The sequence below is a fragment of the Temnothorax nylanderi genome, unplaced genomic scaffold (genome assembly GCF_030848795.1).
Source record: "Temnothorax nylanderi isolate EJ_2023f unplaced genomic scaffold, tnyl_v1.0 TNYL_tig0430_pilon, whole genome shotgun sequence".
Classification (NCBI taxonomy): Eukaryota; Metazoa; Arthropoda; class Insecta; order Hymenoptera; family Formicidae; genus Temnothorax; species Temnothorax nylanderi.
In genome coordinates, this window is record NW_027249492.1 from 8,210 (window position 1) to 152,388 (window position 144,179).

Sequence of the window (144,179 nt, forward strand, 5' to 3'; positions counted from 1 at the left end):
ATTATTTATGATATTTATTGTATATATATATATATATATATGAAGCTGAGACCGAGGATTAATAAACAATACTATTGTTATTATATAATAATAAAGAAAACTTATTTTGTAATTTGAAAATAATTTCTTATTTTTTTATGAGCAAATCGTTAACTTTCCTAAAGTTGTTAGAAAATATGCGAATAATGTTAATGATTGTCAAATAATTTTCCTAGTTTATATGTATTACATAACAACTCATTTGCCTAAAAAAATAAAAATGGAAAAAGTTAGAAAAAAACCAGGACTCGAACTTGAGACCTTCAGCATTCTAGCCGATCGTCTTACTCGCTCGTCCACGTTTACTATTAGAAAATTGCTTCTACCGGCTTGATAGATTACGCACATGGAAACTTTAAGCAATTTTATTTCATTAATTATTTGACATTGGCACAAGTTACTATGTTTTGTAAAATACATATAGTAAAATTAAAGGACAAATTTTTGCAATAACAGTTCTGTGTATTTAACTTTTACGAATAGATTACGTACATATTGTTGCTTAACGGAAACCGCGAGAAGGTGGTGCTCTTCCGTCATGAGATAATGTAAAAAATTAGTTTTTTTAACATTGCAATAATTTTAATATGTATAAATTAAAAAATATATAAGTAGATAAAGCTCGTATGTCTTAGATAAAACAAGGACAAGAGCCAATAACCGAACAACAGGATTCTAAATAATATAGTTTAATATTCCGTCAAAATAACTGGGACGTTTCGTGCTTTACAAAGACTTTTTCAATCAATCAAATAAATCCCTCTAATTAACTGTAATACATCATAATAATCCCGTTACATAAAAAATCCGTCGAGAGATGAAATAAATTAAAAGGAAGTTTAACATCATAAGATTAACATTAATTAATAATTATAGCATTTTTATTATGGAATTTATCCTCTCTATTGATTTAAATCATAGCGGTCGTTTTTTTACTTTCTTAATATTAATAAATTATAGTATACAAATTACATGGAGTTATTAAGAAGCCACATCAAGTTGAAAGCCCAAAAAACCTTCCCCCGAATATTACTGTAAAGAATTTATTGCGAAAAAATATTATCTCAGTCAGGGTTTTTTCGCAATAAATTCTTTACAGTAATATTCGGGGAAAGGGGGGATGTTAGATACGATTTGTATCAGCATCAAAAATTAAATCGATTTGCGATTTATTTAAGTGAATTTACTGTTCTAACGAAAAACTGTGTTTCAAGACCGACAATTCGTTGGCGCGCAGTTTAGTTGGAAATAGTATTAGAAATTCACACGGCAATTATTTGCTACTTAGATCCTATAGCTCGGACTTGATGGCGTTCTTATATTATAATTAATTTAATGTCAAATATACAGTCTTAATAACTAATTTTTGAAGGAAATTTATAGTTTTCAAAGGAAGAAAATTCTCGAAATTATTGATGATTATACGTGTTATAAAGTAAAGAAAAAGTTTCTTGAAATTTGTATAATAAAACACGTCCAGCATGCAGATGAACATTGGTTTGACCAGAACAACGAGTGTTATCCACATAGAATCCAAATGTTAGACTTTATGTTAAGAGTTAAAATATATGCAATTGCAAAAAAAATAACACTGGAGGAAGAGAAGGAATAAATACAGCATCTAGACTAGAAGATCAAAAGAAATTAAGACAAAATGTCAAAAACTGAGAAATATAAAACATATGTAAAATCGTCTATTATGGCCCAGCTTATTATGACTCAAAGTTTTCCACTTAAATTAATTTTTACATTTTAAGCATAAAGTCGACCGTCGTAATAAGTAATGTTAAAATGCATTCTGCGCTCGCCGCAGTGACTACTGTCAAAATGCCATGCATTCTGCGCTCGCCGCAGTAAAATGCATTCTGCGCTTAGCGCTGTTTATAATGTGCAAATAAAATATACGCTCGCTCATCTATCTGCATTAGTGTCATCTTGTGCACTGTGTTCATACAAGAATTCGTGCAAATGGAGTAAATTGCTACCTATATGTGCACATGGGTATCTTACCTTTTAGAGTACAAAATATCTATAATCTAATGGGTAGATATGATTGCAACCCGTCTGTAATACAGCAGCGTGTTTATAATCCAGTAAGTAAATTAATAGCAAATTGTTGCCAATTTGGCATTAAACTCATTTACAAAGAACTTTGCCCATTTTTATAAAGGTTTTAGGCCTCTCGCGTCTGGTAACGAGACTTAAAATGAAAGATTATTGTTAGAGGATCGAAATATTTCTGTATAAACATAATTCTTTATTGTAAGTTAATACCGTTCAGAGATACACTCTTTGAAAGATTAGAAAAATGTACAAAATGGCTTTGTTTCATTCGATTTTTCGACGTCCTAGGCATCTCCTTGTGATAACGGATAATAAACTATTTTAATATATCAATTGAAGTACTTTATACAAATAAATTTGTTACTACAGAGTCAGCTAATTGCAAGTTTCTGGATGTGAGTCAGGGATATTCAAAATAATTGATTGTATCCATTACCACTATCACCACGGAGAAATGTCCTGGATGCCGAGAAATCGAATGAAAGAATGCTATAAAGTATATTTTTCTAATGTTTCAGAAAGTGTATCTCTAACCAATGTCGACTTAGAGGATTATGTCTGTAGAATATTCTGATCCTCTAACAATAATTTTTTATTTTAGCAAAGTCTCGTTGTTAGACGCGAGGGTTCTAAAATAGATAGGGTTCTTTGTGGCAAATCCAATTATCAATAAAGTGAAACGTGATATAAAATAATGTAAAATCTCATAAAGTGAGAGAATGTAAATGTAATGTTTTATTATAAAATAACAATAAATATTTTAAAATTGAAAAATCTTTCTATACTTATCTTCCCGATAAATCATATAATGGTCATCACCTGCGATGATGTTTAAAACTTCCAAAGAACTTTGTTCCCAATTGCAAATAACATTTAATATAATATTAAAAAGCAACGTACATTAAAATATGTTTAACGCATTACATTTGTTTTGCTTTTTCACTTAACTTTTGCATATACTTACAATAGATTGGGCAGTAAAAATAATCAATAACTCAATAACATAAATGTTTTGTCGTTTATAGATCTTCACAAGTTCGAATTCCATTTCAACGATGACAAAATCTTTTCCTGTTCATATTTTTTATTGTTTCTATCGTATATCGACTGATATCTTTCGGGAGATCGTATCTCAAAAACTGTCACTTTACAGGATTCGTAAATTTTTGTTTTGTTGATAAGCAACAAACAAGATAGTTTACTTTACTGTTCAAAAGTATAGTGATTTGGAATTAAAATACAGCTTTATATTGTTTAATTTGATATTATTCGTGGGAAACAAACGCAAAAACGCAAGTTTTATAGATACGACGCACTTCAAAATTGTAATCAAATGAACAAGATACGACATATTTATTTGATTATAATTTTGAAGTGCTTTGTCGTATCTACAAATACGAGAAAATGCGAGAAAATTTCGACAACTATAATTCATTTTTGGTAATCTATTTCAAGATAGGATGTAGACGTGTGTGTGAAGCTAGCGTCTCATTTTGCGAAAACTTACAAATTATTGAGAGTTCTGACTTCCTTTTCAATAGTTCTAGAGTTCCTGATAGTTTAAACAAATAGTTCTGGCCATTAAAGCCAAAAAACGCGTCAGTACTAACTGAGACACTATTATAGGTTCACGCACCGTCTCACTTTGTCCTACACAAGTTCCACACCTGTATCTCATCAGATTTTGCGAGATCTATAGTTCTATAACAGTTCTATAAAGAGTTCTGCCATATAAAAGCAAAAAAATTAATTATAAGGTACTAAAAAAAATTACAATGTAACGAGTGTACCGAGTTGAGACGCCAGTTGAAATCTCGGAGTTCCGGTTTATGTAAAATATTTTTCGAGTAGTTCTGAGCATATTGTAGCATTTTCTAAAGAGTTCCGAGCGTTAGAATCTTTGTGTTATATTTTAAAAAATTAATATTAACCGAAAAGTAATCATGACGGAAAACGATGAGACGCTGTGCGAAATCTCGGAGTTCCGGTTCATATAAAATATTTTTCGAGTAGTTCTGAGCATATAGAAGCATTTTCTAAAGAGTTCCCGGCACTAGCAATGTTGTATAATTTTAAATAAATTAATAACGCTCGAAAGTCAGAAATTTATCGAAAATAGGTGAGACGCTGGCCGTATTTCGACAGTTCTGCGAGTTCTATTACAATTTTCGTGTAGTTCTGAACGTGTTCTAACGTTTTCTAAAGAGTTCTGGCGATAAGCGTTATTTAATCATTTTTTAAATAATTTTTATCGCCCGAGAAAGACGCATTTACGGGTATATGGGTGAGACGCTCGATAAATTCCTGATTTTTGTTATTAATTTATTTAAAAATTATACAACATTGCCAATGCCCGGAACTCTTTAGAAATTGCTTTAATATACTTAGAACTATACGAAAAATATTTTATATAAGCCAGAACTCCGACATATCCTACAGCGTCTCACCCATATACCCGTAAATGCGTCTTTCTCGGGCGATAAAAATTATTTAAAAAATGATTAAATAACGCTTATCGCCAGAAGTCTTTAGAAAACGTTAGAACACGTTCAGAACGAAAATTGTAATAGAACTCGCAGAACTGTCGAAATACGACCAGCGTCTCACCTATTTTCGATAAATTCCTGACTTTCGAGCGTTATTAATTTATTTAAAATTATACAACATTGCTAGTACCGGGAACTCTTTAGAAAATGCTTCTATATCCTCAGAACTACTCGAAAAATATTTTATATGACCCGGAACTCCGAGATTTCGTACAGCGTCTCATCGTTTTCCGTCATGAATACTTTTCGGTTAATATTAATTTTTTAAAATATAACACAAAGATTCTAACGCTCGGAACTCTTTAGAAAATGCTTCAATATGCTCAGAACTACTCGAAAAATATTTTACATAAACCGGAACTCCGAGATTTCAACTGGCGTCTCAACTCGGTATACTCGTTACATTGTAATTTTTTTTTAGTACCTTATAATTAATTTTTTTGCTTTTATATGGCAGAACTCTTTATAGAACTGTTATAGAACTATAGATCTCGCAAAATCTGATGAGATACAGTGGTGGAACTTGTGTAGGACAAAGTGAGACGCTGCGTGAACCTAGCGTCTCAGTTTGTACTGACGCGTTTTTTGGCTTTAATGGTCAGAACTATTTGTTTAAACTATCAGGAACTCTAGAACTATTGAAAAGGAAGTCAGAACTCTCAATAATTTGTGTTTCCGCAAAATGAGACGCTAGCTTCACACACACGATGTAGACACTTAGCTTCGGGGAAGCAGAAAAACCGGAAATTGTGTAAAATCGACCTCGAATTGTATAAGATACGACCTCCCGAAAGATATTAGTCGATATGTGAAAAATATATTTCTTGATTTAATTAATAAATTAAAATTTAAGAAATTAATAATAAAATAAAAATTAATTTTATAAACTGAAATTAAAAATATTAGATATTAATTAAAATTTAAAGAAAAATAAAAATTATAATCAATAATTTTATAAACTACAAATTAAAAATATTTTTGTAACATTCTTTGCGGTGTGTGTGGAAATGGGTATAGTATCGGTATTGTTAAATTGATTATCAATTTAATTATGTGATTGTACGTTTCAGTTTCAGACTGCGTTTCAAGATTGAAAGTACGGCGCGTGTAGTTGATGAAGCGAAAGAATATACTTTTAAAATTCACATAAAAAATTGTTACTATATAGGTGAACAAAATTCAGCCTGACCGTATTTGGCAGTTTAATTTGATGAAAATATTAATTTTATGAAATTACCAGGGAAATTACATAAAAGTTTATTTGAAATTTTAATTGATATACAAACATGAAACTTATTTCCTACACAGTATAAATAATAAATATAATTAATTGAATAAGTTTATTAAAGTAGCATCGCGAATTAAAATATTTATCCTTTATTTGTTCTTAAAAGAAATTTCTTATGTCATTTATGATTAAAAATATATAATTGATGCATGATTATTAACACCGAGATTAATACAGAATCTATTGCGTCAAAAAGTTGCAACTATATACATAATACCATTCAAAATTTATGAATTATTTTTTAATTATGTATTCGAAGTTAAGGGTTTTTTTTAAATAACCGCAATATTAATCGGATGGCAATAAAGTTAATTAAAAATAGCGGATATTAAAAATAAAAATGAAAAAATTTTTACTTTTGATATCCGGCCGCTATATGGCTCCGACATTTTGAATTTATCAACTGAATTTAACATCAGATTAATATTTAGCAACCTGAAAAACTCTTAAGTGTGAATAACAAAAAAAATTTCATAGTTTCTTAATTATATGTATAATGGTCTATATAAGTCGCAACTTTGATGCAATAGACTCTATGTTAATCATCAATATCTTTTTAACTACAATTGACATAACAAATTTCTAAGGGCTGAAAGTCCTAACAATTAACATACTTAATTTTGATTGCAATATAACTTCTCTAATACGTCACGCGGAGTTCTCGGCTTAGAGATCAGTGCTCTGATTCTATAACTATTAACAACAATTTATTATCATTATATTGTCATTGCGCAGCTTTTTTATCATATATTATATCTGCACAACGATAATATAACGATGATAATGAAACTGTAGTTATAAGAGTTACAGAAAATAAGCGACGCGACTTATCGAGCGACTTCGTCCGAAAATGACCCGGCGCTTTATCTTAAGAACGTAGTTACTGCATTGGCCGCTACACGGTATGGCGCTGAAACCAGTGAGAAATGCTGGTCTCGTCTCAACCCGGACCTTTGGCTATCTGTCTATTAATCTGTGCTAAAGCCCGGTGTCCACGATGCAAGAACTGTGTCCAAGTTTCGGTTTAAGCCAATGAAACTGCTACTTTTCTGTAAGAGCTGCAAGTTGATTGGCTTAAACCGAAACTTGGACACAGTTCTTGCATCGTGGACACCGGGCTTAATGCTGGGTCTACAATGCGAGTCGCAAAGTAGTGAGTCGCAAGAATTGACCAATCAGAGTCGAATTTGAGGAGAATAATCGACTGTGATTGGTCAATTCTTGCGACTCACGACTTTGCGACTCGCATTGTAGACCCAGCATAATAGATTGGCCGCGTTCAGCAGACACAACTGTTGAGTTCGTCTTATCAACACTCCGCGTTGATTGGTTGGTTCTAAAAGTAAGAGCCAATCACGTTCGACTGCTACTCAGCGGTTTGGTCTGCTGAACACGCCCATTCTCATGCGATGTCGCCCGTAGACGCCGCGCGCCGCCGTCGATGCGTTTACGAACGCGCGATCGGGACGCGACTCAATTCACTCAATGGACACGGGCTGCCTGTCAAATATACGAGTATTCACGCGACGCTCATTTCAAGTGCGCTCGGCAGCGTTTTGAGGGGGATGGTGCGATGTCGCGCCCGACTACGGCGACTACAATAACGCGCGTGAACCGCATCGGGCTTCCACGAGGACCGCCGAGCGGAACCGGCAGAACGTAAGTCTGTGTGGCCGATCTTCGTTTGTAATGCACATAACGCGCGCTCGTGCGCGTTTCTCTTTTTCCATTTTTTTCCCCACGGATTTCCCGCGGGACGCGGATGCGAGGAGCCCCCGGACGTACGTCGCCGCGACGTCGTAACGCACTTTACGCACTCCCAACCGCGTCGTTAAGCGCTCCCACGTTCCTCCCGTCGATGTCGCGCGACCGTTTCCCGGCCGCTCGATATCGCGTCCGCCTGATCGCGTAAAGGAACTCCGATTAATCAGTCATGCCACAGACGAGATCTCGCATTACTTTCTGGCTGTTAAATTTGCGTCATACAACGCCACGGGAGAGCTCGTACTTAACGCCTGCGAGGATTACCGCGCGTAGTCATCGGGGATTGGATCTAAGAATTGACAGTGTTGTAAAAAAAAAATAACAGTGTTGAGTGTATGCGTCATATGTATATTCGCGTTGATAAAAGTTAAAAAAATTAATCGATTTTGCGTAACGCGATTAATATAAGTTATTGAATGTCTGGCGTGTAGACCGATGTTAGTCGAGATACAGAATGAATGTACGAGAGTCAATAATTATTCGCATTCTGTTCCTATAATTTAGAATATAATTTTGAACAACAGTAGAGAACATACAATTACGTTATTTTTAATAACATACTCCCCTTGCTTTTCAATGCGCTTGTTTCAGCGTTCTACAAACTTGCATATGCCCTGGGAAGAAAACTCGGAAGAAAATGTTTTTGGTTTGTCCATTAACCATGTGTGCTGTTCTTTGTAGCTTAACTAGTGTACACTCGTTGTATTTAAAATAAAATAGATATATAGGGTCTGTTTTCTATTGAACTGGCTGTCCCATGGCTGCCCTAGTTCAGAGTTTATCTTTTTTACCTCACAATGTGGGAAAAAGATAAACTCTGAACTAGGGAAGCCAGTTCAGCAATAGAAAACAGACCTATATTTGAAGTTTGGGAAAAGCGAGATAGAAAGTTTTAGTGCAGTCTAGTGCAGCGACACAAAGAGAACAGGCTTAATATATGCCCAAATACTGCTGTCCACACTGTTCAATGCTACATACAGTCCAGATCTCGCTTCTTCAGATTACCATTTGTTTGGTCCACTTAAAGATTCCTTAAGAGGTCGTCGATTTGCTACAGACTAACACTAACAAGAAGTGGTTCATACATGGCTGAGGGACAAACCAAAAACATTTTATTTTTTCGTGGGTATATGTAAGCTTGTAGAACGCTGGAACAAGTCCATTAAATAACAGGGGGACTATGTTAAAAAATGATGTAATTTTATGTTCTCTATTATTGTTCTAATAAATTATAGAAATGGAATACAGATAAATTATTGACTTACCCTCGTACTTCATACGTGACAATTTCTTCAAACGTAAATCCAAGATATTTTCATTGTCTTTAGAGATCATAGAGACCAATAACATTTTTTTATAATAATTCTCTCATGTCGTTAAAAGTAAAAATATAAATGAGAAGAAAAACTAACATACCATCTTTTTCAATTTAATTTCATTAATTATTTATCAGTCTCTTTTTTTCTGCATTATATATGACGAGCAGATGAACTCAGAATCTCAATGGCAGCGTTGTATATTACTGCGATGAAAGATGCCAATTCTTAAGGAGCTCTGCTTCTGTTGAAGTGGTTCTGGTTCAAGAGGCCTGCTAAAGCACAATGAGAGTCATTGTATCAATCGGGCTGATCACATTGCTGTGTGGCATAAGCTTAGCCCCTATCAATGCCATTAGGAGATGTGCCAGTAGGAAGAAAAATGTTGAAAGTCTTTCTTCGAAGCAGATTTCAGCAGGCGTACCTGAGGACACATCCAATGACCACAATGTAGGTCGTGCAATAAAATAAATTTGTAATAAGCTAATGTATTTTTTTTTTTTTAAACAAAATTACAATTCTAGAATTATGCAAAGTTTATTGTTAATAGATAAAAGAGCTATCATACTATTTTAGTTGTAAACAATACGCTTACATTAACTGCTAATATTTATAACAAAATATTTGCCTTTCAGATAAATGAAGATATCAAATTTGAGATATGTAATAATTTCTGTCATGCCTTATGGCAAGAAGATAAAACGGCAAATGGCACTGAAATCACTATTTTGTCTCAAGGTATATATCGTATAGAAGTTTATTATAAATATATAAATGCTTATTCATAAATACTATTAATTAAAATGTTACATTATTGCTTGATGTGGACTAGGTTGTTGGAAACAGTCTGGTGAACAAAAATGTGAAAATACAGAATGCGTTGCACTCCAGAGATCTACAAAAGCCTTGAACAATACAAAATTTTGTTGCTGTTATGGAGATTTTTGTAATCTCAATATTACAAGCTCCAATCTTGCCGATTCGGATAATAAGATATTTAATCCTCTTTCTTCACAAAAAAGTCAGCCAAGTAAGATAACAGCAGTATATTAATAGCAATTAATCATCACAGATAAAATAAATTATATTATGTTTGTTTTTAGAGTTTGATATTTTATAGAAGTAATAGAACCAAAAAATATATTTTTATTTTAATATTTTTCAGCTACAGAATATCTTGAACAGTCAAACTCTGAACGATGGATTCTTATTATAGTAATTGTCATAGCATGTACATTGCTAGTAATATGTACTATAGTGATGATTATATACAGAACGTACCACAACAATATTTTACTAAGATTAGGAAAGCCATTATCTTGTAATGATCAGTTCATGGATAGTACAGCATTAAGAACTGGTACTTATACAGTTGACCACTTGAAACTTGCAAATATTGTAGGTATGTACTTACTAAGCATTCAATGAACTCGAGGATCTTTATCTATTAAATATTGTAATTGGTATAAATGCTCAATTTTATTTATTATAATTATAATCATATTATAATTGCAGGTCAAGGACGATATGGATCAGTTTGGCAGGGCAGTATGGGAGATCAAGATGTTGCAGTTAAAATATATCCATCGCACTACCGCAATTATTTTCAGAATGAAAGGGATACTTACTGTCTACCTTTTATGGAGCATCCATCGTTATTAAGTTATTATGGTTAGCAATCTTTTTTATTGAACTTAAAATGAATTATACTAAAAGTAACGATAATATGAAAAAATTTTCTTTTTTTTAATATTTGAATGTTTAATATCAGAATATAAAGTTCAATTTATATTCTCGTATTAGGTGTGGACGAAAGAATAAGTATGGAAGATAGTATTGAATACCTTTTGGTACTCAGTTTTGCTCCTGGTGGTAGTTTAACAGAATTCTTACGAGGGCACACTATTGACTGGAATACATTCTGCAAAATGAGTCTTTCTGTAGTTAAAGGACTTGCTTATTTACATACGGATATACGCAAAGGTGGTACGTATTACACTACTTCAGAAAGGATAAAAATATTTAAAACATTTTTTATTTATTACTGTTTTTCATTAAATTATAATTTATATATAAATTATAATGAGACATTCGAGTATTAATATTTATATAAATATTGATTTCTAGACAAGTTCAAGCCATGCATTGCACATAGGGATATAAATTCAAGGAATATATTAATTAAAGCTGATGGTACTTGCTGTATTTGTGATTTGGGCTTGGCAGTTCAAATCTCTGGATCTAAGTATTATTCTAATGGAGAGGAGCAGCATGCCGAATTAAAATCAATTAATGACGTGAGTATCTAAATATCTAAGATTATATCTTCTACAATTCAATCATCTCTATCAAAACCTGTCACACTAGGTGGGTACTCTGAGATACATGGCGCCAGAAGTGTTGGACGGTGCTGTTAATTTACGCGACTGCGAAAGTTCTTTGAAACAGATAGATGTTTATGCGATGGGTTTAGTTCTTTGGGAACTTGTCACAAGATGTTCCGATATTTATATTCCTGGGTCGGACGTGCCGCAATATAAACAGCCGTACGAAAACGAAATAGGTAAGTACGTGAAATATTTCTGCAAATCGTAATGCATATTCATTGGCACTATTTTGATACTGTTATTAAATTTTATATTTAATTTATTTAATTATAAAATATTTTTATTTACAATTTAGGTCTTCATCCAACTTTCGAACAGATGCAAGTCTTAGTATCGCGTAATAAAGCCAGACCACTTTTAGAGGGTAACTTAGTAGATAGACCAGGAGTGCGCTTGATTAAGGAAACTATAGAAGATTGTTGGGATGCTGATGCTGAAGCTCGTTTAACTGCTTTGTGTATAGAAGAACGACTTTCAGAGCTGCAGTCTCATCGTGGTAATGCATTTACCGATATTTAGCAACTTATGATTATTCATATTCTAAAAGACATTTTCTAAAAGAAAAAACAAATTGTAGTAACAATGCACTTTACCGATGGAAGTCCAATGGTGAATTCTCACTGCACCTTAGTGCCTTCAACGACAAACAGTCTTTATAGTGAGTCCTCGCATCACGATAACGTACATGTTGTTCAACTTGCATTAAATATGATGCAAGATAGTAATACAAACGACAGTGCAATAGCTGAAAACTTAGTTACATTATCACCATCTGATAGCGTTGCTCATGAACACAGTTGTAAGTAATTAATATCATGTCAATTAATATTTATGTTATTCATTTTATATTCCTATCTCATTTTTCAACCATTTTCCATAATCTGTTTCAGTCAAAAATTCGAACGAAGTAGCGACATATAATCATACTCAAACGCTTCAGCCGTATCAAGGCAGAAATCCATGTATGGAAAGAAATTTAATGTTACAATCGGATTCGTTGGAAGACTTAGGTTGTAACGGTAACGTTCTCGTCGATAAATCACTAAAGCATGCGTGTAACGATCAATACAAAACTGGTACAGAAGCACAAGGCTTAGTTTCGCACGATTACTTAAGTCAACATACCACTCAATTAACGCAGCTTAGGCCGGCAACGCCTATATCGTATGTTCAAAATGTTATTTCCGACGAAAGTTCATCTTCGTACGGTAAGCGAAAGCAGACGAATATACAGGACACGTCTCTCCAAGAGAGCCCGCGGAAAAAATTATTTGCCTGGCCGAATTTAAAGAAATTGCTCATCAACAAGAAAATGTATCCGTACAGCAGATACCAAATAGATAGGGAAGATTCTAAGTCAAATTTATTATCGAAGCAAAATGTCCAAATTAAAATTGTTGAAACGAACGTAACGATCTCCCCTGGGGGAAAGTATGTAAATGGTATCATTGGTAAGACTTCTACTTCAGCGATGCCGGTAGAGAAGAATGATAAAAATACCGCACAAACGAGGCAGCAAAAGCAGTACGAGAGTGATAACACGACATCTAACGCGCGTCCTTCCACTTTGCCACTTGTAAATTTAAGAAACAAGAAACGAGAAAATAATCTAAGCAGGCAAGAAAGCATAGATAAATTTAACGAAGTCTTTAACGTGGGTTCCAATGTAAACAACGCACTGAAGGATCCGCATATGAGAATAAAAACGCCCGGTGATTTACCGCCGTCTGTTAGGAAAATTCGCGGTCGTGCACAATCAACGGCGCGATTCTCGCTTTACGACGATCGCATGATGTGCAATATATTGAACGAGGAGGATGATCAAAGTGACAAAGCCATTTGGAATTCTGTGCCATTTGGTATGGATCTCGGTGATAGTGATGGGAAACATTCACCAACGAAACTTGGTACCAAAAATGTTACATGCTTCTAATCAGATATCGATGTATTTGTAAAGTCTTTATGTCTATAATATAGTCAGAAAAGAAGGAATACTGTAAGGTACCTTCCTTCAGCTTCAATTTTATGTACAGAATTTGTGTATAAGAATAAGTAAGATTTTATACTCGATGCAAAATATATTACTACGATATAGACATTAAATTTTAACAATTTAATCGATGAAATTTAAAAGAAATAGGAACATACTCGAAAGCTCGTGCTACTCGATTGATTTGTCACGTTATATTGATAGCGTACTTTGTGCGTAATGGATGCTTTTGACGAAGTAGATGATTGGGTATGACAAGTGCACATAACAATTATAAGATAGAAAATAGAAAATCAAATTGGCGTAATCTATATGCGCCGGATTCTGAGAAATGAGTTTATTCATCATAAAACTGCTTTCATATATATATTTGTGAATTATCTTCTTTATATTCTCAATGTTCTTTTCGATTTAATAGAATTAATGAATTTCCAGTGTAATTAAATAAACATGGACAATCAATATTAACATTTACATCACATTATAAGATATTGTTAACATCTCGATGTATAATTGTCTTTTATTTTTTTTTCCACAGCGTTTAAAAGACATAATCTCTGTGTAATGTTAAACAATCTCTTAAAATGTCAATACTTATAGAATATTCTCCATCTGATATTATTAGCTCAAAGACTTTGTGAAATCATGGACGAAAGTACGTAAAGTTAATTCTTTTATTATCGATTTTATATGCTTTCTCTTCAATGAGAGGAGAGACTGTATTTACTTCTTCATACATATATAAAGTATAATTTAAGTTTTTAAACCGATTGTGCAACAAGTTTGTTCATTAATATGCAACGATATTTATCAGATATATATAAATCTACAATTAATACAAAGCCATGGATATTAATATAGGTGATTGTAATTATAAAGTAGAAATAGTAAAAAGATATATTTGAGCACAAAGTATAATTGTATCGGGTTATATGAAAATTATTTTTCCTGATCCTGTGAGCTCATTGTAAATATCTATAGTATAAAGAAAAAAGATTATTCAAATGCGTTAAACGTACTTGTTATGTTATATTATGTTGAAGATATCGTAAATTCTTATGTTATACATTTTGCGATACTTTATCGTATACGACATATGTTATTATTGACAAAATTAAGATGAATATGATTATGCAATTCATAATAAAGTATGTCTTCTGTCAGCAATTTTTGTTCTTTTATTTGAAACTATGCGAACATTTATATACTAATGGAATGTTTATGAGATAAATTAGAACAATTTTTCTGAAGAGGTTTTAGGTCTTAAAAAAAAAATTAAAAAATTTCTTACATTTGTAAAATTATGAACTTTCTACACTTTTATAAATTCTTGTACATACAAACATCTTTCATAAAAGTTTAATGTTTATTTTATTCAATAAAATATATTTTTTATTTTATCCGTTATTAAATGCTCTTAATTTTTTTTCTTTCATTAAAAATTCGTAATGTGTTTCTTAACATTTCGATATAAAGAAAGTAATGTAGAAAATTATAAATAATTATGATTTAATATACAATTCATGTAATTAATAGCATAATTCATTTCGAATTATGCGTAATTTATATATAAAAGTAGATTTTTTATTTAATCAAATACATGTCTTTGATACGTGACGTCATAAAAACCTACTTCGGGTTCGGGTTGCTTCGGGTAGCGTGATCGGCATGATCGGCAGACGCTGTGGGTGTCTCACGTGGAATCGTACCAAATTAATTTTCTCACAAGGAAGATTTCATCTGTAAAAAGTGTTTGTTTTTAAATTAAATATTGCTAATCATGACTATCGTGACTCTTTTAAGCCGCAACGTCAATTTGCATCAGCTGTCGAAGCTGCGGCCGTGTATTTGTGGAGTAAGATTCTTAACCTCATATTCTTAGATCGTGAATTTTAATCGTTTTTGCATAACGTCAACGACGCGGAAATTTCAGTATGATTTACTCTATCGTGTAATTTCTCTAGCAGAATGTGCGATTTTTGGCATCGCACGCCAAATTCGCCGAGCACAAACCGTTGGAGAAGCTTAGGAACATCGGTATATCGGCTCACATCGATTCCGGAAAAACTACGTTGACCGAACGTATTCTGTTTTATACCGGTAGAATATCGGAGATGCACGAGGTAGAGCTAAAATTTAATCATTACACATGTGTCTTTATGGGCAAGCTATGATAGAATGTTTCCATAAAGTAGATCAGAAATATATATATATAAACTTCTTTTCGATGTCAGGTAAAGGGAAAAGATAATGTGGGTGCAACTATGGACAGCATGGAATTGGAAAGGCAAAGAGGCATCACCATTCAGTCCGCTGCTACATATACATTGTATAAGGATCATAATATCAATATCATCGATACACCAGGACACGTGGATTTCACAGTGGAAGTCGAAAGAGCTCTGCGAGTCTTGGACGGTGCGATTCTTGTCCTCTGCGCCGTAGGTGGCGTCCAGTCACAGACACTGACTGTGAATCGACAGATGAAGAGATACAACGTACCTTGCTTAGCGTTTATCAATAAGCTGGACAGAATGGGCGCGAATCCAAAGAGAGTCCTGCAGCAGATGAGGAGCAAACTCCATCACAATGCTGCATTCATACAGTTACCAATTGGCCTGGAAAGTAACACAAAGGGCGTAATTGATCTAATTGCCCAGAAGGCCATGTATTTCGAAGGGAATTTTGGGGAAAATATTAGGGAAGATGAAATTCCAAAGGATATGAATGCAGGTATTCGCATAAAATAATAATTCATATTGGTACATTTGCATTCTTAAGTTTTTAATTTTATAAAGTTACTAAATTTGCATCATGTTGATTAGAGGTAAATGAAAGGAGGCAAGAATTAATCGAGCACTTAAGCAATGCGGACGATACATTTGGTGAATTGTATTTAAATGATACAAAAATAACTGAGAAAGATATTATGGATGCCGTACGTAGGAGTTGTTTGAAAAGAAAGTTTACACCTGTGCTGGTTGGTACTGCGTTAAAGAATAAGGGGGTTCAGCCATTATTAGATGCGGTAATAAACTACTTACCAAATCCAGGAGAAGTGGAGAATTATGCTCTTGAAGAAAAAACTGAGTAAGCTTTTTGTATTAATATGATATTTTGTTTCATATAAATACCAATATATATCTGAAAACAAATTTTATTTGACTAGCGATGGCGAATCTATTAAAGTTTTACTGGACCCTAGTCGTGATGACAAAAAACCTTTTGTTGGATTGGCTTTTAAGTTGGAGGCTGGCAGATTCGGTCAATTAACATATTTCCGTTGTTACCAAGGAATGTTAAGGAAATCAGAAAATTTATATAACACAAGAACACGAAAGAAGGTAATTATATATGTATATATGCAATACTTTCTTTATAATTTACTATTGTAAAATATTTAAAAAAATGCCATGATAATTATTAATTATACATATTTCAGGTACGAGCTCAAAAATTAGTTCGACTTCATTCAGACCAAATGGAAGATGTTACAGAAGTTTACGCGGGAGATATTTTTGCTTTATTCGGCGTAGATTGTGCATCTGGCGATACTTTTGTCAGAGATTCTAAACTGGATTTGTCGATGGAATCAATTTATGTTCCCGATCCCGTGGTATCTATGTCTGTACAAACAAAGAATTCAAAAGATCGAGATAATTTCGCTAAAGGTATTGGTCGATTTACCAAGGAAGATCCAACCTTGCGTTTCCACTATGACACAGATAACAAGGTAACATTTTTTATATCACTTTTTGCTTCAAATATCTTTGAAGAAGAATCTTTGAATTAGTTCAAATATCTTTGAGATTTGTATTTTTTAACTTGTCCGCGCACGAATATAGGAGACGGGCTAACTAAGAACCGAGCGCGGTAAATGATGGCGGCCAAAGTTTTATTTATATTTTCATTTTACATATTTTCCAACTTTTGACTGCGCGCCGATTAGATTTGTCAGACTTGAAACACAGCTCCGGTTGGAGTAGTAAAATCCCCCGCCCCCTACACCTCGATTCGATTTAATTTTTGATGCTATATGTATCTAAATAACTGTAAAGAAATCATTGCGAAAAATATTACCTCAGCCAGGGTTCAAACCTGGAACTTCCTTCATTCCGTGAAGGTGTCGTACCAATTCGGCTACCACTGAGGAATGTGGTAATATTTATTGCAATAACCTATTATTAGTTGTAATATTACGCGTACTATTATCTAGTCGGCTTGTAGTCAAAGGTTGGAAAATATGTAAAATAAAAATATAAATAAAACTTTCGCGCATCATTTACCACGTTTGGTTCTTAGTCAGCCCGTTTTCTATGTTCGTGCGAATTTCCATTGGAACCTATACTTCGAATTTTTAACTTGTCTTTTTCAGGAGAGCATAATTTCTGGTATGGGCGAATTGCATTTGGAAATTTACGCGCAAAGATTAGAACGCGAATATAATTGCCCGATTATTCTTGGGAAGCCAAAAGTTTCTTTCCGCGAGACCTTATGTGAACCTTGTGAATTTGACTATCTTCATAAAAAACAGTCTGGTGGTGCTGGCCAGTACGCTCGCGTGATTGGAATTATGGAGGTATGATATAAGTGGTTTTAGATTTAGATAGATAGATTTTTATCATTAATATTTATTGACATTGCATATCGCATTCTGTTTTTTTTTATTTTCCTCGTGCTTTATTTGCTAAGAAAAATGTGTGTTTTAGCCCTTGCCACCTGAGAGAAATACAAACGTCGAATTTTCGGATGAAACTGTCGGAACCAATGTCCCGAAACAATACATTCCGGGTGTAGAGAAAGGCTTCAGAGCGATGTGTAATAAAGGTTTGCTCAGTGGTCACAAAATCGCTGGAGTTAAATTTAGGATACTCGATGGTATGCACCATTGTGTCGATTCTTCGGAATTTTCCTTCTTCCAAGCCGCACAAGGTGCTGTTAGGGATGTTTTCGAAGCTGGTAGCTGGCGAATTTTGGAGCCGATTATGTTGGTCGAAATAGTGGGCCCGCAGGAATTTCAGGTGGAGTAACATTGCCTATATAGCTCACTTCGTATTTATATAATTTACCACTTTTCATTAGACAGTTTTTTTACATGTCTGTTTATAGGGTCTGGTATTAGGACAAATCAACAGGAGAAAAGGAATCATAAGCTCAACGGAAGTGATGGACGAATGGTTCACAATCACTGCAGAGGTGCCACTTAACGAGATGTTCGGTTACACCAGTGAACTGAGATCGACTACGCAAGGTAAAGGGGAGTTTACCATGGAGTACGCAAGGTACAGCCCTTGCTTAGCGGAAGTGCAGGAACAACTAATTAGACAATATCAAGAATCACAGGGAATAGTGATTGAAAAATCTCAAAAATCGAAAAATTAACTGTAAAACGTGAAATAAATATTTCTTGTTTTCTTAGTGAAATTGCGCAATATTATCATGAATGCTGTAAGTGCATTATGACAATATACGCATTGTTTATACCTAGTATATTTAACACAATCGACGTAAACCGATAAGTAATTACTAGTAATAGTAATTAATGATTAACAGTAAATGGACGAATGCGCAAAATTCATATATTTAACGTGTACAAATGTATCGAATGAGTTGTAAATATTAGTCCATGTCCGAAAATGTGTGATATAAAATATAAAATAAATATATAGAAAATAATTTCTATCTGCGCGCACATGTATGGCGAAAAATAGTTATAATTTATTTTCTATCTACCTTCAGGTAACATTTATCTTTAACATCAGTCACCGATATACATAATTTTCATACTCTTCAGATTGGAACTACAAAAGCAGACAAGATAATGACTTGTAATTTTCTTTTAGATTATTCAAATATACAACGATGTATTTTCTGAGATTTTCCATGACTTTTGTTGCAATATGCAAATGATTAAGTTGATCAATTTCTACTTTCGTCCTTTTTTTCAAAGATGTATATATTTAAATAGTAGAATTCTATCGTCGGTAATTCTAGTGTTAATTATAATAGTAAAAGAAGTTGTAGTCCGTTTTTTCATTTATTTCGTGTGCTTTTTTCCTAATTATCATCTTTCTTCCGTGCAGTGTTTGGTTACAAGTGCGTATTTTAGAAGTGTGAAAAACAAATTACGCGGTGCAAAGAAGGATTATGAATTGGGAATTAGAGATTAGAGTTCGACCAATCGGGGCAGAGCTCGACATTATTTAATTGGTCGAAATCTAATCCTAATCCCCAGTTCGCGATCCTCGACTCTTGATTGGCTGATGTCCATTTCTACCAATCTATTATTTCTTCTTAATTTTTTAAATTAGAAAAAGATAAGAAGAAGAAGAAAACGAGATTAAAATTGATCCGCATTGGTAGAAATAGACGTGAGCCAGGCTTAAAGCCTGTAGACGACGATCCCTCGGTTGTCATCAGTTGTCATGACGACCGGCGCCTCCGCCCGTCCAGGTGGCGCGGCGGTCGCGCGACAGAACAGAACGCGTCGCGAAACGCGACGCCGTCGGCCGTCCGTGTCCGTGTACTCCGTACTCCGTACTCCGTGTGTGCCGGGATTTCGGTGCATTCGGTGCGCGCGGCGATCGGCGATCAGTAGCGGCACTGACATACGGGGGAGTGGTCGACGCGCGTCGTACCCGCGTTACCCCTCTATCTCGCGTTCCCGTAGCACGAGCGGATCGGAGCGCGCGTCGCGCGCGGGCACTACGTCAGGGAGGCCGCCGTCGCGTCGCCGCTTCCGCCTGTCCGGTCGCGGTCGCCGCGCGATCGCCGGGGGGCCGCATTGCGCGCGGACCGCGCCGCGTGTTGTGCCCCGTTGCCCGAAAAATGTAATATGGCGATGGTTGCGTCGAACATGAGCGGCCACATACAGAAGCAGCTCACCAGGAGCCTCGAGCGGATCCTGGAGGAGGCGCACCTGAGCGGCGAGCTCAAGCTGAGCGGCCGGAAGCTCAAAGACTTCCCGAAGGTCGGCAAGGCCGGCACGGCCAAGTACAATTTGCAGGACACCGTGATCGCCGGTGAGTCCTTTTTTTTCCCCCTGGGATTTTCCGGAGCTGTCTTTTCCTTCCTTCCTTTTGTCCCCTTTTTTTTTGTCAAGGGTGGAAACGCGCTCTCGAGACGCGAGAAGCAGAGGGATTGCCTGGAGCTGAAACTCCATTTGTTGCGTTTCGTAAAATTTGTTATGTTTGTTAACGCCGTTTGTTGGCGTCTCTCTTTGCGACGTCGCGTCGCCGCCGCGCGTCTTATGTCATAGCAAACACGCGGGTGTCAGCGCCCGGCGCGGTTGACGCGTCGTGTTGATGCACGCGCATCGTAGCTCCGATATCCTCGATACCCGCGTGAACGTTCCGTGAGTGGCGCGTTATGCCCCGAAGGGGCAGAGAGGTACAATTCAAGTTTTACGAGCACTCTTGCTATTTTTATAAATGTCTGTCTAAATATAATCTATCTATTTTTGGTAAACATATGAGTTCGGTAAACATATACGAGTGTTTTAGAAAAATACTGATACTTTCGTTGTTTCTATTAACGCTTACTTACATAAAAATCTATTTATTTTTGATAAATATACGAGTTGGGTAAATATATCTACTTCGAAAAATGAGTGTTTTAGAAAAATACTGATACTTTTGTCATTTCTAATAACATAAAAAACTATTTATATATAATCTATTTATTTCTGGTAAATATATCTGAAAACGTATTTTGATAAAAATACGAGTATTTTAGAAAAATACTGATATTTTCGTTATTTCTATAGTATATAATGCTTACATAAAAATCTATCTATTTTTGGCAAATATACTTGAAAATCTATGTTCAGTAAAAATACAAGTATTTAGAAAAACATCGATTTTGTTATTTCTGGTAATGCTTAAATGTGTGCTCTCGAATGAGGCTGCTCGTTAACCCGGTGGATTTGGAGCAGCGTCATACGCAAATGAGAATCGGGTTGGCGAACGATTTTTTGCGATTTGCAAAGCGTCATCGGCATTACTATTCATAATGCTGAACCGTGTATTTACAGTTTTTACGTCTACAATATGATTAATGCAAATTAAATTAGGAACCACCCACCATTATCTTATCATAGACGCATGAAATTTGATCGGTCAAAAGCCGAGAATGTGACCATTAAACAAAATTTTTTTTCCTATTCTCAGCAATACCCGATCGATATTTAGCTTAAAAATTCCTTTAAAGATTTCTTCTTTAAAGTCTTGATATTAATTCAAGTTAAAAATTTGTAATATCCACTTAACGCTAATATCTTTATCATTATCTTAATTAGAAATATTTTCTCTCCATATAGAAATATTCTTCAAATTTATTGTTATAGAATAATTATACGCATAAGGGAGAATTATTTCTCGTTGGCGAATACACGTCGCGTCTCGAGAACGCTGTTAATTCCCTTGGATTATCCAAGAAGCGAATACATAGTACCGTTTGTGCCAAGTGCAATGACCAAAGGAACCTTTAAGCATTACCTAACACGCACGTGCACCTGCCAAGTTCGACATCTGGCGTGCATTACTCATCGATAATTGCAACCGATTGCACGGCTTTGTAGCAAATATAAGACTGGCGGATTTATTAAACATTCCGCTAAGCACTCGTACGGCGATTTGAAAACACATTAACGAATTTGATTCGCTTCCTCATTGAATTTATGGTGCCAGCTGATATCGATTCTTTGAGTATTACTTCGTTTTTAATTCGATCCTGATGCATATTTGTTATATTTTTATTGTTTCGCGATTGCAGATAGCTAAATCTGAGCTGTTAACGGGTTAATAATGGATGAAAAATAAGATAGCTAATATATAAGTATAATAATAGCTAATGTATAAGTAGCATTACAATTTATGTTAATAGATTGCGAAGAGACTCTATTTTTTACGCGTCAGCTCTATTTTATTCTCTTTGTAAGAAATAAGCTCACAAAATTAACCGCGTATATTATAAAAATACTAAAAAATAATAAATTAAGATAGGTTTCTCATTATATTATTTACGTAATAAAATGTGATAAATATAATGTTTTTATAAATACTTCCATAAATTTAATATCATAGTATTTTTATTTTAAAACTAAGTAGGTATGTCAAGAGAAACAAATCTCGCTTAGTTTATTCTCACTTGGCATAATCCCCCGCTGCAGACATTAAAATTCTTTTTTTGACTGCGCTATTTACTCCCGCACGTAAGTACCTCCCTTGGCTTCATGTATAAAGACATTCATAAAATTCAAGCCGCAGGCCGAAGAGAGTCAAACACGATCTCTGTAAAGTTATTATTAATTCTTTGTATCCCGATTAGCAATAGGAAAAAGAATACTGGAAATTACGAAGTTTAAACAAAATTTACAGCAAGAGAATACAGAATGCACTAGACCCTGACGTATCATTGTCATACATAAAGAGAGATGTCCGTACAGGATGAACAATATATATTAAATGAGCGTGACAAAATAACAGATCAGAGAAATGTGAGCTCGTGGGATCTCCATAGCGAGTAATGTAAATAGCGTTATATAGTATCATATTATACATGCATATAATATGTATACAAGTAATTAATAAGATATAATTATTATTTTCATGATACCGTCATTAAATGATATTAACACTACGTTTTGTCCGTTTGAAAGTTTAAGTATTAAAAAAGCAATATTTCATCACGATATTTTATTTCGACGCGAATGGCGCTAATTTAATGAACTTTGACTAAAAATATAAGATAATTAATACATAACTCTCCAGAAAAATATTAGATACCTATAAATGGTTTTTAATATAACCACCTTTTTGTAATATTTCTTTTCCATCTCGTTCCACTTTCTGTAATCGTAAAAACACGTCGACGTGATGCAGAGTTCTCGCGGCGGGTGCGGGGACGACGAGAAACGAGGAAAAAGAAAATCATGCGCCGAAGTTATGCATCCGTGGGGGCTTATTTCTGTCGCGCCGCATAAACGCCGGTGCGCGGCCATGCAATCGTGTCCGTAAACTCTTTCGCGTCGCGCGCACAAAGGACTTTCCGCGTTATAATTTTCGCGCCCGATAGATCGACGTCCTGCTTCTCCTTTTAACATCGACGGACGGTGGTTCGGCCTGAATGTAAAACGCGGCGTACCGAGCGGCTGGCGTGGCGGCCGCGGTGAATCAGCCGCAGGACCGCGCTATCGCGGCGCGCCCAATGCTTCCTGTTGTCGTAATAAGTACACGTCTGACAGCCGATAATTCCAAGAGTAACGAGAATCACGTGCGCGAGCATTAAGAGTTCGTGTCAAGCTTCTCGATAATATCGTCGTTGTCACTTTGACTCGCGAAGTATATCGACGAACGCTTTCTGCGTCTTATTATGTTATCGTCCCGCTACTCCATCTCGAGGTGGTATTACTATCCGCAATATTATTCCAGACGGTGTCGCGCTGCGTCTGCAACTTCTTCAATCAATTTTTATTAACTTCAGCTTATACCAAGAAATGGACTTGGTTTACAAAATAACTCACATAGCTTTCATGCAACCTTAATATTTAATCCTATCTATCCTTCATTATTCTAGCCTTTTTCTCTTTTCATAATTCATCATTCTAATTCACCATTCCATATTTTATCTATAATTTTTTCTTTATTTCTTTCTAATTCTATAAACCAATCTTTGGTAAACTCACAATCCTCTACGCAGTGTCTAATGCTATCCCTACCTTGCCCGCAAACTACACATACGTCTGCAACTTCTTGAAAGATGAAATACGCGAGACTCTCCTGTCCTACACGTCGCACTCGAGTCATTTCTTTGGATCAGTGATCCAGTCATAGTCCTAAGAATTTCGTCGAGATAGTTCATTCGAGATAGCATATTCATATATGCGCGTTAATGCATAATCCACGTGTGTGTAGGACTCCGCAAGAGTGATGTGTGTATCGGACGGTGATCCGCGAATCGACACGCTGCAACATTGGGGCCGGTAAATTACGGGTTGTTCTCCGGCGTCGGGAAAGAATCTAGCCGATTCTAATTCCACGGCCAGTAATTCCATTCGCTATTATACGTCTATTAGATTTTACGCCGCTGATTCATAATTCTTAAAGCGGAACGCAGGATATTCGCGGTCTGGTTTCGCCGACGCGGGGCCCCGCGCACTCACGCTTTTTTTTCTTCTTACACATGTACTTGCACGGTATATATACACTCGCTCATCCAGTATGACACCTAACGTGTCGGGAATGCGAGATAATAATATTACGCGTGAGATTTTTTTTCTGAATCGCTATCTCCGCGAGTCTCAATTATGGCAGCATATAGCAAACTTACATGGCACGATAATAATTAATTTTACTTTCGTGTTAAAAAAACCCCAAGAGTTTTCCCGCTACAGCAGCCCGCGAACACATTGCCCCATATTTTCACCGCGTAATTATAATTAACGCTAAATGCGGCACTAGACGAATGATAATTAACGGCAAGAAGTTCGCATTATTTAGCGCACTGACACCCAGGGAAAGTGAAGACACTTTCTTACTGATTTCTTATCCGCGCTTTCTTTGAAAAGCGGTTCGAGCGATAGCTCAAGTGATGGCCATTCATCTTATTTGAGTCGCGTCTCGGTCTAAAATTGGACGTTCACAGTTCCTATTACAGAAATAACACAACGTACGTCTGCATATATCCCGCCCGTCGGATTCTTCGGCCGGATCGAATAATGGACTTATCGAATTTCGATGACGTTTGTCGGGAGATGGACGGGGAACAGAATCGCGAATTGGCGCCGCGCCGCGCCGTCCCTGGAGGATGGTTCGACGATAGGGGACCACCGATGCATTCTCCTCCGTTTTACGTCCGTACCTACTTTCCCAATTATTATCGAACTGCTGCTCGCCCACCCGTCTTACGACGAGTCCCGCGACGCCCCGAAGGGGACGTAACTTCATTAACGGGCCCCCAGGTCACTGCAGCTCGCTTGATGAGAGACCTGACAGCTTATTCCCGCATCAGACACTCCCATGAAACATGCACGCACGCCAGTTAACGTTACATTTCTTCCTCTTCTCCTCCGGGAGGCTCTTTTCAGGGTGGATATCATATTGACAGGCTTAATTCGACGTCGCAGAGAAAAATGTTTCGTAAAGTGTACGTACTTTTTAACGATATTAATATTTTAAATTGTTAATTATGTTAAACGACTTTCGCATGCGCGCATTATCTAACGCTTTATAGAACATTGAAAACTGTATATGTTATATATTATCTATATTATCATGGTACGTTTTTATATATACAATTTTACACAATGATTGATGTATTATATGTGTTGCATTTCATATAGATTTATCTTTCCGGAGTTATTCTGTACCTTTCAGCTTTCCAGCATTATTTTGTACGGTGTTACATTCACAATGGTTGAATACATTTTTCAATGTACAAACAAATGATTCGTTTATCTCCGTTGGCGCTCCATTATTCTTCTAGGTATACTACTAGGTTTCTTATTCATCTCGATTTATTCAGCGTCGGCTTTCTCCCTATATACATAGCGCGTATTCGGTCAGAACTGTTATCGATTATGTCACGGTATACCGCGCGCATTCTTCGCACGGTGTAAGGAAGAAGGGTGTGACACCCCTTTCTGTGCCGTCCCTCTCTCTATGCACCATTACTCCATTTACTCCAGGCCGGTAATTCAGTCATCTCCGGAGATATTCGCCACCTTCGCTATCCGTGCAGGTTTTAAAATCAGCGTCCGCAGTGCGGACGAAAGCATGCACGCGCCGAGGTTTACTCCTTGGCATTCTGCGCGATCTTCTCTCTGCCAAGTGCAATTTCGCCGATGCGGTTGCGTGGGTCCGTACGTGCAATGTGCGTCCATGGTCGTTGTTGCAAGGACTCGCGTGTAGTATTCTTGTTTCGCGCGGGCTTCGGGTGTATCAAATTTTCACGAATAGGTACTCCCGTCCATCGTTTCACGTACACGCCTACAATCTGAAAGAGATTAGAAAACACACGCGCTATATGTTCCGCGCGATGTTTCACCTTGGCGAAATTGTTGACGTGTTGTTTCTTTTAATGGTTTATGCGTTCTTTTTCGTCCGCACTGCGAGAAACTGATATTTACGCGAATGTTTTTTTGCACCTTGGTCATTATGACTTTGCTGAACGGTGCAACTGCAACGTCGACGAATATAAGAAACGACATTCTGCTTTACATCTGTTTTGAACGTGTCAGTAGATATTTCTTCGGCCTAATTACTTTTTAATAGGTCCAGCTTTCTTTAGAGTCATACGTAATAATTCTATTTGTCATAAATTCTCGATGACTAAATGTATTACTGCCTACAAATTTTATACTATTCAACGAATGACAATGTAGACTGCAGTCGCATCGATCCACTAATCGATCGAAGAAATCTGAGAGCAGTAGTGCGTAAAGTAAAGTTTGCGACTTCGTCGAACGTAGTATCTCGACCGTCTAATTCGTCGAGCACGAATGTATCGGGCATTTATTATATGTTGACTGTTACTATGTTTACGCGAGCGTTACCTCTGTAGTACTTAATTTACGATAATTCTTCCGCGTAAACGGGGTTTTGTGGTAACTTACGATAATTTATTCCGCGTAAACGAGTGAATTATCGTAAATACTACAGAAGTAACACTCGCGCAAACGTAGTATGTATGATATATACATACGAGAAATCGCACAATAGCCGTCGGGAATTTAGCAGCAATTAGCGAGGTTGCAAATACGTTAATCTTAACGTTAGCGCGACCGTTAATCTTCGGTGCCAGCTATCTTTATTCCAGGAATTTACCGTTTTCTTACGCCGTAATACTAACTTCTTTATGAAACCCATAACTTCTTTAAAAAGCACGAACGCAGAAAGACTCGAAAAAGCACGAACGAGCGCGTTCGAGCATAGTGATCGTGCTTCACCTTTCAGCGGATTACTTCGCCTTTATTTTTCGTCTGTGTTTTCTCTTTCTCCCTCTCTTTTTTTTTTACTCCGCTCCGTAACAGCTGTCGCGCAACGAAGGATCGGCCGACCACGACGAAAGTGTTTCCTTCCTGAATCGCTTTAGGACGATCTCTATAATACTCGAGCGTATTAAGGTAAATGTATACCAATGCCTGTGGACACCTCGGTGGACAGGTACCTATATGTCTGGACACCTTTATCATTTTAGTCTTTAAATAACGCGAATTAATGTTTGGATACTATAACTAAAGTTTCAAAATATTTCTATCTTTCTTTTCTATCAAGAAAAATATTTCTATCTTTGATTTTAATTCGCGTTATACTTATTTAAAGACTAAAATGATAAAGGTGTCCAGACATAGGTACGTGTTCACTGATGTTCAGGCATTGGTACATTTACCTTAAAGGATTCCAGTCGATTCGTCGAGAGTGGAGTATATTCCAGGTACTGTTCGTGTTTATTTACGTGATTTATGCAGTGATTAATCCCGTAAAGTGCGGTGAACTCTGTAATGACGCATCGAATTTTAGAAATTAATTTGGCGAAAGTTGATGGAAACTGGAATTGAGTACTCTATACAAGTGATTATTAACGGAAAATCGCTCTCTGAATTATCGGAAATTAGTAAATATTGTAATAACAGATTATTCGATAGCAAAGAAAATACGAATATTATTACCACTCGATGTGGTAATAACGCATTAATATAAACCGGATCAGAAGATTAATGAAATTTCTAACTTTTTATTAGAATCTTTCTTAAAAACGACTTCCATCCGTTAACCTTTGCCATCTGGGATCTCTTGATCCCACGCATCTAAAGATGGCGATATTTTCTGTTTTATCGAAGATAATGGTTCCGAATAGTTTGTTTCATAGCACTATTTATACATTTTATTATTTTTAATTTCAATAAAAATGTTTACCTATATATTAAAAATCCTTTATTTATATGTCGAAAACTTCATTTTTTCAATATAAAATGAATAATTATAAAATGGGGTAAAAAACGACCCTAGGTGGGTATATGAAATTCTAGAACAGGTGAACGGCGAGGGTTAAATAATACAAGAAGAATCTTACAACCCAAGAAAAAAAAATATGTAAGCTCTACCGAAGGAAAACGTGAATAGCGTTTTCAATCTCGACGAAAGGGAAATCGCGAATTCCTCACCAAAAATTGTCCTCTCCGATGATCAATAATTTCAAACGGAAAGTTCTTTCACCGCCGCTCGACGCTGTCCTTGTCGATCCGCGAAAATCCGAACGGCACACAGGATACACTACCGGGGGTGGTGACGACCCTTCGAATTATCTCCAGCGGTATCGAAAACGCCGCGTCCGTTCGGTTTGTACGCGAGGGTGAGAAGCGCCCGTGTTTTTACAGGGGTGGAGCGGCATGCGCGCGATTTGCGCGCGTGCCGAGCGGGGATGTGCTGTACCATGAACATAAGACAGACATTTGTGTATATGCGCCCGAAGAGCTAAAGATAGAGGCACCGCAGCTGCAGAGACAGGGGTGCCAAAAGGTCGATACTCCACAATGTGTTATATTGTGGGGTTCGCCGTGGCGCCTCCGCTCTCGGGTTTCGTTTATCAGCGTCGGAAGTATTCGGCTTACTGCCACCCCCGAGGCAAGCTGGAGTACCACGGCGCTATATATCTACCGTTAGAGTAAAGTTGGCGCGAAACAAGTTGAAATAGAAAACGTGGCCAAAGTACATTCGGGTGTGTCGGAGTGCACCGGATTAACTCTAGAGCACGCGTGAAATAGTACGGTTTTAGCTGTGATTAGTAAATACCATGCAGGAGATTGGATTATCAACGTGCCGAGAATGAAACACGATATAATATCGATTATTAGCAGCAATAATTAATATTGATTATTATACCGATTATTATCATTGATTTGATGCGAGTTTCATTGATAATAATTAAGAATGTCAATATCAATAAAAGCACGTGTCAAGTTATCTTAGCATTATAGATACGAGCGGTTTAAAGTTACGTCAGAAAAAAATAAAACGCGATAAGCGTAATTTATTTTCTCACGATCTAAGATATAAATATCGATCAACTGGGTGGCAGGATAATGATGCTAGCAATTAATCGATGTGAATCGTGAAAAAAATGTTGACAAGTTATTTTAGAGCGTGCGATAAAGCCAAGTTTGCCAACGTAATCCGGTCCTGTCATTTATGTAGAGCACTCATCCCTGCTGAAAAGGAGCACTCTGGCGAGACGAAATATATCTCTTACATACTTGCGAAGCGTCCGAAGTTCGAGGAACTCTACTTGCGAATATATTGTACATATGCCTCAATTCAATGGCAATCGCGGTAGTCTGATACGTTGCCTCAGTGGAAAATATAACTCATATACAGACTTAAGAATATCGCAATAGCGATATTTGCTTTTCTACTGGAATAATATTAGGATTATTGTTATTTCACAATATATTTCTGCACCTTTATTTATATTTATACATATTTTAACTATAGATATGCAGCATATGTATATCATGATATATTTCTCTCTCTTTCTTTTTTTTTCTTAATTGATAAATATACTAAATATTTTGTATACCATTTATTAATACGCATTGACTAAAGCATATTTATATACATGGTATATTTTGGTTTAAATAAATGTAAATTACCGGAAGAAGAATAGCCTCGTGCTTGAAGTTAATTCTTTGAAAAGTTTCGTGTCCAGGAGTAATTTTATAACGAAATTGATCGGTGGAGCATAAGAGGGCCCTCTAATTCTTCGGAATCGATCTTCGGAACATTACCCACCTATTTATCTAATTGTTCTATTATTCGACGGATATACAATGTGCATATGAATGAAGATCATCGACAAGAGCACCGGACAGAGCATGTACATTGTTCGCCTTTAACACAGATAAATTCAGGGGCGCCGGAACGCGTTAATTCACATTACTATATATCGACAATTGTGCAAAGTCTGATAGTCGACTTCTAAATTTATAGGGATATTATGCGAAACGCATTCGAAACGATTGCACGAATATAAATCATATTAATAATAAACTGCCTGCCGCACTAATTGCATATCGATCGCTCGTTGCAAATCTGCCACACAGCCGCAGAAAAGCAAATAGGAGTAGATACTTTTATACGAGTAATACGTTGTTTTATTTTTCCAACTTTTTGAATTTTCAGAATTGTTCTGCATTATTTATTTTTTCGTGATAGTACTTAAATAAAATTATAAATTAGACGTTACACGTTGCATCTCATCTGTAAAAATTACTAATTTTTATAGAATGGAAACATGAAGTAGACATTTTATATTTTCAAATTCTTATACTGTTTTCGAAACATATGAGGGACTTTAGAATTCTTTGAGGAGCCAAAATTTTATATCAAAATTAAAAAAATGTTAATTTCATAAAAGTGTTATTTAATTCATCATGATTTCTCGCGCACTTATGTGTTAGTCGTTACATGATTGAATGACGAATGTATAAAGATTTTAGGCATTTACGGATTAATCGCTGTCTTCGTAAGACGTACGTCTTTGCGTGTCGTGATTAATTAATTTCCTTCCGACTCCAGCTGCGAAGGCGAGCGAGCGAGCGAGCGCGTTCTTTCCCGGCCCTTATCCCTAATTTGTACGCGTTATACGACGTCAAATCTGAATGAAAACAGGGCGAACGGAGGTCTCGTGCCAAATGCGGCGCGACACTTCCACGTAATGAGAGACAGTCCCGGGCTCTCTGTGTCTGTCACATGAGGTCTATGTCTTGTGTCGCACGTGCGCCAACTAGTCACCAGATGAATGTGCCCGATATGGCGTTGTGCGGGTTGTGCCGTCGTCTCTCGCGTGCCTCCGGACAGCTATGCGTTTATTGTCCTTTGCCCATGCATATATACCTAATGCACCGGCGACTACGAGAAATATCGCGCATTTCCTCCGGTATTGACAGTGCACCAATTAGGCTCATTGGATGCGAGCTTGAATTGCCGTCGACACGGCTAGGAAAAAATCTAAACAAGCGTCAGATATCGCTGTTGAAGCTGTGATAATTTCTTAACGTGTTACATGTAGGAAGAATAATATTTTGAGATTAAATAGAGGCGATAAACAACGTAAATACACTCAACAATTTATATCCACCTTGAAACTTAACTCATGGATTAATTATTTGTTGATGTGGAAAAAAAATTATCAGGTAAGCAATATTTCAAATTGAGCAATCCAAAAGAATCATTAAATTAATTCGAATTAAAAATAATAAGAAAATATTCCTTTAACATATGTTCCAAACTTTATCAACAGAGTTAAATGCCTTATTATACAACGTTTACCGTGCATATAAAATGTACAATTTTACGTTTTGATGTTAAAATTCGTTGAAATATCAGGAATAGAAGGAAATGGGAAAGATAGAGATCGAAAGCGGTTTTTGTTGCTCTTCGCGCGCGTCTTTACAAGCGTGACGTACCTCATCGCGCGCTTAATGATAATGATTCGCGGCTAATTAACTGGGAATAATGCACTGTGTATTTTATCGTACGTGTTCGTAGATAATACAAATCGGTCGCGGTTACTCCACAGCTTTTCATGATTCAGACGCCTCCCGAACGCGAACGAGTGTATCGCCTTTGCGAATTAGTGCCGCACGCGCGAGCAAGCACGCGAGCTTATAGCGGCTCCTTGATGAGGCGGATTAATTCAACACCTTCGCCTCCAGGCTCTAATTATTTCACGATGGATAAAACATAATATTGTATAGCGGAAAAATTAATGGAGGCGCTGGAATGTAACGTTAATTCCGAAAGTCCCGTAAGATTTACTCTTGGCAAAACTTTTCACGGGCGATGCCTGCATTATCTTAAATTGTTTTATGTCTACCTATTTTTAATTGCTTTACCACGATTCTCATACATTTTGTAGTATATTGAACAAGTCTTCGTCTTTTTTCTTTTACGGTAAAAGCGTTTAACTTTTTATTCAGTAGATGAGTTTTCCAGTAAATCGTTTAACGTTGACCTTGGTGCGAGTAATCGGTGTCTGTCCGTTCCATAAAATAGCGTATCGCCAGCAAGGTTGATTTTTTTAATACGCTTTTCGCTATTTCGCGACGGTTTATCCGTCGTTTACGTATAACGCGTGTCACTGTATCATATGCGCCACCATTCCTCGTGTATCGCATATGCAAGGCAACATGGTGGTTTCGTTGCCGAGTTATAATTAACTCTATCGCAGGGCCGCACTAATATAATCCCGGCTCGGTATTCGACATCACAATTTTCGTGCTACTGGTACTTATTATCCGGGGGAAAAGTGCAGTAATTATACCGATACGTTGGAATATGCAGCTTTTTATAAAAATCGTACGAAAGGAAGGAAATAGCAATTCCACTAACGAAGACACGTGCTCGCGCAATCCTCGTGCAGTCTATTCTCGTAAGTGTTGGTTAAAGTTAATTGAAGTTTCATAGATTCTCTGTCTCTTTCTTTAGAAAAATACAACTACAAATTAATTGAACTTATTTTATTTCAGTTAACTGTACCAAACGTTATTCTTTGTGCGAATTGTTACAATCTTTTTTCTCATAGAATTTAATTACATTGATTCCGATTACTATCTGTTAAATCCTCTTCATTTTTCAATTCATTATCCAAGTATGGATATTATTAACCGCCGTTAATTAATAAATTAAATTTCATTTTATTAATAAGACGTACGCTTGTCTAAGCCGTAGAAGCTTTCGAAAGTCGCCAGTCCAAAAGGAGTATTCACGGTCTATAAGTAGCAGCCTTTGTGAAGGAGTTGCACGGAGTTGCACTAACCCTCGCTCCGATGCACCCGTTGTTCGAAGATAAAAGTATCTTCCGCAGGTTATCGATAGCTTAGAGGCCTTAGAGGAAAGCTGTGCGAGCCGTGGTTGGACTTTTTTTTCTTTTCGACTCGTGATACACCTATTGTAACATTTGCTTTTATCGCTACAATTATCACTTGATATTTTTATGTTAGAATTTACAAATCAATAAATAGAGCATTTTTTCCTGTGATATATTTATATCAATAATGTTTTGCATTTAAAAGTCTATTAGTTTGTTTGTGTAAACTATGTATGTATATGTATACATATACATAAAGTAATAACAAACAAATAGTTTATGATACATGCGTCAAGGTGAAAATTTATATAGATAATTATTGAGATAATATCTAATTTCATGCAAAATAATGCACATTTTTAAAATAATATTAAATATTGAGTAATACTAAATTTGCGAAAAAGGGATGGGAAAGTTATAAAAATATATAATATATATATATTATATGTATATTCCTAAGAAAGAGACAACGTAATAGTCACATGTCATACTATGCATCTTAACTTTTAGAAAAGGAACACTTTGTTTGTATCATCTATGCCAAGTGCTTTAGGGTTTGAAAATGTGGAAACTCGAGAAAACATGCAGAAAGGAAACCAGGGCGACAAACACGTCCCGTCTACCATTCAACTGCGTTTTAAATGTCACATGTGTATACGCTGCAAAGAAGAATCGCACATCTTTGTTTTGATCCTCGTAAATATAACGATGATTAGTTTCCATTGTGATTGAGCTTCAAACGTATATATATATACATAAATTAAAATATGAAATTTAATTCCTTTGCGATGCAATAATGTTCTAATTCCGTCGTAAAATACGACCGTATATATTAATTTTTAGATTAATTTAAGGTATCTAAATCAAAACCGAAATATCGATATATATTGGTCACTAACGTATCGCAAAAGATGAAAAATATCGGAGATACTTTATCTTCTGTGAAACTGACTTAAAAAAATATTTATTTAATTTCTTCAAATATATGTCACGTATACCAGCTGTTATTGATCGATCATCTCATTATAGCTGTGTTTGTTGCTATCATTAATGATAATAATGATAATAACGCTGGCATCTAGATACGCTGGCATTATGCTTCGACATGGAAAGTATAGTAAACGTTAAAGGTGCTTATAATGCCTAGTATACACAATCCTTCGCGTCTATCGTTACGGTATGACCCATATATCGATCCCATCGACTTCAAAGTCGACTCTTCGGCCGCGTTATCTACAGATAAATTGACGCGATGGAACGTCAACGGTCGCCGTTTATGTGCAAGCGGTTACGCATTTGCGCTTGCTACACGACGCCGATTGACTAGGCATCTTTCGTATTTACGAGCGCTATAAAGACCGATTCATTACTATTATCGTCGAGCGCTTAATCCGAGTGAATAATCGTCCTACGAGCGCGTTTCGCTCGAATCGAAAATTGTTTTCTTCCGACGCGGAGTATCCCGAGAGAGACCACCTACAGATTTCTCGGTTAATTTGCTATTCCCCGAGCCAATCTTTATCATTTCCAGAAAGGACCGCGTTAAGAAATATATACGCACGTCTTTTGAAACTGACTGTCATTATGCACGGCTTCAATGCAACCATGACCAAATGTATGATATCAGGCTTCGGATGTACCCTTTCATGCCTCAGGCACGTATAGGCATTTATGCATTCATAGAAATTCCCGTAGGTAAAACTCCGAAGACTTTTCAAGATTTATCTAACAATCGATGCATCATCTATTCTTTTTTTTTAAGGTGGACGCGACTTTAGTCATTAAGGCATGTTCTTTTCAGTTGTACTACTCTTTCATTCTGTCTCCTTTCTCTTTCACCAAAGCCTGCGCGCACAACTGTGTTACTTTAAATGCAGAAAGTGTCAGAATAACTGAAAAGAACAGGTTTGTCTCTGTCTTTAACTTCCCGATTTATACACGGTGAAGTCACTCGGATTATTTGTCCTCCAGTGTCACGTATAGCTATTTAATTAGCATAATTTTTTCAATCGAACTCGATTTACGCATAAATTTTACTTACATTCATTGTATTTTGTCATTTTTTTTCAGTTTAAAGTATACGCAATAAAAAACTTCATATAATTATTTATGTTGGATATTGAGAAGAAAGTATAAACTTCGGATTTTAAAACAGCTACGCTGTTTAATAAAAAATGACATAGTCCGATATCTCTTTTGGGCTGTACGATTAAAAAGAATTTAATTTCACAGTCACGCACGGCTTTACAGTGTGCCCTATATTTTTCACTCGTATGAATTATAATTTGATAATGATATATCGCGCGTTTGTGGCATATTTAGGTCGCAATTTTTCGTGGACATCCGCAAAATTGGAAACGCGAAAATTCCTTTTAATATTTTAACGTTTTATTAATACCGAATGAAATTCAATGATTAATTCTTTGAGAGATGGAAGAGATTCTTTGAGAGTGATTGTATATGAGAATAGCCTCATTTTTCATATGATCACGAAAGAGGGATGGCGGACAAATTTTCCGTAATGAGGGTTGGCTTCTGCATTATTATGGGCCCCGTTGTTTAACCAATTTGCTAAGAATCGTCAATTTCAGTCGCGTGCACCGCCGAAAATGCAGTTATCTCATGGCTCCCATTGTTACACGTAAAATATCGCTCCTTCCGATCGCTCATATTGTTCGAACTCGCCGTGGTGCTCCCATTGCGCGAAATTTATCTGACAAGATAAAAGCACAGGGGTTATCAGCGCAGCCAATCTGCGATGTATTCTTGCTAACGCAATTTGCACACGAATCGCGATTTACGAGATTGCAAGATTGCGAGACTGCAGCACAAAAAAATCCATCTTTATGGATAACTCTTATTTTCTAGCTGCTGCAAGATCATAAATTTTCGGAATTAGAATTTGATTCAGATTAACTTCCCCTAATATTCAGTTTTAATTAAAGCTATTAAAGTTCTTAACATTTCTAAAAGTTTCTAAAAGTTTGATTTAATTTTTAATATTTAATTTAAAAGAATAAGGTTAAACAATTATTGTAACTCTTCGCAATTGCATCCGGATAAAAAATATAATCCGTATTTTTCTTTTTTAATATTACGTAATATGTAAATATAATGCATTTCATTTAAATAAAATTTTATTTTAATAAAAAAAAATTGAGCTAAATCTTATCTCGGTCAGATTTGCTTTTGAAATAAAGGTGGATTAATTTGATCGAAAATCACATTCGGTCGGTAACCATCGATTCGCAGTTACGACCAGCAATGACAGTAACGAATCCTTTAGTCCTTCGATAAGGTAATTTCTCTGCAGCTGCGGGTGACAACACGATTCAGTTTGCCGAGTGCCTCGCTTCGCGAGTAGTAACGATCGAAAGATCAAAGCCGCTTTCCGCTGAACGCACCTTCGTGTGTGCATACGCGACGAAACACACGATTGAAACATTTGCGCGCTGCGTGAGTTCGTATTCGAACGTTATTCACTGATATGAAATATGCGTGAAAATACGCGAACATGTAGAGAAGGGGACGGCTCGTATCCCTCGTGTTCTTTTTTCGACGAGTGCCATATCCGCGCCTGAAAATGTACAGCCTCCATTATTGTGACTTGCACCCTTAGCACAAAGCATTATCGCGAGCGGAATAATGTATCGCGAACGACGAATAAAAGTCCGATAGCCAAGTGCGAGCGGCGGATGAATATAGAAGACATATATACGAGACAATACAATCTTTCGTCATTTACTTTACTCCAAGATTTTCTAAATGACTCGGAGAATTCAAATTTCCTTATTAGAAACGTCAAAACCACAATTTCTAAATTAAAAGAATTTCGTGAAAAATATTAAAATACTTTATGATTTGTTGTATTTGTGTATGTTGATACTATTCCCAAAATCGCTTGTTGTACAATTTATGATAAATTATAAACTTTATCTGCACATATTAATTATCTCTTTAATAGGAAAATAATTATAAGTATTTTTTATGAACGTGTTTCACGAATGCCTAGATATCAGTTTTCTAATTCTCTTCCACGGCGTCGCGTCGCGTCGTCGACAGCACGTCGGTATAATTTGTAGGCCGCCTCATCATTAAGGCTAACTCAATCTGCGAAAGCGCGACTCTTCGCTTCGCTGGTTTAAATTAGGAGGCGCGACCGCGCGTGGATAATACGCGTGGAAACGGAGACCGACGAATTCGCCTCGACGATCATCTCAAGTCGTCATTTGTTGAGCACAAATTACGGGGAACAGAGGCGTCTTTTAGCCTTTCGCCAGCCGCATCCTCAAACTGATTCATACGAGATCGCGATAACAGAAACGACTACAGTGATAGAAGAGATGTCAATCTCGGGGAGGAGCAATCATGTGCGGGCGCGTTTTAATTAACAATATTCTTCGTAACATTTATTAATATTCTTTATGACGCTAATTCTCCGTAATACAAGGTGTGGGTAATTATCATTGTTAATTGCGATCTAATGGCATATTAGCTACTTGCTTTAATTATTCACATTAAGTGTCGCAGTTAAACGCTTTTGTTCATTAGCGTATGCCCTGAAATTAATTACGATCTTTAATAATCGCGCAAATGCGCAATTACTATAAATTTGTGATATAATAAGTCTGCATCTGGCACCGCAACGGTGTAAATGAAATTCTTTTCTGCAATTCTGTTTCTAACGATTTTTGCGTAATCGTCATAATGAAATCTCCGCGTTTATCCTTGATTGCGCTTCCATCGGGAAATAGTATTATCCGCGCATCTTTTCTCGAGCTTTTCTCTCCAGTGCAAACCTTTTTTCTGCAGCTGCACAAACGTCTTTTTTTTTGCGTCGAGCACAATAACGTATTTGACACCGGTCCTCCGTAAAGAAGAAAAAGAAAGATCTTTTCATCAGTGACTGTAGTAATTAAAAGAACGATGCAACTAATAAAAAAATCTTTTGAGACTTTGCTGCAAACAATGCGCGCGGAAGTAGAATCCACGCGGAAAAATAAAGCGAATATAATCAGCGACGGAAACGTTGCGAAACCACCGCGTGTATCTTTGATAAATAACAACGCATTCAATAGATATTCTCTCTATATTTCAATGGTGAATTTATTCTTCGCATACGTCGCTGAAATTTAATTCATAAAGATCCCTTAGCTTCTTTATAATCGAAAAATTACCGACACTCCGATACTCGACTACAAATTTTGATCGAGGCACCAGGTTAGCAGAATTAAAAAATTGGCTGACAATGAGACACCCTGTATATCGGCGCCAGCGTAAAATCGAAACATTCTCGACGGGGAAAAAAACGTCTCCTTTGTTCCCCCGTGCCGTACGTTTGCGTCCGTGCATGCACACCGGCACGTCCACCAAATGTACATACATCTATAATCACGCACGGCCGAACGCGTCGCCGGAGACTGCTGCGTGCACAATGCGACGCACTGTTCGACACGCATCAGCCATCTCGTCCACGTACAAACCGGATCGTTGAAAACGTGACGTTTCAGAAATATCACCGTCTCTCATTTGCCGGATCTTTTCGAGCAAAATTTGGAGCAAATTTCGCTTCGACCGTAATATTTATTTCTTAATTGGTATGAATTTAATTCTCTTTTCTCCCTCTCTCTCTCTCACACACATCCGAAAAAATTGCCCCGGCATTGGTCTACATTGTTTTCAACGTTGCGTAATTCAATTCTCCGCGAGCTTCCACGCGCGCAATTCATGCCTGGTCGAATCGTTGCGTTAGACCAGATGGTCGACGACTCGCTGCCGTGGAAATTATCTCTGACGGCCGGGCTTAGACGGAATCCAAACACCGTCCATCAGATCGCGCGTATGAGATTTCCAGGCGTTACAGCTCCGGCGAATTCAATAATCTTGCCGGAAGCACGAAAATGTTTCAACTGAATATCAATTTTAAACATGCAGATTCGGCTGTGCGACATCACATCTATTTTATTTCATATAAATAATACAAATAACTGTACCTATACTTTTGAAAATAGCAGCTCTGCCTATTAACATTATTTCATTATTTTTATTTATATCTACACGGAAAAAAATAATTTAAATAAAAGTGCTACTATAATATATTCGTAGTCGAAATTGCTTTTAAAAAATGTATAGCTTCAATGTGTGATTCGATCAATATATTCTTAAAAATTCATCAGGCATTATTATTAGTCACTAATGGCTACCGCGATAAATACCCAACGTCTGCAGTCGGCGAACGTCACCGAGTTTCGCTCAGACGATGGCGAGCTCTTGAATTCCGCATGGCATCCGATCGAGTATGCCAGTCTCGTCCGTAACTTGCGTCCGCGCGTCGCCGGAAGTTGTGGCGGCCCTCACAAAAGCACGACGAGCGAGAAAGAGAAGTAGAGCTCCCTCCTCGCTCTCACGTGCGGTTCTCCACCTCGTCGTGCACCTCTTCTTCGTCTTTGACGCGATTTCACCCGCCAATGACACGGCAATAGCGACGCGGTTCAAGGACAGCACGCGACGACGAAGAAGCGTTTTCTCAAGTCGCCGGACGGATGCGCCATGAACTTCTTCTTTTCGCGCACAATTCCTCTCTTTCCCCCCTCCGCTTCCCTTTCTCACCGGTGCTGTCTCTCCCGCGATGTCGTTTTTCTTCACGGCCTCCACGGCGGCGTCATATGTCGCCACCGCGTGACGAGGACGACGACGGCGAAAGTCAATTACGTGAGAGAATCGCGCTCTATACCAGGCATGCGAAGTGCGCGATGACTTGTCGCGTCTCTCGAATGGGGCAGCAATTCTCGAAAGAGTCCTTTCGCTTTGGAAGAGAGGAATTTATCGAGTCTTCCCGCTGGTCTAGTCGGTAATTCTTTGCGTCACAGCGGAACTAACGAAGTTTGCGCTACGTCACAGTGACAATGTCGTAAAGACGATCTAGAGGCTTGAGCTACGGCTCTCTCGATCTTATATTATTTGGAGACCTTATATTACTTTGTGCGTCGGGAAAATGCACAATAAGTATTTGAAATCGAACGAATATAGACAACGCGGTTATGTTACGAGTTTAAATGAAACAATGGCAAAAGAGATATAATATCTATTAAGTGTATCGTTCTCTAGCTATTTTATCACGTCCCGACAAAAATTAACGAGATAATCATATTAGTGAAATGTTGCTTAAATATCGCATAATAGTTCCGTATATCAATTATAATTATTTAGAAAAAGAAAATGAATAAAAATCTGCGAGATTGAAGAATCTCTAAATTCTTAAAGAAATCTTGCTTCTTTTTTTATTTCGATATTTTCCTATGCAAACAGCTTTCACTGCAGTGGACGCAGTCTCGTACGGTGCATTTTGCACGAAGCCTTCCGGCCAATCTCCCGCAGAGGTAACTCGGTCAAATTTCACGCTGATAAGAGCGTGAATATTTCACTTTGTTTCGTAGCGCGAAGCGCCCAGCACGGCGGAGTGAGCAACGGCTCGCTCGCGGAGCACCTTGCTTGCGTACTTGACTGCGGCAACCCCATGGGCAATATTTACCACCATGGGGCCGTTATCGATCGCCCTCTGCCTCCACGGTTTCGAGGCGGCCCTTACGTGCAGGGCTCTTACGGCCCCGCGTATATCTCGGCGCGGGATAACTTAACGACGTAAAGTCGCGCTTCTTCTCGAGAACGTGCCCCAGCGATAGATTCCTCCTTCCCAGCCGTTACTTTCTGCGGTCGCGAGTACGTGACGACAATGAGAAAAGTCCAAGACACCGTGGATATAGGAGACCACACGTGGACGTGTTCATCCACACATTTCTTTTCTTTTTTTCTCTTGTTCCCACTGTTAAAAGAAACGCTGGGAAGTCTTTTCACGCGTTGTCTGGCGCGAGTATTACATTAGCTCTCGTATTATGTGAACTACAGCTTCGGAGGAGCTAATGCGATGATTACGGCGCCGGATATACTTATCGCTGGCGTAATACTTATCACCGATTGATCGTAACGAGCGGAACGTCGGCTGGCGCGCAGAATCGATATTATGTTACGTTATTACACCGTCGCAAACAAGGTCCGTCATTCGACAGAAATACATTCTTATGTTGGCGAACGTTCGCTGCGCGATGCTGCCAAGAGAAATCCCGAGACTGTCAAAATAAAACCAAAAGGACGTCGAATGTGGAACAAAAATTTCGACCGGAAATGCTGCGCGCGATACGGCCGTAGGTATATAAAATCCGAAGAATCTGCTCGTCTTTTTTAATCTATATTTTACCGCTATATTTTCTAAAACGAGCCGTTGCTACGTTCCATCTATTTTTAGACGGGTATTGCACAATAACATCTTCCGATAATACCGAGCGATCAATAAAGGCCAATTTCCGTGCGCCTTCAAAGTTTACATTTTCCTACATCGGAGAAGAGATTCCCGCGAACGTCGGGTGCGTGACGCGTTCCAATTAACGAGAAGTCAATTTCACCTGCAAGTCATGGCCGACGACGACGCGACGTGTCACGGAGACGCGACTTTTTCGCTTCAGCGAACGATTCGCGCGAGACACACCCAGAAACCGGAGGAATTCGTTCCTCGTGTGCATCGGGGTTTATATATCCATACTCAAACGCGTGAGGCAAATATACGAGCCCGTGTTATAGGGGTGCGACGATATCGCACGCATAATAAACCGATCTATTTTATATACTACGAATTAATCTGAGTAGTTTTAGTGTAATTATAATTAAATTATAAAGAACAGATTCTGCGTTGAATTAAATACATAATTAAATTTGACAACCGCAACATTCTTTATGAGAAAAGAGATAACAGTTTATATCTTGTATATTTTTTCTTAGTTCGTTGAATACATAAATACATTACATAACTTTTAAAGAGATAACATTTTTATTATCGAAATTACGATGAGCAATAGTAGTGCGTTTTATATATATACAATATGTTAAATTACAGACATAACATATTATCAGTTCTTCAAATTTTTCCTTATTCCTTGAATGGAACATATATAAGGTTAAAATAATATTGAATTTTTATTTTTAGAAAATATGAATGTCTATAGAATCCTACAATTCCTATTTTATAAGAAATATGGATATTATTTCACGCTTACGGCTGACACATGTAAGAATTAGATAAATTTAAAAAAGGAAGTAACTTTGCTTATAAAAGAAAGTAAGCTGCTTCTCTGCGAGAATGGAGCAAGTGCTTCGAGTTTTATCATTATAAGTCGGATATTCACAGTCCCTTCTATAGACTGGTATTCAAAAGAGCCGCTTCGTTCCTGTCATCTACTAGCTCTATCATGCGTCATCATATCCTCAGGTGGTAGGGTCGCGCTAAACCGGCTCTCTAAGCTTAAACAAACTCCTCTATCCATTCAGTAACGCCGTTGAACAGTCTATCTCGCCCTAGGGAAATATACGTGGTCTATATGCGGTGCATCCTAATCGCTATCCGGATTCATATTTGTAATTGAATTCTACATTTCGTATACACACATCTATCTCGTACACTACGAATATACTTGAGTGGTTTTGTCAGTACCTATACTATAATTAAATTGTATAAAGTTAATTAAAAAATATATTATTAAAACGATTAAATCTTATAATTGCAATGTTCTCTGTCAGGTGGGGAGGTATAACATTTACATTTTACATACACGGGAAAAAAGATATATCAGTCCAATTAACATCTAATTAAAATAAGAAAATATATTAGTCTAATTAATAGTGTAATTAGTCTATAAAATAATCTAATTGTTAATTCAATATATCATGTTCTTATTTCAACAAAAGAAATATTTGTTATTGATTTGTTTTAATACGTTCTTGAATTAACAAGATTATTTCCAATTAGATCTAATGCTGTTAATATAATATTATTCTCCCATCTATTCTCTCTTATTTCGGAGTAACATAATTTTTAGAGAAAACATTTTTATTTTTATTCTGCGAGTTTCATCGAAATGAACACATAGATATCTATCTTTTTTATCCCTTGTTAATTTCGATACATGGCCCCTTCGGATTTTTCTCATTCCGCGAGTGACGATTTATTCGTTGCACTGTGACACGACACGACAGAGCCGGCCAGTTAAGGGGATCCTATAGTGGCAGTAGTTACCGACATTTTTTTATTTTAAGAAATCGTTGAATTGGCTTTACAGAATTGCAAAATTCTTTTACAGAATTAAAGTACGCACAAAAATCTAGTCCGCGACACACGATTTCATATCGGGAACGAAAAAAAATTAAAAATTTTACTAATTTAGGCACATACAGCTGTCATCTGACGACAATAACAAAAATACTGCAGTTTATATATATAAAATGACACCCAGGCGGACTAAGGACAACATGTAGAAACAATAATGTGTAAATAGAACTAAGATTCAACGCCTAGAAAAAAAGATTTTCTCTAATGAAGTTTTATTAAGCAAAAGCACATTCAGGTAGATAGGATAAACAGTATTGCGTGTAGCGAGAGATGGCGCAGCAATCGAACAAGGACAGATGCCTCTCGTTAGACAAGGACAGATATAGATATATAACATAGAAAACAGAATTAGAAATGTTGACATTACCGACGTCGAGGAAGTTCGGCCTCCACTATAGGATCCCCTTAAGGTTCGAGGAAATGACCGGGCTCGGCCTTCAAGGCTACCTGGTTACGAGAACGCGCGTCTCTCGTGGTCGCGCACTTAGATGGAAACCTGACCAAGAGAAAGAAACGGTGGGCAGAGACGCCGCCAGACGTGAGCGTCAAAGAGCGACTGTCTCGCCTAGTCGGACATTTATCCGGGCCGATGGCCTCGTGTTCTTCAGCACGTGGAAATTAATGTGGAAACTGCGGAGCAGACGTTTTCCACAACTTCGTTTCCCACCAAAGTGGTATTGTCTTTTTTCACGTGAAGTCCGCTAGATAAGCAAATCCTCTACTCGACTTTGCAACTTGACGCGTCTATCTCTGATTTACACTTATCATAATAAAACTTTTTTCTTTCTTAATCCTCGATTCTTATCGAGCTATTGTGATTCTTATGAATCAAATGACTTCATGTTCGAGTATATTATATTATTTTTGTCAGCCAAATATTCGGGATTACGTTATTTGAAAAAATCAATGTATACTGATCAATGATCAATAATTTAATACATTGCAACTCGCAAATTTTGATAGAAATGAGTACAGTTTTGCAGTTTTTACAGTTATATTTTATAGTCAATCTAGCAGTATTTGTAAAAAATTATATCTTGATTGATGTCCCAAATATAATAAAAATAACATTCTTATTTAGCAAGAAGGACAAATAGTTTAAGAATATTTCTTAATTGATCGTTTGCTATTGCCTTTATCTTAGATAAGGTAAATCTGGGATAGCAAGATGTGTATAGGCTTATAAAACTGCCACGCCCTTTATCAGCAAATAATGTCACTGTGTGCGCGTCTGTCACGCAATTGCGTATCGATCCTCGACGGCAGGACCTCGACCTTGGTCCTTGAAATTTTCCGGTGCAACGACCCTTTCTGAAACGTCCTGTACAATCATCGCGAAGGGCACGGCCGCGATATTTATCGTGTCCGTCTGACCGTTAGGAACGGAAGTGTAGATATATATTTATAGAGAGTCTTTCGCACGCGCGGTTCCGCTGATTTTTATCGGCCATTCCTAAATTTGAAATCAGTATATATGACTAACATCCGTCATGCTGACTGATAATGCGGCATAAAAAGATAAAATCTCGTTTTCACAAATCGCACGAGAATAAAAACTATAATTTAACTCAATAATTCAATGTGTGTATGTTGTGTTGTGTTTGCGTAATGTAAAAACTATATTAATGATTTTTAAAATTATAACAGCTTCAAATTATAGTTTATCTACAAGAAGATTTTAATTATAATTAATATTGTATTATATATTTATCTCAGTTCCACATTATTATTAAACGCCATCATATATTATGTTAACCCTGCAATCGTACACTCTTTTTCGGCACCTATCACGGTATATGGGGACATTAGCGTCCGCGGCATATTAAACAATCTAAAACTTTGTCAAAGATTCTAAAAAAATTTATAGATGTTCCTTGAGATCTATAAGTTTAAACAATAATATAATATTATAAATTTAATAATATTATAAAGAAGATGTATCCTTCGGTCTTGAAGAAATAAAGACACAAGTTTTTACATTCTTCTCACAAAACGCACAGTTTTGTATAATTAAATGTAGATATAATTAAATAGATATGGTATTTGGTATTCTATAATTAAAATATAATTAATTGATAACAATATTTAAGAAAATGTAAGTAAATCTCTTCAACTTATTATTTGAAATACAATAGAAACAAGAATTTTTCCGCCGACTTCTAGCGCACTAACGAACGTATTCAGAGACGAGAGTCGCTCCTTGATGTTGCCTCCCATGCTTTCACCGATACAATTTTATGTCTCGCGAAAGGGAGAACCGGAGGAGAAGCCTTCCAGTAGCAACGTACACGTCTAAATCTACGAAATATGATGACACGCCGTGCGTTGTTGGGACGAATTCTACAACAGAGAGCCACAATGCATGTCGACGACGCGACTGGTCGCCACAGAATTTTACCACTTTGCCACAAAGAGACGGTGCTTGAGAGAGAATCCAATATTGCGTGGGAGTCGCTCATGGGGTTGGCAAGGGGGTTCCAGCCCCGTCTTCGTCAGACAGGCCGACGCCCTTGCGCCGCGGACATCGACCGTACTCCATCAGACTTAGAAATTACCAAACTCAAGTTAGACAAAAGATATTGATGCTTCGACAAGTTATTTGATAGTTGATACTACATCGATATTTGATTCGATACAATTTTTTAAAGATGCTTCTCGAAATTTTTTCAGTGATTATTTATGTAATTATCGAAAAAAAGTAAATAAAAATAACGCATTAGTTTTATATAATTATTTATTATATAGAATTTTTTAATATTATCCAACATTTCAATTGTGCAGATACTTGATTAAAAAATTGATTTGCAGCATTAAAAGTAAAGACCTAAATACTTTGCTACGATGAAAGTGTTGTAGGCATCCCTATTCACGCCTCAGATTTCTCCCCATTCGAATTGCTCCCGTTTCAATACGTTTAGTTCGCGCAGCATGTAAGAATCGAGATCGATTAACGAAGTTACGCTTGTCAAGACACACCCTCGGGTCGTAACCGCGTAAATTGCTACATTTTTCGACGAATGAAGACGAATTACATCTTACTGCTATGGTGAATTATGAGTGCGATTCGCAAGATTGAGTTATTGCAATCTGCGATTCCAGTAATTATGTATCAACGAGAGAGAAAAGAGAGAGAACTTGAAAATAAATTAACAATATTATCGGTTTATACAACCGTCATATTGTTACAATTATAACCGATTATAATTATTAAATATCTTATTTTATATAAATGCAGAAGTAATCATTATTTGTATTAAAATATTTGTAAATGTAATGCATGAATTGCAACAAAATTTATGTGAAGACATATGCTCTTTATTTATTTCGTTGAAAAAGAATGACGATTGAATTGACGAAAATCGCCGAACAAACTTTGCTTACGATTCCGTTAGAGGAAATCGCGTATTCTTCGCACGCAACGATTGCCAATTTCCGTTGATCGTTCGACGAAAACTCGCCGGAATCTAACTTTCTCCTTACAGGCCCGGGTATAATATTTGGAAAATTTTTGTAAATTAATCTATCCGGTATACTTTACAGAGAAAAGAAGAAAGACGTAGAACACGCACAAAATTACATATTGCTATAGCATCTATAGATGTCGGTTGAAAACATTGTCTGTTGTGTCGTCTTAATTATTCTGTTGACATCTTGTATTAAATAAGATCAAGGCTTTTGTATTTTAAGGCTATCAGAAGGTCTTGAGTGTCTTGACTATTATGATAAACACTCCAAGCGATTTAAATGTCAAGTTCATGCAGGAGTGTCGTAGTAACCGCGCCCTTCGCTTCATCATTGATGTTAAAAATATGTATGCCTAAGAGAATATATTTAAAACCAAGGAAAGATTAAATTTAATACTTTGCGATCGAAAGTTTAATATAAATATAGAAAGAGAGACAGTTGTGTTTACGTATTTACTAAGAAATCTAGGTAAAATATCAGTTTCGCAACATTTTACGTAATTAGGTACCTAATTTTAAACGCGCTTGCGACATTTTCATACCTGCTGTCCGCATTAAAAGAACGATAGCTATTTCGGAAGCATTCTACATGCGAATCGGCGACGGTTCTTCGCGAAACGTATATTCGCAGGACTCGGGGACGGCTGTTATTGATCAGAAAGAAGGTTCGAAGCCGGGAGCAGCTGAGCTACCCCTTATCCTTTTCCTGGCGTTTCGAGCCTGTGCGCGCACGTGGCCGTCGCCCGCCCCATTCATAACAACCCCCCAGCGACACCCTAAGATCACTCCCCAACCCATGTACACAGCTGTTGCCATGGGAGATATCGGTGCCTTATTAAGACAGTTCGATAGCACCGCTCCTTAACGAGTTTTATCGGCCCATCGGCCGTTTAGAGACGCCGTTTTATTGCGCGATGCTTTTGCGACGCGACGAACTACCGCTTTAATGAGAATGCGGAACTTTGATGCCGAGCTCGACAGCTCTTAATTGCAAATCAGTTTCAGCGCGAGATTTATTTATTTTTTTCCCGTTTATGTATTTATAACGCGTTCCAATTTCCTGCTGAAATCACGCGACGTGAAATTACGGCTTCTTTTTAACGGCAAAAGTGTGGCGACCTGGTCGTGTCTTTATCGTCTGGCACGTTATAAGAACGAGTATCTGCTTTCTGTTACAGACCTTTCGAAGAATCGTTTCAGTGAGTTACCGGAGGAAGTCACGGAATTTCCATTCCTCGAAAAGCTGCATCTTTATCATAATGCCATAAGAATAATCCCGGAAACCGTCGTAATGCTCCAATCCCTGAACTACCTCGATCTTAGGTTGGTATATACATATCTACATACTACATACATATTACACACACATTGGATCGCGCGATACAGTATCGTAGGCATCCTGTATGATATGGCGTAACAACGCCGATAACGTTAAGCTCTCGCTACGCAGCACAGTGTAATTAAAACTTTTAAGTATATACTTTAAGAGTTATTCGGAGTTACAATAATTGAAGTAATTATTTAGTATACTCATGAAATTATTTATTGAATAATTCTTCGATTTAAAGAAAGTAGTTTTGATGAAAAAGAAAAAAAGTTGATATCCTATTCTGAAATATTCTACAAATTGTTCCTAATAATTACGATAATTTACTAAAATTAAGTAATTGATGTTTGTGTAGTAATCGATTATTTGTTTGAAAGAAGTCTCAAACGGCGGTGAATATAGCTTTAGCGAGAAGTCTCCAGTGAATTTATTTAAAGAAAACAATATCCTGATCCGCAGTCGAAACCAATTGACGTCGCTACCTCGAGAGATATGCAGGCTACCCCTTCAGACCTTGCTAGTCGCGCACAACAGATTAGCATCTCTGCCGGACGAACTGGGCAGGATGACAGCATTGGCAGAACTGGACGCAGGTTGCAACGAAATCACGAGTCTTCCACCTCGAATGGGCGACCTTGCGCGGCTCCGGTCTCTAGACCTGAGGAGCAACTTGCTGGTGCACCTGCCTATAGGTAGGCCCGCCTTTTTAATTCGCTCGCGATACATACAACAGATACTTATCACGCTTGGATAAACTCGCCGCGTTAATCGCAATTAAGAAATAATTGTATCAATCTGTTTGGAAAAAAGGTTTGTCTTGCTAAAAACCTGCTCGGAATTTAAAACTAACTCTCAATAAATCAGCTCTAACAAAGTTAGCGTTCGCTACAGAAAGAGTCAATCTTTATAAATCAATTCTAAATAGATCATTTTTTAATTTATTTGTAAAGCCAAGTTGATTTTAATTGAAAAGAGATTTAGGAGAAATATTAAAATATACGATTATTTTGACGGAGAGATAAGCATCTTACAATTAGTTTTGACAAATCAAATATGAGAAATTAGGTTCTTAAATCGCATTTTTTTCATGTAGAACTGACGTACCTGAGGCTCGTGAAGCTGGATATTAGCGGCAATCGAATATCCGTGCTTCCAAATGAGATGAGGAAGATGAAGAGCTTAGTGGATTTCAGACTGTCCGACAATCCATTGACCTCGCCGCCTGCCTCGGTGAGCATTAGCATTAATGACTCGTTCGTTTTTGCTTAAGCGCTCAAATCTCCTTCCCGCGATACGTCCTCCTACGCGCTTCCTTCAGCGGATTTTTTCTAATAAAACCTTACGCGATATTACTTCATCCATTGAACTTTCCTTCGGTCACAGTCTGCCTACGGAATCGATTGCGAAACCGGTGCCTTTCGCTTTGTACTTTATTCGAGGCTTTATTTGAGTTTTATGAATCAATACCTCGCTACTCGAGAACGTTCAATATCACTCAATATATCGCTGGGAGGCAACAAAACGAAGGAAATATGGGTCGTCTTTCTTTCACTGAGAACACCGATATTTCATATGGCTAAGGTGATCGTTCTCTCACTGCCGGTTTCAGCTATGCATTCGCGGGCGAACGCACATTTTCAAGTACTTGGAGAGGCAGGCAGCGAAACACGAGAGAGCCAGAGGCGGTCGAACGCGGCGGGCACCTCTGGACGCGAGGGGTCACGCGACGTTGGACACGAGGTCGCACCGACGGCACAACGTCGACAGCGGGTACAGCACCAGCGACGGCGTCGACAAACGTTGGTCCCAGGAGATCCACAGCGCGGTTAGTTTCGCCGTCGCTCTCGTGGCCTTTCCGCTATCGCTACATCTTCTGCACACGCTCTACAGCTATCTCCTTGCGAAGCTATTCGGCGAGTCCACTGCCGAATTGCCCGTGGATCTCTGATCCGAAGATCCAGTGCGGATAATCGGTCATATGAATAAACCGAAGCACAAACGCTTTCGCTTTTGCTTCTTTGAAGGAAACTTCGAAAGATATTAAACATAATAAATAAACATATTGCATCATGTAATGTTTAAAGTGAAGCAAATATCTCTGTTTTTTTTTTAACGAAGAAAATGCTGGAAGAAATAAACGAAGATATTACAGCATTTGTTTATACACGTATAGTTAAAATACTTATTTGCGTGAATAAAGAGGTAGACATTAGTAGATGTGTCTATTAGAATATTTTGTAACAGTAGCACACTGTGGGTCATACTTTTACTTCATATCTTTTCTTTAAAACAAATGCTGTCCTAGACTTCTTTCTTAAGTTTTTAGTTTTTTTATTCATATGACCTCTTAGTACTGTTTTAGAAAAATTGTTAGATATAATCTTTTTGTAAATTTTTATACAATCTTTGTGTATAAATTTATTGTACAAAAAGAGAGAGAGGCGAGTGATTTCGCATTTGATCATTTTGATCAAAATCATTGTACAAAGTGCACGAATAAAATTCTATTCTAGTGCGCAAAATGCACACAACTCACGATTTTACATGCCTCCTTTTGGCCACCGTGCAGGTACACGACGGCGAAGTTCGCGGGTTGTGGCGGCAAGAATGCTCTCCGCTCTCGATAACGCTACCGCACGAGGTAGGCGTGAACGGATCCTGTAGCGGCACGTCGACACCCAGCACGATTTCACCCGGGGAGCACACGTCCCTGGAGGATGAGTTGGGCAAGGTAGGCTAATATGCAAGCACCTGCGCAAAAACCAGATAGTGATTCTGATTATTTCAAGAGAAAAGATATTTAAGTTATGAAAAATACTGAAGTACACATTTTTATATTTCATTAATAATATTATTTGCTTTTTTTCGAGTATATGAATAATTTCAGTTCTCTAGTTTCAGTCTTCTCTAGTTCTTATACTCAGCAAGTAAAAATATCGATTGCCGTATCTATTCATACGAATGATTTACCATGACTACTATTCAAGATAGAAAAGGTTTTTATAAGAGATAGGAGCATAGTTAGTACGGTACTGATAAGTGATTAGGAAAAGATATATCTGCTATTGTGTTATCAAAAGTTTATCGTACTATTTAGATTTCTGTCTGAAGTAAGTGTTTAAGCAATAGACTGTACTACGGAATTTAAAGGATGACATAGCCGCTATATTTAGCTGTCGAATAGATCTCAAGTCGAGCTACGTGTAATGATAGTTGTCTCGACGAGCCGTTGGCTGTCGCTCAAATCTCGTTATAAAGCCTTGACCCAATAAAACGTCACGTTAACGATGTTTCAAAATTACGGACGCATGCTGCATCAATAGTGAGCATTTGTGTATATTTAATGCATGACGAAATCATGTGCTTTCTCATGTTTGTGATTTTTTTCACGTATTGAAGATTGATTTTTCTTCAACAAGAATTTATTTCGAAGTTTATAATAAAAATAATTGACAAAATGTAATTCTAGGACAGAACATAATGTTAATTAAGAGCTAATTGAGAACGTTATTTCTTATCCAGAGATGGAGATTTTTAATCCTAAATTTAAACAGATCAAAAAGATGAAGTTAAATTAACGCTAAGCTTAAAAACTGTCCCTGTTTAATTGTTAAGATGTCTTTTACGAAGATGTTAAAAATTATAATTCACGCTCTCATGCGAAATCTCTTGTAGGCGATGATACTGCACGATCAACTGGAAAAGAGGAGATTAGAGAGGAGCACCTCGGAAAATGGGGCAGACATTAGAAGACCGATGATCTCCGGCCTTCATCACACATCGATTACGCCTCCGGGGTGAGTGAAGCCTCTCGCTACGATGATCAGTGGATTAATTTACCCGATCCGCGTGCTTTCCCTCGAAACAAACGAGCGCGTCCCTCGATGTTTGCCATTTGATATTGTGATACGAATTGTCACGGTAGTTTTACATATATACATACGTATATTTGCATGCGTGCATGTGCATTATCGTGGCTGGCAATCCCTTTTTACAGCCATCTGGAGTCCACGCATTTGACGAATCAGTCGCAGCAGATATCGTCCGTACAGCAATCGGTACATCCGCTCCAAACTGCAACAGGTCCCGCTATGATGGTGAACGGCGACGATAAGAGGCCGTTCAATCACATACAAACATACAGGTAACTTTGCTTTGGGCCATATCAACAAAAGCCCCTGTCCGTCCGAGTTTATCTCATGTTATCACGTTTATATTACTCATTTACTCATCCACATCTGGTAGGCGCGCCTGGTAATGCTGTGACATATTATATATGATTTAAGCAACAACGTGTGACTTTGCCGTATTAATCCTCTCTAGATGACTGAGTATTCGATTGCAATTAAATGTGTACTATGTATAAAATGTATACATACTGTTTATAGATACATAAATTAAGATATGATTGATTGTCTTTTTGAGAAACTAGAAATGAGATCTGGCCATTTTTAATAAAAATGATTAAAAATTATTTTTTATTTACATTCTAAAGTCTCGCGAGTTAGAGGATTAATGCGTGAGATTGTAATAACGCTTTCGATATTTTATATAGTTGTCTTGCTTTGATCATTCATACTCGCAAGGATCATCAGATAACATTCGTGAAAGTTATCATATCATGTTTCTACGCAGCTATGACAGCGTGCGCTTTGATATTACAAGCTATTTTATTCTTAGGGAATACAAAGAAGCTTTGAAGCAGCAGAGGGCTAACGAAGGTCTAAGCGTGTACAGACCTCGCGAGCAAGTGACGCCTCCAGGCAACGAGGCGCAGAACGAAACCGACATGGGCAATAATAAAGAAACTATTGCTCTGACTGGCAAGCAAATCTTCAATGAGGACAACGCATTGAAGAGGCCAGTGCAGAAGGTTACCCCGTCGCGAATAAACTATCAAAACACGCCGATCATCAACGGTAGCAACGGCGAGTACAACAATAAGAACGGAAAATATCTCGAGCAACCTTATAAAAAGCCTAGCTCGCCCATCAAAACTTCGAGTAGTATCCTATCCACGAACACAAGTCCAGCACACGCGCCCAGGCTGGTGAAAACCGCGGTTGGTTACGTTGAAGGTAATTATTTAAACTAAACAAAATCCAAATGGAGATTATAAATTTACTTGTAAATAAATGCACTGGCAGTTGATGTATAAGAGCAATTTTACATTTTACAAAAAATTGCTCTTATACATTTCACGCAGCGCAAAAGAGAACTTTGATTATACAATATGCTCATAGTATGCGCGTGTTTATTAGGCAACAAGAGTCCAAGCAGAAACGGCGGCAGTCCGAAATCCCCGCGATCGGTCACGTGGAATAGTAACGTGCCTGAGAAGTATTCCTTTACTATGAGGAGAGAGTTCGAACGTGCCAAGGAAGAGGCTGATCTCATCGAACAACTACGAAATGTAAGCACCGTTATAACGAAAAGTGATTGCAATTATCTCTATATGCAGTATAATCAAGAATATATTTATTTAATAGCACATAGAGACGAGATTAAAGATGGCATTGCCGGAGGACCTCGCACCAGCGTTAACGGACGGCGTTGTTCTCTGTCACCTGGCGAACCACGTTAGACCGCGATCAGTTGCTAGTATACACGTTCCTTCTCCTGCTGTAGTGAGTATTTTTTTCGCCATTTTGTGACACATTTCATGTGCCAGTAGACTGACCTCAACATTTCTTTTGTAGCCTAAGCTGACAATGGCACGATGTAGGCGTAACGTTGACAACTTCCTCGAGGCGTGTCGGAAGATCGGCGTTGATGAGGTAAGAAACATCATTATTCTTATTAATTAGTTTCGAAGAAGTTTGTGCTTCTCTTTCGCTTAGGGTATACTAGACATGCATGAGACACGCTGTCATCATTTATGTACAACATCATGGAACATGTTGATACGGTGGATACTTCCATATCGATCGAATTAATCCAATGTTTCTGTTTTTTCTTTAACAAATGGTGATATGGCGAGAGAATCATGATAGTAATTATGCTATATGATCGACCATGCGTGCTTCATTAGAAGAGTAGAGTGTAAAACTGGATACTTAGTGCGAAAACTTACTCTTTATGAAGCACGATTATTAATTGACGATACTTTCATCCAGCGTCGTTCTTAGATCAGATCTATCGAACCTGCTTGGTGAACAGTCGGACGGAAAAATTTGTCGCACATTATTCGTAACCGAACGTCTGTGTACATCGTGACTAACGCTTCGGCAATCTAGCCGTCACTTCTCGATGACACTTTCAACGACTACTAGTCAGTCCCCGATTTTCATCTGATTTTTGATCGAGTTGCAAACCGATTTTAAGGAGACATACGGGCATATAGTTATAAAAATGCAAGAGATCAGAAGAGAAAAAAATGAATTAGCGAACAAGCTTTAGTTGCATGTGCCTTAGATTCCAGTTCGCTTTTGTGTTGCTTCTTCGGGGAACAGTCTATACTTCGGGCTCTCACCTTTCCTGCCATCATCCGAATATCTCATCGATTAACACGAACTAACTATCCTAAATTTTACAAACGATATATAATTCTTCATCAATCGTCACATAAAATATTACTATGTTACTGTTGTTTTTTCCTATCCATTCCTCTCGATATTCCTCGATTGTTTTCTAGATGGAACTTTTGATACAGATTATGATACAGATCATTAAGAATAAACGAATAAATTGATCGCAATCGACTTTAACAAGCATTGTTACAAAGCAAAGTTCAATAAAGAGAATCAGAGAAATAAATCAACTCTATATCAAAAGTTCTTTCGCGGAAGCAAATAATTTCCTTGTACAACACGGTGATAGGCTGGGGTGTAATAGAACGGCTATCCCCGAGGAACGCTTCTTTTCTTATTGGTACTTATTGGTAAAAAATAAGGCCTTCCTCGGAGAGGACAGAGATATACGTTTTAAGGCCACGTGAGAAATGTTTTCGCAGTGCGTTAAAGTAGAAACTGGGACTGAGTAGTATCGTTGTTGGTGTTGCAGGAGGTGTTATTGGACGCGGACGCAATCATGGACGTGGGTTACATGGACGCGTACGGGCTGGAGGCTCTGGCGCGTCTCGTCACCGCTCTTCTCCTTGTTCGCGATGAGGGGGAGAGTGGCACCGAAGAGCCGGCCGCAGATTCACTCCGTACGATTCAAGACCGCGTTCTGTCCGCGATGCTTTTCGCCACATTCCTATCTGCCCTGGTTTTGCTCTATCTCTTCCCGATTCCCGATTAGTCAGACAGCATTGAAAACAGGAAGCCGCCAGTGTGCGAGAAATGAAGGACCGATGAATTAAGAAAGGGGAAAGAAAAAGAGTGCCAGGAACCATCTCGAGACGGCGATTCTCAGAGTATCCTCTGGTCTTCTTTTTGACTGCTGCAAACGTCGTTGCGTCAATTTCGCTTTTGATAACTGTACCAATTCTGAGAATCATCGTCTCGTTTGAACAACGATGCACGCGACACTTTCAGTGTTCGATATGTTCGATTATTTTGATGAATTCTATTTGCACTTATGTTTGTTGGGGCTCAAGAAAGTGTCGTAAGTCGGATTCTACTTCGATGTCGAAGATTCCCGAATAATGTTTAGCAAATCGCTTTAAACGAAAATGTGCGCTAATATTCGATAGTTTCTTCTCTGAGAAGAGAAACCGCCGGGATTTAAAGTTATATTCAAGATCGTTTCAAGTATAATCTTGAGATACTGTGCGATCATTTTGTTGGCTGAATGAAATCTTAAGACCAGAAGACGATCTTGAATATAAGATCGCACTATGAATCAGACCGCCCTAAATGTCTAAATGTTTATACAACATGAACAGTACACTACAGAGCCGTCATCGACGTCGAAGTACTCTGTAATTTTTTAAAGTGTCTTTCGAAGAGCGTGCTGATTAAAGAATGGTTCGCCATCACCGCGTATCTAGACGCTTTAAGGAATATCAGAACATATCTTTTGTCGCATATGAAATTGCTGCTAGTCCTCGCCGGGGGCAAAGTACTTAGCTTTCAAGAATCGAATCATCACGATAGTAGCTTTAAGGTTGTTCGCTTTTTTCGACCTACGCTCGCGTAAGTTTCCTCGTTCGAACGCGCGAGCGAGGAGGCTTGCGGTCAGCGGAGAATTTTCGGAGATAATTTTTAAGTATTGATAGGCAGCTTGAAACGTTTAGTCGACTAAGTATTATGCTTACATCTATGCTAAGTATCGGTATCTTTTTTTGTAAGAAAGCCTTCATTCTCCATCGACAATTGCAAGCGGGAATATCAACGAAAGTTCAGGTGATAGTGTCCCCTGCAAAACACGAAGTTTTATCTTATTCTATATGCTTGTTAGTTTTCTCCGCGAGTTTATCGCGAATTAACGTAAAATCAAAGAGCGCAATCAAAGTGAAAGGCGCTCGCATATCACGTTTAGTTGTCTGTGAATGTACCTTACAGAATGAACCAGTTATATGATCGCCACTTGTAATCACGCAAGTCGGCAATCGTCGGCTAGACCGATGATATGATATTTTGATAAAAAGAAAAAAAGAAAGGGTAATGGTCGAAAGCGAGAATTGATGTGCAATACTCGTTTAAGAATTGTAATAAGTCGTATCCCGCGCGTTTGACTTTCCGAATTCTCGGGAAGTATTCATTGCCTTCTATACGATGTGAGCCTCAGAATTAGCCTCCCAATTAGCTGGTATTGCGACATCATTCTCTGCGCCTGGGTCTGCGATTGTCCCTCAGGAAGAGAGAAGAAAGAGCGAACGGAAGGATAAATATGGTGCCCTCGATGGGAATATTTTTTTAAGATTCGACCAATGAACTGCCTAACGGGGCTCTTTCAGGATCGGTGGGTCTGTGATAGGTAGCCTGCGAGTGTTACAGGATTCACGAAAAGGTGCTAAGGGAATCTCTTTCAGTTTGAGAATTTTCTATTTTGGTAATGTAAGGTCTAACAAAGGAGGATTTAAAGATGATACGTGGGCCTATTCTGTAACTCTTTACGAAGATTTCGTTATCGTTGTATTGTCGTGGCGCAGCTTTTTTTACCGTATATAATATCCGCGCAACGCAAATATAACGATAACGAAACTGTCGTTAAGAGTTACAGAGTAGGCCTACTTGTGACGTTTATATTCATCAGTTATAAGTTAGAAGCGATTATCGCTTCCCTTATTCGTAATTTCGTAAGTAGATCGATAGTCTTCTTTATCCGGCACAAGGAATGTTTTTGTTTCGAGAGGGAAAAAACAAAATACACCACTCTTCGATACTTTATCGACCAAGCAGTTTGGTCGTAGTCTAAAAAAGATACTTTACTAAAAAAAAAGGTACTTTAAATTGACGTTACTTCGATCTCGGCATCAAGTTTGCTCGGGTTCCAATGCTTTTGGAAGACAAGAAATATGAATTTTGGAATTTGGAAGATAAGAATATTAAAAGTGTATTTTACACCAAGATTTCATTATCACGGTTAAACGTAAAGAGTCTGTAAGTCTATATTAATTAATAGAGTATTCGGCCTGATTCTAATTTTATCGAAACTTAAACTGACAAAAATTATATCGACACTTTAACGTCTCACAAAAATTATGTCGACCTAAATTCTGAGATAGTTATTTCCTTAATAGAAACAGTTATAAAAATAGTATGAAGAAGCAACCAATCTCGAGATCAAAGTGACCGCGATATACGATATATATGACGGTACAGACACGGTGCCTGCTACCTGCCAATTTATTTTCATAAAAACTCGATAGAAACGTAGAGGGCATATATCGTCTATAATATTTAAGTGTATAACTTATATTGTAATATTAAGAGAACGCTCTTCAGATTTGTAAGACGGGATCTCTGTCGGAAAAAGATCAGATACAATATTTCATATGAGTGATTGATAGACAGGACTTCTCAGACAATGATTTTGATACCAATCGCTGCAGTACTTAAGAACAGTGCCAAATTTTTCAGCACGTTCCATCAAACGCGACATTTACTATATTTACGCGAGCGTTACTTCTGTAGTGACTTACGATAATTCCTCCGCGTAAACGGGTGAATTATCGTAAGTTACTAAAGAAGTAACACTCGCGCATTTGCTTCGTTTTTCCGACAAGATCCAAGGACGCTGGAAAGATCCTAACGCGAAATGATACGAATTGTTACGAATTATCGGAACGTTCGTACGAGCGTTCCGGTATAAACTTTCGATAATTGGAACTTTCGGAGGGAAAGGCTGGAAAGGTTTCTTCGTAAAAAAAGAGAGAGACGTAGGATTCTTTTCATAACGTATTTCGTAAGTGGGCCTTATAACAGGCGACCACTTCGAGAGAGAGACTATCATACAAGCATAATACGATATTTATACGTGTATTGTCGCGAGCCGACGCGCGCATTATTCTATACATGTAGCATAGCCAAGTAACATGCCAGTATATCTTTTTTTAAAGCGATTGCAAGAGAGAGCGAGCCGTATCTTCCATATGATTTCTCGCGACTGCTCGGATTCAGTCTACGATCTTGCCGGGAGACGCACGGTTTCGGGACACGCGTACGCATAAGCGACATTGCATTTTCGCGTTTGCGCGGTGTCGAGTGTGTGGGTTTTGCACTTTCTAGTCTACAATAGTATCGTTAGCTGTAAATCGAGCTATCCTCGTTCTAGTCAGGTTATTTTCTCCCCTCGCATTTCTTTTCTCCTTTCCGCGATTATAGCAATTTGCGCTGTGGCTTCTGCGTATTTCATTTGCAACTTACGGACGATGATTTCGCAGCTGCAGTAACTCATTACTTAACGCAATGTCTGTTTAGTCAATTTAGAGCGGCAATATTGCCCTTCTGGACAGAACTGGAACGCCCGGTGCTCATTTTCTACAATCTCCTTAATTTATTTATACAGAATATCGTCGTATCTGTAATTAATCTTTTGAACGGTTCCTTTTTTGACATTATTTGCTTGAACACTACTTTGCCGCATTTATTTATTGGACACCACTAATTACCGAGAGAGAGAAGTTTGTTTTCTCTTTTACATTTATCTGTGAAAACTTAATGACCCATGTTGCTTTAATAGTACATAAAAATAACGATACATGCATCGAACGATTAACGATAGAATCTACAGTAATGGCTCTTTAAAAGAAAAAAGTGATGAGAATGTCAGAAGCTTTGTCCTGCAATTGTCGACCGTAACTTAAATTGCACCGTCAGTGAACAAATTATCATCTCCGGGCGTTCCGAATCTTAAACGCGTATAATTAGGCGGGGTCCGCTAATAACTTCCGCGCTTACATCCAACGGGCGAATCGTCCATTATGGAATAACGAACGAACGGTCGAACGATGACAAGTCATCATCCGGATATTCCATTACGTTTAATCATCGATCATTACGACGGGTGCCTAATGATCCTTCGCGGGGACGCGAATACGAATGGTCGTGGCGACGGCGGCCACGTCGAGTCAGTATTATTCTCATTAGAATTGGACGAGATGTCGGAGTATTAGAGTAGTATTCTTAACAACTTAAGACTGGATTCGGACTTAGCGCATATACCAGCGTGCTTTATATCGTCAGTTTGCTTAGCACAACGGTCCACGATTGATCTACGTAATTGCCTGATGTTAAATCTTCGTATCTTCGCACAATGATTTTATAACGGCGATTATTAACGGCTGTTATAAAAGTTATTAAGAAGTGGTCAGTTAGAAACCAATCGTTAGATTGAATTCAAGCTAAGGTTTTCATACGTAGAATAAAAATTCTGTACTTAAATTGGATTCAGTCGTGCTAGTCGAGGGTCAATCTCGTAGATCGTAGCATTGAATGTTTACCAATAGCTTTTCGCTTTCGCAAGAGGCTACATCGCTATTAAGAATATTTGCGAGACGTAAAGGTACTTAAAGAGGGAGAAAAATACGAAATCATTCCGTTTGCGCGTTTAGCTTATGTATAATTTTTGTAAAGTACGCGAAGAGAGAAAGCTTATATATGCAGAAATATATATGTATAGAGAGAGATAGATATATTATATAAAAACAGATATATAGTTTGTTGAAGCTAGTTCGTTTCTGATCTTTTTTTCTTTTGTTTTTTTCTCTTTTTTTTTTACGTTAACGTTAACGTATGTAAGTCAATTAAATTATTCGCTAGCTCGTTAAATCCACTTGGTGCTTGGTGTACTTTCGTCCGTTGTTGTTTCCTTAAGCTGCTAAAGCTTCTCGTGCATGTCTATTTATATACATATCTATATTTATTCTCCGCGGCGTCTCTTTAAACGCTTCAACACTTGCACGATCGATCATGTCTGCCGAGCTCAAGACAATAATTTCTTTCTGAATAGATATGTGGCCTAAGCGGTGGCCTCATCAGGATCGACGAGCTCAGCACGATCGACTCGTTCCAACGCGATCTTTGCGTGTAACAAAGCGCTCAGCGTCAACCGATCTCGAAAAAACGCATATACGCACAACGCATTTGTGCTGTTTCGATCGAGTCGGGTTTAATTTCGATATTTTATTGGAAATCGTGATTGTTCATTAACGTTCAGTATTGATTGCAAGAAAAAAGACATTTTTTAAAATCAAAGTAGGTAGGTTTGCAAAGATTTTTCTGAAGTGAGTTATCAAATTTTGTTTAAATATGTCCGCTTAGACTTCTTAAGCTTCCCAATTTTAAGGGAGAAATTTGGAACAATTTTTAAAAATTGATGTATTGTTACATCAATTGTTGTAATATAAAATTTGTAATATAAAATATAATTAGATGTGTTGTTAATTTAATAAATCATTAATTATTTGGTAATTTAAGTAATTATTATTGATTATTTAATATCTGGTTTTTTCGAATTAATTCACAGATCATTCACTCTTGCTGCATTACAAGATGAATAATAATAACAACAATCTAATAGTGATTCGAGAGTCAATCGAATTTCTAAGTAAAATCGTATTTATCGTACTCAGGAAATACGTGCATTTATCAGCCAAATACTGCCTAATTTCGACGAGTGCAATTATTCGACCCGATTCGATCCGAAGCATCGCCGTTCAACGATTACGATTGAGCTACCAATGTAAACGCGCGAATTTACATGAATCGCACGATCCACAGATCGTTGTATTTACAGATATCGTATCTCGCAAGTCTTACAATGTGTATAGTTTTTCTGTCTTTCATATTTAATTTATTTATAAAACGATGTGTTATGTACGACACTTGTCCGCCATCCCTGACGCTTCATTATTAAAGGGAACGGTCCTAGCGGCGATACGGTAATGCGGAAAGACAATCATCGCATCTTTCCTTCGATTTTCGCCGAATCGATCGACCAAGAACTGAATCTCTTTAGTTGTCTCGTCGCTTGGACGACAGCGATATCATCGACCTTGTTTTTTTTTCTCCTTTGAGGTATACTCTGTAACATTGATTGTATGGGTAAAAAAACATAATGATTGTAATACTATAGCCATTTGTAATAAAATATCCTTTTCTTAAAATTCTACGCTCGCTCATTAATGGAATACAACTAATTGGGGGAATTGCAATATTCATTTCTTTACTCCACTATATTTTTCACAAACTCGACGCCTTTACACTTTTTGCAAGATAATTTTTATTTTAAAATTTAATGCACTTTAAATTATTATTATTTTTATCATTTCTTTCAATATTCTCAAAAAATCTTTGTGTTTCTTAACTGAGTTCGACCTTGCATTCTTTTTTATGCGTGTTCAGGCACTATCTAGTCTCGCCTTTGTCTCTATTTCATGAAAGATTCATTGTCTCGATTCATACATTTATGTATCCGCATATTATTCAAACGTTTCCCGCTTAAGATCGGGTTTTTACCATCCGGCTTCTGATATCACCCGACGCACGTCTGATAAGATACTTTCGACATTTATACTGATCATGGGTAAGAGATTCGCGGTATTCTATTTTTATTCGCATGATACGCGTGTTGTATCGAGATAAACACATTTCTCGTTATCTCGCCTAGAATAGTTCGATACAATACAGTTATCTAAAAATATGCCGTAAAGCTACTTAAAATGAATAACAAGCTTTTTTATATATATTTTTTTAGATATTTCTCTTCTTTTTAGATGTATTTTCGCCAATGGCGCATTTTTATTCGAGACAGATGAAAATTTTTGCGCGACAGAAAAACAGAGGTGCTAAAAAAGCGTATGTGCTTTTTACTGATTTTTCAGAATCTCGTATGCTGCGCCAGCGACGTCCTGGAGGGAGGTCGCGGGGTTGTACGTGTCGCGGTCACCGTGTCCGAGCTGCTGAGGTTCCATCAGACACGCTCGCCCCTGCAGACGTCCTCGAGCATGCCGAACCACGTGCCTGCTTAGCGCCAGACAATCTAATTCGCGAGATCGCCTGGCGAAAGAGTCCGGAGTCTGTCTCCCTCCCGCGCAGGGAGAGGGAAAGAGGTGACGATGAGCCGCGAGCGAGGTAACAGCGACGGATGTGCTCGAAACTCGGAAACGGATATGCACTCGAGATGTGCTCCGAGACAGAGACAGACGAAGAGCCCGACGCGACTCTTCTCTCCTTCTAATCGTGAGGACTGGACTAGAATTTGCTCGGCCGCTTCGGTTTTAGCGTGAACGAAGTGTTCGCGGGGTCAGTAATTCGACACGCGAACTGATCAATCAATAATCCTTAACTGATCTGACCGTATGGTTTAACTGATTATCCAGCTTTTAAACAATTGATTTAAAAAATAGCTTGATAGATTAAATCAAATAGATTAATATTAATTCAATAAAATAATTAAACTCTTGAAAAAGAATTTAATTTTTTAATTGAATTAAAAATTCCAAATAATTTCATATGGCAGATTATCTAGATATTATTTGAACCCTCCCCCTACCTTCCCCAGTTAAGGATTAAAATTAAAACTCGGAACGAAACTAGGATTTAGGTTTAATAGCGATAATTATTAAATACCAAACGAACAAAGAATTCAACATGCTTTTCAGATGATACACGTAGGTATCGCAAAGACGCCTGAAGAAGATACTAATCTTTTAAACTTCCATTAGACGTCTAATGTCCATTTCTACCAACGTAAATTAACTTTAATCTCGGTTTAGTTGATTTTTTAATCTTCTTCTAGTTTTAAGAATTAGAAAAGGAGATAATAAGTAAGTTAAACCGAGATTAAAGTTACCCAGATAGCCAAGCATTCCTTGGCATAAAAAGGAAATAGTGTTTGGCATAAGTTTCCCTTCAGTTGTCATCATATTGCTGTCACCGGACAACAGTAATTTCGTTTAGAGCAACTTAAAAGCATTATGCAGACAACGATTACCTTACGCAAACAAGCGGAAAGCTCGTAGTATACTTATTGCCATAAAAGTTGCCACAATCTGTTGGCAACCGTTTTGGTGGCAATAAAAGTCGGCAATCCAATAGGCAAAATCGGAAGCCGCTTTCCTCAATATTGAAGGCAACTTAGCAGAGCAGTTTTAAGCAAATTGACAGCAACCTGCGGGCAACTTGGCTATCTGGGTAATCTATATCGGTTGAAATGGACGTAAGAGGCGTGCGTGTTAACCTTTCACGAATCTATTAGGTTTCTAAAGAATGTGCTGATCTGTAAAATGTTCCTTACATGTCTGAAAGACGCGCATATTCTTTGGACATCTAGAAGACATTTGTTGGATTTTTGCAGTATCTAGATTATCTCGAAGCTAGTTCGAGACTCATTCTTAGAATACGACGAGTTTCTGTGAAGTGATTCTTTATCAAACCGACAATAAGTCGCTTTGTCGCCACGTAACGTCTGTAGCGTAGAATCGACGAATCGCTTTCGAAATCGCCACGAAGAGCGATGCATCGAACGATCGGTCGCGCACTAAGCTAATCTATGTGAAGGAAAAGCTCTCTTCTTACGTCCCTTCGCACGATAAGCAACTTCGGGGTGTTAATACCGAGCGACGGAATTTCTTTCTTATTCGAAATCGCTATGCGAATCTCGGACGCACGCAAATTCGCGTACTCGACGTAACGATAGACTGCGGTCAACCATGACACACTTAATTAGATGTAACGAATTTTATATCGGAAAATGACCGACACACACGATGATGCTTATTTTTGCTCGTAGTTGCAGTCGAGTTCTTCGAAGTTTCGGGATAGGAACGGATATTTTGTAGAGCGGCTAGACGCAATTTGGAGATATTGGGAGGACCTATCGAGATCCTTAGGCTGCAGCATGTCCACTTAAAAGCCTCACGTTATTATAAATAATATAAAAGATAAAATTGTCCAATCCCATTTTGTGAATCAAAAATATAAAAATTAAATCCTGGTTAAAGAGAGATGAAGACATCCAGTCTTAAGGCTCGATTTCGCTAGGTTGCCAAAGATATCCGAGCTTTCGAATAGTGTAGTCCTGTGTATCCGTGACCCAATATCTCGCATGCATGCGTCGCTATAAGCTGAGTTTGTAGACTTAGGCTGGCAACCCGTAAATACGAGCACCCCAAAGACGTAACGCATCGTGTTACACGAATCTTTGATTTCGATCGCTTCATTATCGTTACGAGCCCTAAACGGAAATAGTGTATGTAAATGAATTCATTCATTTTGAGATATTATCTCTCGTATCGAATTGTTAGTACCCTTAAGTACATCTTATTGCCTGCTGATAGTACTTAATTGAGAACTTAACTGAATTTAGAAGTGATAGGCCAGTCAAATTAGACATTTGAGGTCTAAAGTGATGCGAACTTTTTTATTCCTTTTTAGGCGTGTTGGGGGTGTTTAGAAAAGCTTAATTTTGAGTTGTCGTATCATGAGACCCAGAGCTTTTTGAGGGGGCGGAGGGGGAACCAAAATTTTCGTTTTTTTGCTCATTTTCTTCGTTTTTTCAAGCCCTACAACTTTCTCAGGAGCGAAAAAGTGCTATCTATTAATCGAAACGAGATAAATGCAAAAAACAGCGAAAATTTCATTTTTTCCCCCTTTCACAGGCTAAAACTCGAAAAATATTGATTTTAGGTTGGGGGTCTTCTTAAGATGAATTGTAGGGCTTCAAAAAAGCTACAAAATAAGGGGTTAGTCATTCATTTTTTATCAACATTCGCCGAGTTATTGCGAAAAAACGAAAATTTTGGTTCCCCCTCCCCCCCCTCAAAAAGCTCTGGGTCTCATGATACGACAACTCAAAAATAAGCTTTTCTAAACACCCCCAACATGCCTAAAAAGGAATAAAAAAGCTCGCATCACTTTCGAGCAAAAGCCTTTTTTTTGTCTAATTTGACTGGCCTATGAAGGATTTATTCCCTCCAAGAGAGAATGGCTATTTCCAATGAGAAATCTTGACTTTAATTCGCACAATCGAGATTCGAGCTATATGTTTTTTTTAATATGTTCTTACATATTAATTTTCTGTTGTGACTATGATAATTTATTTTATTAAGGTGATTGGGCTAAGTACCGTATGAGTCGATATAAGGTCTAAATTTTTTTTTAAGAAAAACCCTTTTTATGCATATATTCTAAACACTTGTATAATTACTAGTTTTATAATGTAACTTTTCATTCGATCATGTATCAATTCATCTACTGATAAATGTAAACAGTTCAAGATTTGACTTTAGTTGACATTCATACAAGAGAAATGTCGGCAATGTCGCGACATTGCATCTCTTCGCTGTAGGCAGCTATCATGCCAGTGCCATGTGTTTGAGTGAGGTTATGTATTGTGTTTATGTTGAAAAATAATGGAAGATAACAAACAATTGCGATAACGGGAGATTTGCTTGCAAAAGAATAGTGCTGTGGAAAGAAAACACTACACGGCGCGGCGTTGCCACATGTTCACGTCGCGTACAGCTGATCGAAAGGCCGACAAGAAACGCGACGATTCATCAACTTTTGATTGAATTTTTGGCCTTATTACACGTCAACGTCGTTTTGCCTTATACTTAACAAGTGCTAGAAGAATCAAATAATGTTATTTTCAGTTTTTTGAACTTGTTTCTTTACAGATAGTGAGTGAAATCCTCGAAAAATGTGTGTTTCCGGTACAATTTCCCGTAAAACCTATGTTAAAAATGCCAACTTTGAGAATTAATATCTCAAAAACTAGACGTCAGATCTTCTCAAAATTGCAAATTTAAGTGTATTTAGGTTTTCTTTATAACATATTTTTTAATCAGATTTTTTTCTTTGACATGCTCTGATGGCCCAATCACCTTAATTTAATTTTTAGTAAATATATTGGTATTATTTTAAGCACGAAAAAGAAATTGCTGATTTTGCGACGAAGATAGTTAATGAATTAAATAAAAATCGGATATCATCTAAAAAATTAGTTATGTTTAAATAATTACATATAATTAAAAAATTAATTAATATATTAATAATCACATCATTTGTATTACCATAATATTGTATATTGTAAGGAAGACTATATTTATATAATTATTATATTACGCTTATGTTATTCAGCATATGTTCTTTAATATATAATGAGATGTAAGAATAAAAGTCGCGATATAAAAATATATGCACTTGTAAAAAGTGTGTACTTGAGGGTCGATATTCGGTACTCGTAATTCGCGAAAGCGAATGTCTCATCTCCCTGTTTTAGCCTCCAAAGAAATGTCGCGTCAAAAAATAGGTAAGCCTCTGCACGAGCAGAAGTTAGTTAGGTACTTTCAAATTAGCAATCGGCTAACAATCGCTAACGCGATGTAGGCAGCGTTAATAATTGCCGATGTCGAGGGTGAACCGCGACTGGTTACCGATGAGCGTCAAGCACGGTTGTTAAAAGGCACGAGTAAGGCCTAGGTGTTCAAGCTGGTATACGTAAGCGTCTCGTGATTTCAATTTCAGGGTGAATAGCATCGAGGAAGAGCTTTCTATTAGCAGTTATTCATCACAGCGATTTTCTTGATGTATTCTAAATTGGGTTGCAATATAAATAACAATTAGTTGAGGATCGTAAATATTAATGACGTTAGAGCAATTCCGATTAAGGATATCTTTGTCTTTTAATATACCTTCTTCCGTCTCTCCTAGATCTCGTTTAGCAAACGTCGGTGCGACACCATCCTGAATTGTTGGGAAATCCTCCGACTTTCTTCGAAGTCGCCGAGACGATTTTTCTAGTATTCCTAGGCCAAGCAGGAAGGATTTCTGTACTTTACTTTGCGTTATCTAAATTCCCGAGTAATTAAGAACCCGAAACCGTTAATTGCGAATAACCCCATTAGGTGCTAAGTCTACTATCATTAATTATAATTGCCCTATGTTACGATGTTTATCTCTTTAATTTCGGTCGACGTGATCATCTCGTATCAGCGTGAAGGAACGCGAAAGATCTCAAGTGCCGTGGATCAAGGGAGAAGAATAAAGAGAGAATTGAGAGGCCGGTGCGACAACCGCATGGCATTGGCCGTACACGCGGATAACTGTCACGTTCATATTTATTGTGCCAAAGATATATCTTTTCTCACACTCACGTTCGAGGACGAATTTCATTTGAATAATCTTCGCCGAGATTAAAGCAGGAATTAACATAAATTAGCATTGTAACGAAGAACGCTTTCTTTACATTTCTCTTTTACATTTGCATCTTAATGTCTCTGTCAAGCTTTTGTTAAAGCGATGTACAGTTTTTGACAAAGTCCGTACACGAGAGGGAGATTCTCACTTTAGTTTTTAGTTTTCCGGAGATGAGATTTCTGCATGGTCGGCGACTCCGATAGACGACGACCTTACAAGTTTTTCTGCGCGTGATCACAGCGAACGTACGATTGCGAGCATTTTCGCGTTTTGTCATCAAAGTGTTGGTGATAATAGTACTGATCTGTTTTCGCTGCGATAGTCCGAGATTCACTTGCTTGTCTTCTTCGTCTCTCGCTGCTGCCGAGGCTGCACGCCTATTTTGCGTTATGGCAATGGTGAGTTCAATTGCGAACTCCAGTTAATCTTATTACCAGTCCATGCAATTCCACTCATATCTCTAATTATTACTCTTCCTCTTGCGTACTTATCTGACAGCGGTATTTTGTCGTTGCTCGTGGTGACAGGCGATGGCGTGCGAGGAAGACATGTCTTCGGTTTCGCAGCGATTGGCATTGCACTCACACGATCGAGATCGCTTTGCAAAAAGCGGTAGCGACAAAGTTGCGATAACACGACGATGTTGACTCACGTCGGGTTCTCATTTTAGTTTTTAGTTTACGTTGGTTACCACAATCCGAACTGTGTAATATTCCGCAAGAATAAAATATGAATTTAATTTGTTAGTCTGTATTCCAGATAATCTGCGCTATTCTTTGCACAGATCATCAATTCTATATCTTGTTTTTATGGGCAAATGTATAAGAGTCTCCGAGTTTTTACGTACAAATTCCTAATAAAACAGAGACAGATTGCTTCTCATTAGAATATTCGTTTAGAATTTACATCCAAATACATATTAAAACATACCAAAAACGGGGTTGATCAATTTTTACGTAATTATTATTCGTGTGAAAAAATATATTTACTTTGTTTCTTTGATTTCTTCCTGCGTCGGGAGAACGTTATTATAGATATCGCGAAGGAATTACGAGTCCAATTTTGCGTGATTAAAAGTACAAAATTATGACTTCCTTACAAGATATAATACAGCTCGTCCTCGAACCTCGTTAGATGTTAGCATTCGCGCATTCGCGATACACAGTGGACGCGCGCATCGTCCTTCCTCCCTATTTCGATTCGTTCGAGATTCTTTTGCGTTGATCGTAGTCATGTAGGGATGTCTGTAAAGCGACGTGTCACTGCGGAATTGTATTACTCACCCAGATTAATTGTGTTCGTCGGATTGTGCAGGGCAGAGTCTGCCGTTAATAAAATTCAGCGATGCGAAGCGCCTCAAAGGGCAGTATTATTAGCGGACCCGCATCGAATGTGATCTCTTTCCGATTTGCATTTTTATTATCTTTTACCTTCGTTTCTTTGCGATTTTCAACCTGTCATTACGATCTGCGTAAATCGCTCTTACATATATTACGCAAGGTTGAAAAATAATTTATCCATATATAAATATATATAGCGAAAAGTCGGAGCTATCTCCTCTATTAATATATAGACTAAGTATTATTTTTACGTCAATTGAGCAATGCACGAAAAATCAAATTTATATTTAATTGCGATGACCTTTTGTAAATAATAGGTTTAAAAGGATTGAACTCATGCACCATGGGTTGGGATATTTTCTTATCCTGCGTAAAAAAAAAAAAACGTTTGGTGTCATAATCAAAAACCTGTCACTTCGCAATCTCCCGCCGTTCGAGGTGCTTCTAATGGCTGGTTACTATGGCGAATTATTAAACGCACTACGTATTGTATTAAAAATCAATACTACATATGAAATAAACCGAAGAGAATTACTTATCGAACTTGTTTACTTGTACAAATATCCTTTATCTTTTCCAATTCCTAAAAGCCGATTCTCAAATCCTGTTCTTTTTCTTTTTTATTTTTCAAGCACAGAATTTTCTGATTTATATTTAATCTTCAGAGAGAAAAAGAGAAATATATAATAAATATAATAATAAGTAATGAGAAGTTTAATGAAATAATAAGAGTGTTAGAATCAAGTAGTGTAAAAATGTCGTATAAAAACTATTTAAATATTAAAATATTATCGTAGTATATGTAACAAGGATATTATAGTTAAAAAGTAATTAAAGTAAAATGTTTAATTGCTTTAATTGCTTCAGTTTTTAATATGATGTATAATTGTTACCTAATTTGCCTTCAAAACGAGACTTCAGTCTTAAAAAAGAAAGAAAGAAACATTTGCGTTTTGTTAAGCAGGATTATATGATGTTAACCGATTTTAACATTTAGCGCAAGAAAAATAACAAAACTCATCTTTTCAAAAATTTGCAATTTATATTCACCTTCTTACTATGCATAATTATTAAATGGGATTTCGCAACAATTAAGTTTTCTTAAGTTCTCGCACATTTGTAGACATAAAATAAATTTGAATAATAATCTTCGTTCTTTTCTCATGATAAAAAAATCTTAGAGATCAGATGTGAATCTGTACGTCCGTAAATCACTATCACAACGTTATCATATACCGCCTTTATCCACATATAAATTTAAGCCTCCAGAATTCCCGCGATAATCCTCGAAATACCCGATAAAATCGATAATTACTTTTCGCACCAGGAACATCGAAAACCAAGACGCACGCGTCGAGACGTCCGCGCGCACGCGAAGCGTCGACTTATCTCTTCTCGTCAGCGGGAACAGCCTCCGGAAGAGAAGTGAGTTCGGTCCGTCAACCCTTCTCGTCGCCGAGCTGTGGGTGGAGCCCGATGGGCGGGCCCTCGACCCGTGCCCAACTCCATTTTATACCACGAAGGCGGTCCGCGGGTTTTCCACACCTTCCCCTCTACCACCTGGTATCACCTTGGGGCAGCGCGAGCGATCGACCTCCTCGAGGTGGAGGGAACGCGGCGGCGCACATTGCCGGCCAGGAGTTCGCGATACGCGTGTGTGCCGCGTCGCGCGCCTACGGCTTCGCGTTCTCGCTTCTCGCCTCTCGCCTCTCTCGAACGGTTCCGTACCGTCATGACCGGAGCTGTCAAGCCCGCTCTCGAGCCGGCTGCTGTCCCACCGCGCGGGTGAGAGACCGATGAACGTCCGGTGACGGTCGTTGCGCTCGTTACGCGCGACATGCCCGAGGGCACGCCGATCGCGAAGTTAGAAAAGTGTGCGTGATGCAAATTGCAACGCGAGCAATCGGTTCGATATGGAACGTACTCTAATTGGATACGACACCTGCGTGTACATGCGATACCTGCGAGCCGTACCACCGTGATTAGAGGAAATTTTTTGGGTGACTAGAGGTGCTATGAGATCTCCTATGTTGACGCTACTTTGAGAAATTAAACGAACGTGGACATTGTGGCGCAAATAGTTAGTTTGAGGAAGAATCAGTGTGTGTTTTACGTGGATATGACGTCTGCGCGAACTGGAACAGTCATTACGGGATTCTACATTATCTCGGAAAAGACGTTGTTGAGTATACGTGGATTAATGTGATATCACTCCTTGAGTTATAAATATTGCAGCCGTAACAAGAAAGAGTCTCTCGATATTTCATGGGAAAAAGTAATATTCATTCCATCTCGAAGAGTTCGATAAATGTGTCCAAATCGACCATTAGAGACTGACCACGGACGTTGTAGCAAATCGAGTTTGCGGCATTAGCAATTTGTAAATAAAACACGCTCCACCGATTTGTAGTGTTTAAATAATCTCATAACTGCAATCGCAATCCTTGAATGCCCAAGTTTTGCGTCTAGCGATTTTCATGTGTTTCCGTAAAAAAAGTCTCGGATTGATGAAACTGTCACTCCACACGGTCTTCGACGTCCTATTGTCTTCCGTCGTCACGTGTCGAGCGTCAGCTGATCGAAAATCGGAAGTGATCGCGTGAGGGGCTACTTTGTTCGATTTACGGCGAATCCCCTCCCGCCCCAAACTGACCGGTCCTTGAAAAAAACTGGTCGTGGTCTGCGCGAAAACGGAAGGAAGATCGAATCAGGCGCCGCGATTTGTAAACACAAGGACGGCCGAGAGTTGGACAACGTGAACCGTGAAAGAGTTCATCGATCCTTTTCAGACGCGTGCGCGTGTGCGTGTGAGCGTGTTTACAGGGCCCGGCAGGAGAGTAAGCTCTTGCGCGAAGCGACGCCAGGCCACGATCGGCACCGCGCTGATAACGATTAACGCGATAATGCGCTTCCGGTCAACGGAATCGAGATAACACGTAACTCGATGATCCATCCGGAGGCATTCTCGCACGGAGAGAACGATCATTCCTCGCCCGGAAGCGGAAGTGCGAAGCGATCATCGATTCCGCCCAATGGTCGGACGATCGGCTCGCGAGGGAGAGATTTCCTGGATCGCGAGGAGACGATCTGCCAGGTGGTAGCGCGACGTTACAAGACGCGATCGTCAGACACTCGAGATAATCGATTTCCGGGACCAGGAAGAAAAAAAAAGTGCAATCGATAACGTGTGATATATGATCATTGCATCTGCTACGCGGAAAAACTGTTGAGTTTAAAAACTGATCGAGTTATCGTCGAATTCTCGGAAATATATTGCGGCGAACTGACGACGCGGTCTGCTATCTTAGGTGCAACGTATCTGCGACGTGTGCTACAATCCGAATAAAAAAGATAAGCGGCGGGTGAACGAAGTAGCTCTTTTTGAAAGTCGAGCTCCGTAAAATTGAATTCGACCGGAGTCGTCAAAGTTGACAGAGCAAGTTGACGGCGATCGAGATCGAGTTGTCGTAAAGTTCTCGTTGATATTAGAAACAGGACAGGAAAACGAGAAAAGACGCTGCAACGTTTTGCAAGAAAATAGATAAGTGGAGAACGTGTTAAAGTGTTTTGTTATCAAGTCCGTCCAATTGGAGCTGTAAATTAGAGTAGCAAGAGTCGATCTCGGCGCATCGACGATCGGCGAAGTTAAGGAGACTAGGAAACTGGCTTTTCTCGCGGACGACATTCGCTCGTTATTCGTTAATGAGGTCACGAGGCCGAAGATGCGAGCGACAACGCCGACGACGGAGACGACACGATCTCGGTGCGTACGGTGAGAGGACGTGAGATGCCGATTCCTTCCCGCCTACGAAAATAGTGCGAAGTATCGACGATGGATCTCAGCACGACGCCCAGAAGGGCCGCGGAAGGCGTCGGTGATCTGCAGAAGACCAGAGTGGCGAAGAGCGTCTTCAGCATCCGCAGCCTCGTCGACGTCGAGGAAACGGAGCTCCCCGCGCAGGACGACGAGCGTTCGCCAAGTGAGTCTTTAGACAGTCCACTTTCGTCACTCGTGCACCGATTAAAACAATTGCAATACCTATCGGTGAATTCGCGTTTTAAAGCTGTCGAGATACTTTTTATACTTATCTCGAATAAATAAATATAGAGTTTACGCAATACATTTCTATTATGAAGTTTATAGAAACCACCGCTAATATTGTCTAAAATTAAAATTCATATTCCCCCACGGAGTCTAAAATTGAAATTCATTCTTCCGCGTGTCTAAAATTAAAATTTAGATACATATATTTTTGTGAACTCTTGACATCTGCCAAGTATTAAAAGCTGTTCTTGATTATATCGGCTTAAATCTAGCTCTTATTTAATTTTATTATAATATTTTTTAAAATCTTTTAGTCTTTCCTTAATTTTTTACGCATAGTTTATTCGAGAAGCGAGAAAGAAAATGAACAAAATACTATCTCATAATAATCCTCATAACAACACAAATCTAGACAATTATATTATCAAAAATACGTATAATGATGAATGGCAGTAATTTTCGAAAATGTTATACGAAAGTGAATAATATACAAAAATATTGGTAAACATATATAACGATAGATAAAAAGAACTTTGTTGCTTCATAAATAAAAATAAGCGACTATGTTTATGATAGGTGACAGGTATATCATATTCTAAGGCTATCTGGTAGACAAGTTAATTATTGAGTTGATTAAGTTGGAAGTGTAATTATTAGTAGATCTATGTAATTTGTCGTCGTATAAAAAATCCATTCTACGCGCGTTGATTATACGGTGCTACGGAATCCTTAATTACGGCGATATATGGGAATAATTTAAGTGATAGTCTCGTATGTGTTTACACACAAATCGAGTGTGAAGTTTGCGACCGGGAAAGAATTCGCGTGCGGTTCTAAGAAAAGAAACGAGGTCTAATTCTTGCGGCCATAAATATCGGAAAATTATCAATTCCGATAGAGGTCTGAACGCAGCATATTTTTAATGGACATAGTGCAATATCAGATACACAAAAATGTATGTAATATATGATATATAGATTGGAAGTCCTTGTCGATCAGCTCGCGACTCGTAAAACATTATAATTCCTGAAGCGGTTCGTAAAAATTGTCGCGTATAATAACACCCTGGAGATTAGTTTCGAGGAAACGTGCGAATGTTTTCATTAAATTCCACGGAAAGAAATATCGGGGGGGGGGGGGGGACAAAAGATCGATCGTGACATCGGGCTTTCGCAAGACGATCAGTTACCTCCTCGATCAAAGCCGCACGACATTCCGGGGGCTTGAGAAACCGCAGTCCCAGGGTTTACTTTTTCCCCACGAGTGCCTTTTGTGCGAGAGATTCAGCAAAAACCGGCCGCCCTTATAAGAGCGGCGGAGTTAATTAAGGCGCATTTATAGTCGGTAGATCGCGATAAGACGGCGATTAACTCGAAATTAGTCCGCCCATGGATCTAGCAAAAACTGTATCGCTGTCGTTATTGCCGACACGTATCGACGGTGTAGATAAATACGTGATTGAAACGATGCCCAATTAGAGATCTGGAGCGAATTATTACATCACTCTCGTAAGCCCCTCCCTCCCAGAAGTCATTCCTAAATCGCGGAAAATTTTTGAAAAGAATAATTCGTATTCTCATCGCTCGTTTGCTTTAGTCTCACTTCTAATTTCTTCACATTATTAAATAAAAAATTCGAATTGTTACATTTATTAAACATATATAATTTCGGAGCCAGCTTTATCCAGCTATAGCAATTACTTAAAAAAATTAAAACCGCAAAGATACAATTAAATATTTTAATATTTAGTAATTAAATATTTAATTCTCGAGTAGTTTAAGTGATTCAAGATATTTGTTTGTCGAGCATTACTGACACTTGCGTGCACTTGAGCAAACGATTACGGCCTTTTCTGCGAATTTGAAGATATACCCCTACAAATTGACATGTTTTCGACATTTCGACCCTGTCGCAGCATCCGCACAGTTAGAACACGGTTGCGGAAGAAGTGATATGAGCGCGGAATAACGGAAAAAAAACCGCTGTCGCACGCTGCAGCGCAGCGCGGCCGAGTTTCTAGTTGGCCGATATGCAAAATACCTGCGCGGCTAACGATAACGCGCATTACTCGACTTTCTTGCGACGAATAAATAGTGAATTACCATTTAGTTGTTGGCCGATAAAGCGAAACGAGCTCGTGCGATAACGGAATCTCATTCTCCCCGCGACTCGATGAACTATCGGTCGTTTGTTATCGGGTAATTAACAAGATAGATCATTGATTAACAAATTATGTACACGCGCAACGCAATATACATATACTTCAGAACGCGCGATATTAATTAAGGGAGGAATTGGGCGACGAGTATCACACGGCTTACAATCAATTAGTCGGGGCAGCCGAAAAATTAGACATATAGCGCAAAGGGGCTTTAGGTTTTTTAGTTAATAACAAATCAGAATATATATATTGGTTTGTACGTCATCGTTATCGAACGTAATGTGTTTGCACCGTGTGTTTGTGTAATTACAACACTCTTTAGTTATCTGAGAAGGCTGGGATGCGTCCCATTTTGCATTCGGTCTTGCTTGGCTTACGTTATACCCACATTGCGACTCTTTAATCTTCAACATGTATCTGTGTACATTGTCCGACTCATAGACCGATCACGGGAACCCGATCAAGTTTACGAGACACGTAAAACGAATTATGTAGCATATACAGATAAGCGCGTACAAAATAAGAATTGCTAATTTAATGTAATCGCGGTGCATCATCGAGTTAACGAATTCCGCTTGGCGGAAAGTACTGGAAATAGACAAGTGGTAGCTATTTAGAAAAAATCATTATTAGAAAAGAAACAGCGTTATCAGCCAAAACTTGTTAAGCGCCTAGGTACAATTTTATATTAAAGACAAATATAATGGATTAATCCACACGCGAAGATGGAACACCTTCCCACACGATTATTGCTACTTAAAGTAATTTCCGCGTACAATTGTAAATTTTTCCAGTGTACTTTGTCATCGACGTTCGGAAGGAGGACAGAAGCGTATAATTATCGCCACATTAATGCCGCACGGGTATTATTAGTGTACTCTTGCATACTTTGTAGGTAAATATTTAAAAGTGGGTATAAATAATTACCCACTGTGCAGACGCATAGATAAGCGGGCTCAAGTAGTTGACTTAACAACCGCGGTACAGCGAGTAAAAATGTTTTAAAGCTACCTTTACTGTAGTAATTACTGTCAAACTTGATAAAAGACTATTTATTTTAAGCTAAAAGTTCGAATTATCCGATGATATTATTTTTTAACATTTTAGAAATTTGTATTCTCAAATATATTTATTACCACGTTAGTGTGCCACCCAGTTATTTTCACGATAAGGAGGCTATGTAGTTTATTAAAGTTTTCCATAATCGCTGAATATTATAAAGTTCAACAAAATTACCATCAAAACGCAGTAATATTTTGATCAAATTTATTATTTGATTTAGAATATCATTAATTAATTTTTCTCGTTATTTTGTTTCTTCCTAAAGTTTCTTTTTTTTCTAATGACTAATAATTAAAGTATCAAATGCGATTTAAGATATTTAGAATGTTCGAGCGTTCGCGTTTACCTCGAAACCTCAAATGTTGACTTTTCCATTTAACGATAAAAACATCTCAGGGGGATGAGATGGCATGTGCATGGCCCAACCGGGGGGTTTATCGCCGCCATATTATGATCCGGTCTGGTCGATTAAACGCTATAAATGGCCATGACAGAAGGTGTAATAGAATTGGGGTAACTCCGAGCCAATGGCGCCCCGCGATTAGGGTGGTTGTTCGTGCTCGATTGGCTTTCACGAGCGAGGGTTGATGTTCCCCCGCGGGGTAAGCTACGTCTTTATATCCACCCATCGATTCCCGTTATCCCATTACACAAACGATCCACCCTCGCGTTTAAAATTTCATCGTTCTGGAAACGTTACGTACAACCCCCCATGCTCGCAAATTCTCCGTTCAAATTAGTGATTGCAGTATAATTGCATAAAATTACGAAACTTTTATCGTCGGGTATACGCCTGAAACTACCCGTTTAATCCTTCGAATGTTAAGACACATTTATGAGAATCTCTTTCTTCGTACTTCTTATTGTTAGGTATTCCTCAATACAAATCTCTTTTTTCGCCAGAATAAAGTCATATTATATCGTTTTATTATTTCATTACGTTAGCTAAAAAGCGAAATTTTCAAGAACCAATAATGTCTGTTCTTTTGATGTATAATTGCATGAAAAACGTAAAAGAATTATCTATGAAATAAGAATGTTATTAAAAATAATACTTGATAAATTTTCTAATTTGCAATTAAGCGTATTAAGTAAAAATTCCGTGCTACTAGAAATAATTAATAAAAATAACATTCCGTGTTATTAGAAATTATTTACTAAACGCTGCGCGATTGATGGCTTCACTAAAGATATAATCATTGGACATGGTTTATAAGTACGCGACAAGCCGCAATCTATGGCACACGAATTAAATTTGCAAGTCGATTAACAGGACTAGTAATCGAGGCCTGTAATCTCGCAAAGTCATCGTAATACTTCTCGTAATTAATGTATAATTTAATGTAAACATTATAGGAAAAATGATTTACGTATCGCAATTTCTTTTATGCGTTTTTTAAGATAAATGAACCATCTTTCTGGCAATTTATGGATTCCGTCGCGGAAGAAGCGTTCATCTTTTGAAGCCAAGAATGAATCGAGCCAATTTTTGATACCCTGTTCTGAAGTGAAGCGTATTCCAGTCAAAGCGTTCTGCATCGATCGAAACAAATGGTAGTCGGAAGGGGCAAGGTCTGGGCTATAAGGCGGGTGAGCCAGAACTTCCCATCCGATATTTTCCAAATAGTTTTTAACCGGAACAGCAGCATGAGGCCGAGCGTTGTCATGGTGAAAGATTATGGATTCGTGTCTGGTCACATATTCTGGACGTTTTTCGGCTATAGCTCGCTTTAAACGGATCAATTGTTGCCTGTAGAAGTCTCCCGTGATGGTTTGACCAGGTTTTAGCAGCTCATAGTGGATCACACCCTTCTGATTCCACCAAATACAGAGCATTACCTTGGCACCATGGATATTCGGCTTCGGCGTTGATGTTCCCGGTTGGCCGGGCTTTACATACGATTTTTTGCGTTTCGGGTTGTCGTAGTGAATCCATTTTTCGTCCCCGGTAATGATTCGATGCAGAAAAGACTTCTTTTTGTACACTGCAAAACATATCCACTCTAAATTCCGCGAAACTATAACGGAAAAAATGGACATTTTTTCCACTTTATGTAAGTATGAAATTAAAGCGGAATTATATGTACAGGACCTTGTCCTATGATAATATATCCGTTATAAATAAAACGGAATAATATATCCGTTATAAATAAAACGAAAATTTAGAAAGGACTCCGCACAAAACCATGAGAAAAGGTCTTTCGGTTAAATTGTCTAAAACTCGTAAATAAAAAAGGGCATAAAATAAGAAAAATTTTGGCGCAAACCAGAGGTCGATATGTTGACCCGTTCGGGAGTTATTTAGGGTAAATAATTAGCTTTTTCGAACTTTGACCCTAAATAACTCCCGAACGGGTCAACATCTCGACCTTTTGTTTGCGCTAAAATTCTTATTTTATGCCCTCTTTTATTTAGAAGTTTGAGACAATTTGACCGAAAGGCCTTTTCCCGTGGTTTTGTGTGGTGTCCTTTTAGATTCTTTTCCGGATATGAAGAAGAACATATTACCTGAAAGACAATATTTTATTGTACTCACATATACTTATTACATATATGTATATAAAACATTATATTATGTGATTAGAAAATTTATATATAAAGTATGAATAAGCAAGTAAGAAACTAAAAAATAATCTTTATCCATATATAGTTATACATATAATATATACCTATAAAAGAAAAGGAAGGATGAGCTCAAAAATCCAAAAACAAAACTACAAATATAAACATAATAATAGAAAAAACTCTGCATTACAATTTATGAAACACACATGGATAGAATTTCTTTAGCTCGCTTGCCCAAAAATTGATTATTATTACCCAGGCACAAAGATTCAATTAAACCAAGCAATTGGCTAAAAGATGATGGATAACTCAGATCTTTTATGTAGTAAACAGCTAATCCCAGAGCGACTGCCTCTTCCGCAGATGTAACATAAATCGTCAGTTGATCAATCTCATTGATTACAAGCCAGGCTGTAGTATCATTGTAATATACTTTTGGTCCAGGAAAAGGTGTAATTAGATCTTCAAATGCTGGAACTTTCTGCACAAATTACACAAAACAAAAATTAGAGGTAATATATATTTTTGAGCATATAATAAAGCAACAAAAATAGTTATAACAATTTATTATATAAGATTTTACCTGTTCGAGAAAAAAGTCCTTTACTCTTGGTAAACTTGGTAAACTAAATATCTTTGTAGTTGTCCTCTACTACATTGCTTGCAGATTGCACAGTCTGTTGAGAATCTTGCTCTTGATTGTTGACTTCATTAAATGCTGGGCCAGTCAAGTTTTCTATCGCCACTACTGCAACTGTATGAACCAGTACAATTTTATTCATTTCTGTTCGCAATATAATAATGTAATATACGCAATATAATATACGAGATCTATATGTAATATACATTTAACTCTTTAACTACTGGTATATATTAATAAAACTGGCTGTCCAAACGCAAAAAAATATAGTATAGTCTCTTATTGACGACAGCCGTGTTTCGCGAAATTTTCGTTCCGTCGTCTATTGACGACAGCCGTATTTAAAGGGTTAAAGATGATAATGTATAATAAATGATTTACTTTTGTAATAAAAACTTACCTTCATGCGTACAAGCTTCTTCGCTCGTTTCACGTTCATGTAAAGGCGAATACAAAAAAACACACATTTGTGTTATTATCCGCGGGCGTCGTGTCGCGAGTAATCCAGGGTAATCGGTGAAATCCGTCTCGATGACGACGTCGGGCGTCTCGCGACGTCCGCCGCCGCCGCCGCCGCCGCCGCCGCCGCCGCCGCCGCCGCCGCCGCCGCCGCCGCCGCCGCCGCCGCCGCCGCCGCCGCCGCCGCCGCCGCCGCCGCCGCCGCCGCCGCCGCCGCCGACGACGACGACGACGACGACGACGACGACGACGACGACGACGACGACGACGGCGGCGGCGGCGACGACAACGGCGACGACGAGGTCAATGACGATGGCACAGTGATCGTCGAGACGGTCGTCGGCGACGAGGACGACAGAGTAGAACAACGATGCAACGGGAGCGACGAAGGGCAGGAGACGAGTCGCGATCCGCAGGTGCACTCTACTCTCGAACTACGAAGACGACGGCGATGACGGCGAGGACGACGGCGAGGACGAAAACACACTCTTTCTCTCGCGCTCACGCAGGGGCCCGCCTTGCGCGCGCGCTACACTACACTACTACACCATCTCGATAGGCCGCATCGTGTCGTGTGTGCCACCTCGCACCGCGACCGACACCCCGACTCGAATCGCGAGCGCTATCGCCGCGATTGGGCCGATGGCCGCCACCGTGCGTTACTTGTACGCGTCCGGGCCGAGCCGTTGTTCGGGCAACAAAAGAAGATCAGGCTGCCATCATGGTTATGTTATTTTTGTCCGCTTTAAATATATATGACGGAAACCACAACCAATGACCATGTCCTTTACATTATCCGTTATAACGTCTGTCTTAATAATAATCACTATCAGTCCTACTTATATAAAGGATTTTAATATATATGAATAAAGTGTCACGTTAAGAATTGCGTCAGTCACGCTTAAATAAAATGGACACAAAAGAAATCCGTTTTAACATTGTATATTCCGTTATAAAATAGAAGTGTCCTTTATATATAAAGAGGATATGTTTTGCAGTGTACCGTTCAAGCAACATTTCGGACATGCAAAATCGTCGTTCGATATCTCTCGGTTTCAATTCATGTGGGACCCAATTTCCTTGCTTTTGGATGTATCCCGCGGCTTTGAGTCGTTTCGAAATAGCTTGTTGAGTAACTTCCAATGTTTTTGCGAGCTCTTCTTGCGTTTGACACGAATCTTGATCGAGTAATGTTTTTAATTCTTCATCTTCAAACTTTTTCAGTTGACCCGAACGCTCTTTGTCTTCAACACTAAAATCACCACTTTTAAATCGTCGAAACCATTCTCTGCAAGATTTATCCGATGGTGCAGATTCACCATACACTTTCACAAGCATTCGATGCGCTTCAGCTGCACTTTTCTTCCAATTGAAACAGAAAATCAAAACTTCCCGCAAATGGTGCTTATTTGGAACAAAACTCGACATTTTCAACGCAGTAAAAATTAAACTTGTTGTGCAAAACTCAAAGGCTTGTAAACAATATTTGGTTGACAGATGTTGACACTTCACGATACAGCAAAAATCAGCTGTCGCCGTCAACCATTTATAGCACCTAGAGCCATCTTTTGAAAACGGACCGAACTAAGTTGTACACCCAATATATTAAGTAATTTTTATAGCATATTGCGAAACGACTGACGGATTTCTTCAAACATATTTATTTCCAGAAGAACTTCATTTCTTACTGAATAAATAATTAAATTATCTTATTATTCAAGCTAGCAAAAATTATTCTTTTATAAAATATGTACGTATGATAAATAATTTTAAAAATTTTATAGAGAATGAAATAGATTGCATAAAATTTTTATATACTGATTCGTACGGCTATGGTATGTTTGTCATAAAGAATTACTTAACTTCTTCATTATGGAAGGTACTCGCATCGAGCTTATGAGAACTCAAATATCCTGAAACAATTCCGAAAGGTAAGTCCAAAAAAATGTCTCAAGTCCTAGACCCACGTTCTTCGAGACGAGCCGGAGGGGCTGTCGAAAATTTCAACGTCAACTTCCACGGGTTCCCGCAACATCGCGCGGCTAATTGCAAAAAACAAACAGAGCTCTGCCAATAATACGCGCCGGGCGGGCTGTAAATAATGCCGCGCGGGTTTTACACGTGCGTATATGGTGCCGCGTTGCCCGCTGATTGGTCGGCCCCGCTAATTGTGTTTTATTAGCGTTCGCCGCTTGCCCCTCCGCTCGTTCTCTGCCCCCGCCCCTCCTCCTTCCTCCTACTCAAACGCCGAACATCTGCGGTCTTAGCTAACTAACCTACCGCCCATGTACTAACTGCGAGCGACATTGTTATTAAGGGTTCCTACAGCGCATTTGAAACCTGCACACGCGCATTCGCATGGGTCCGTATATGCGATGACACGAGGATATCGTTCCTTTGATCCTCGTTAAGGAGCTGTTAAGGTACTCAGAGAGAACCCGCGAGAATCTGCACTTTTGTCGGAAACTTAAGGGAGGAAGAAGGAAAAATCGTAACTGCAGAATCACCATTTCTTTAAGTCAAGTGTATTCCACAAATAATTGCAATTTTTATTTTGTAAAAATAATTTGAAGATTAAAGAAAAGAAAATCGATTTAAAAGGTATTAGGCCCCGCCCCCCTTCGCATTGTAAATTTTGTGGAGTAAGATGGTCAAGAAATATTGAGATAAAAATTATATCACTATGAAAGCGATATCGAGCAAGCAATAAATGTAACAAGAGTCGATAAATCAAACTAAATGATTACGCAACATTTGTAATAATTGTGAAAATACCGAGAGTAAAAAACTAATGAGAAATTGATAGGTGCGAAATAACGCTGATACCTTTCGATTACTTCTATTTACCGCTCCAAAATTTATACTAACATGCTGCCTTAATTTTATTTATTTTTTGTAAGAATAGCTTTATTTCAAGCAAAAAGTTCGGTCAAGGCTCATCTCTCTTCCATTAATTAATCACGCGGTCGAGCAAGTCGTTCGCGAGTCGAGCAAACGACGTTCGCGCGCGCGATGCGATCTCAAGATTGAAACTCGAAACCGTATCGAGGATCGAACTCGGGCGGGCGTTTCTTCACTTTCTTGGCGACGGGGGTTGGGCCGCGGACGGCAGGTCGGGCAGGTAGGGCAGAGATGAGCAGGGGCGAGTCTTATTACGACGAGGAGCGCCGGGCATGCTGGCGCAATCAAATAAATTAGTCGGAATTACGCGAGCCGCGGAGCCGGCCGGTGCGGTGGTGGTGTGCCGGCGCGTTCACCACCCCGATCTCGCTCTCGTCCTCGCTCCACCAATTAGCGGGGCTTTATCCCGCGTCGGGCTTTTCACACGCGCGCGTACGTACGTGTGCGTACATATTTCACGTGGGCTCGGTATATTCTGAGAAATTCGCGGCTGCTCTCCTCTCGCGGACGCCGCGGCCGCGCCGCGCCGCGCCGCGCCGCGGTACCACGAGTCTCTCGAGCATATCGCGCAAAACTCTCTGCCGAACGCTCGCGAGACCCCGAGAGATGATTTGCGAAGTATCGCGAGAATTTATTGGACTGGCGGATAAACGAAGGGCGACGCTACGAATTTTAACGTACGATCGCGTGGCGATCGTTTGTCTCGCTTATTTATTAAATGGCGGCTCGTAAGACCAATTATCGGGGATACAGGCTGCATGGGGAGTCGCGGACGTCTCGCCGCAAACTTCCAGGCCGGCGATTCCACGCCGATGAGTTCGATGTTTACCGTGGCGTAAATCTGACAAGGCATTCTGCAGAAACTTACAGTCGTTTGATTAAGCATTGAGTACTTTGTACGGTAATAAAACAATAAATTGGACACGCACGTAATTGGATACGTATTTAGCGAGAAATGCTTCTATATTGGCGTACTTGAAATTACCGCGTCAGGTCGACGAGTTTTATATTACAAATATGTTGCATACTTATATATATTTTACCTCGAACGATGAATTTAACATAAATTAACATAAAAACATATAATTAGAATATTTTTACAATAATGCTGTGCGAAAGACATTTTTATATATTTATAGAATTTATTGTACAGAATATTATTTAACAATTCAGTCTCGTGAGTCCATTGCTCTCTCGATGTTTGTACCTTTCGATGTTTGTCAATCGCTGTGCAATTGACCGCGGAAAGTGGATTAACGCGCGCTCGCCCGCTCTCTAAGTTACTATCCCTGCATAAAACGCGCGCGCGGGAGAGTGTCGTAATTCGCTAACGAGCCCACGGCCCTCGTGTGGGAGTGACGACGTTGGCGAGGGCCAACAACCGGCGTGAAACAACCGGGAAAGAGGGAGAAAGAGGGGTAATAACGGCATTAACGGCAACAGTACATTGTACACAACGCAAATGGCAACGCGACGGCAAAACGGTTACCGCGTATTCTTGCGTGACGCGTTATTAGCCGATTGGCTCATTAATCGCTCCGTCGGTCCGAAACAGCCGAAGCCTCAAAGACCCCTTCTTCTCCCCCCCCCCTTCCACCCGCCTATCCGCTCGCATAGGAAGTAATTACTAATCGCTAATTGCGAGTGCAAACACTCCATCCAATTAACCCCTCCCACGAGTGCGGCTCGTCCGTGGCTGGAGCGGTGCAGCCACCCCCTCGGTACTAACTTACCTCAAACTCGAACAACTTATATCCGACCCGCGATAGATTATGCCTTCCTGTGGTTCGGATGAGTTAAAGGCGACTGGGCGACCGCTTTTGGTGCACGACGTCGCGACGCTCGCCTAATTATCAATCTAATTGCTCTAACGTGAACCGTGAATCAAAATAATGATATTTTATGAACGAAGCGGTTTCCTGACACGTTGTATTGCTTTACTATCGCTACGGCGGATTCTCTATGTGACGTCATTCGATTTTAAAGGAAGTTCCGGATCTTCATCGCAGTAGAACAAGAAGTGTGCGGGTGAATCTCGTTCAAAAGTCTCCTACTCAAAAATATAAAATGAAAAGCGCAACAAGAAATAGGAAGCGAATTACTTAACCCTTTTATTCCCAAATTATTTAACAGCACATTACATGATAAATAAGTGATGCATAAAAATATTTTGACATTTTTAAGGGGACTTTTCTATTTCTGAATTATTATATACATAATAAAAGCTTATTTTTCTAATTTTTCAACCACATAAAATATTTCAAGGAACTTGTAATTAAGCTCTTATTGTATTTATACTATAACTTTGATAAGTTGATAACTTTGATCACCGAAACAGTAAAATGAATAACTATATTTTATATCGAGAAGTCATTAAATATCTATACAATTGTAAAATCTTTACAGCCATATAAGATTATAAGAAACTAATATTCACAGATATAAAAATATAAACTGTAGTAATATTTTATTTCATATTTCATAGTACATGGCTGTATGATTACGATGAGGACGTAAGGGTTAAAACTTCCTACCCCATCGATAGAATTATTACGTACATTTAATAAGCTTTCCTTAATCACTTAGGTATTGTACGCTCTAACATTTTTTGTAGCTTTCTCGATTCACCCTGATGTATAATACAGTTGTCGAAAGATATCTCGTACACGCGCAGTTAATTAAGGTAGGAAAATTACTCAGGAATTCCTTCGTCTTCTTGTTAAACAGATATTTTCCACCGACCGGCGCGGCGCGCGTTCCCCTCGGTTTATCCCGAAATGGGGTAAAACAGATCGGTCACGGGTGATCTCTCCGCAGGTATCACCTGTTAACTCGCCGCCGGTCCTAATCGTTATGAAGGCGCCAGCGTCATATGCTGCGCGGTGAAAAGAACGGCTCATTTCCTCGCCCCCGTCGTATCTCATCCGCTTCTTCCACTTCTCCCCCCCTCCCCCGTTTCCTTTCCTCGCTGCAACCTAATGAAATTTCGTCTCGGACAAAAATGCGAACTAGCTCGCATGAAGGGGATAGAAAGATGGAAAAGGGGAAGACGAAAGAGAGTACGCGAGGGTGGGAGAGACCCCTTTCGATCAATTAAGGCTAATAAATGGCGTCGGCGGTGGGGTTGTTGATGGCGAACGGCCACAGGGCCGGGGGGAGAGGGAGGGGGAGGAGAGAGAGAGAGAGAGAGAGAGAGAGAGAGAGAGAGAGAGAGAGAGAGAGAGAGAGAGAGAGAGAGAGAGAGAGAGAGAGAGAGAGAGAGAGAGAGAGAGAGAGAGAGAGAGAGAGAGAGAGAGAGAGAGAGAGAGAGAGAGAGAGAGAGAGAGAGAGAGAGAGAGAGAGAGAGAAGTGGAAAGGGGAACGGAAAGGAGAGGAAAGCGTGTTGCCATGAGCGAGCCGACCGAGGCTCTGTGGGTTTATGCTATTAAAAATGTAAATATCTGCCGGCGGCTCGTTATCGGATGTAAATATGGCGGCGGGGCCCGGTGCCGGGACCAGATGGGGCGGGGTGGGCCTCGCAGCTCCTTTGTTTCGTTATTTATTGGAATGCATGGCCGCGCGCGCGCGCGCGCGCCGAACCGAAACCCACGCTCCCCGTCCAAGCGCCGAGAAGACGAGCGCAATGATCATCTCCTCGGTTCAGCTTCATCCTTATCCGCTCGCGTCTCGTCTCGAAACTGGCCCTCCCGCGCACTCGAGACATTTTAATCTCAAACACGGTCGAATGGCGGAGAATCACGGAAACCGGACACGCGTCTCGATGTAAGACGCGTGTTACATCACAAGCAAACTTCTTTAAATTAATTAAATACTTAGTACGTAACGCTACAAATTTATCTAGATACAGACATCGAGATAGTATATATAACAGAAAAATAATATATTAAATTAAAACAAAAATCAGGTTAAAATTAAAAAATAAAATAAGAGAACGCATAATCTCCAATTTTATTTTGAATCCTAAGGGCTTCAAAATAAAATATGTTTGTTTCAACTGGATTTATGAGAAAAGTAGTTAATATTCTAAGATTTATTTTTATATGTTATTTTTTTATTATTAATTCTCCCGGTTAAAAATGATTAACGACAAATAAGCCGGTATTATTGACTCAATCTGAAATTTAAAGCGGACTCGTTGACAGCTCGGGGGCTGAGGAACCGCGATGAACTTCCGAGTTTACGAAGGCGAGAACTCCGTCAGTCGATTCAAACGTGTGCGCGCCAGTCTTCCTACTCCTCTCGCTTTTTCAGGGCCCGAAGCTTTGATATATGACTCAATAAAACCAGACCCAAGGCGGGCCCGGAGTAAATATCAAACGTAAAATGTTCACCTCGTTAACTTGTTTCGCAGAATCGAAACGCAATGATAGGGGAGGCAAGGGGGACGTAGAGACACGCGCATCCGGATGAAGTGCCAATTAGGAATTCCGCTAATTGATATAGAGCAAATCGACGGAATAGAACCGAAGGATAAGGAAGGATAGAGACGCAGTTGTTTGTTAGTTCACAAAGAAAAAACTCACACTCGTTAAATATACTATTCTCTATTCAATCTTATGCAGGTGAGATAAATCAGCGGATGTTTCTGTCTCAGAAAGTTTATAAAATTTCATCGAATCGCAGAGGCAGCCATTCGTTAAACTCCGGCAGGAGACATTTTATTTATGCATTTTTTAATTAAAAAGCAATTATATTTTGCCTGGGACATAATTCCTCCCAAGTATTTGAATAGCGACTTAAAAAGTAATCAGGATTTGCTACATTCATGCATTTCAATTTATGCCAATACTTAAATATTGTAAATAACAAATATATGTATATATATAATTGGTATATGTTATTATAATAGAAAATAAAAGAAAATTTTCTATACATTCTAATATATTTTTAAAATATCAACAACTTTAGTATTTTGAAAATTATAGTATTTAAAATAATAAAAATATCGATCATAAATAAATAGTAATAGCTATATATTCATACGTATACAATTTTCTCTACAATTATACATACGATTTAATTATCAGCCTGAAAAATTATCCACGAATCGTTAACAAACAGAAAAATGACTAGATTTCTCATTTAAAATATCATTAAAGCATCTCAACGACGCGTCATTACGAGTAACAGTAATATTGCTATCAGATCTAGCTACACCAAGGGATTACTTAGATTATCGGCAGGTGCGTGTCTTAATGACCGGCGAAATTACAGCCGAAATTACCTCCCGTCCTGAGAGAAAACACGAGGAAACGTAATAAAGAAGCCGGAATAATATAATGGTATCGTCGACATAGATTGTAAAGATATCCATTGCGTTGTCGTTTCCAAATTTCGGCATTGTTTAGGTGACACGGTACGCATGCGAAGCGGAGATTCTAAACCGGGATGGCAGGCGTGAAAGTGCTATTCCAGGATATAAATTACCGTTGTGCCGATATACGATCGCGTGAGATACGTGCGATTTAAGAATATACATATAATATAGCAAAAGATTAATTTTCCTCGCCCTATAATAAAGATAACAGATAGAAGCGAGAGTTATTATTGATAAAAAAATTGAAATAAAACACAACGTCTCCTAGAAGACGTCGGATGTATCTACTTATGAATTTGCAACTTTTATATCGACGGTTTTATTGCGGATCTTGTATCGTTTCTTCTTGCATCGCGTCGATCCGCTTCGACGGATCGGACAGCTGTTTCTTTCCGGCCGCTTGTAAATCGGCCGATCCGGCAGATCGTTTCAATTGCACTTGATCGCTTCTTCTCTTCGCCGAACCTACCTCTTCTTATTTTTCCTCGCGATCGTTTCGCCTGTTCGACGGGTGTTTGTTTTCGTGTCCCGCTGGCTTTATTTTACTCATTCGAAGGGAGAGGATATTTACGACCGCACGAGTCCACCGGGCACGATCGTAATTCGCCAACAACGATCGTGTTGGATTGTAATATCCACGGATTAAAAAAGAATTCTTAGCTTGATTGTTAAGTAAAAAAATAATAAGAAGTTACCTATCAAAATTAATATCTCGAGTAAAAAAATATTTTGTTCGAACATAAAAAAAATTAAAAAATCTTCAATCGTCAATAAATGATTAAATGTACGTTACATTACAATCTAGAAAATAGTGAAGAAACAATATTAGATTTAATTTATTTTGTTGAATTATCTTTTCTAATTAATTAATTCTAATTTTTAATTAACTGTAATTAAACGAAAAAAAAATTAATTCACCAGGATCTACGTCAAGTAGCTTTAAAACAGTTTGATATTGCTAATCCAGGTATGGTAGCACATTTCTCTTTTAATTCTGTGTGTATTAACTCACTTTTGCGTACGCTACGACGATCAGCTGGCACGATAATTTTCTTTCCTATTACGTCGATTAAAAGTTTCAATCTCTCGCAATACCTGTCTGTCCTCTAATCATCCACAACGGACGCAGGCAGGTGTTACGTTGTCGGTAGGCATCGCACCGCGACGATTCGTTATTTTATCGGATCGTCATCGCCCTCATCGCGGCTCGACTGCGCGACGATCTGTGTCCTCGGAGGCGGCACTGAAAGTTCTTTGTCGTCGTTGTCGTCGTCTTTCGTTACCGTCGCGATACCACCATTAGTTCCGCGTCAGGAACGAAGGACGAGGAGCGAGGCTACGTCTGAGGTCTACATCAGAAACGATGACGAAGAACGATGAACTCGAGCAAGATTGGGGCAAATCGCGCTCGCAATAATATTTTCCGCGTGAAGCAGATATCGGCGCAATCCCCACAACACTAGCCATTATCCCGTGAACTTCGACGAAACTTGAAACGAAGAAGTAATTCGTGCGAGTCTATTTTCCACGCGTAGAATATATTCTTTTCATTCGAGTTATGTAGATATTTTATCGAAAATTTGTAGTAACAACATCGTATATCGAAATAAAGTCATGCAATTTGTTACTGACATTTACGTGATAAGACGCTTATTATCCTTACCAATAGGTGAACCAAATACATTTTATCGTACAACAGATACCTATATATATCACAATAGTACTGTAATCGTTAATTCAAATAGTATTGCGGGCTATCGTGGTACCGAGTCGAGTTGTAGAACGAGATGCATTACGTAAGGATAATTCAATCTCGCTCGCGTCGTGAATCAGAGGGGCGAAAGGGAAAGGGCAGGCCGCAGGTACGGGACCCGAGTGATTGGAGACGATCATGACGATTCTGAGAATCCATTAGGAAACACGAGTTTAACACGCTCGCGGAGTTAGGGCCTAAGGTCACAAGTCTCCAAGGAAAAAAGAGGGAAAGAGAGAGAGAAAGAGAGGGATGCCAGGAATTCCGATCATTCGTCGGTGGTAGGACAAGGATTCCCGGCGACGGTGGCCTCCGGGCTGAGTGTTTTCCGTAAATTTGGTTAAGATAGAGAGGCCTACCACGAAGTCATCCTGCTACTTTAGTTCCTGATAACAACCCCTGTCCCTGAGATGGTATATGTATCTGTGTGCATTCATACATATAACGATATAACGAAGCTATTAATCTAAACAGCAGTACCTATGTCATATTTCTCTCATTTTGGAAAACAAAAGTATTCACGGGAGTATTTATTATTATTATTATTATTTACTACAGAATTCCAATTGTTTTTATCTTAGCTTTTCCAGGTTTAAAGGAAAATTTTTTTCAGTCGTATCAAGATAATTAATATTAAAAACTGATATAAGTCAAAAAGATTCTCTTTTCTCCAATTATGAACGTTTCACGATGATGCGATGTTCAAAATAGGGAATTACACATTGCAAAAAAAGTTGGACTGATTTTTTAAAGAAATTACATTAAAATTTAACATTAAATTAATCATTAAAATACAAAATATTGTCATACTAGTATGACATAAATGTTTCAAGTGAATTTTTTTAATAAGCTTTTTTTTCAAAATGATAGTATCAAATTTTTAACTCATTGTCAGAGATTCTTTAATATTGCTTATTTATAATGAACGAAAAAAAAAAATGAAATTAGCATGTGAAACGGTTTCTACGTGCGTGAAATTTTAAATGAAATATTTTAGAAACTTTTTTTTGGTAAACTTTGTTGCAAGTTATTTAAACCGAACAAAGCGACCTCATTTGTATTTACTGTTATCACGCATACGGAAATTTTTCGTTTCGAAGCATTGTAGGATATTTGAATTATGCGTAATTAATGCTAAGATAATCCAGAGCCAATAGTTTTAGACAGAGGCTGCTTATCTCTTTACTGCTATTTAAATTAAATGTATTTAAACAACGGAGAAATAAATCCTTTATCCAAGACAACTTGTTTTGAATGATTCCATATGCATACAGACGTATGTTATGTATACAGCAAGATAGCACATCTAAAAATGTGTTATGTTCAATATTTTAGAAGGTTCAGCAAATTCCATGTTTTGATATTTTTGCGTATTACGTAAGTAATTTAATAAAAATATACTCGTTTCACGGGAATTTTAGGACAACCTGTCATTTTTTAGGATATCATTTTTTTATTATTATGTTTCAAGATGCACGGAAAAAATAATTGCATTATTACAATAAAAAAAAAAAAAATAAACGAAATGCAACAAAAAATCAAATTATTTGTATGATACTAATAATAGTAGTATCAGTACTAGTAGTATCACTGCACGCACTTCTTTGTCTAAAACAAGACTGATGCGATAATTTTAGTCATTTACTTACTTTCTAATCTAAGTATTGTAGTATTGACTGTTAACTGTGTTTGTGTTAAATAATTCCATACTACCGTGGTCTTATCTAATTTTTTCACTTTACAAGTATGAGCGATTTAGCACTGCGATAAAAATCAGTTGTCTACCACGTGAAATATAACTAACTGCGCGGCATTTATATAGAATGTATTAAAGTCATATTTGCAGAATTTATTTAATTTTCATATCGGCTGCCATGCCAGTGACGTTTAAATTATTACCTCTAGGTAGTTTTACTTTATATGCTATATGTACTTGGAAGTCTAACCGTTATATTAGTATTATAATTACTTATGATTATGCACTTGAAGTGGATGCCATTTTTGTTTAAATATAGATAGATAGTTTAAATATAGAGTAAAATTAGTCTTATTTAACGAACTGACACCGGCAGTGCGTCAAACAGGCACTGCGCACATTTGTTTCGATTCCTTCAGTATATTCTTTCTATAATTGACCAGTAACTTGACAAAACTTTTTTTTTTATTAATACGCCAATCCATCTTTGAATATATTTTAAATTTTTATTTTTCAACGATATGTTCTATTAAAGTAAACACCCTCGTCAAACACAATTGTTGCTAGGACGACTTCATGCATTCGTATGAAATGCGACGAATATGAGTCAAGCCGGCCAAGCCATTAGAGTTTGTACCTGATCGGTTAAGAGCAGGTAACCTCTTCGTCTCATTTTCTTTTCTCTCGAGCTCGACTATCAAATGGGTGCACGCACCAGCAATGAAGAGGCACTTACGATTAGGCCATTGGAAGGTCCATTTATGCGATAGTCCACTGTAAGTTAACACTACTCATAAATCGACAATAACAGAATCTCTTTTGTTCGAGAATTTCTTTGTCTTTGAGAAACCTAAACGCGTTGCACAGATAGCGAGATAATAAAAGGAGTAGGGAAGATCGGGGCTCGTTGGCACAGTTTTCACAATTTCGGCATTTGATTTTTTAAACAAACTAATTATCATGGTTAAACAGTACTAATATGATAGAGAGAACCTTTCTCTACATTTTCATAGCAGGAACGATCCTTTATACTGTATAGTTTCTTTGTAATAAGTGAAATACGAACATGCTGCATTGCAGCCAACTTGCCCCGATAGTAGGGTAAGTTGGCTATGCGACAAAAGTCCATGTTAAATTAATGAAAACGTAATAGAAACACAAAACGGGTAACAGATACGTACTTCTTGATAAAGATTGTATCTTTTAAAGTTATTTTGTAATGATCAAATAGCAAAATGCTGTTCCAGAAAAACAATTATAAACTATTTTAGATGTAGCTTATTTCTTCAACATAAAAATATTAATATAAATATACATATATCTAGCTTCTATCAGCATTGTAGGTAGCAAATCACATACTCACACAGGTCTCACGCGCGCGGCAACAACAAGTCAAGCTAAGCGTGCCTTGATATGAGCCAACATACCCCATCCCTATATACTATTGATTTCAGTCATTTTATTACAATAAATTACTGTTGTTCCTCAAAATAACATGTCATATAGTAACAGAAACGTTTCTTTTAACTAATGATACGTCACTTTGATTTACTTCTCAAGCTGAAGAACATTAATATACGATATTTTGAAACGCTCGAAAATTTACTTGCCACCTCTTGAACCAGAGTTTTCTCTTTTCTATTGTAATACTTGTTTGATTAAAATAAAACTTTGGGAAAAGTATCTATGTCATATAAGAGATATTTTGATAACTTATATAACTTATCTCTAAGAGATAAGAGATAACTTTTCTATTGTTTTTTTCGCTATAAATACATAAACGGAACGCATTGCCAACTTGCCTCTTGTGCCAACGAGCCCCGGTCTCCCCTACACTTTGTGTTCACAAAAATTTTTTTCACTTTTCGTCACGTTTATCTGTAAAAGTTTCCTCGAAACACTACAAATATCTCTAGTTTACAGATACGGATAGTTCGAGCAGTTAAAGCGTAAATGAGTAATTACCGCAACCTTGCGATAAGCAAAAGGAGTTAGGAAAAATATTCTTCCCAAGGACCGAAAAGTAAGCGGAAAAAGCTAGAAACTGAAAATCGCAAAATCTATTAACGTACGTGAAAAATTCGCGACTTCTAATTGCCTCATAACTTACAATTAGACGTTAATTTTAACGCTAAAAAGTCTCTGCTGAATGTTAAGTCATTTAAGAAGCATAATATACTACTTCTCTCATTGCAATGGAAAATTACATAACAAAAGCAACGCACGTGATAATACTGTTAAAACTCGGTCAAGCAAAGAATAGAATAATCTATTCTAACGTATATATTTTCTACGAAGAAATGAAAACAAATGTTAATGTATTCCCACTTTGTTAACAAAATGTACATATTATATATTGGTTGGAATATTTGCGTTGCCGATACATAATGCATTTAAGCGAGATATTGAAAACGAATTGCAAGTAAAATTAGACCTAAAACCTAAATCCAAATTAGGCTTAAAGTCTGAAGTCTTAAAGCTTAAACGTAAAAATTTTTAATGAAGATTGTAAGAAATAACTTTTATAATAACAAATTCTATAAAATATATTAGTAAAATAAATCACGTAAATAGTGTTACTCAATGAAATCAAAAAGTGATATGGAAGCAATCAAATTATTATCTTTCCGTATCGATCATTAATCATCAATAATTTCGTTCGTTTCGTTAACAAAGCGCATTGATTCGATAAATTAAACATATCTTTCGTCCTCCGAGGTGAGTAAAACAATAAGATAATGACCGACCACCAACGTAATCTACGCGAAAGGAATCAACAAGGCGCAGCATTTCGCGCGAACTTAGAACAGCACGAGCGGAGGCGATCGCCGATCGCAGATAGCAATTACCGCGAGCGAACGAACGCGATTAATCACTTCATCATGAATCATAGCAACTTAGTACGGTTTTCGCGTTTTAATTCGACGATATAGCCCGAGCGAACCGTGAATTGCAGTATTGCCATGTTAGAAACAATCCGCCATGATTTAATCCTCAATAGGTATTGTGATCCCCATAATTTTGAAACTATTTTATGTCGGATTTGAAATATGAATTGGAAACATTTTAATAAGCAACGAATTGGAGATATATTTGTCCTGAATCGTGCCGTCTGAAGACATAAAGAAAGCAGAGAACAATTTTAGGTGGAAAAACTCAAAAGGATCTACAATAATAACAGATCTAATATAAAATTAACATGTTGTGTTTGCTCAGTTAGTTCTATATGTCTTACCGTGTACGCTATAATAAAATTTTCGTTATTATAATATGTAAAAGCATGATAAAATATTATGTAATGTAATTTTAAATAAAATTATGTTTAGATAGTGCATTAAAAATAAATTGCACACTTTACGTATCTATATAGCTATTTATGTAATTCAAAATTTTATATTAAATAGTACTTATTTCTTACAATCGTTTTTTTTTTAAATTCAATAACGCCAGTTATCAATTACTCCCAAGCCGCCACTGAAAAGTCAGGCGATCACGGATGACTACCATGGCAGTTAACGTGTTAACGAATATTATAAGAAATATCTGCAACATATTTCTAATACTCATGCGACAACAATTAAAACAAATACTTTGTACGTGAATTACGGAATTATAATAAATAAGCAGATATTATCCTGATGTATAAAATCTGATTTATTATTTCTATGCCTTATATTTACGAATTAATTATTTTACTCACTAACGAATAATGTCGGAAGGTGAAAAATAATTCGCTCGTACTCCCATTTGCTTTGGGGGGGAAAAAAAACAGTGAGCGGTTTTGATTTATCCTCATTTCGGGGGACGCACACTCGCACTTGATGAGTGGCATGAGTGCCATACCGCGAGACCCTCGTGTTAAGATTCTTAATGACGATATCGGCCAATATGGTTATGTCCTGCCGGGTCGCCGAACTCGGCCTTAATGGATTCCCCGAACTCGGCTCGCATGATTAATTTCGCATCGACACGGCGCGACGACGAAACGGAGAAACAAACGCCGCGGCAGCTCCGTCCGATTTGGATTTCCGAGGCACTCATCGGATACACTTATCGTAACGTCTCGGCGCGGCGTCGCCTTGTTAATAACGAATATCTCTCTCCAATATCCTTCGCGACCTCGATGGCCGACTAGTCCGTTTCTTATCACGGTGCTCTGGCCGATCTCGACGACGCGCGATTCTTCCACGAATCCTCGGTCGAGGATGCCTGCACACTCGCAGAATTTCAGAAGTAAATCTCTCCCTTGGTGTAAAAAATTCTTTCAAAATTGAAAATTTTAATAGCGATCCAAGTTTAACATTACTAATACCTACAATAATTTCAAGTTATTTTTATGATCTTATTAAATTGCAAGGTTTACAAAAGATATAGTTAAGCATTAATTAAATGTTTTGATTCCTCCCTTGATCCTCCATCCCTCGTGGACTGCGCAGTAATCTGTGATAATCTAAGCGCCGAATGACGTAGAATTCGATAAGCCAACATATATCTGATATTCTTTACGTGACCAGAGAAATATACTTATCAATTATATTTTTATAGATATCGATAACCAATTATGATAAATTTCCTCCCAACAGAGTGCATTTCGGATGAGAGTGGCGAATAAAGATAGATAGAGTAACATGTCGTGGAAGACGGCAGCGCGGTATCGGGATGGAAAAGCGCGAATTAGCAATGAGGAAGAGAGAGGGGGGGGGAGGGGGAGCAAGAGAGAGAGGCCGCAGACGATGAAAGAGGGGGCGGACGTGTATCGCGTGCGGGATAATCAACGCGGGGCAACATTAATTATCGTTATCGGGGTCCTCAGTCTGAAGCGTCGTGTAACGAGAATGCGCGCGGCGGGCGCGCGGTGTGTGCAACGTGCGCGTTGCGTAGTGCACCGGCTACGCGAGTTACGCACGCAGGGGGGTTTCAAAGGGGCCGATCGCGGCGGCTGTTCCGCCCGCGCGATGTATATATGCGTGCACGCGCGCGTGCGATGCGTGCATCCGCGCCCGTGTCCGTGTCCGTGTTCGCGCGCGCGTATAGTGCCCGCGTGCACGTGAGATGCGGCGTGCGATACGCGCCGCTGCTTACGAATCTATTTGCCGCGACGCGGGCGGGTGCGTGCACGCGGCGGCGCGCGGCGCAGCGCGCGTACGGCGCGTCACGGACGGACGCGAATGCCGATTATCGACTATGGAGAGACGCGCGCTGATAGCGTTTCGACAGACTGTAACGTTGCTTTACGAATTCTTGAATGAGGAATTCTGCATCTCTCAGTAGTTAACGGAACGCTGAATCTCTATAAGAACGGAAGATTCGAACGTATAATGCTTTAATTTCCGAGCATATCGAAAGACTATAAAATATAAGTATTTCCAATGACAAAAAAATGACTTATATTTTCTTTTAAACTTAAAGGATCAATATCTGATATATATTTTTTAAAAGGTTAATATATTTGGAGATTGAAAAACAAACAGGAGAGTAATGCCAATTTCAAATCAATCGGATTTCACAAGCATTATTGAATCTCAGGGACTAATGAGAAACTTCGTTTTAATAACACAGGCCCACAAACTATGACTGGTACATACGTCGAGCACCAATTTCGTTTTTAATTACATATGCAGGAATGTGTTATTCTTCTTGGAAACGGTCAATAACGGTAGTACTAAGAAGCAACCACACGAAGCGTTCGATCGATGACCAATCTGTAACGTGATTGACAGCGTGTAATTATCGGGTCGGCTTAACAAAGCAATTAAAAGTCAATCTAGATTGTCTTTCATTTGCATCGTCACTGTCTCGTGACTGTGAGTATACCGCTGTGACACCGGCGCGGCGTTCAGCGTTCGCCTCATCATTTGGCAATTGGTTCCAGGCGTGACAGGAGTTCTTGCTTTCGTCAGTTGCTATTTGTCGCGGTTGAAGGTTCTTCCATCGTATCTCAACACAGAGAAACGAAATCATTTTACGATATCGCAAAGTAATAAAATAAAAGAATTGGAGAAGGAATAACATAATGCAGGTCTTATATATTTAAATAGAATTAATGCAACGACGAGCGAAGAAACGATTTTTCCTGACCGTTTAGCGTGCTATGCTATTAACGTGAGATATGTTTTTTTAATCTTTTATTTCCTGCTGGCTCATGTTTTGTCTCGCAGGAAGCTATTGGAGGTAACCGGAGTCATTTGTCCCGAACGATAATATTACGATACGTTCGGTTCTGTTGTCACGGGGACCAGATCCAGTTGGCCCCCGTCCGTCGTGGGTCGCGCCACGACGACGCGATGACCACTTAAATGCCCAAATGGACTCGACTTTATGCACGGAGATAATTTCATAATGATTTACTGGCCGTTCCCTCGAAAAGCTCGCACTCCAATGGGCCGCGCTGCTTTCCTTCGTCGCGACGCGCGATAAAAGTTGGTGCACCGTGTGTCACGGTGACGAGTCACTAATTAGTCGGGGAACGCTAAACCGCTAACTGCATGTCGTGCCCATTTTGCATTATGTCGTCAGAAAGATACACTGAACGACAATGACATTGTTACTTATTTTGTCGAAGCACAAGGAGACAATTTCATAAATTTCATGTTTATAAAATATGAAGATTTTAGAAAATACGGACTTGATATAAAAAATGTATATTATACCACGTGGACTTAATATAATTAATGTATATGTATATCACATTATAATTTTTTATACATATCAATATGTTAATAAAAACATCTTTAGTTATTCCAATTTTTTATTATGTCCAAATTAGAGTATATGAATTATTTTCAAAATAATTAATTAATTTCACTGATTAAATGTTTTCAAACAGTTTTAAAGTGAGAGTACGCAATAATTTTTTTTTAAGTTGCACACGCATACGCTTTTAATTTTTATTACTTGTATTTTTGAAAATCGCTATAAAAGCCGTATCACCTTGCCAATGTAAAATATCAGTTAATTACGATCAATTACGTATAATTATACGGTCGATTAATCGAATGTTCGCAAAATTCTCATTTCCTCTGCAAGATTTAATCGAGAATGCCGATCGAGTTTGACATACCGTTGGAATTGTTACGACATGGAAACGCCTACTTACGTTCTTCCTTTTGTCGATAATTAAATATTGCAACACGCTCTGCGTGTCACCATACGCGAAGCTTTTCTCATAATCATGAGTGCGAGGAATATAAATGTCATTTCTGTGATTATAATAAAAGTAGGTAAAAGAAATACATAGAAATAGCTACCATTGATTTCTTGCGCTTCAGCGAAACTTTCTGACTTCAACGGTTTCACACGTATCGTTAGAAAATAAACGGCATATTGGTAATTTTTCAAGTTCTTGAGAAGATAAAGATTTCCTACAAAGAACAATTTATAATTAAATTTCTTACTTTATGCCATAATATCTCGTCTTCACGTGTACTTTTGATGATGGGGCATTACAATGATAAGGACTATGATAATAAAGTTTCTTGAAAGCACGAGATCGACGCTAAAACGAAATAATGTAAAAATGAGAGTAAAAAATGCAATCACGCTGGATGGGAGCGTCATGGTATCGCCTTATTAATTTTAATCAAAAACCGATTTGCCTCTCAAGTACGACGTATTATACTCTCTTTTACACGCAAACGAGAGACGATTTCGAAACTCGATGCTCGCGAGCGCGAGCGTCGAACGAAATAAGATACACCGACGCGTCTCGTTAGACGTCGCTCGTCCATTATCAATTCCCCACGCATTAGCATAAGTCCAACGACTGACCGCAGCGCGGTGAAGCGGGGAAAATTTATTCGCGATTCGACCATAACAAATTATTCGCAAAATTAAGATAACACGTATTTTCTTGCCATTTGTCGTCCTGCCTATCTCTTCGCAAAGTTTCGCAAATAAATAGTGCCATTTGTGAAAAATTCAATTTCGGTTCCTCGCAACTTCTATCGGTTCACCGTTAGTCGGCGCGCGTTATCGCTCCGTCGTCACGTTTGCCAAGGTTATGAAACTCTGTGCTGCCTTTATTAAAAGAATGTAAAAAAGAATAACGGCCGCTCGTCATCGTGTCTAATTGTCTGCGGTAATGACTAGGTGCAGCGACCGGCGTAGTGCACTAAAACCTATCCGTCCGTTAAATGGAACTGCGTAAAACGGCAACAAAACGGGACAGAGAGTTACTTCTGGTCGATGGCAGCCCAATTCCGCGACGAATGCTCTCCGCTCAAAAATGTACCTCGGACGGAAGAGTGCCACTGCCTTTGTAACGCTAAAATGCGCGACTAATCTTACATAATAGACCTTCTGGTCACGTCTTTATCGTTCTTTTATCAGAGATAGCAGGAAGACAATACCGAACATAATGCACAATATATATTCTTATGTAAGAACTTTCTTTTATGAGAAAAAATTTTTAACTACTCAAAGAAATCGTTTCAATTAAATGCTTGACAGAAGTACTTCATATATATACGGACAATTATATAAACGCTGTTTCGAAAAATTTGAGTATGAAACAATTAAAGATTCGTACAAGTACGCTCTACGATGTAATTTTGAATATTTATCCGAAAAAAATCGCGCGATATGAAGAAATCCTGAATTACATTTTACGGCAACATTCGATTTTACATCGATGCGATGTCGCTCGATATAGGACTGATTATTGTGTGTTTTCCTAACGCGCGACTGGCACGAACGTCGTGCGTGGTAACGCAAAAATATCGATGAAGTACGCGATAACCGGGCAGGAATAATTCCGTCGAGTGAATAAATTTTATCGCACCGTCGCTCGTAATTAAGAATATTATTATAAAAGTCTGTCGGAGCAGCGCAGAGAGCTACACGCGAACGATTGCAAAAAGAGAAAACGACGCATTCATACTAATTAATCACATCTTCATTTAGGAACATTTTAATTTGACGTTGCGCCACGCAATTTTGTGCCGGGAAAGTTATACGCTCGGCGATTCGATCGCGATTTCTTTGACGACCGTCGCGTCGATTGACGATCGGTACGCATTTTTCGCGTGCCACGTGGCTAATTTAAACGGTCGCATAATGGACATAAATAACGGACATTTCGACGAAGTTAAACGGCCTCTGAATTTATGCAGATATAATTAAAACTGATTATGCGAATGTCGTGATAATTATTATTGCTTCCTATCATGTAACAGGGAACTTTATCTCGGAATATTTGCCTTTTTTTTAACTCGAATCCATATCAGTAGAATTTTAATTTGTAGGGTATTTAAGACAGTGAAGCAATATCTGAAGAAGTATCTAAACTATATCTAAAGCATATTCGTAACGCTGATCATTTTTCGAGTAACGAAATCGCGAGTGCATTTTTCTCGACGTCCGAACCTCCACGTCGAAAGACTCGCACAGTCGCGAGAGAATGCGTAGATTAATAATCATCTCGTACAAACGCTGCCTGCACAGACAGCGCCGTGGAGAATATGCTCTCTCTCTCTCTTCGTAAAATATCATTTTAGAACTCGCGCCGGTAATTTGTTTCTTTCAACAAACGCTTTCCCCGATTTTGCGTGATCTGGCACGCGAAAATATACAGTCGGCGCCGCGCACACACACACACGCGCGCGCGCGCGCGCGCGAACACGTGCGCGTGCATCCGCGCGCGAGCTGTCTCGGGACGCGGCGGTATAATTCAATTCCAGGTGGAACTACCTGCCTGACTAGGTACAACCGTTGCGGCTCGAACAAGTGGAGGCAAATGAGATCCAGTTAAATTTGAGTTTAGTAAGTTAGCGCAAAGTTGGCGCAACTCCGTGGCTCGTCACGCGGAGCACCGAGCACCGGGCCCGATAGCGTACACGCGGTGTAATTGCAATTAGCATATATCACAGTGGCGTACTCGGTTCTACGAGCTCGCCGGCACGCAATCTCACTGGCGTAGCCAATCTTAATCCCGCCTCGAATGCAAAGACAGTAGACCTTCGCGCGATCGCCTCTTTGAATTTTACGAAAAGATATCCACCTCTGGTTACGAGGCTTACAATTTTTTATTTTTATTTTTTAGAAGCTGTAATTGTTTTGCAAATACCTGATAAGCGTAAGAAAAGTATGCAACCGTATGGTTGGTGCTAGAATTTGAAAAAGTAAGAAAATAAATATACAATAAATTGTATAAAGAGCGAATATATTTTGACTCATAGAAGAGAAAGATGCTACTGCTCTTTTGAACTACATTGTTGCATCTACAAAAGGAGAGAACAAAGGTAAATCTTATCAAATCACTTATTTCCAAAAAAGAAAGACATCGTTCCTTCCATCTGTACTTTCTATCTCATACTGCTCTTATAATACGTTTGGCGATTTTAGGATAGCTTTGCAGACAAGCAAATTCCGAGCCCTACTTCGCAGGCAGGAATATTGCAAGCATCTTAAGCCGAGCGTGCAATCTCGTTTCGGGATAAGCACAAGTATACATCATCTTGAGAATGCTCCGGGATCCGGCGCGGACGCAATAAAATCTTGACGCCGCGCGTAATTGCATCGTAAAAAAATCCCTCGCGAGCGTCCGCGCGCGTTCGCGCGTACATACATTGCGCGAATTCGAGGGACGCGAGTGGGATTTCGCAATATGTTCAGCTCGCGGTCCATCCCGGTCCGAGGAGGGACGCAAAAATGGCGCACTAACGAAGTAATTACGGTGAGAGCCGTGGCGAATTGGCCGGGCGCTCTAACGACGGGCAATTTGTTGGCAGGAGGAAAACGTTTCCGTGGAAGTTTTAATGAAATGTTTTAATCAGACCCGGTCCGATAATATAAACGCAACGTAATCGTAATTAGCACGCATCGCGAGGTCTTATCGGCGAATGCACTGGCGTAAGCGCTTACAAACCGTTCGCGATTTTTGCGCGAAACCCCCATGATCGCCTCGCGATGTCATTGTGGCTTAAAAAGAGAAAACACCGCTTCGGGGGAATGACAGAAGGCACTCCTGCGATTGAAATTCTTCGCGAATATTTTATATCCCGCGAATTTTTATTTTCATATCAATGAGAATATCATCTTATTAGTATACATTGAACGTTAACTAGAAACATTCACTGATAAATTAACACAAGTAGACACCTTATATTAAATCGTGGTTCATTATATGAAGATACAATTTTATCTCACGCGACTATCATAAACATGATCATTTTAATTAAATTATTACATTGTAGTTTTATTTCTGTTAGTATATTATTTCTACAGTTTGTATCTAAGTGAATTGAATCTTTTGTAAACCATTTATCTCACTATCTATTAGATAAGAATGATAAAATAATTTGCGTTACCGTTTTCGTTATAAATGCGAAAACGATTTTAACATAGTTACTGCTTCACAAAAAGTATAACTAAAGAATAAAAACTGCTTCCTTTTGTAGCATAACTATACAAAATTTGTAATATAAAAGTCAATGATTATAAAAAAATACACGTAATTTATTCTATCTGCAATGTTCTGAATTAATTTCTATATATTTATAAATGCTGAAGTCCCTTAATAAGAAGATTCCCAAAGTTGGCACCAATGGGACGAAGAACAAATAAAGAAATATTATTTTCCCATTTAACCGTCGTATAATTACTGCATTATCAGACAGTCATCTCCTAAAACTGTAACGATTTGTAACCAAGAAATTCCATGAACTTCACGCGTGTGACTATGCATTTTCATACCCGCGAGCGTGCGTCTCGCTCTGGTACCTTTAACAATCTAATAAGTGTCAAGCTACGACTATACATCGCCGATGCTTTGTCTAGAGAGTTCTTTATATGCCGGCCACGATGCAGACTCATCTACAAAGTAGTTCAGCTGTTTGCAGACCACGCTGTTAACGGTTAAAGGTGCCAATTCATGAGACGCTGAAAATGAGCGTCAACAAGGTGAACGTGGTGATTTCGCTTTGACGCTAGCGTCAAAGAAATGAAGCTGAATTTGTTTAATATTCAGCGTCGTCGCTGAATCATCGTTAATCGTCCCAGTACAATCAAACATAGACTTCGAAATACGTAAAATATTAATTATTTTCAAGTAATATCTTTAAGTAATAATATTTTATGGATATATATATATACAATATATAAATAAAAGATATTATTTTTGAAGATTTTTGCTTGCTGAAAATGAGCGTCGAGCGTCAACGTGAAAAGGCACCTTAACGGTTTATCGTCGTATTATTTAGCCTTTACTTCACTTTGACACATTATCCGCTCACAGATTGTATATCTTTATACATATTTATGTATCTCGTATATGCATAATTTATGTCTTCTCTTTGAATATTTATTTAGAACATAATCAAATTTTTACATTTCTTGGGCGATGATCTGATAGAATTAAATAAACGAAAATTTAATAAATTAATATTATTAAAGGAAATATTGAAATTAATGTTCCAGCTTATAGCTATAATGCTATAAAATAATATACATATAATACTTTATTTAAATAATATTTTCAAATGACATTAGGCTATATACAGGAGCTTTGGTCATTTAAATATATGCCTTGTTTCTCGAAGTGTTCTTTAACTCAATTATATCTACTTTCTTGGGAATAAAGGTACATTTGGTATGCCAAGGTTAACGCGATATTGCATTTCACGCTTTCCCGATTCTCGTTGATCCGCAAATATTACGACTTATTATACCTATAATATGCATCTATTGAAGGATCCGATCGATTATTGTTGCAAGCGGGGAGAATTCGTCGCCGTGACTAATTCGTAATAACGAGCCGCAAAACTTGAAGCTTGTCGATTCAATCGAACGATTGAAGCGCGACGTAAATTATCCGAGCTTTTTTCGGAAAATTTCGAAATTATCAGTAAAATGTGACGAATGGCCAATGATTATCGAATGAGTTATAATGGATAAATGATAGACATCGCAACGTCTAAGATCATAATAAAACATTAATATTGTAATATAATAAAATAATATTTTAGGTATTGAACGTTTTGAACTATTCTTTATAACATGAATATACCATAGCGAATAAATATATGTATAGACTATATTATTTTCCCATCGATCTAGATAGTGAGAGAACGAAAATAGTACAAAATTACAGTACAAATAGGAACGAATGCATGGAGTTTTCCCATATTTACAGAGGAAAAAAGGATACAGTTATTGAATACATTCCGATCTTTCATATAGAAATCAGCGTCCAATCAAAACTCTCGATGCACCGTCATCGTTGCGCCCTATCGTTGATTCCGAGAGCGAATTAATTTACCTGCAGTGAGACGCAGCTCTATTAAAATTATCGTCGTCTGGTTTCCCGATATGCGAGTTAAAACGTCCAGTTTAACGTTTAACGATCGGTGATAGCAGACGGGTTCTTAATCAGTCGCGTTGTAAAATTGCGGGCCTAGCTCCGCGACCAATTTATAACGGCTCGACTTGATTAGAGCAAAATCCCGCGAGACGCCGCGAAATTTGCGCGCGACGTCGTAAACGTCGACGTTTACGGGTTCGGTAATATTATTCGTGTTTCGCGAGATCGCTTTTCCAGCTTGTAACAGTCAACGTCGAACTGGTCTTCTTTCGAGCCAACAGTAAAATAATTCAGACGTGGTTATTAAATATCATGAATTAGAAATAAAAACGTACCGAAAATGACGTATATCAAACTTGAATAGCGAGTTTTACTCAATGATTCTTTTAAGTATAAGTGAAATTATTAAATAATGACAATACTCTACAAATCCTTTAAAAGTACAATGGATTTTGGTATTTATCCTCTCAAATTTTTTTGCCCAATATATTTCATCTCTGCTACTTAACCTTTAGCTGGCACTGTGGGATATTAAACTCCCCAGCCTAGTTCAGCTCTAATTTAAGCCCCCCTATAGTACGAAAATGGTACTAAAAAATGGAAGAGTTAAAATATAAGACTTATGAATTTTTGAGTGAAAACAGTCATTTTTTCGTTTTCTTTTACGTTCTCCAATTTTTTTCATACTTAATATTACATTTTATCAAAATAACCTATGGCATTTGTTAAAACAACATTCGAAGACTATCTTGGAATTTTTTTAAGTAAAAAAAATCAATAGCTTCCTCGCAGCAAGCATTTTAGTGGTGGGGTCTGAAACGGCCCCAGTGTGCCAGCTATGTGATTCTGGTGAAGTGTGCCAGCTAAGGGTTAAATATTTCTTAATTAATAGTATTTAATGCAATTTTATCTTTTATGTTATTATTACTAATTTTCTCTTTTTTGTTTCTTTTTTACGTTTATTTACAAGTCTTGCATCCCCTTATCTTTTCATTTCTAAACGGCAACTTTATGGAATTTACGACCCGCTTGGTTGACGATCAGCGATATATATATTGAGCGTAGTATCGAGCTCATCACTCAAACCTGTATTGCGAATGTCGAATATCGCGAAGAAAAAGAAGCGCGACAGGAGATTTACGTTTAAGACGCTGTAGTATCAGTCGCAAGCGTGGAGGATCGCCTTATCGTAAACGGTAATACTATGTATGCTAAACCGACGCGCGGCACCGCCATGTTTCGACGGCCGGCAATTACAATTAACAACAAAACGGGGGGGGGGGATGTCGTAAAATACAATTAAACATTATTACCTCTCGTCTAATGGTCGTCGCGGCCGTGAGCGCACGCACACATAAATACACGGAAATAATGCGCGGACGCGATGCGAGCGCATTGCACGTCGCATCGCATGCTTACTATGTTAGTACCACCCGACGTTTGCGCAGTCAATAAAATCGTCAATGCGCGATGCCTGTAATTGCGGCATCCGCGAGCGTCCCGAGGCGTAAATTACGATTTTTAGTCACAACGCGCGCGTTCAAGCGTGCACGTTTGACATGCATGTTCTTTAATTAAAGACTATAAGAATTTATGACAGTAAGAGAAAGAGAAAGAGAGAGAGAGAGAGAGAGAGAGAGAGAGAGAGAGAGAGAGAACGGCAAACACAATCTCTTTTCGCTACAAATGAAGCGGACTGGCGATGGGTACAAATTTAACTGCCGGTATTATTGTCGCGCGATACGCGCGATTCGCCGTCCTAACAGTAAAACGAAATGTTTGTATTTCATTAAATACCGTTTTATATCCTCTCACAACCGCAAAACCCGGCGTGATTGCGCAAAAATGGATTTTAATTGAAAGACATTCAATTGTTAGGAGTTATGCCGCCTACGTCTTTGTGGGTATTGTATAGCAATTTTATTTCATCGCGCGTAACCGCTCTCTGTGCCTTTCTTCTTCTTCTTTTTTTTTTCTTGCGCCCCCGACTCGCCTCGGAGAGGTCAGACTCTGAAATTATACCGCGTTTCCGTGGAGTGGACCAATCTGCGAAACACGCTTCGTATAAAATACCGCGTCCGTGTTTTACGTTACTCTCTGTATAACACGGATTCGACGCGGATCGATCGGGCATTATTGAGTTCACGTGGCTTTCATTCGGTTTGTATCGTTACCGAAGCGTCTCGGCGATTGCCTGAAAAATAGAGACGTTAACAAAATGAGGCGCGTTGGCAGCACGACGCTGCTTTTTGCCGGTTCTCTGCGAGCGCCACAATGGCGCTTCACGGAGAAACGCTCGGAGGACAATGGTCAGTTGATGGTTTTCGTGACCCGGCCCGTCCCCTCTCGTCCCCCCCCCCTGTTTCGTGCAACCCCCCCGAAACGAACGAGATATCGGAGACGCCTATCAAGCTATTACGCGTTGAAGAATTAACGCCATTAGTGACTCGACTTTTCTCGGTGGCCCAATCTTTTTTCGAGCCGACTACTCCCGTCGCTGAACGAGTCAGAGATTTCTCGACTGACGAGTATATTGTGACCGCGCGCTACGAGGTAGATAAAGTCGTTTACGTAACGATAATTTCTTTCGTCTAAAAGTTTCCTCTCGCCACGCGAGAAATTAATAATTTTCAGCGCGACGCTCGCACGTGAGCGGTCAAATTGCGAGGAAATATAAAAATACGCTTTAAGCTATATCTGCGAGACTGGAGAAAAACCCAGTAAACCATCCTACGTAAATGGATATTTAAAGTTCAACAATAAAGTTACTATCGCGCGTTATCATTCTATCGTTATCTTTCGAAGCTGCATCAAATACAATCGCTCGCGTTAAAACAACCCTTTTCACATTGCCTGTAATAAACAGGACCAAACAAGGTATGTGTGGCCCCGGCTTTATGAGTTTCCCCTCAGTTGATAGGCGCGATAAAGGCTATCGTTATTTTACAAGCCGCGCGCGGTTCATTATAATGCACGAAAAAAGGCAATCAACGGTTGTCTCGTTATTGGATTATGATTATTATCCGCTCGGACAGGCAATCAAGGATAAATCTAGGTATAAAAGGCTATATGATCGATTATATGCGATATCGCGATATCCAGTTGGTGTCTATTAAGTTGAAATCGACGTAAAATAATATACAATTTTAAACAGAAATGTAAACCATAAACATTAAAGAAAAAACATTGTTAATTATAAAGTTGAGATAAAAATACATGGATCAACCATAAAACTAACAATTATAACGATATTATATATGGACTAACGCAAATAAAAAATTTGTACATTTTGTTGAAAAAAGAATGAAAATTATACCTCGATATCTCGAACTTTCCTTTTCTCCCATATTTTTATTTTATCCTCTTTTCCTATCATTAATCTTTAAAACTAAAACGTCTTTTAAATTAATGTTTTAAAATAGTTATTAAAAGATCGAAAACAATCGTTGAAATCGAAGCAAAAGGATATACAATTTTAGATATAATATAAATCGTAAACAAAGAGCAGGAACACTGTTTCTCTCATGCCTCGGTATCTCGAACTTCTTCCTTCTCTCATTTTCTTTCATCTCTATTTCTTTTTATCTATTAACTTATATATTCTCACTTATATATTCTCTTTTCCTTTCAAAATTAAGATATCTCCTAAATTAATTTTCAAAAATTGCTGTTAGAAGATCGAAAGCTGTCGTACAGAAAAAATGCAGTGTCAGATATGTTTCTGTATTATATCTCTCCGATAATCTTCCCGATACTTTCGTGTCTCATTCGACATGACCTTTTTCCATTTCGTTCGGAGGACCGGCAATTTCCGGTACCGCTTTTGTTCTAATGCCGGCGAACGAGACGAAAACGACACGCGCTCCTTTCCGTTCCCTCATCCTTTCCTCTTCGCGTTTCCTTTCCCTTCGCGCCGTGAGAGAAGTTGCACGGCGACCGGGAGGAGAAGGAGACGCTGAAAGGGCAGAGATGCTGAACAGTGCTCATTGGACGGTTGCATCTTATGCGTCGGTCCGGCCCCTCCTGTAATTGGTCGCCACTCAATTGCCGCTCATTAGGTAACTGCCTGTTTTTTGCGCCGACTTTGCGACTACGGTCGGAGAGCGAGATGCAGAGAGAGAGAGAGATATGAAAAAAATAAAAGCTTGCTATCCCCGCATCGCGTTCTTCCTGTGCCTTCGCGTCGGTACATAATAGAACGCTCTGACACAAAATACGATCGTAGTTGTGGCGACTGTGACGAATAATCAAATAAAATCAAGAGACATACGAGAGTAGGAAAAGCGCGTTCAAGAAATGCTGAACAGATGATAATGACATTATGCATGCGGTATCTTTCGCTAATTTGTCATTAAGAGAAGGACTAATCTCTTTGTTGTAGAGAAAGTACGGTTTACTTTTTGTAAGAGAAATGTTCCGTTTGATTCATTTATAACACTTTCTAAATATAATAGATAGAGCCTTGAGAATTGAATAAACTATAATATGAAGATAATTGCAAGATGATTGTTTTGTGACGTTCAATTATGTTTTATCGACAATATGCGTCGAAAGTGTCGAAACTTCTCAGACTCTCAGATGCAAGACCCAGAACGATTTTCTCGTCTCTCCTCGACACTCTTCAATGAGTCCGCACTCACACCGAGGAACATTAGATTAGCGACGGATGACAGGTCGGCTGTTCTTTGTCTACGTTGGGCAGACTAACTCCGGCCTTCTTTTTATATCGTGAAATTAGTTGGCCGCGGTTTCCGGTCCCGGTTTCTTCGTCGTGCGTCCTCGGTCATCATTAGCCGGCCAGGAGACCAAATTTGCGACCTTGCCAGAACGCCTCCGCAATCTTGGGACCCGCGAACAGTCTCGTAAATCATTTGCTATGTATACGAGCGATATATTTATTCTATTTTACTGTCGAAGTATTTCATTTTTAAGTTTGAAATTGATAACTGACATCACCTCACCAAAAACTTCGATAAGAATTTCCGAGAATTAATGTAAAACAACAAACACACAAGTTATAAAGAAATAATTAACATATTTGGTAAAAAAAAAACTGAAAAGAGTAAGTGCAAAAAAATTAAGTTCGATATAATAATTTAAATTACAATATGAAGTGACAATTTAAAGTGTCGAATTTTTCAAAAATATAGTACAATTTTGTTTACGAAAATATAGAGTGACTGGGAGAGATTCATATTCATTGAAAGGTAATTGATATAAAATTGAATATTACTATTTATTGAGAGCTTTAATTCTCTCAAGCGTCGAAATATTATAAATGTATATAGCTAAAATTATGTATAGTATGTATATAGAAAGAGAAGATACTATACTTTTCATCAGATTATTCAGTTTCTGATTTGTATATACAATTTATTGTTTTTGTACCACAAAGTTTCTTATTAATGCGTGATATATGAAATGTGACGGTATGGTTAACGGCGAAACGAATGTCCAAACGGTGCAACAACTCGAAATGTATAAACACGCACGTAAATCCATCCGTGAATTTACATAAATGCATATGCATCTAAACGCATTTGGGTAAATATATCACGTCGTATTTTATATTTTACAGATCACCCTCTTATGTTCCTCCGTCAGTGGAGGAGAGTACATTATCATATTTAAACGGTTACTTGGCGCCTCAAGAGTTTCTTTCGCGTTTGCGAACAGTTCGAAACCTGTTTCGAGAAATTTGTTATTATATGCGCGCAGATCGAACGACGTTACGGGATGTATGCAGAAATCGATATCCCGTGTAACTTCAAATTATGTGTTTATGCGTTAGCGGTTTCCTGGGTATACGGATCGGGATATAGCGGCGGATTATAAGCGTTGCTTGACCCAACGGGACTTGGGATGCACAGACTGCTTGAATAAAGTCCATAAAATTACTGCACTGAATTATATTGATATTATATAATATTATATAATAATAAAAAATAACTATCAATAATAATTCAGGATAATAAAATAGAATAATGACATAATCAAATCAGTAATAAAAAAAGATTAAAAATATTAATAATAATAATTTGCAAATTTATAATCTAATCGAATATTTGTGAAAAATTTGTTTTTTCTTGTTATGCGTACTATCTACATAAAATATCTTTTTTGACAAAATAATTAACGGCGAATGCGAGTCAGGCGCGGTACGTTGTGCGCAAATAAAAAGTAAAAAATAAATATGTATTTCAAAAGTAGCAAACGGTCATATCCTTTTAAGATTATTTTTTTTGCATATTATTTCTTACTTGCATATTATTATTGCATTTGAACCCTTTTGTGAATGTGCGATACAATACAAAACATCTCACACATCATTCTTTTCCTTTTTTAAATTATTCTTATGCCAATATTTTTTCCTATAATCTGAACTTTATTTTATTGTTTATCGTGGCTTAAATTCTTGTATCAATTTATTCTACGGTTACGTACGCGGCCTTAGAAGGCCAGCTCTGGGCTATCAATAAATGATATTACAATTACTATACATTACGTCCTATCTTCCATCATCTCGATATTTCATGTTAAGGAATGGAGGAATCTTATTGCTAATAAATGCGCGCATTGCAGATTATGACAGGTGCCTAGCTAATAATCAATAGTACCACTTACGAACCGCTCACATCCACTGAATTCCGTAAACGTTTACAAGGTAGCACGATCGGCCGTAATGACGGTGTTTTACCGACGAAAAATATCGGAGCTTACGACGAGGCTTACGCGTGATGAATTTATCGCCTTTATTATCATCCACCTTACGATTCACTGCACTGAGCGCCGGGGAGTTTCAACATACGCAGCGTGATGTGATCACGCGCGAATTAAACGCCAGCTTGGCTCGTTACCGTGCGCACTTTTCTCGCGCGATTGTCACCGCTCACCGGTGAGCTCGTAATAGAACTTAACGCGATTCTGATTGGTCGTAAACGATCATTACGCGCGGCGCGGCGCGGCGCGATGACTCGCCAGCCGCCTGACAGCGCAACATTGAGTGTTTATTGTCGGACGCGGAATCGGCCGAGGTGTCTTTACGATCCTGAAATTTATTCGGCGACGTTTCACCAAACGTTTCACATCATTCGCCAATCGCATGAATCACGGACTGCAGTATACTGCCGTTTGTTTTGTTATGTCGCGCTTTTATCTCGTCATTTTCTCTTCCTCTTTCCTTACCTTCAAGAAACAAAAAATACTCCCAGATTAAACATTGTTCCACTAATAAGCTTGTACCGCTATTATTTTCTTGGCATAATACGCTCAAAATAGCGAACGGAGGGGTAAGAAATAATTAAAAAAATTATTAGCAATTAAATAAAAATACATAAAAGGATAAATCCCAAGATATATCTTTGCTCAGGTAAAATTGCCGAGTCACTGAGAATTCACGGGCGAAAGAAAACACGTTTTATATAAGAGCCTAGACGAATACTTTGTATAAATTTGTCCCGTATGTGTTCGAGCCGCGATGCGGACGATACAGGTGGATATCGTACGACGAGGGTGTAGCTCGTTTCCTTTCACACGATTAGGCACACGTGCGTCAGGAAAACACTGCGATGTAGCAGATGTTTTCCCGCACGTACCGATCGTTCCTCTTCCCGACTGCATGGACTTTCGTTGTGTGTCGCGATACCATCCGCCTCTTACCATCCGGGCGGGAAGATCGGACCTATTGATATACGTCGTTACAACCACTTGTATATGTATACGTGCGTATAGACGACGTGAAAAAGAGTCAATGTGCTAATAGTGGACGTTAAATCAGCGGCCGAAAGGTTCGCGCCCCACGTCGCGTCGGCCGAGTTCTCTAATCGAAAACCGACGAGCCGAGGAGTGAGGTGGACGTTTTTAAGCGCGACATTGCGAAGGCAATGTCCCGCAAGCGCAGCGAAGTAGAACGATAAAAGTACGTCAAGAGAGAGAAAGAGAGAGAGAGAAAGAGAGAGAGAGAGAGAGAGAGAGAGAGAGAGAGAGAGAGAGAGAGAGAGAGAGAGAGAGAGAGAGAGAGAGAGAGAGAGAGAGAGAGAGAGAGAGAGAGAGAGAGAGAGAGAGAGAGAGAGAGAGAGAGAGAGAGAGAGAGAGAGAGAGAGAGAGAGAGAGAGAGATCGGGGAAAGACAGAAAGAGAAGGAGAGGGAGGCGAAAGACGTCAGGTCCCTGTTAATAACCGTTATGGACGAGATGTATAGCGAGCTACATAATTACAGGTTTGGATACATTGCTTACTGGCCGGTGCACCCGAGCACGCCCTCTGTTCTCCTTCATTAAGACCGCCGTGGACGGTAGCCGCCTGTTACTCCTCCAGTTACATCCACCTCTACCTCTACCTTCTCTTTTCCCCAGATACTCTTAATAGACTTACAAAGTCCTCCTCCGTCCTTCGGTATCGAGGGGTCCGGCTCAACGGCGAGCGAAGAAGTGCAAAAATTGCGGAAACCGATTATTTTCTTACGTATATTTTCGTAATTGACGCACCGCGGACGAAGGTTCCTTTTCCCCGTAACGTGGTCAACGAGACAATTTGTGTCCTCGAATGAAGATGTATCGTGGGATTTCTGTAATTGTTAAACGATCGCGATTCACGAAGGCGAAGGAAGGTACCGAGGCGGCGAGGGAAGGAAGGAGAAGGGAGAATCCGACCGGGGCCGGGACTCTCGCCGCCGGTCGTGGTCCGATCGGCGACGTTTAGATCCAGGGACGTGATGATACTACGAGACCGTCCGAGACCCGAAAAGGAAGCGGCTGCCTATTAATAAGAAACCCGCGTATCTCAGCGTCGTTTTCCATGCGGATCGGATCGATTACCGATCCGGCCTGAGGAGGTTGCGAATGGAACCAGCCATTCTTCTCTCTCTTTCTCTCTCTCTCTCTCTCTCTCTCTCTCTCTCTCTCTCTCTCTCTCTCTCTCTCTCCTTCCGCCCGCGCGATTCTCATCCCTGCCCCACTTATTCCCTCCGTTCGCGGGACTATCATTTGTTAAGCTGGACAACTTAGTCCCGTCATTACGAGCAATCACACTTGATTATTTTTGTCTACAGAGCTGCGCGCCACCCTATACATATTCTCTAGAGATGATCGTGGTCGAGCTCGAGAAGGAGAACAATGCGTGAGGGAGGGCAGGGAGAGCGAGAGAGACGCGAGACGGGGGGAGGGAGGGAGATATCGCAACAAGAAGAGGAAGGAAGGAAGATCGCGGAGAGATCGGACGATCGAGCGGACCATTTCCGCTTGATTGCTGGGATGTGTGCCGGGAGAGAGAGCCAAAGGGTGATTTCGTGCGCATGCTCGCGTAAATTCAAATTGGGGAATTAGGCGTCGAAAATGATTCGGCAAAAGAATCGTCGATCGGCGAGCGGACCGCTCGGAGAACGATGCCGAGAGAACGATAGTCTCGAGTCAAGAATTGCCGGTGGGATTCCCGCGTCTACCGGGTGCGACCTTCGTCTGATCGTAGCCCCACTGACCCCCGTGAGCGTTCGCTCGCGTTCGACGAGAAATTGTATTTTTCTATTTGTAATAACATTAGATATATAAAGACGTTTTTTTTATGAATAAGAATACCTGTTGCGTATTCTCGTTGTTTTAGCCGTTTAGCGTAAAGCGAAGGAGACTGAAGAAAGGCCCCGTTTTTCATTGGACAGCCTTGGGTCTCGGAGGTACGGTTTAATAAACTACTTCTAATGAGGTACTTTTGTAATAAAATGCGGTGAGTCAACCAGCCGGTGTTCATAATGACAGCTATATGCGGTAAACTTTTTAAATTCCTCATTAGCGACCATGTGTCACAATATCTAACATTGTACTTTTAGTTTAGCCTCATATTTCTGACTAACGTGTCGTAAAAATAGAAGTATACGACACGTGCAGATAAGACTTGCAAATTAAACGGGATCATACTTAAACAAATTGACAGCAATTATAGAATACGTATAGAAACAGCAAAGGTCCGTTATAATAGTTAAGTAATCGAATGTAACGACGTAATTACAATGTTGCTTTAAACAAAAGAATACGAGGAAGAATTGCGCTCGCATTCTTGGCCGCGAACAAGGCATTAACTTTTACGCGCATGATAATCTCGTAATAGCGAGCCGACAAGCCTTATGCGTTACGATAAGTATGGAAAAAAAATGTCGGGGGTCTCCGGCTCGCGATCAAACGTCCACGAGTGCGCGCACCCGGCTTCGCGTAATTATCACATCGTTAAATATATGTAATTAACGTTATCGGGCCGCGAGATACGCATAATGCAGGCGTCGTTCGAGCGAAGTCTTAAAGCGAATGCACACGCGTGAATTCCCGAACAAATCGCATGACACTCGAAAGAAATACAAAGAACCCACGAAAGTGTTCGTTTAGATTAAACATCCAAATGTTGAAACTGCGCATGAAAACTTTGTATTAACTTGTTGTATAAACTGATACTGTAATTCCCACGTGGAGAACAGTGAAATTAATTATTTGGAATCTTTCCTGGAAAATAAACCGCGTAAATTCGGCTTTAAAGCGTAAAATGCAACGAACGCAAGTTAATTCTTGATGCGAGGGCATCAAAGAATTCTCGCGTTTTTTGGAGATCAGCGGAAGATAAGGGCATCGGAATTCGCAAGATTATCGCGGCCGTTCAACGGTAACTGGCGAATTCGATTTTACTCCGGGAATGCCTGGAATGAGAAACGCGTTTATATATTAGAAATGCTACAGCAATCGCAGCATTGAGATAATTTAATTAATTAACCGTATAACGTTGTTTGAGTCGTACCTACTTCGTGTAAAGGCTATTCGATACGATGTGAATTACGTTTCGCAAATTTACATTATTATTACAAAACAACTAAAGGTGATAAAAGGGACGCTGGCTGGTTCGCAGTGCAGTTCGAGTCGAGGGAATCGAAATCGAGGTCGACACGACTTGTCGAACTGAAGATATTATACTTACTCCGAGAGCCGCACGGTCGTAAGCTCCGAGGACTAATAAGATCGTTAACAAACGAGAATACAAATGATTCTCCTTTTCGTTTCTCAGGGGGGGGGGGGGGGCTCGAATCGAAAGTTGCGTTACTTGCAGGAAGAAAGGCCGCGCGTATCGGCTGCGGGCACGAAATGAACTTATTAAAAATACAAATAAGCGTGACCGCGCGCCAGGCCCGAGCCAGCGATGCGACACGCATCGTGCGTAATGCGTATTATACGAGGTGGATAAAACATTGTCCTACCGTGGTGGCGGTTAACCTGCCGTGAAATTGGTAGGAGAGGAAAGTCGGACTGACGGCGGACCGAATTCGCATCGTCATCATCGGTTCGTCTCCGCTGCGAGATAAACGCCCACTAACACACACTCACAGGCGTGCACGCGCACTTTGTAGGATGCGCTAAGAATGCATCTATGCGACGTGCCTATAAGGAGTATAAGGGATCCGACGGAGTATCGGTCGCCGTGTGTTTGTTCAGGATCCCCGGTCGGTCGCAGCCTTTTTGGAGCGCTACTTGAAAGTCATATCGCGATCGCGGCTTTTTGCGTTATTATGTTTTATTAGCTTTCGCTAAGACGAGCTGGGAACTCAATTCTCTCGGGCTATTAAGTATAATCGCGGGATTTCGCGACATTTAAGAATATAATATTTAAGAACCGCATCCACAAAAAATAAATGAACAAGAAGTTACATTAAGTAATTCAGTTTTTTATTAATTAAGAATATCATTTTCGTATTTATTTTTCAGGCATCGAATAAAGATTGTTTGTGTAAAAGTAAATTAAACATAATACCATAAATAACAGTTTTCGGAGAATTTAAGTTTAAAAGATAAAAATCTTATATTACCGATCTAGCTACGTAATCTTTTTTGTAATTCTGTTCGTAAACTTTTTTTTTATGTATAATATTCAATTATTATTATAAAAGTGTAGAAATAAATCGAAATCTAAAAAAAAAAATGTATCTTGTGTGCTGCGGCATTAGCCGCTGCTTGACGAAGCAGTGGGAAAAGCTATACCAACACGTGTCTGTCCTTGTAAACGAAACCCCGCGTATATTGCCTCGCGTGAGCTAAAGATCACTATATGCCTCTATATAGAATTTTTCCTTCTTAAGGACGTTCTCTTGTTATAATCCCTCTCAAAAGTTCCGCGCGCCGGGCGAGAGAGACTGCTGTACGCAGTGCCTCTCTGGAGAAGGGAACTTTTTGCTATGGTTGTACACACATAGCGACGCTCTATCTGTATACGCGTACACTAGCTTACGTCGGAGAGAGCATGCGCAGTCTTTTTTCCATGATATACAATTATTTCCCTCTGTTTAATTTGTATTATTCGTGATATTCCGTGCTTCAACGTGCCGAGAAAGCGACAAAGTAAAATCAAAACTCCCAAGCTCCCCAAGCTTGACGACCAATTTCAAATTTAATGTCTCCTCCGAAAGATAGCCCAGTTTCTCCGCACGAGCCCCACTCGTGCGGGGGGTGCAGTTTGGAATATAAAAATTCCTGTGATCAGGTGGACTCGAACCCGGTTCCTCGGGGTTACGAGTCTGGCGCTTTACCACAAGACCACACTGCCACCCTTTTGTAACATAAGTACAATATCTTCTTGAGGTATACGCGATTGGTAGGTCCGAACTTCCGCTCGGTAGTTTCCTTGGAAACTAGGAAAGAAACGGTCTGGAGGGAAACGAACGGTTATTATTTCCGAGATCTTTATTACGACAATCGAGAGCCCACCCATAGGCCATTTCGGCCATAATTTTCCTCCGCGTCTTTCCCTACGGCTGCAACGACGTCTGAAAACCCATGTTTATTTCTCATTCCATCCCACATTACATAAATTCTCTAATTTGTAAATGCGCGATTGGTAAATACTGCGAGAAATCGGTGAACGAAAGAGAATCGATTTTCTGCAAAATTATGCGCTTTGTATCAAAGATTGCCTATTTAACTTGAATTCTTTAGCTTGAATTTCCTTGTTTCTGTGTAGCAGTTTATCTTTTTACGAAAATATCTTGGACTTTTCTAGAAACTATTATTTGTATAAATTATTTCAGCGTCTTTGCTAATAAGTCTATGAGTGTTTTTCGTAGTTTTATTTGTGGTATGTTTTATTGAGATAAAGCTTTACTGAAAAGAATCATTATTTCTGAAAATTTCAGCTTTATAAAAATAGGATTTTGCGCTTTTCACCAATAATGCTTTATAATACATAGCTATGTAAGTACAAAATGATTTTTTTCCAGTAAAACTTTGTAGTTCCCTATTAAAGACAGCTCATATTTCTGACTAACGTCGTAAAAATAGAAATAAATAGCGCACTTCAAGTGCTGTAAAAATAGAAGTATATAAACACATGCAGATAAGGCTTACGAATTAAACGAGATCACGCTTAAACCAATTTAATTAATTTATAGTTATTACAAATAATTAAAAAATAATAGAAAAGATTTACAAAATTAAATCGATAATATAAAATTTTATATTTTAAATTTGTATTCTCCTAAAACTGGTACTTACAGTGTTAATTAATTTTTGCCCAATATTCTTCGATTTATGCCTGAGATTCCTGAGAAACAAATAGCACCAATGATACGATATCTTCATCATAAAGTACTATAACGTTACCTTAAAACGGGAAATTCTATCTTATTATCTCTCTCGCATAGAGCTGTTACAAATTTGACAGACTGCTTGCATTCGAACGGTGGGTCGTTTACGTGGGCACTCGTTCAATTTGTCAGAAGCAGGAGAACCGCAAAGCGGATTCGGCGTCGCTTCCTGTCGCCTGCGCCGACCGCAACCGCTTCCCAAGAGCAATAAAGACCACAAATCCCGGTTTCTTTCAGAAATTCCCGCTCTGGTTTCCGCGCCTTTCTGCCAGTCCTGTTATTAAGGGACATCAAAGAAGATAGAGAACTCGTGTGGGTGGCCTCTGCGCGCGCGAGACATTTGAAAATCGTGCACGATGGAAGAATCGATTAAGATACGTGCAAATATATATGGCTTTCATAGAAAGCAAGTTGTTTCCGAATCATTAAGAAAATTGCTTTCATCGTTTCATGGAAAATTAGATATTAGTAGAAAGAAATGAGTAAATCTTACAATTAGAACAAAATTTATCTGACGTATTAAATTACCCTATTATTCTATAATCTATATGTATATGTTATTTCATCATATCTGTTTTATCGACCATAATTAATCATAAATAATTGAAGAAAAAATAAACATGTTTGGATGATTTTAATCTGTCGCTCGTTAACCCGTATTTTCTACAAGAAAAAACTGAATATGGGAAAATATTATTTTTCAGAAAATAAATACTAGAAAAAGAAATTGTAATGGTAAAATTTCAATTATTTCTATAATATATGATTTGTTGCTTCAGTTCCGGAAAGGACTAAAAAATTTATAACTGATCATATCATAGACATAGACGTTCACCAATTTATACCATTTAAACTTTTAAAGCCTACATTTTTTTTTGCGTATGGGGACTTATAACATTAGTACTCGCAGAATTGACTGGTAATTTGTTGAAAATGCCATGTGTGTGTCGCTCGTTACGTTAATTCGTTACGTAAACAATACTGCAGAGAGCTACATGAAACACGCGGAAATGCCCGTTAACCGCTCTCATCCGGTAAAGTCATCGATCGACTACGCGTGCCAGTCAGTCACGTGTTACGAGTTACGTTGATTCACGGAATTGAACGCCGGAATTAATTCGGTTTGCAAGTTGATAGCCGCGCGATAGGGACAGCGAGGGCGGAGGGAGGAAGAGCGGGAGGAAGAGAGAACTTGGTACGAGCGATCGGGCAATCAGAATCGACTAAGAGAATCGAGAGGAGATTGTATGCGAGGGCCGCGCGTATAATTCATTCGAGACACGGGGCACAAACCGAAATGGAAGTCGCGATTCAGATGATATCGCGTTCTACATTTGTTTGACATTTAATTGAGTCTTCCGTCCCGTCGAGAGATCCGGCAATAATGATTCAGTATTATATCTTTGCGCCGTTAATCAGGGGATACCTATTTAAAATCTTCAATTAGATACAGCAGCGACTCGCGAGGTTTGGCAAACTTATTGGACGTAATAACAAGTGTGTTGCGAGAGATTCTGCGGGCCGTTTAATTACACGATTAAAGCTTAAATTAAAACTCTCGTAAAAGTGAATTTAATCGAAAATTAGTCGAAGAATGATTTCCGCTTCGAAAGCTATAATTTATACTCGTTTATAATTCAACTGCTATCGATATTAACGCTGTCAGATTCAAAAGACTTATCATTCTTCTTTACTTATCCTTCTCTAGGGATATTTTATACATATATTTCGTCTGCACAAAGTTTCATGAGATTAGCTACCAATTTAGACTTACATATTGACTATAATATTATCTGACTCTCAACATCATCGCGGACCCATCTATTAACATCACACCGAACAACAAAGATCTTCTCTTTCGTTCAAGCTTAACTTTAACCACCTGCAAATTACACTTATCGCCACGTTGCACTCGCATTTGTATGAATAATGATATCTCCATTTACAAAGTTGGACGCATCGCCGAAGGAAGATGCAAATCAATGTATTACGCCCAACAACTGTTCCGCGCGTTCTCCATCCAGCGCATTATGTACGATATACGTGCCGATATCGTCTTCAGCTACGTTACGTACGAGAAATATCCCGGTTGCGGGTCTATCATGTACGCTTCGATCCCTATTACCTCTGGCACCGGAGCTACGCCCATCAATTTGCATTTCCATTCGCGGAGACTCGGTAACGTTATCGAGCCGGGGCGTCGCGTCGGCGTCGTCAGCGCGGGCCCGGTGATCATCGTCGATCGAGCGGAATCGCATCTCGCGCCTCTAGAAACGCTTTAACCACAAACGGACTGTTCTATCGGTTTGCTAAACGCCACGTCGTGACTTTTGATCGTCCATACGTGTATCGTGCGTGCCGCATGTTGCGCGTGTGCGTGTGTGTATCTATATGCTGATACGCGACAGCAGGGTCGGGTTAGCTTCAAATATATTCGGATACGTATTCGCTATATTATTCCATATTACTCTCTATATCTCTGTCTCTATTTTGCCCACGCTTTCCGATCTGCAAGTGAAATATGTTTAGCAACATTTTTGGCACATTGCTATTTTTTTTACGATGATAGATAAAGTATTCATGTTTATTGCAAATTTATAGATTATTTTATGTTTGTATCAATACAATTATTACGTAATTATTTCAATTAGATTTGCGCCGTCAAAGGAACGCTTGGCGCTAATTTTGCGCGACGCGAGTTAACTCGGCCTGAAGTTTGACTCTTCAACCGACCCTGCGATGCGGCGGCATATGCAGGTGTGCGGGCCGCAGCCCGATGAATGCCCGGGTGGGCGCGCACGAGTACGCGAGAACGCGAGGAGAGTGTCGATCGTCGTGTTTCGTTGCTGCGGGTCGCGGCCATCGGAGCCGGGGTAATAATCTGCGCTTGCGGTTTCGCTCGGCGATCCGAATCGCTCTCGCGCGATGCCGGGGCACTGGCGCATGATCTTGTTGGTTTAGGGATATTATCGATAATTTGACAATCGACCGCCGGGCACGACCGCCCGCCCCTCTCGCCACCATTAACCGCCGTGTATCGCCATTACGGGCAACACTCGAGCGAGAGAGTTGTACTCGCGCTTCCAGCAGAACCATAAAATTGCGGTGCAAATTAGCATCTTGAACAAAAGAGGCAGCTTCGGTCTCGATGGATATGAAGCTACCCTCGATCCATCCTCGATCCGTAAACGTACGCGTTATGTAAAACCGCGATATTTATCGCGTCGAAAAGATGTTGCTGAGGAGGTCGAGAGGACAACGTTACTATCTGCGCTTTCTATCGCAAGATAGAAGATGCGGAACAATGAATACGTAACATAGTGAAATCTGAGAATAGCGAAAGAAAAAGCAGTCGCGATCGAGGTTTTTTTTTTTAAGATAAACCAGGCTATAATATTTTTATAGTAAAGTACTCGTTAACGTGGATGAGATTTCTTAACGAAAATATTTACAGCACTCTTCTACATTTTTTGAATTTACAACATAAAGCACAGAACTCATTGCGCGTGATGAACTCACTTTGACACATGAAATGACTATATACGAGTACAATAATCACAAAATGAATTATAAAGTGTGTTACGTTTTTTCTAGCTTTGTATCTTTCTCGATTTGTCGCGTGCATCCTTTTGCCCGCGTGTTTTCATCGCTTCGCGATCGCCAATTTTGCCGCGGCACAAATGGAAATCGATAAAAACGGAAAGATCGGCAGGAAGCAGCTGCGCGGCCGGTCGGGTTGTCGGACTTCTTCCTGTTAAACAAACAGGGAGCGAGCGTGGCCAGTTTCTTTGGGAAAAACCGCAGACTACTTCCCTCGACTCGTTAACGAGATCCTCGGTGCTCGATCATGCAAGCTCTCTCGCGTCAATTCCTCGGCTTCGACTTCTTCCCCGAAACTCGACCGCAGGTTTCGCGCCGCGAGACCGCGAAGAAAAACGAATCTGGCGTAGCGATCGAGCCGCAAAAACGAACGGAACAAACGCTTAAGAACACACAATGAGAAATACGAAAAATAAATCAAAATGCACGGGATCACATTTGCTTTACATTAAAGGGAGAATCATTTTCGGATCGTTTGTCGTGCAAAAAATTAATAACCCGTTTGCGTCGAGGTAACATGTGGCGACTGCAACACTTAACCCATTATGTGTCACAGATATTGTTACAGCTAATCTTTACGCTCTTTATCAATTCTATAAAACGGCAGCTTGATAAAGATTGTGTGTCCTCTTAAAAAAAAATTCTTAGTCAAAATAAAAAAACTGTATACGTAAAACGAGAGTAGTAAATAATGATAATAATAGACAGCAGTAATAATTAACAAGACCGATAGAAAGCTGTTCTTCCAATTTTCTATGTCTTAATTGAGTAATTTAGTTATTTAGTTACCTAGAAAAATTTAAAATATTGCGAGCCATCAATTTTTCGAATTACACGTTATTTATTACATATTTATTTAAATTTTTAAATGTTTCTGAAAATTCAGGAGAAACTTGCTATATGTCAATCAATCTCCCAATTTAATTTTTATTCTATATGACACATCTTTGCAATGCTGAGAATAGCTACTTCTTATTGTTATTCCTTATCATGCTCGATAAAGAAATTTCATCGAGATCTCTCATCTTCCCATACAACGTACGTTTTCCAACGCAACTGGCAGATACTAAGTATGATGTGGAAGCGTACGGTTATATCTTTCTTTTTCATGCGAGACCGCTACCTAGTCGACCGGAAGACGCAGGTTAAAACCTCCTTCCTTTCAATCTAGGCGGTGCAACCGGCGAGAAAGAAATCCAGGATATGCACTTAGGCGAAGCGGAAACGCGGGCTTGTCTAATTTACGGAAACATTAAATCATCGAATGAGAGAACGCGATGAAGAGAAATGACTTTAAAGTGAGCAGATAAGTCCTATAAAAGAAACGCAGGGGATAGTTAACAGTAATATCATTTACAGTTATTGCTATGAAACGAGTGTTAACATAGAATTTGAAAATTACACATTTCCTACACGGAGAAAAAAAATGATGTATCAACAGCATTAGTCTAGTTAGAAATGATCTTGATAATTCAATACGTCATGCTTTTAATGCTTTAATAATTCTTTTTTTGTTTTAATAAAATAAGAACAAGATTATTTCCAATTGGACTAATGCTGTTGATACATCATTTTTTTTCTGTGTAGCACCAAGCAATGATAATTAATCTATGTGCTGTCTGTCATACATATTGATTATTGATATTTGTAACATCATTATCAATATTTCTTACGTAAAATATAAAATTAATCATTTTTTGATAAATTTAAATCATATCTGCCTCTCCCTCTCTTCCGCAATTTCATAAATTCTCCAAAAATATAAACAAATTTCGATAATAATTATATTGTCGTCAAGCTCGCGTTATTTTTATTTTTTATTTTTTAAGTTTTGTACACAGTAAAAAAGATTTTAACACATTGTGTATTTATGTTACAATCAATCTACTCAAAATAGTTGTTAAAAATTTGTGTTGAATTTTTAACATATCCAAGTGTTAATTTAACATTATGTGGTTATGTTATTTGAATATTGTGTTAAATTGATATTAAACAATTATATAATTAGACTCGTGAAAATGTCAAGCGATTTAAATGGCGAATGCGAGTCAGGCGCGGGACGTGGTGCACAATAAATAATGATATTAAACATTTTTTAGTGTTAATATTTGTGTTACTTTTTGACATATTTATCTTGTGTTAAAATAACACAAAAATTTGGGTGGACCGTTTGGGACATGTAAAATGTGTTAAATTAACACAAAATTTTTTACTGTGTAAGATTTTTCAGTCAGTGTTTTAATATCTTTTCTGAATGAAGATGCAGAAGAAAATACAGCAAGAATCCGGAAATCATTGAGGCATCGTCTTGTCGGCTTCGGGTCGAGACGTCGGCCGCGAAGATTAACCAATCAAACGGATGTTGCCACCGCACAATGGCCGGCTTAATGAGTGTTAGCCGGATCGCTTATCGATCGTCCGAGCCGATCGATGATCCCCTTTCTTCCGCCACTTTCCACGTCATTCCCGGGGCTCCTTTTGCCTTGCCCGATTTCTCTTCTCCCTTTTTCATCGCCTCCGCGGCACAATGCCTCCGTCGTCTGGTAGCGGATACCCGGCCGATATCTATATCTTCGCCGGCCTCAGTCAGTCGCCGGACCCCCGAGAATTACCAGTGGCCGAGGGAAAAAAGGGATTGGGGATCGATGATTGAGAAAGGAGAATAATGTTCCCGATGGCGCGTAACGAGTCCGGGGAACGATCGCGATGGATCCTCTCGCGACATCAAAGACGCTCTTGAGAATGAGTAGGTACAGAGCGGATCGACATGTAATGAAGTGTAAAGACAGGAGCAATCTGCGATAAAGAACAGAACGTTATCAATGCATAATAAGATAACGAACGGAAGAAGCGATCGCAAGGAGATCGAAGATTTCATCGGAACTGCATCAACCCTTGTTCTTCAATAAACATTTCATCTACGCAACCTTGTAATGCACACACTCTATCAGTGGTGGTTTTAAAATTGTAGGATCCTGAACGGAACTATATTTAATCGTTCCGCGCTGCATATCTTACACGCGATTTTATTTATGCGGTACCATTTACTGGTACCGTTTGTAAAAAAATCATAATTTTCTAAGAAACAAATAGTTACAAGCTCTAGCCTCGTTAACCGAACACGAGCGACCCTCGGGGTCGATAAATCCTCGCCTGCTCGTGTTATTTCGCTAAATTATGATCTTACCAGCAGCGGTATTATAATAACGAATTGAAAGGGGGCAAGGCGTTTTCGTACGGAGTCAGGTACCGAGCACGGCGTTCGCGCATAAAAAGCCGCATTTAATTAAGCACTCATAAAGGTCAGCGGGTGTCGGCGAGTCGCATACTATGGCCGGAGGTCTCTGAATTGACTCTTACACCTTGAGAGCGGTGAGCGCGCGATCGATTCCCGATCGACGACGTTACCGGGCCCAACTGTCCCCTCTCCCCAATCGAATCCGCGGTCCCTCTTCGATCTCATCCGATGATTCGGCGTAATGGGGTAGCGCCGTAGGGGGGCGTAGCCACGGCTAATGACATCATCGTGACGCAATCGTTTCCCTTAGCGATTGTCGTGCACCGAGAGAAGGGATCGAGAAGAGAGAATCTCTCGGCGGCGAGACAACACCGTGATAAACGAGATCACAATGGACGGGCGACGCGTCCGTGACCGCCGGTTACTGGTCTCGTGATCTCTCGACCGATCGCCGACGGCATCGATATCCGTGAGATCCCTTTTGGACCTCGAAGTAACGCAGAATTCTAAGGATCGAACGGGCAGGCAACTGCCACCGTTTAATCTATGAAATAATCGTATCTCTCTCCTGTCAGGTAAAAAACTGGAATGAGGAAAGAGGGATAAGATGGCGGTGAACAGCGTTCCGACGTTAAGCGACCAAGTTTTCCTCGGCTCGCAATTATGGTAAGGTTCGACGCACTGTAACATTATCAGGCGCGATGACCGCTTTTATCTCCGTAACGACACGCATCTGTGTCTTATCATGGTCTTTTGCCGCGTGTAATTTAGTTAATGTACAGTATTTTTGAAACAAGTATATCAGTTAATTACGTCGTGTATCGAGAGACGCTGATCTAATTTTCTGTAATGTAATATTCGTTCTCTATCACCGACGGCGTTCTCAATAACTCTCGTCATATAAGATAATCAAGAACGAAAATTGATGAGTTTTTAATTTCAAGAAAAATATTTTGTGGTCTATTTGCTTTGCTAGATATAATAATAGAAAATGTATAGATATTCGAATTAAAGAGATTTTAAAATTCTTTAAACATCAAATAAGCATACGAGTTTAAATAAGCATTAACAGTTTAATAATTTTTTCGTTTCCTTATTTACGTTTAATACGTAATAAGTAATTAGCGTGTAAATAATTCTGCACCAGGAACTAATAATTCATACAACAAAATATTAAAATGAACGATCTTTTTCCTTTCTCGATCTAACCGATCTAACGTAATATTAATTTAAACGCAGGCTCGATGCCTGTCTCGTTAAATACAATAATTTCCTGATCAGAGCACGAAATTAAGAAGCACCTCGCGCGCGGGATGAAGAAATTACGTAAATCCAGAGCGTGTGGAGAAAGCGGATGAAAAGCGATCGGTGAAATTACGGTGCCGGCATGCGTCACCCGCCTTAATTTACATGTTTACCGCGCGGCGTACGGCACCGATAATTTATTATTTACAACGAGCGATTGAGAGATAGCGCCGCGCTCGAGTGTGTAGTAGTCCCCGGAGCGCGGCGGCGCGGCGCGGCGGCGGCGGTTAGAAAATCGCGCGCGGGCGGGATCGAAAGCGCGGGAATAATTATTTGTAGCCGCGGTTTAAGCGTATGTAATTTCGAGAGTCGGTAGCGGCAATCGATCATCGAGATCAGATACAGACGGCCCCGGGAGGATAAGCGAGGGGCCCCCGCGGGCACGGCGGGCCGAGGGGGCCAGGAGGACGTCGGGACCCCGAAGATAAGCTCGCGGCATGGGGTAGTCGTAATTATCGAGACACGGACGGTCGATGATCTTCTCGGAGCTACTTATTTCGCCACATCATCGATATCTCTCGTGCGCTGCTCGTACGCTTCTAATCGCCGATCGGTCGTGCGCGTTTAACGTACTGCGCGGCGTAACGACGGGCACTGTTAACGCTGTAACACCCGGCAGAGGAACGATCTGTACATATACGATTTCAAACCGTGCAACTACAATGATTACCAATTAAAACCTCCGGCTACCAAACGGTAGAGCGAAGAGAGAGATATGTAAAGCGAGATCACTCCGTAATTATCGCTCACCGTGCGGGAATATCTGCCTGGAGATGGGATCGCCTCTCGTCGAGACGAGAGGAACGCGCGAAATTTATTCCGAAATCTCTGGATCGCGGATAAAAAGCGAAGGAGAGAGAGAAAAAAAGATCACCTCCACCTGGGAGAACTTACGCGGCGATGCTACGTGTACACTGCACGGCACGAGAACGAATTCCCGCTAACTGGATTTTCTGCGATAAATCAGTTTAACCAAGTACGCGTTCGCCGGGGCCGAGGCGTGGCTAATGAAGCATCCGCGAGCGAGCGGGACGTGTCGATGATCGGCAGTTTCGACGGGGCCCGAGTTTCTCACCGTTGCTCCTCTTCCTTCCTTCCCCCCTTCGGCTTCCTCGCCGAAGCACCGCGTTAACGGATCCACACGAACGTGGCAGGCTCGTTTATAATCTCTCCCTGCCTTCTCTCACACGATGAAAATAAAATCGGCGCGGCGCGGCGGTGTGGCGCGGCCCGCGTCCGTATCGTTTATCAATCGGTACGGCCGCGCCGTCGGGCCCCGTATACCGCTCGTTACCGCCGAGGAATTTCAGTACTTAAGCCAACGCTCGCCAATTTAACACATTGTCGATCTACCCGATTTCAATCTTGCCGAGAACCAGGGATGAGCGCGCGCGAGCGTAGAGAGAGCGTATCACTCGACGTTGCATCCCTCCCCGCGCTCTTCCGCTCCGGATGGGAGAATGATGTAACGGACAGTACGTGCGATGAATACTTTTTGCATCGAGCTACTTATCAACGCGATATACGTACGGATTACCGGGTGCCGACCCGGAGAAAGTGCAACGTTTACAGATCATTAAGACTGTTTAATGAAATGTCTATCATGGAGATGAATAAAACTGCCTCACTTCTCGTTCGGATCGTCTGCTAATCGCGGGTACGCGCGGGTGTTCGCGTGTACGTGTAACGTGAGATATGTGTCTAGACTCCTGATGCCTTCAGCTTCTTATTTCGACTTCATTTTTTCTTACGCCCTTAAGGTACATCGTATAAATTTATATGAACCGCTTATGCTATTTCCATTCATTGAAATGAGCATATATTTGTATATCATTACGTACGAAGTATTCAATTTGTACCATGTTATCTCTTAAACAGATTCTATAATAAATTAAAAATCGTGATTCTTCCTAAACAAAAGCGACAGCAAATTATTTCGAGAGTTGAAATAGATTCCGAAGTGTTTCTTCGCCTTAGTTTGTAATGAATCTCGCTTCAAATATAAGGATCTAATTTGAGACGAATCGCTAAGATATTGATAACTGATATTGATAACTGATAACTGATATGAAGAAGTCGTACGACAAATCACGTTATAGATAACATTATTTTATAACTATACACTGTACTATACCCGTTTAACAGTGTATACCTTTCTTATTACTGTTATACACTGTTAAATTCGTAGCGTCAAATTATACTCAATTTGAGTAATTTTTTATCATTGTTATAAGTCGCCACTGCTCCTACTCAATATATTGTTAATTTAACTAAAATAATGGAGTTAAAATAATACTGTTTTATGTGAAAATAATAAAGATTCGTATTTCTATTTCTATAATGCTGGGGCTACACTATGCGCGTTTTCGCGAATCGGATTCGCGAATCGTGCATTTGTATACCATGTGTGCTTAGCACGAATGGCATACAAATGCACGATTCGCGAATCCGATTCGCGAAAACGCGCATAGTGTAGCCCCAGCCTAAGAGTTTCGGGCTATCCGGGCCCAGAGATGAGACATATTTTAAATTGTAGAGCATCATGAAAGGATTGAAAATTCATAGATGCCAATGGCCAAAACACCCGCCAGTCAATGTTAGGATTTCATCAATATTGATGTATAAGGTGTATTCATTTTGTTATCTATGCTTATACGGTATTTTCACGCTTGCAATTAAATGACGATTTTTTTTATTTTATAGTTGAACATGACTCCGAGAATGTTTTCTTTATCCTTTCCTAAAGATGTCTTTTTGCGTCTAAGGCACCTCTTCGTGGTAACGGCGCGGCGGTAACAAACAAATGTTGAATATTTTTCGGTATATTGCTTTGCCCATATCATGTCGACTATTTGATATTTAGGATATACTAAATATCTTTCTGATAATATACAGATACCTTTCAACAAAGTATAACAATGACGTTCTTGTCATCTTGGACAGCTCTTATGATGAGCCATCGAACGAATAAAATGACATTATTAGGAGATCAGAACTGCTTCCGGCGAGGGTTTGAGGATCTAAAACTATTTTTTCTTTGGTACTACCATTATTATCTACAAAATTATATATGATTGATGACTAGACCCTAATTAGTCCAAAATGAGTGAAGTTCTTTCGATATACAAGGTAATTAACCCTCGGAACTTACATTTTTTAAAAGGATTTTTTTTAACATGATGTCACTCAAAAAGTTAATTTTTTATAATGAGAATATGTTCTACAATGTTTAAACTTAACAGAATTTTTTGCGATCCACTTAAACTGCTATTTTTTGTTCAAATGTTAAATAAGGAACTATGAGAGCCAATGCAAGATTTTCGTGCTTTCTCTTTTCTCTATTTCTTCGCCTTACAATTTACAATACAAACGGTTTCGATCCTAACATTGGATCATCTTCAGTGTTAGTCAGCATTCTACGTCAATTTGCATTTCCTTCCTTGTTATTGTTAGTATTGATATTTAAGATGTTTTGTGCATTTCAACTTGTATCGTCTATTTTCTTCAAAGTTAGTGTCGCCATTATTTAAGATGTTTTGTGAATTTCAACTCGTGTCGCATTGTGGTCCGAAATTCGTGGGTTGGTTAATACGGTATTGGTAAGAACAAGGCACAATGAAGTTTTGTTAGTTTTTAAACAGCAGTTGCTTGAAAATTATTTGGGGTCAAATTGACTCCGTGTAACAAACGTCTTCGAAAAAAGAGGTGATCAGGGTTAACCAAGGGTTAAAAATACAAAAATAATAGAAATATGCGATCAGGCTGGATCATTTGTGTCCAATAATATTTTGCGATTATAATAGATCTTTTCAAACTGCGCGCTGAGTAATGTCGATCCAGTTTGCTGAGCTGGAAAAGATGCCCAGACAGCACCATGTCCAAAATCGGGATATAAGACGTCTTATGTCCCGATTTTGTACATGCTGTCTAGATATATAGGTACGCAGAAATAATATTAAGCACAAAAGATCCAACCCGATCGTGAAGACATATGTTTTTCTATTATTTGTGTTATTTTCATAAGTGGTCAAGCTTATCTATTATTATTTGTACACATCGCTTATATGTGAGCTTCTCTTTATCCATGCGATAAATATCACCACATGCCTCAGTGGTCGAATTGGTAAACACGCTTATAGAATGTAGGGAAGTCCAGATTGAATCCTGGCTAAGGTGATATTTTTCAATAAATTCTTTACAGTTTGTTTCTCTAAAAAAGATGCTTATTTAGCATCATGATTATTAAATTGATTATCAATTGTGTATTGTTTTTGGCTTTAGCTTGAGACTGTGTTTCAAGACAGACATTACTCGCAGTTTGATGAGTTGGTAAAAGATGTATACGCAAAAATATTAAGCACTAAAGATCCAACCCGACCGTGAAGGCATATTTCTACTATTTGTACAAAATTTTTTTAATAAACGGTCAAGTTCACCTATTATTAAAAATAACAAAATAAAACATTATTAAACTCAAGGTACTGGTTTAAATTTTATTCCTTAACAGTGTATTTAACAGTGTAAGTAGTTATCCGACTGTTTTGTAAAATGACTTAAACATTACTGGCCAGCTCATGAAGCGATTACACAAACGTATCTTATCTTTAACTGTTCTATCTGCAGAACGCGCGAATCTGCAGAACGTGCAGCTAGGCAATTCGTAGGCTCGCAAATCATCTCCTTTGTCCCATACCGTGTCATCGCTGTCTGCTTTAATCTCCCTCCTCACCTCCACGTCCACGAGAGTTCTTATCGTCGCGTCTAACATGGTTACCAGCGCGATCACTATCGCTCATAAAATCGCGAGAACTACCTCGTTCCGTCGAGGCACCCAAGTTGCCATTTTAAGCACCGACGTGTTCCACCCTTCGCCCTGCATCCCCCTCTCGCGCAATCGCGCACTGATACTCGTGGAATCGCATCTCTCTGCTTCTCCGTCGGCTCTCGCCCTCTCTCTCCCTTTTTCTGCTCCTCGTCGGTCCTCTTCTCATCTTCCGCGGCAGAGAAGCAAAGCGAATGCGAAACCGTTTTGGATTGGCGGTTTTATCGGGCTCCTCCATTGGCGGGCGTTCCGCGTTCGAGGCGGATCGACCCACGAGGGCGGATCCCGGCTCGACCAGAGAAGCCGGACGACCGGGCCCCGTCTCCACCAAGACGGCAAACAGCCGCGCGCACCATTCGAAAGTCCTCCCGGTGGGGAAGGGAATCACCTCTCTCGCGGCTCTTCCGTCCCGGCCGGTGGAAACGGCCCCACACACCGGTTCGCGCAGCCGCGGCGTACGCCTCTCGCTCGTTCCCCGGTGTCTGAGAAAACGACGGCGCGACGCGGCGCGAACGAACAAACGCGACCGCGATTTTTCTCTTCTTATTTCTCTCCCCCGGCATATCTCTCTCCCTCTCGCCCCCCCGCTGTCTCATCTTTTCTCCCTCTCCCGTCCCTCCTTCGTTTTGGTACACGTACGGGTGTACGGGGTACTGCGCGTCCGCGCGAGTTCTCGCTCGGAGAGCAGGCAGGTATACAGGGGGACCGATCGGCGACGCGGGTGATCCCTCGGTAAACGGACGTGAGGAGCGGATAAGGTGCGAGAGAGGTGTCAGGGGAATCCCGCGGGAGCAAGCCCGGAGCCAAAAGGCGGAGTTTTGAGGGAGAACGAGGGGACATCACTCGAAGTAAACCTGTCGACGCACCAAGGTTAGTTCCCCGACGTTCAGGGTACCTGAGACGATGCGAGAATAATTTAAGTGCTGGCTAAAGTGATTTTTTTTTAAACGAAAAATGTGATCGGATGTAACGTGCGTTTGATATATCGCTTTGAAATGATTTTCTTCCCTTTGCTCCGCTTTTATAACTTTTTGATCGAGAAGAGTAAGTGACATGTTCATTGACATATCATGAAATGTATTTCTCATAAATGCATGTATTATTGTTCGCCTTGTTAATCGATATATTGAAATTGATTTTTCCACTGGTACGAGTGTTGCACGCGATGAGAAACGGTCATGTGAGTAAGATTGCTTCCTCAGAGTGTAAAATATTTCTTTCGTAATCAAACTGTTACAAAGATTTGACGATATATTCTTCCTAACTTCTATACAAGCTTTTTTATCTTCTTTGTAAATGTCATAATTCACATCGCTAGCGATGCACAGTTGGCTAACTAACTACTTTGGAGCAAAAATGATTATAAGTAATTGCAATCCTAACGCGCACACAAGTCATGATCTTCGAATTAATTTTTAACGTAAAGTTTCGCACATTTCACATATATGTAAGCATTTCCGATTGCAACGGAATTCTCTTTTCATACGTAATTATCTGCATTTTGCATAATTGAAAGCCGATGGACAAATACGTCTTTTACGTACTTCCAACTTTCTCCTGCCTATGAGTCATTCGTTAAGGAAAAGTTACGCTGGAGATAAACGACCGTTAGGCATTGCCTAAATACCTCTAGCGTTTTTCTCTTTACCTCGTGAAAGGAAAGTGGCTTTTTGAAAACGTCGAAAAACTCTTTTCAATGCAACGTAGGAAAAAATATAACAGAGCAAATAAATATCCTTCACGCGATACGGTACACTTTCTTCGTTTTTCGCGAATTAACAGAGCGTGAATAGCGGGGCCTCGACCGCCGCGCCGGTCATCGCGATCAGAATAGACCTATCGTCATGTAGCCGATTACTAATGCTAACAATGTTGAAAGGGTTAAACGACTTTGACGATGCGTAAGCGATTCGATCGCTACGCGTTTGTGCGTGCGTGACGCGTCAGCGTTGATGAACGACCCGATCCCCAGAGATACCCTATTACGTCTCTATATAAAGGCGCAAGGCCTGGGCGGCGCGGCGCGGCGTGGAAGGAGCGCGACGTTGACGTTATTACATAGTTACGTACGGGGATCCGAGCGTCGGAAGTTTTCATCGATAAAAACTCGATTAATCACCGGCGTTCCTCGCGACAAACGCCTGGCCTCGCCTGGCCTCGCCTCGCCTCGCCTTGCCTCGTCTCGAGTCGAGAGACCCGGACCTCTCGACTCGCGAACGAGGAGAAACAAAGGGGGCGAGGGCACCACCACTTTGTTGTGCCTGATCGAAGCAACAACGCGACGACGAAGAGCCCGGCATTCAACGTCCCGCTGATTTACGATCCGGCCGCGCGATTATTCGGGATTTGCTTGCCCGCAATAAACGTCCGTCATGTCGCGGCGGCGGCAGCGGGTTTAATTTGACTGCGTTTATAACAAGGTATCGCGCGTAATGGAGCACTAGCCCGCCGACAGGCTCCATTACAATCAGAACTTTCCTTCCGGGCCTGAGGGCAGGCTCGCCCGCCTTAATTGGATTTTATTTGCTTAACCCTCGCTCTCACGCGGTTCGCAGACGTCCCCGTCGTCGTCGTCGTCGACGACGGGCGGCGACGGCGGCGCTGTCGGACTGAACGATTACGACTTGCCGTCATAGCCTCCAGGAAGAGCCTCCTTCTCTTTCTCTTTCTCTTTCTCTCTCTCTTTCTCTTTCTCTCTCTCTCTCTCTCTCTCTCTCTCTCTCTCTCTCTCTCTCTCTCTCTCTCTCTCTCGCTCTCTCTCTTTCACTCTTTCTCTCCCCCGACTACTCATTTGCATATAAATAATCATAATGACCCAGCTGACACAGTCGGCAGAATGTCAGAATAATAGCGTTATAATAGCGCGATCGAGCGAGGCGGTTTGAATCGAAACCGCGAGCGATTAAGTACGATTAAACTCAATTTCCATGAACGTGTACTTGATTAGAAATATGTTTGATATGAAGGATTTAAAGTTACTGCCTCTCCCATAGGGCTTATGAAAACGTACAAATACGTGACTGATGATGACAAATGACTTAAAGGGCCTTTCTGGGTGGGCTAGGCGTAAAGAAATCTCAGCATTAGTTGTACCTTGTGCCATCACCGATTCTGATTTAATCATTTAACTGCATTCCACCGTCAGAAGAATGGAATGCAGCAATTTCTCAGTCTTAAAGGACAGCTGCTAAATTTGTAATTTTGCGTTTAATTTTTCGTTTTTATTCGAAAATGAATAGAGCAATTCAGTAGCTTCAATCGAGTGCGCTCAATCGTGCCTCCACAGTTACGTCTTCCCGGAATCGACCTCCGTCAGAAATAAATTTTCCGCGACGTGCATCCCACACGTCAGACGTTCGGCGTAAGACGTTTCATTACGAGGGAGTAATTAGAGAACTGTGCCGAACGCCGCGCCGCGGAACGCGCTCGCCGCGACTTAATTAATTTCGCGGGAGAAATGAGGAACAATTTGCGATTATGCTGCACACATCGCGCGTACGTGGTGTTTAATCACGTACGGATAATTAAACAATTATTCGTAACCTTAGATGGTAATCGGCGCAACTTAATTACGCATGAGGAGGCGGTATATCGCGCCGGGTTAGGTATATGCTATACCGGCTATATACGAGATCATGCCATGCGAATACAAGATTTAATCGAGAGGAAATAATCACAAAATTACCTTCCGCAACAGTGAATTTAGGACGGGCATTCAATACGGGCGTAATTGCTTTTGTACAAGTTATTCTTTCGTTCCCCGTCCCCGCAATGCCGCGTATTCGTATCTCGGGCTACTTTGCAATTTAGATGCATGTTATTTGTTAAAAGAATTACGCGAACATAATAAGACTGATTAGATCGCTAACTACATTTCTCTAAATTCTCTAACTGCATTTCTTCGCGACTATGTAATCTGTAGAGCCTAATGAGAGATATCTGATATTTGTATTTTTAATATAGCACACGCGTGGGCGGGCATGCGAACATAATAGATAATAGGTATGCATATATTAGGAACCCCTCGTTATTTAACGAATTATTTAACATTTACACGCAAACTTTTAACATTTTGCAACCTATTTAGTTTTTCTACCTACTGTTTTTCATTCGCGGATTGGCGCTCTTGATTCCAAAACGCATTGCAACCTGTATTTCTCATTTTATTGTTTTCTGCAATTGAAAGTAATTTAATTAACGGTTTATCAACAATTTTATCCGCCACTGAGAGGGTACCAATTATTTCCTCCCGATGCAGAATTTAATTGAAAAAATTTCAACAAACACGCGCATGTGAATCGCTTAGTTACTCACGAAGAATCGCAACAAAGCTGCCGACGGCGCGCAGTCAATCTGCGAGCTAACTCATCTTTTACCGTCGGCAACAGAGTAGAAAATTGCGGAACCATATAAGTAACGATGTAAATAATGATATAAGCATGTGTCATATAAGCTAGAAGTATCATTTTTCTGGCGCTATTATACATTCGTCGATTCTACAACAAAGCCCAAGTCGCAAGTGCGCATATAACAGTAGCTGTAGATGATAAAAGATAAAGTGCAATTATAACAATGCACAAACAGAACAACTATAAAAGCTGCAGAGAACTAAACCAGATTCCGCTAATAAACCTCAACCCTTCCGACGTTACCTTCGCTCCTAATACGTTATCGCTTTTACAAGCCCTCCGTCGTCCCTCTAACGCGTTGCAGGAAAAGCAGCGTATTAGTTGCGATGGTAAAGTAATTGCGCGTCTTGCACGGTTAACTTGCGTTCGCCTTGATGACTCTCGTCGCGCTGCAAATCACCGGCTAACGATAGTAAGCGCGGTAATTGCGCGCGGACGAGTCGTGTTCCTCTACGACAAATAGGATCGACGTGGAGACGCGCGCTAGGCGCGCGGGAGGAAGGAAGGAGGAGGAGGAAGGCGGGAACGACAATCTTAATTGCAACTCAATAAGCGCTAATGATAGCGAGCGCCAATTACTCGAAGGACGGATGTCCAGGCCGGACGATAAAGCGAAACACGGGAACGCTCTCTTTTCCGCCGTAGGAAAAATCCGATCGTGCGATGTAAATTTTCCGGACTGTGAGAGTGTCGTGTATCGATGTTCTTCTCGAAGGACCTTCCTAGTTCTGTAATAACGAGACACATCAGATGTTTAACTGGCTATTCTTTTAAAACGCTTTGAGTTTTAAAATGCTTTGATATACGCAAGCAGTATCCATAACAATAATATATAATATAATAGAAATAAAGATAATCATATGCACACGGGTCACGGATAAACATTCTTGATAAAATTACTTGTTTTATTAATCTTTTAATTAGTACTTTTGAATAATTTTTACTTTTACACTGCATGTATTTAAAGCAGATTGTAAAGGTAATTTCTACTCTTGATTCTTTCTCTTCTTCTCGAGAACTAAAAGAGGTTCGTCTCGGAACACAAACGCGCGATGCGATTTCGTGGAGAGCTAGATCTTCCGCGCGAGGATTAACATTGCAAATAAGAGGGCGCCGATAAAGTTGGCGCGGCGGAGAGTGGTCCACCGGGCGTCGGGTGAAGACCGAGAGGAATAATTGGGCTGCGGCTTTTTTTCGCGGGATCAGCTCCTCGCCCTTCCTTCGGTGAGATTATGAGTAATGCGTTCTCCGCCACGTCCTCCGCGCCGGGCCGGACTCGTGCCTTCTTTCTTCCCTCTTCGCGTGAGCCATCTCGCCTCGTCCTCGTTTGCGCCACTCGTTCCTTCCCGCACGCTGATAGAGACCGGCTCTCTCTCTCCGCTCTCGATCGTCCCATTAGCGTAATGGCTTTCGCGGTATAGTCTTTGCATTTAACCCACCCGAATTTCGTCTCTCGTTACAAAGCGCCGGGAACATTATTCTCGAAACGTCCTCGCTCACTCTTATTTGTACAAATCGCGTCCAGCCATTTGTTATTTCGTTACTTTGTTTCTTACATGTGTGTGTTGCACGTTCGTATTTTCTTGCACTACTCATAACTTGCTTTATACGTCTCTTATGATAATAAATATTATTCAATTTAATTAATCTCTTTCAAAAGCCGGTTGTATAATTCCTAATAAAATTTTCCATTTTTCCCAGAATTTATATTATGTAAAAATCTCATTAGATGTAATCTGAAAAAATCAGTTTGTATAAAAAAAATTACACAATCGCAATTTTGGCAAATACGGACGAAAATTTCCGCCTTTCTAATATAAGTAGAAAGCAATTATGCGATTTGATCTCGAATTTCAGTACACGTTGCGTGTCCTCGCATATTTCTATCAATGCGATGAGATCAGAATGCGATGAGTTCCGCTGTTTAGAACACGATCGAAACAGTGCGCAGCAATTTCGAGCAAATCTCATCTAAATTGGTTTTTAATTGAGATAATTAACGCGCCGGACACGTGTTGCTGACATAACGAGCATATTACAATGAGAATGATTACACAATACGTGTGACGTAATGCCATCACATCACGCTTTAGCCTCTAATATTAATCTTCTTGTCTCATCACAATATATATATGTTGAAGCCTTATAATAAAAGACTTTGTTGTTAGGTAATCAGAAAATATAAATGTAAGATTCCCACATAAACAAATTAGTAATAAAAACTGCTAATAGAAAAATAATGAAGTTGACGGAAGATTTAAACATGTTTGTTGAATGAAAAATGATATTTAAAATGACATTCATACATGTGTTTCCTTTAGGGAGTTTTGTTCAAATTTACTAAACATTTTTATCATTAAAAAATGAAACGGCGTTTTATGGGTATAATATTCATCTGATTATCTCAGCAATCCCCTCTGAAACACCGTGTTCGAAAGGAAAGATACCTTATTATACCTTATTATGCAGTATACACTAATGAGAAAGGCCATTTTCTTATATTTATTTCAAAAGTTGAAAGAAGATATACTTAAAATATCAAAAAAATCATATATCTTTTTCCGTCGAGAAAATGCAATTCGTATGTGAAACGAAACGATCGAATTTTCGAAAAATTTTCTCCTCGTTCGAAAGTCGAGAGAGTTCTCGGTGCGAAAACTTGCGCTACTTCTACGAATGACTGTACCGCTTGCCGTAGTGCTTGGTATAAGTTCTGATAGGGAGGGCAGGTTTTAATAAGAGAAGGATTGAGAGCTCGGCCGTGCCTGCACTACCACGAACCGGTGGGCCTCTGTCCCTCTCGCGGGACGCCGAGATAGCAACAATAAATAACTTGTCTCCGCGCCGGCTAAAAGCATCCTACCGATCCTCCTGGGTGACCGCCGCCGCGTCGCGTCGCGTCGCGTCGCTTTAAATCGACGACAGTGAACTCTCGATGCATTTCGGATGCCAGTCAGTGGGCGCTTCGACCGGAGGGATGCACTTGCAACCCTGTGTTTAAGAGAGGAGCAAAAAAATTCGGCTGATTTTCTAGCGCACAAATAATTTTTTTTAAAGGAGCCCCTGGTAGAAATTTTGACTGGGCGCTTGCATGGCACTGACCAGCGTGCCACACTGCCACTTCAGGAGCTGGCATGGCACGCTGGTAAGCGCCATCCTCGAAACGTCACGTTTTGCCCGCTAGCGCCACAGATCTAATGTGATGCTGGCATGGCGCTAACATGGCGGCAGTAAGGTACTATCATAATGCAGACATGGGACTAGCGAGTTTTTAACGTGGCACGTGTATGGCGCTAACATGGCGCCAATAAGGTACAATTTCTAAATCCATATAATGCATTTATTTAAAGATTATTCATTTAATTAGTTATTTTTAACAGACTGTCAATTGAACTAATAATATTTACTACTCCTAAATTAACTACTATCTCATAAATTAGGAAACATGAAAATAAATATGTATACAATGACAAACGTGACTCTATATCAACGAGATAAAGGAAGTGGTATTAAGTTCAATAGGGTGATAAAATGACACCATTATAATTAAAAATAAAATACCTTATATTTGGCAAATAATCGCAGTCTTATTACATCGACAGTTTTACAATTATTAATTTTCTATGTTCCAGATAAAAAACAAATACTTTGTACTTCTTTTCACTTAACACTATAACTATAAGGCCTTTATTCGCGAGTACACCTAAATACATTCTAGCTCATCCTATCTTATTGTAAAAGTTCATGATAGAATTTCAGTGGTATACCCCAGTACAGAAATCGATAAAATTAAATTTTAATAAAAATTAAAAATGGAGCAATTTATGAAATTGGAAGAAAAAACGCAATTGAGCGCATCTCGCGTCTCCCTTTGTCTATCAATGGAAAAAAAGGTAGTCGAGTGTATGTGTCCGTCGACTATTAATTACTGATTGCAGTAAGTACGCAGAAGCAGCGAGAAGACTGTACTTTAAACTAAACGAAAATAGAACGCAGAAATAGTCTCTAAGGTGCGACTCTCCGTAGGTCCTTACCCCGCAGATTTACTACAGTTCGTTTTATAAATATCATTTTGTCGAAGTCAAGTTAAGCTTGCTTGCGATATGATGCTCAGCTTCATTAGCTGAGTCATATAAATACTCATTGAAAATAATAATCAAAATAATGTTCACGATACACATTTTTAATAAATTTTAAATATATAGAACAAAATAAAGAACAAAAAACTCACTATTTGATAGTTCTGATTCTGGTTCTGGTTCAGATGTTTTTGCAGTTGGTACAATAATACTTTTTTCCGTAACATTATTCTCCAATAATTTTGACCTTACAGCCGTAAACTTCTTCTCCGACAATTTTGATGACTTCATAGCAGATTTATTTTTATCTACAATTAATATAATATAATATTAAAACCTGGATTGTGTTTAGTTGGAGTTAAGTTAAATAATATTATTCTACATTTTGAAATGCATCAAACCTGACTGACTGCAAGATTTTTTTGTGAACACAGGAATTTCATTAAAAAGATTTTTAATTTCATCTACATTTTTTTTTCAACTTTTGTTGTCGGTAAACTGTCTCTGCTTTTTTTATTTTTTCTTCGTCGTCTTCCGAATCTTGCGAAAAAGCAGTCTCAGTTCGACCAAGAAGTATCAAACGATCCATAGCTTCTGTGAATGTCTCTGAAATAATTATTTTATTACATTTATTGCGATTAATTAATAGAAACCTATAAGTTAATTAGTTTACCATTTTTAATTAAAATAAAATTTTTAACTACATAAAGGCATTTACAGATCGACGCAATTTAATTATAGATTTAGAATTTAGTTTTAATTTTTGTGCATCACCATTATGTGCGTTAGCTGTGATCTGTTGGATCGAGCTAGTCTGTGAACACCTTTGTCAGTTCGGATATAATATTCATAAGGTTCTTTTATTAAAAAAAAAGGAAATATTATTTGTACATACTACATACTTGCTTGCCCAACAATGTCAATATTGTAGAATGGCCATGAGTCTGGTACTTCAGATTCTTGTTTCACCATATCGTGGAGTTCATTGATGTTCTTTTTTGTATATAGAGGAGGAAGAAACGGAACTTTTAATCTTTTTGTTTTCTCGTCTCAGTCAATCCAGGCTGAAGGGACAATATCAATTTCTTTCGTGAGACCTTTTCTCCCACGTTTAACAAATCTCACAATTTTAAATCGATAAATCATTTTTTCGCCGTCGTCGCTTTCAGACATCTGTATAAATATGTATAAATTATCCCTTACATGACACTGATGATGTTGGTCACACTTAATAGCAACAAGAAAAAATTTGGAAAAATTAGATGCAGGGCACAAAATCTAAATTAATATCGCACCGGTATAAGGCTGCGTTCGGAAACATCACCCGAGTGCACACGAGCAATACTCCGCTCTCTTTCTATCTCAGCGAGTTAGAAGGAGAAGAGAGTATACCCGTGGGTACCCGGGTGACGTTTCCGAAGCTTAACACGCGCGACACTCTCAATCAAACTCTAGTACACGGCAACACTAATTACGACGCAAAATAATACACGAAATGGTACACGCGGTTGCAAGCACGAAAAACGCGAGAAATGGTGGATTCGCGATCTCGAAATCAGGTCGCTGCCACGTAGTCGCCTGCGTCCCTTCCACGGTCGCGATCTCCAGGAGCCTGCAATCTCAATCCGCGATCCCCCGAAGCCAACGAGACTATCCCGGGGCCTCTCGCTCTCCATACCGACCACCAACACCAAAGTAAGCCTTCTCGGCAGTTAACGCGAATTATGTACGAGTCGGTACGAGCAAGAACGCGACCCGGAGGGCGGTGTCGTGGCTTTATTCACGCGAAATGTTCACGGCAACCTCACCGAAAATGTGTTCTTCTTTCACATCGGCTCGTATCCGTCCGGGCTCGGGTCTCGGGTCTCGGCAGCCAGCAGCAGATAACGGCACGATAACCTCCAAAATTTTTACGTGCCAACGCCGGAGAACGACCGCGAAAATGCGCTCGATAGAGGAATCGATGACGTGCGACGCGCCCCTCCCAGGCGCGCGGCCCTTCGGCGCGATAGCGCGGGCCAATTAGGGACGGGCTCGCAGGCCCGCGATATATCCCCGCGCAGTGCTGTCAGCAGCGTTACGATAGATGTAGTTGTAGCCTATCAGTTCTTCTAAAACTGATTAGCGCCCAATTTAATTATTTATTATTTATTGCCGAACCAAATTATTTATTTACCATTTATTTATTATTATTTATTATTATTTATTATTTATTATTATTATTTATTATCATTTATTATTTATTATTATTTATTATCATTTATTGCCAGATAAATTAGTAGAGCCCTGCCAGCCGAAGAACCCCGGCCTCGGCAGGTGAAGGATAAAATAATCCTGTCTCAATTTTAACATACGTACATATGTTAATAATTTCTAAAACAATTAAGAAGTCGATCTAGAAGCCAAAGAGAAGAATCTCGACAGCACCTAATGTGGCGCAAGTGTGGATCGCATTAGAAACTCAGTCAAATCCAGACCTGCGCCCGTTCAATTTTATGTAAATGCCATATTAGGCGCGGACATGGCCCTGATATGGCTCTTTCCAGTTTTTTAGGATAAGGCTGTGGCGTGGCAAACTTGCATGGCGCTGACAAGTGTCGTGGCGCTGGCAAGGCAATTTCTACCAGAGTGTGTGATTATTTTTGACATTTTGAATGTAAATTAATAAAACTCTTGATAGAGAGCTACAAAATGCAATTTTAGCACACTGAGAAAAAAATTTACTAAAATAAAAAAAATTTAGCTTAATTTTAGTAAATCGCGTGTTTGCATGCAACTGTGAACGCGTTTTTTAAAAATAAGAAACTGTATGTATTTATTTGAACAACATAATTCTTTTATAAAGGAAATAATTAATTAATTATAACAAGTATTTACTACAATGCAGTTAATAATTATTGAAATATAATTTTTATTTTTTACTAATTAGTAATTTTCTAATTATATTTATTACTTTCAACAAAATGCATTTTTTCATTAAATAAAGAATTCATAAACTTTAAGAAGTATTTTGTATACAATATAGTCAATATTTATAGAGATATGAATCTTATGTTTTATAAGTTAACAATTTTCTAATAATATTTATTTAATTTAAAAAAATAATTTTTCTATAAATTATTTTTACCTATAAGTAAAAACTTTAAAAATTTTTTCTAAAACATATATAAATTGGCGTCCAAGCGCCAAGAGATATCCTTGTAGAGAGAGAGAGAAGGGATTCTTCCACTTATATATATACGAGTCTTACGACAGTGGACTCTGTGGTTTTCGCCTCGCAGGGAGTCTGCTTATATATTATGGTTGGATATATTTTAAATTTGAGAAACGTTTCCCATCATACGCCACCTAGCAGCGTCGCGCGTCGTTGCGAACTTATAGGATTCCGTCGAGTTAAAAATGCTTACAAATAAAATATTCTTTTCCTTTTTTTGTCGAATATATTAACTTTATTTCAGTATGCGTTTCCTTAAATGTAATAAATTGCACTAAAGAAAATATTTATTTCTTATAAGTACTCCATTTATTATTTTTATAACTTTGGAAACGTGAAATTAAGTAAATATTTATTAAAGTGCCATTTCTAAAATTAAAAGATTCGGATTTAGTATTTTAAAAATTCATTTACTATATTTCAATAACTATTACACTGTAATATAGTAAACCTGAATTTGATTCAAGTAAACGTTTCAAGAAGAAAACATTTTCTGATTTTAATGCTTTAGTTTACTATAATCAAATTAATAAGTTTTACATTTTAACATTATTTATTTAAATTAAGTAAATCTAATTTTAGTAAATATATTTACTAAAAGTAAGCAAATTTTTTTTTCAGTGCAGAACGTACTTTTCTCATTTGTACATACAAGCATAATAAAGGTAATCAAAGAGAATTTTTTCTCCGGTATATAAGTTGTAAGTTTTTCTACATACATTTTATTCGTAAAACTGCCCTTTAGGTAATTAATATTGATTAATAATTTAATTAATATTGAAAGTAAAAGTAGATAGCAGATATGCCCAATGCCGATATCTTGTTACTTTTAGGCTATTACATACAAGCATTCTTATCAATAGTTGACACATGCC

General features: G+C 39.0%; 3 protein-coding genes and 2 long non-coding RNA genes across 8 annotated transcripts; 3 read left to right on the top strand and 2 right to left on the bottom strand.

Annotated features, from left to right (window-relative positions):
* The first annotated feature begins 7,387 nt into the window (after positions 1–7,387).
* On the top strand, positions 7,388–14,561 carry Wit (wishful thinking). The gene is made up of 12 exons (XM_071721641.1): positions 7,388–7,596; positions 9,188–9,467; positions 9,653–9,755; positions 9,850–10,047; positions 10,183–10,419; positions 10,533–10,688; positions 10,821–11,003; positions 11,145–11,314; positions 11,385–11,580; positions 11,700–11,900; positions 11,982–12,203; positions 12,295–14,561. Exons 2-12 carry the CDS (start codon positions 9,303–9,305, stop codon positions 13,335–13,337), a joined length of 2,874 nt encoding a protein of 957 aa, XP_071577742.1. The 5' UTR covers positions 7,388–7,596; positions 9,188–9,302; the 3' UTR covers positions 13,338–14,561.
* A 485-nt stretch (positions 14,562–15,046) lies between these two features.
* Mefg1 (mitochondrial translation elongation factor G 1) lies at positions 15,047–19,088 on the top strand. 2 transcript variants are annotated; one of them, XM_071721642.1, is made up of 9 exons: positions 15,047–15,249; positions 15,359–15,517; positions 15,629–16,127; positions 16,220–16,484; positions 16,564–16,738; positions 16,837–17,127; positions 17,770–17,973; positions 18,104–18,415; positions 18,504–19,088. In XM_071721642.1, the coding sequence occupies exons 1-9, from the start codon at positions 15,175–15,177 to the stop codon at positions 18,774–18,776; spliced, it is 2,253 nt and encodes a 750-aa protein (XP_071577743.1). In that variant the 5' UTR covers positions 15,047–15,174; the 3' UTR covers positions 18,777–19,088. The 2 variants fall into 2 exon arrangements, with proteins under 2 accessions (XP_071577743.1, XP_071577744.1); XM_071721643.1 differs by having other exon boundaries at positions 15,362–15,517.
* A 776-nt stretch (positions 19,089–19,864) lies between these two features.
* On the top strand, positions 19,865–69,677 carry Lrch (Leucine-rich-repeats and calponin homology domain protein). 3 transcript variants are annotated; one of them, XM_071721644.1, is made up of 13 exons: positions 19,866–20,416; positions 48,119–48,263; positions 48,727–48,959; positions 49,361–49,497; positions 49,877–50,092; positions 50,837–50,998; positions 51,943–52,064; positions 52,265–52,411; positions 52,948–53,345; positions 53,529–53,680; positions 53,757–53,894; positions 53,967–54,044; positions 55,270–61,765. In XM_071721644.1, the coding sequence occupies exons 1-13, from the start codon at positions 20,230–20,232 to the stop codon at positions 55,507–55,509; spliced, it is 2,355 nt and encodes a 784-aa protein (XP_071577745.1). In that variant the 5' UTR covers positions 19,866–20,229; the 3' UTR covers positions 55,510–61,765. The 3 variants fall into 3 exon arrangements, with proteins under 3 accessions (XP_071577747.1, XP_071577745.1, XP_071577746.1); XM_071721645.1 differs by lacking the exon at positions 55,270–61,765 and adding an exon at positions 62,480–69,677 and having other exon boundaries at positions 19,867–20,416; XM_071721646.1 differs by lacking the exon at positions 52,265–52,411 and having other exon boundaries at positions 19,865–20,416.
* Positions 69,678–79,025: 9,348 nt separating this feature from the next.
* Positions 79,026–80,209, bottom strand: LOC139782630 (uncharacterized). The gene is made up of 3 exons (XR_011720934.1): positions 80,013–80,209; positions 79,556–79,726; positions 79,026–79,453 (listed from the first exon to the last, which is right to left on the bottom strand). It is a non-coding gene; the product is annotated as an uncharacterized lncRNA (long non-coding RNA).
* A 59,348-nt stretch (positions 80,210–139,557) lies between these two features.
* LOC139782629 (uncharacterized) lies at positions 139,558–142,242 on the bottom strand. The gene is made up of 4 exons (XR_011720933.1): positions 141,899–142,242; positions 140,993–141,263; positions 140,492–140,696; positions 139,558–140,398 (listed from the first exon to the last, which is right to left on the bottom strand). It is a non-coding gene; the product is annotated as an uncharacterized lncRNA (long non-coding RNA).
* Between the last annotated feature and the right edge of the window lie 1,937 nt (positions 142,243–144,179).

Bases quoted from the DNA above. Each gene is read 5' to 3' on its own strand.
- Wit (XM_071721641.1), top strand. From the start codon at position 9,303: ATGAGAGTCATTGTATCAATCGGGCTGATCACATTGCTGTGTGGCATA. The intron at 9,468-9,652 runs GTAGGTCGTGCA...TTTGCCTTTCAG, and splicing joins ACACATCCAATGACCACAAT to ATAAATGAAGATATCAAATT. The intron at 10,689-10,820 runs GTTAGCAATCTT...TTCTCGTATTAG, and splicing joins ATCGTTATTAAGTTATTATG to GTGTGGACGAAAGAATAAGT.
- Mefg1 (XM_071721642.1), top strand. From the start codon at position 15,175: ATGACTATCGTGACTCTTTTAAGCCGCAACGTCAATTTGCATCAGCTG. The intron at 16,485-16,563 runs GTAAGCTTTTTG...TTATTTGACTAG, and splicing joins GCTCTTGAAGAAAAAACTGA to CGATGGCGAATCTATTAAAG. The intron at 18,416-18,503 runs GTGGAGTAACAT...GTCTGTTTATAG, and splicing joins TGGGCCCGCAGGAATTTCAG to GGTCTGGTATTAGGACAAAT.
- Lrch (XM_071721644.1), top strand. From the start codon at position 20,230: ATGGCGATGGTTGCGTCGAACATGAGCGGCCACATACAGAAGCAGCTC. The intron at 48,264-48,726 runs GTTGGTATATAC...CCTGATCCGCAG, and splicing joins CTGAACTACCTCGATCTTAG to TCGAAACCAATTGACGTCGC. The intron at 50,999-51,942 runs GTAGGCTAATAT...AATCTCTTGTAG, and splicing joins TGGAGGATGAGTTGGGCAAG to GCGATGATACTGCACGATCA.